The 144,179-nt window shown below is 39.4% G+C and overlaps 1 protein-coding gene and 1 long non-coding RNA gene across 2 annotated transcripts; one reads left to right on the top strand and one right to left on the bottom strand.

The window, feature by feature from the left end:
* Positions 1–43,216: 43,216 nt before the first annotated feature.
* Ift57 (intraflagellar transport 57) lies at positions 43,217–97,432 on the bottom strand. The gene is made up of 11 exons (XM_034515768.2): positions 97,078–97,432; positions 94,568–94,730; positions 93,325–93,443; positions 90,163–90,253; positions 84,695–84,763; positions 70,966–71,088; positions 48,836–48,907; positions 47,844–47,975; positions 46,306–46,368; positions 44,666–44,732; positions 43,217–43,595 (listed from the first exon to the last, which is right to left on the bottom strand). The coding sequence occupies exons 1-11, from the start codon at positions 97,287–97,289 to the stop codon at positions 43,417–43,419; spliced, it is 1,290 nt and encodes a 429-aa protein (XP_034371659.1). The 5' UTR covers positions 97,290–97,432; the 3' UTR covers positions 43,217–43,416.
* Positions 97,433–104,883: 7,451 nt separating this feature from the next.
* On the top strand, positions 104,884–128,205 carry LOC143434014 (uncharacterized). Its single transcript, XR_013103156.1, has 3 exons — positions 104,884–105,023; positions 125,775–125,953; positions 127,708–128,205. It is a non-coding gene; the product is annotated as an uncharacterized LOC143434014 (long non-coding RNA).
* Positions 128,206–144,179: the final 15,974 nt, after the last annotated feature.

Genomic DNA, 144,179 nt, shown 5'->3' with positions numbered 1-144,179 from the left:
AAAAGAAACAGATGGTGAATTAAGATGGCAGAAACGTGAGAATCCCCTCCCACCTTTTGTTTTCCATCAACACACTTACAATATTGCTTGTACAATAAACATGGCTATAAAAGTACTTGGCTAAGTGCAAGAAGAAGATATATAATGACGCTAATAAGGTATAGGGCACAGGTCCTTTTCTGTTCAGGGTGGTTGGTATGAGTGCCTAGCTTGCCAAGGTTCCAGGTGGAGAGAGAAAGCCGGGTTATAATCAGGCAACATTTTCTGTGTCAGCATTTCCAGCAAATCACTTGTAGGGATTTTTAGAAGAAAGGGGCCTGATTCTCCAGTACTCCTGTAATTTGTCATGATATAATTTCTCATTCTAAGTAAATATTCAGTTTCATGTCTAATTTTGTATTTGTAATTTTGCATCTTCTTCTTAACGAGGGTTCCTATAATTGGTTCAGCATCGTGTCTCACAACATCTGAAGGTGCCTTTGGTTAGGTGGGTCACGGGAGCACCAGCTATGCATGGTGAACTGGAAAGCGCCCACTGGCTCCCACTCCTGACTTTTCCTAAGAATATTGTCAATGCGAGGAACACAATGCTACTGCAGTCAGTGTTGGCTTTCACATCCCCTGATTTCGCTGGCCTTGTAAGTGTCTTGGAAGTCTTAGTCACAAGAAAAACAGCTGGAGATACTGATTTAGAAAATCAGGGTAGGGAAGCAGAGTTCCGTCATGTCCAGACACTCTTCCTTTACTCTTCCCTTCACTTGAGAGTTCTTTCGCTTCACCTAAAACCCTTAATGCAGGCAATTCATATAAAAATACTCCTCGTCTGAAAAACCAGCCAGCTGCCTTTCCTGTTCATTGTAATGTCAGGACTCCGTAGAGCAGGTTTAATCAAATTAGATGATTGGGGCAAAGGAAAGGAGAAAGAAACATTAGGCTGTTTTATTTGTTTTGTTTTTGATTCCCTCCCCCAATTTCTTGTTGCGCTGTGTGGTGTTTGATTTAACCTCAATAATGTTCGAGAAAGGTCTTATTATTTTTAATATCTAGAATTGTGGAAAAGAGGCGACCAGATACATTTGGATTTCAGATAAACATAAATAATTTTTAATATATGTGTTCTCCAAATTGGAATTGACAAGACATATTGAAGTGCCGTGCATGTTCCCAGGTTGTTCTGTCATTCTTCCAATTTGGAGCAGATAAAACCAAAGGACATTGCTTTGGTCTAAAAGGCACAGCTGGTACCCAAGCCCAGGGCTTTGCCTTGTAAGCACTGTTTTTAAGTGTCCCCCTTACTCTATTGAGAAATTGTGTAAAATCTCCTCTACCCTTAGATAAATGAGAAATCAATTGCCCTTTAGAAGAGACCTTCTCAAGCTTTCAAAACAATGAACTCTGCTAGGAGGGTCCCCAGGAAACTGCATGTAAGAATTTCAACATTGCAGATAGGATTCCTGGGAGAGAAAGCAACAGGGACTCCGTTGGAGCAGACACTCAGAACTTGTGACATTCTGAGGAAGAAATTAGAATGGGCTGAAAGCCTGGAGCAGTTGTCTTGCTCCTGCAAAGCAACTGTGGTCCTGATCACAGGAGGGAAAGGAGGCTGGGGAGTACCCGACCTTCTCACCTGGGTGTCACTAGAGCCAGAGGCCAACTCACCTTTCCCATCACCTCTGAGGCTGCTGATTTACCTCCTCCTCCTATTCTACACACTGCAGAACTAATTGCCTGCCTAATTGCCCAGACTAATTGCTCTGATGTTCATTGTTCATCTGCTCCGGCTTGAGCTTGGGCAGACTGGCTCCCCCGAGGGAAAGGCTGGGATAATTCTTTCTTTGGGGAGAGGGTGCTTGGGAACCATGGAGCAGGAACTGTTTTTCTTGTGGATGGAGACCAAGGAAGCTTCCGAAAGGACAACAGCTCTCAGCAGGGTGGGGCTGCTTCCTGAGTCAGTACTTCCCAGGGTTTCTTTCTCTCTTGGAAAATTTAGTATTAGAGCTAGTGATTAAAGCACGTAGACCTTGAAAGGTTAACAGTTTTCCCAAGTCACAAACTCCTTCATGGCAGGGATGCATCTGTGTCTTATCTTCCTCTATTCGGAGTCCAAGATTTCTATTGTTTTATTCTGTAATTTTTAGAGGTATAATAATAACTCTTCTACATTTCCATGCAAACAATTATCAAACTACTGTTGAGTAACATCTTCACACTTGTAGTTTGAAGTTCATTCGTATCTACTAAGTTGTTACAGTTATTAAGCCTTTTCTGTGTGTTATGGCATATCATCTCAAAGGGGTATGAATGGATACTTTAAGTAAAAGGAAACTGAGGCAAAGGAATTTAACAGCTTGCCATGTGTATACCATCATGCTTACAGCTTCTGGATTCTGATATATGGAAACCAGTTAAGTGTTGAAAGTGGAGCAACTCAAAAGTAGCCAAGCAGATTGTGCAATATTATATAAGGGCAGGATCCATGTGTTGTCATGCCTCCATATTGCTAAGATAAATATAAACAATTACAAGACCAACTTTCAGTGAACTTGAGGTATTATGATGAATTTTTGTAATTAACTGCTTAGTGGAAAACCCAGTGGGTTGGAGGCATTAGTTAGGTGTATAGCCCTGGGGTGGGGGCTGCTTGCGTGCCTCAGTTTCACCAATTCTGAGTAAGGATGATTAGGCTCCATGGTCTGCAGACTCTGCAGTGCTGTTCTTCTCAGTTGGAGCCTGTCCAAGGTAAAGGCACACAATGTCAGATGCTCACACTAACCTTCAGGATAGCTCCCCAGTGGCTGTAAATGAGAGTCTTATTGTTTGATGAATGGTCTTCTCCCGTTCTATAACAAGAATAATAAAAGCAATGACACTATTGGGTGGAATAAGCATTTTCCCATCCAGAGGAAACCTGTGGACTACACAAACAGTAACTGTTTGGAAGCTCCAAAAATAAATTGTATAAATTGGATTTTGAAGGAAAAGAAACTTACGGGACAAAGAAGTTTAAAAGTAAAGAAGAAAAAAAGGTTGCTAATTTCATTGGCTAAAAAAAGGATCTATTAAAGGGTAATTATGTGCACTAAGAAAGCACTATATCAAGTAGATTTAAAAGGGAATGTCTGGGCACATTTAGAGATGTATGGAGTGTGGGGGAGGGTTTTTTTTTTAATCTTTTCCTGAGGGGAAAGTTGTCTTTATGAAAACCAAAGGCTTTACAATAAATATTTCTTGTTACCGATTGTCTTGTTAATTATTTTGGCTGACTTTATAAAGTGCGCATGACCTTTTAACTTCCAAATCATTGCATGAACAAAGAAGAGTGGTAAGATTACCTTGACTTTTACCTTGACATGCAGTCTGTGCTGCTGGAGACTCAAGGATGGGGCCAGAGTTTGGGGTATTTTTTCTGATATATGACCTTCAGTAAGTCTGTCCCTTCTCCGGGTCTCAGTGTCTTTCTTTCTACACAAAATTATGGAACTGGACCCATCTGAAGCCCTAGGCTTCATTGTGGGTTTATAATTGTACAATATGATAACAATTTCTGGTTAAAGGCTGTTAGTCACTAGGATCAAGCCCACAAAATTTTATCTTTAACACTACAGTAAATGAATGAAAAAAAAAAAAAAAAAAGAACAAGAAGAAAAGAAATTAAAAAGGAAAGGGAAAGATACCATGGTATGCCCCTAGGTATGGTGAAGAAGATTTATTACAGATGTGTGAGAAAGCATAGCCAGAGGCAGGGACCTCTGAGAGAGTCCAGAGTGGACAGGACCCTGAGCTGGACCATGGTGGAAGTTGAAGAGAGGAAGATGAGGGGACCCAGATGCAGCAGCCAGGAGGCCCAAAGATATAGAAAGAGCAGGTAACCAAAATGGTTGGAACTTATAAAGAAGAGCAGCCCAGTCCCCTGGGCTGGAGACATCAGGGTATGCTAGCCAGGAGGACCCTGTAACAGGTAGGGACTGAGGGGTACAAGAACCTGGCAGCCCAGTTCTATTTGATAGGTTAAATAAGCACCTCGGCCATTTGTCTTCCATTTGAAACCTAACATTAGGTATGATGCAAATGTTTATATTTTGTTTGCATTCTGGGAATTGTTGTAATAGAATTCTATTCTAGAGCAATTCAATTCTAGATTCTCACCCAGAACAGGAAGTGACACAACTCTTCCTCTACCTGCTTCCTGCTTCAATTACGGTAGTAGATAATTAGTTTTCTCATCACAGAATCCTGACCAGACAAATCCTGGCCCTCTTAGAGCAGTAGGTGATGAATATAACTGTCGTATGAAACTCCAGGCTGCTTTCTGGGCAGATTGAGAGACAAACCATTCTGCTTCCCACTCCCACCTCAGAGTCAGATGACACAGACTGAGCAGCTGCTTGCAATCTGGAGGTTACAAAAACAGGGTATCAAGAGGGCTGATTTCTCCTGAAGCCTCTCCTTCCTTGGCTCATGGATGTCTTTCTGTTTTCTCCCTGTCTCTTTGTGACAAGTTCACTCTTCAGAGGTCTGCCTCTCTGCTCAAACCTTGCCGACTCTTCAAATAATATAACAACAGTCTTTGTAAAATAGATATCGTGGCTACCTTGTTTAAAAATTGTATTACATGTTATTCACTGTGTGTGTGTGTTTGTGGGTGGGGATGAGTGTTCATATCAAGGCTTGTGGATGGAGGCGAGAGGAAGAGTCATAGGAATCTTTTCTGTATCTCCACCGTGTAGGTCCCTGAAGTCAAACTCAAGTCATTAAGCTCAGTAGCAGGGTAACTTTTCCTCAATCACCACACAAAGTAATTTTTTTCTAAAAAAGATTTATTTATTTATTTTATGTCTATGAGCACACTGTAGCTGTCTTCAGACACACCAGAAGAGGACATCAGATCCTATAACAGATGGGTGTGAGCCACCAGTGTGGTGTTTGGGAATTGAACTCAGGACCTCTGGAAGAGCAGTCAGTGTTCTTAACCACTGAGCCATCTCTTGCCCCTACATGTAATAATTTTTTAAAGGACCTCACTAAATTTTCTAGTCTACTGTGACTGCTACCTTGTTTTTTAGAAAGGCCATCTCACTAGTCCTAGCAACTTTCTTTTAATTTGATTACCTCTGTTAAGTCCCTTTCTCCAAAACCGGTTGCATTCTGAAACACTGGAGGTCAAGACTCTAGTATATCATTGGGAAGACATCCAATTTAATTTGTGCCCCATAACATGACTCACAAGAAAGAGACTTCCTACTTGTTACCTGGAATCTGTTCAGAGAGCCCTTCTCTTCCTACATGCAAAGGGGAAGACAAATCATTGCGGACACTTTGCTATGGCAGCAGGAAATCGCTATAGCAAACCGTTGGGGAAGCACCTGCATAATTCAGTTGTGACAGTTACTGTATTTCCTCCTGCAACCCCTGGCTAAACTGCCTCATCTTGGGGATACAGCGTGTTCAGCATGGCCGCTGTGAGCCAAGCCAGAGCTTCCACCTTAGGCTGGGCATGACACTTGGACACGTGTCATTTGGTGGGAGGCAGAAACCGCCTATCAGAGGGAAACACCTGCCACAGAAGGTTCACTGAAGCCTGAGAAAATAAAGGTCAAAGACTCTGGGCTGAGCTACCGTTGTTCTCCACCATTATTCCAGGGCAGAAGGTAGCTATCAGTTCATAATGCTGTGAAAGAAACTAAGAAATGCCAGGGTGGTGAGCAATGTCCTGTAGAGATAATAAACTCTAACAGAGGGAGTTGGAGGAGCTGGGAGGGAGGGGAAGTGGGGGGGGGGGCATGGCTAAGAGCATAGGAAGGATTTGATGCAATGGCCTAGGGCTTCGTGTCACTCTATGTACATGACATAAAACCTGAATGTGTATATGTGAATGTATGTCTGTGCTTTTTGTATGTGTCAGTATGAAGTATGTATGTGTGACTGCATAGGAGTGAGAGGAAAAGGTAGGGGGTGAGGGGTGGAGATGGGAGTGGGGTTAGGGATGAGGGTGGGGGTGGGCGTGGGAGAGAAAGTGTTAAAACCACGACAAGTTGATAAGTATCTGAAATATTTAATTGCCACAAAGTGTTCTGAGCTTTTATTTACAGTCAACTTTTCCATACTCCAGGCTATGGCACTATAGATAGTTGTGAAGTTAGTTTAGTCACACAGCAGTTCTTAACCTGGGGACTAGTGATACTGACCCTTTTTTTCTAAGGCTAAGGAAAGGGACTGAGTTTTAATATAATTGGGTTTTTTTTGTGATTTTATGAGCTTTATTTCATACATTTTAAAACATTCAAAATAGGGATGCACAGTCTTTATTGTATTGGTTAGAGATGGCAAGCACACAGACACACTGAAAAGGTTAAACATCTCTAGATCAAAACTAGGTTAAGTAGAAGATGTTAAAGTTAATTATAAAAATTAAATCTTGCATACAGCAAGGCAAAATGTTCTGTGCAAGTTTTGTTTTAAGTATACAAATATTTAGATGCATATACACACACACATCGTATATATTTATATGAATATATATTTATTGCTAAGTGTAGACCATGATAAAATGTCGGATAGCTAGTGATCCACAGGCTACTAGACAATGACAAACAACCAGTGTTTTAAATGATAAATGAGGAGTGTGCTGAGTCTTTTATGGTTTGGAGTGGAGTAGTCTGTTCAGTTTAGTAACAGTCTGGCTATCTTTCTAGTGAATGGGGACCATGGTCAGTGAAGGATGACAGTATTTGCATCTGCCTTACTAAAGCTAATCTCAGTGTCTCCGAGACTCAAGTCGGTTCCTGAGACAACCAGTTGGCAGAAAGTGATAGAAATCAGAGGCTCTGTTTCCGGGGTAGAATGTCTTCCTGTGACTGCTGCCAGGAAGTTATCTATCAGCCCCCAAGCATAGACATTGATGCCATCAGAAGGTCCACCTTCTCAGGAAGGTGACAGCAGAGAAGCAGAGCCAAAGTGAGGCTGAGGGAAGTAGAGGGTAGGGAGGTAAGATGGAGCAAGCATTCAGGCAAGGAGGAGGAGGGCCAGAGCAAGAGAAAAATAGCAAATGGGTGAAACAAGTAGCTGGGCCTGCGGAGCTGAGGGTGTAAGAAGAATCCATCACAGGAGGCTGTTAAGCTCCCTCAGGATTCACACCATCCGGTATAGTGGAATGGAAGAAAAGACAAGGCAGTTCATCTGGAAAGCTAGGCAGATACAAATCTCGGAATAAAGCCCTGCTACTACCGTTAGAGTCGGACAAAGCCAGGACTCATGCTGTTAGAGACTGGACTATGGTTAACCTACTAATAAATTTTATCCGACTCGTGTTTACTTGGTTAATTTAGAAAATGTAAGCTCCATTAGAGCAGGTTTCTTTTCCTTCTCATTTTCTCAGTCATCCTAGCGCCCTGGAGAGGCCGAAGCACACATTTGTAGAGCAATTTAAATGGTCTGCTGGGAATTGCTATTAGAAATTCCTGGAAAGAGCTGGGGAGATAGTACAGCTGGCAAAGTACTTGCCACAGAAGAACCCAATTTCCATCCCTCAAACTCACATTAAAAAGCCAGGCATGATGATGCTCACTTTTTAATCCCAAAACTGGAGAATCAGAGGCAGGTAGATTCCCATGATTCACTGATCAGCCGGTCTAGTGGAATCAGCAAGCCGCAAACTACCGCAAAGCACCGAGAGAGGCTCTGCTTCACAAAACAAGATGGCTGGCTCCTGAGGAATGACACTCAAGGTTGACCTCTGACCCTTATACACTGGCTATACATATCCTGGTATACAGAAGCGCTTGTGCGTGCATGTGCACTCACGTGCGCGCACATACTCATAGGAAATTACACATAATAGTAAAAATACTAATAACTAAATATATGGTGCCTAATAGTTAGAAATCAATTTCATGCATGTTATTTCCCTCAATCCTTACAGGGTTCTATCAAATATCGCTGGTAATTTTCTTATTTTAAAGTCAGGGATGCTGGTTCTCTGCCACTCTATGACATTGTCTATGATTTAATCAATATTCTCTAATATCAAAGCTGATGTAGCACTTGGCTTGTGTTTTGCATGTTGTACGTTTGCTGTGAAAGCTTTGTAGATCTAAGGAGGTGTTTCCATAGTAGGCTATCTACTGTAACAAAATGCCTGAAAGAAGAAGACACTGACTCCCTATAAAGAAGAAGACTTTTTAATTTTTTGGCTCACAGCTTAGAAAGTCTTTGTCCTTGGTTGGCTGGTCCTGATGCTAGAATTTGGAGTCCACAGAGGGCAAAGCTGTTCATGATAACCGGGAACTGAAGAGAAGGGGAAGACAATCAACATCTCACATTTTCCCTCCACAATATGCTCCAGTGATACAAAATTACCCACTTCTTGACATTTCACTGCTTTTAAAACAAGAAGGGGCATCAGGGCTTATTTTAGATTCAAACTAAAACAAAAGGTATGCATTCCAGTCTGGACTCTACAGAAAGCAGAGACCCTTAATAGAATTAGGAGTGTCTGTGGAAGAGAAGTTCACTTGCGTGAGCCACGATGAAGAATGAGTCAGATGGCCACAAATGCCTACCTGTCAGTTACCTGTCAGTTACAGGAGAGGGAGAAGGAAGGAGACATGGGCTAAGAATACCTGGGATTGTGATGCAGATCTAATGAGACATAAGTCAATACAGAGAGAGTCCCAGAGGAAAGTTGTCTGCAGCTGATTCCCACACTAGATAGAAAGGCCTGGGTATGAGCACCCACGACTATCTGTTCATGTTGAGTCTTCCAGACACCCCATGGCTTTGGTGTGAAAACTGAGGGGGATTCCCCTGGCAATGTGACCAGAGGCTGCAGCTAGCTGGGGTGTTTTTTTCTCTTCTTTTCTTTCTTTCTTTCTTTCTTTCTTTCTTTCTTTCTTTCTTTCTTTCTTTCTTCCTTCCTTCCTTCCTTCCTTCCTTCCTTCCTCCTTCCCTCCCTCCCTCCCTCCCTCCCTCCCTCCCTCCCTCCCTTCCTTCCTTCCTTCCTTCCTTCTTTCCTTCTAAATTGTGTGTGTGTGTAGGGGGGGGGCACTTACTTGAAGGCAAGTGTTCAAGGGAACTAAAGGCATTGGATTGCCCTGGGGCTGGAGGTTGTAAGCTTTCCAGTTTGGGTTCTGAGAACTGAGCTTGGGTCCTTTGCTTGTAGTATGCATTCTTAACGCTGGGCCCTGGCTCCAGAACACCTAACTGCACTGATTGCAGCTGAATGGTAAACGTTCTTGAAGGGAGGGGGCAAGTGGCATGTTCCCACAGCAACACAGCATGGTACAGTTATCTCAAGTCATGCCCCTTTCTCTACATACTCAGCTTAAATGCGCCAGTAGGATCTTGTTCTAGATGAAGTCTTCTCACTTCCTAGTTTGTGAACTGGAGATCTCTTAGGGACTAAATGTCCCAAGTTTGAAGATACTAGACTCCTACCTGAAGGGTTAGCAGAGGACAAAGGATTACATCAGGCTGAACAATTAACCTTGAACAGGCTGGCCCAGACCAACTGTTACAAAACCCAAATGTGTCACCCCATTTTTCATATCCATGGCAGAGTTGGCCGATTGATCACAACATTCTTCCTTATAAGTTGTGTAGTCTGCCTCAAAATTATTCTCAACACAGTGATCCCGACAGCCACTACCCATCTATCAGTGCTGACACCTGAGATGAAACCAATTTATCATCCTAACACTAGGCAAGTATAGGTCTTTGAGCAGGTGTGTGAGGGGTGTGTGTGTGTGTGTGTATGTGTGTATGTGTGCATGTGTGTATGTGTGTGTGAGAGTGCTATCAAAAGTTTGCTTGAGCTTGTGGGAGATGCAATGAAAATGAACACTTGAGTTTGTTGAAAAAAAAAATAGAAGCTAGGTTCCTTTTAAAAGAAGATTATATATCTGTTTGAAGCCAGAACAATTTTTCCTAAAAACAATGCTATAATAATAATTATACACAAAATCAACTACTAGATTACCTGCATATCCATACATAGCTATCAGTGAGATGCTTTAAGACCCTGAAAACCTAAATATTTATTGACCATAATAGACAAGAGCTTATAGGTTCAGGCTTCTAATTACGAATCCTTATAATTCAGTTATTACTTCTTTTGTAGCTATAGAATTCTGCTCACTATTCCAAACTTGCCTCCTTCAGTGCTAGAGAAATCCAGCCTCTTCCCACGGAGATTCCATATAAGTCTCATGAACCATTGCGGAATCATGTGACTGTCTTTATTTTAAAAATTAATGCAACTCCTTTTTTTTTTTTTTTTTTTTAATTTTCCTGTCTTGTGTGGTAAGAGTCACTTATATAGAGAGTGTTAGGAGTGTCTTCTGGGTAGTTATCTGGTACACAAAGGCACTTGGGACTAAAAGACAGAAGTAATAATATTCTAGAGAGGAAACAATCCCCAGATACCATTTCCAAAGCAATATTTATTTATTTAGTGTTTACTTTTCGTGCATTGATATTTTTTGCCTGCACTTCTGTCTATGTGAAGGTGCTGGATCTCGTTGTGAGCTGCCACATGGGTGCTGGGAATTGAGGCCCAGTCCTCCAGAAGACGGGCCAATCCTTTTAGCTGCTGGACAATCAACACCCCCTCAGATACTTTTGAGCATGGATGGAAAATATTCTTTGTTCATTTTTCTATTTATCCCTACTTTCTGAGAAAAATAAACTAAATATAAATACATGTCTCTGTGTATTTATTTGACATCATTGGACAAGGATAGATTCGCAAGAAAGATTTTTTTACAAAAATAAATATCAATTTTGATTTTCAGTATAGCAATGTTTTAAAACCTAGTCACTGGATAGTTTTAAGCTGAAACATTGTTAGTGTCTTACTATTCCTTCTCAGGTAGTTTACCAAAACAATGTATCACAAACTAAAAGAGAATTAAAAAAATTAAACTAATAACGTGTTATACTTAAAATAGCAGAAACCGAAATCTTCATTCTACACTTTACAACACTCAAAAATACACAACACGTTTCCTACAATTTACAGACATTCTGAATCATTTCCAGGTCTTCAAATGAGTCACATGCCAACATCAACAGCCTTTTCATGCCACATGATCTTTCTCATTGAATATAAAAACTAATAACATGCTCAGTTTAGACACCGTGATCTTTAGCCACACGTGGTAAACTATTAGAAGCACTTCATCCTCTACAAAAACTCAAGATTTTGTCACCTAACATTTACTGTATATATCTGAAGAAAGGATTGCGTATGTGTGTGCGTGTGCGTGTTCATGTGTGTGTGTGTGTGTGTGTGTGTGTGTGTAAGAAAGGATAGTGTGTGTGTTGTGTGTTTACCTTTTGGGTCTATAGAAATCATAAATAATCAGGGTATGTTTGAAGAAAGCAGTGGTTTGAATTGAATTTTCATTCTACCTTTGACTATTGGGGAAAGTCCATAAAGCCTTTAGCAGCCAAGCTTTCTCATCAGATCAGAATACTAACACTGGAGTCTATTTAAAAGGAGCTTCCAAGTGGAGTCATTTATTGGAAATTTGCAAATTGCCATGTTGGTTCCCCTAAACGTACTTCCAGGAGCAGAGCCTGAATCATTTTCAAAGCTTTTACTCATAGCTAGTGTTCTTGTTCATATATATTCTGCACCATATATGTCTAGAGGTTATAGAATACTACTTAGCATACTGAAGATACTGAAAGTCTATTTCTTTTGAATATGCATAACAACCCCCAAGCCCCCAGAGCATTCTCATTTGTCTGTAATGGAAATTTATGGAGGCAGATGATTGCCTTCCCTAGGGATTAAGCCCTCCAGGAATTAATTTGAAGCTGGTACCCACTAAGTGTCCAGATACACAACTGTCTAAAAGTTTTCCAATGTCTCTCCATCATCCTCTGGCTGGCACTATCCTTAAGCCCAGGAGTGCCATGCTGGTGTGTTGGATGATTTGCTTTTAGTCTCTCAGAATCAATTCCTCTATTAGATAATTCATTCTACATTCACAGAAAACAGCTCTTCTTTCTCAATACTTTCAACTGTGTGTGCGCAAGGGCATGGCAGGCTAAGAGAGGTCCGTGAGTAACTCTTCAGTAGCCTCTTCTTCCACCTTTTGTTGAGACAGAGTGTCCGTTTTGGTTGTTCCTCACTGGAAACGCCAGCTAGCTGGCCTGCAAGCTTCAGGGGCTTCTCGAATCTCCACTCCCATTTTATCAGTGGTGTACAAGGATTACAGATAGATGCTATCACTTCTGGTTTCTCGTGGTTCCGAGTATTTGAACTCATGTCCTCATACTTATACTGCAAGCCAGTGTGCACTCACTATGTGATCTCTCCAGCTTTTCTTTTTCAGTTTTAAAAACTTTGTTTTCCATGGTAACCTTGCATTCCACATCTCACCACTCTTGGACTTCCTTTATTGGACCTAATAAGGTTAATGATGCTTAGAAAAATTTTCTCAAACAAGGTTTTCAAATGCTAGGAGTTGATAATGAACATTACAAAAAGCAGTAATATGTATCCTAGGATCATTGCTGGTCCACGTACTGTTTTCTCACAGATGGATTTAGTTTTATTTAAAGACAATGGATTCAATTTTAAAGACATTGATCCACAGAGTAAAGTTGGTAAACAGAATGACATATGTAACCAGTCTTCTTTCTTCACAGGTTTTTTGTTGGGTTAAAGTGAATGCTGTCCAAACTGTGAAGTGATACTGAAATCTTTCCACAGCTTTCACACTGAGGCACAATAATACAGATCTTTAGCAGAGCAGATCTGCCAACTCTAAGCTGGATTTCCTCGAAGGTGGGAGAGAGAGGGTCCGGATTCATGGGCATGTAGCCTCAGTCACAGCAGGAGGCTGAGGAGAAGCAAAATTCCTATTAGGGATAGCTTAAATGTGAACACATTTCATTTTGCAGAAAACACCTTCTAGAACTTGCTTAATAGAGGGCACCTTTGCAGTCAATCACGCCACAAGAGTTTCAAATTGGATCAAAAAAGGGACACAGGTTAAAGTTGGGGTTAGAGGTTGTGTATTACATCTCCAAGTGCCTATGTAATTACACTGTGGTGATTTTTAGTTGAAAGCTTGTAGATGATAAATACAGGACTCGTTTACTGGTTCTTTTGAAGCATTGTGGGAATGAGGACCCACGGGTGCTGGAACATGCTCCTGTCAACATGCAGAGGATGACGAATTTTTATGCTGAGGTTCCAGTCACACAAGTGCTACAATACGGAAAGGTCCAAGGATGTCAGAATAGGAAAACTTCCAGGCAAACTTGTCTTCTTGGTACACAACAACTGTAGACAGTTCATCAGATTTTTAGAAGCCATTTCTCCCTTACACATCACTTACACTATGGAAGCCCAGCTGGGTATTTTCCCTGCTGAACAGGAGGGTAAGGAGGGCTCAAGATTAGTGCAGGCTTTAAGCAAAACTGTAATGTAGGTTGCAGCCTGTGTGTTGTTTCAGTGCTTTGGCCTGTCTTCACTACCAGGCACGTCACCTCTTCAGATAAAACTCCCCCCACAGAAATAGCTCCCTGCTCTTCAAACAGAGCCCCGGCATGGTCTCTCTCTTGGTGCCATCTAAAATGTAATGATTCTAATATTTACTTAACTCAGGACCCTGACTTATGGACATTAATGTGTGCTAATATGTGTAGAATTCCTTTGTTCTAATAGCATTTCTAGAAAGTGGTATTTATTTTTTTAAAAGCTAAATAAACCCAAGGTGAGATTGATGGAAAATATTTGTTCATTTAGGAAGATTCACACACACCCCCCCCCCCATCTCCTGGGTTAGAAGCTGCCACCAGAGCTAGCCTGTGAGTGTTTCCTGCCAGGCACTTGCCACCTGTCAATGAGCTCACTTGGAAACCCCCTCCCCCCTCTTCTAGTTCAGCTGTGAGCTCTGTGTGCAGCCTCATGTGTTTTAATGCACTCATATCATTCTATTAATTCATGATGGTCAGCTCTCTGATTGATTGCTGAAAGGATCTTAGTAAATACATTTGAAGAACATGTGGACAATGTTAAAGATCTCAGGAACTATGGGAGTATGATGGGTTAGGGGAAAGCCAGGTAGTAGTTAAAGGCCAGATGGCCTTTCCTGATGTCTCCTACTTAGTTATTTTATAAGCCTCAAAAGTCCTGCTGACGAACTTCTGAAAACGCCACTAGAAAATAACAGATTTCAAGAACCCGTTAAGTGTGTTAGAGGCCCCTTCAGCATTACAGGTAAATGGTTAAGGAACATAACCTTGATCTGCTCTGGTCATAAGTACTTTCGATACACAGATAATAGTCCTCAAGTCTGCTGTCTCTGCGTTATCCAGTGACAGGGTTTGTGCTTTATATGTTGAAATAATACTTTTTACTAAACAATGATGCATAAAACAGAAACAAAAATAAAATATCCCCATGGCCACAACCATAACACGAGTCTTCAAGAAGTGAAAGACAGAGAAGCATTTCAGTGGTATCTTCAGTGGTATCTTAGGTATGCAAACTGTAGGAGTTCTGGCTCATTGTACTATAGGCACCAACCCTATAGACCAGTGATGGGGCTCAGAGAGTTAAGGGAACTTGGAGGAGGTGGATTAGAATATGAGTGGATAAAAATTCAGCCTCCCAGAGTGTGCAGGGAAGGCTCTGCTGGGTTAACATAAGAAGGAAAGAAAACCTGTCCCCCTACCAAAGAGTATGCTGTTGACCACTTCCATGGAATCTTCCGGAATTCCTAGTGAGGTTTGCAGTTTATGAAGAGCTTCCCTGTCTGTAACAGAGGTAGGCAGTGTAAGTGTGGCTAAGGTCTGTGTTGCTAAGTAAATGCCCGTCAGTCACTTTCTGTCCCCACCCTTGTTTTTTCTTCCTTTTTTTTTTTTAATCATTTCCTCCTCTATCTTTCCATCTCTTTGTCTTCTCTCTTGGCTTTTCCAGTACTTCAGTTGATAACTATCTACGGAAGTGGTATACTACAAATAACATAGTACATAAAACCCAGTCAAAAACTCTTAACTGTAGCTCTCTTTCAGTACATATTTCACACATACACTGTGCTGCCTGCTTTTATGTCAACTTGACACAGCTAGATTCATCTGAAAGAAAGGAGCCTCAATTGAGAAAAATGTCCCCATAAGATCTGTCTCTGTAAACAAGGCTGGAGGGCGTTTTCTTATTTAGTGATTGATGGGAGAGGGTCCAACCTATTGTGTGTGTTCAACTCATGGACCAGTGATCTTGCTGAGGGGATATAAGAGAGCAGGATGAGCAAGCCACGAGGAACGAGCCAGTAAACAGCACTCCTCCATGGCGTCTGCACCAGTTCTTGCCTTTGGGTTCCTGCCCTACTTGAGTTCCTGCCCCGACTCCCCTTGATGATAGACTGTGATGTGCAAGTAAATAAAATTTAAAAATAACAAAAAAAGGAAATAAATGTTTTTTCCAAAGTTGCTTATGTTCATGGTATTTTAACACAACAATAGAAACCCTAACACACACATACAAATACACAGACACACCAATCACTTAATTCCCCCAAGAGTTTTCTACTCTAGTAATTTCATGTCCGTTGTCATTAGAATTAGTAAACAAATTCAGGTTAATTGATTTGACAGTGAAAAATTACTAGAATACAGAGCAAGAATTTTAAGTTACACGGTCTGGTTTCAGAGCCTGAGCCCCCCCTTTTTTTTCTTTTATATCTAGAGAGATAACAAGAACAAAATAGGTGAAGAACAAATTATTTTTGTGGTGCCGGGAAGTAGAACCCAGGCCTTGACACATGCCAGGCAGAGACTCTACTGCTGAGTCTCATCGCCAGCTTTCAATGGTGTCTTTATTGTTTTGCTTTGGATAATAAGGATGCAGCATTTTCATTATGGTGTACACTTCTCTGCTTTGCATGCAAGTATTGTTGTTAAAACTATAAGATATGCAGGGGAACCCAGAAGCTAAGCATGCAAAGATTTCCACACCAAGCAGCTTCGAGCTGCATTTCTCACACTGCTCTGGGTAGATAGAATGCCTGCATTCTTGGCCTGGAGAGGTCTGCCACTCTCAGTGTTCTTGAACTGGAGTCTAGAGTTCCAAGGATTTGGTGTGGTCCTCTACCCTGACATACCTCATGGCTTTCCATGGGCCACTTTCTTAAGTGAGTAGCCTGCTTCAGGAACCTCTTCAGATCACTTTGCTTCTACTTCTTCATCTCTGACGTACACTGTGACCCAGGAGAGGATGAGAACATTGGTTAGTATTCTTACTTGCAACTCTTGAAAGTGAGAGGACCAGTGGATGAACCACTAATTTAAAAGCCCCATGCATGAGTCAGGCATGTTGGTACGTACATGTAATCCTAGCACTTGGAAGACTGAGACAGGAGGATTAAGCCTTTGTTTGAAGTTTGAGCCTGCCTTTGACTACATACTATGTACCAGGATAGCCAGGGCTACATAACATGATGCTGTCTAATAATGCTAATAATAATAAGAGTAATAATAATAATAACAACAACAATGGATCAACAAGAAAGAACACGACATACATGTAAAAACTATGAAGTATTTTGAGGGTCACTAAAAAAGGAGATATGCAAGGCATTGCACTAAGAAAGTCTTCAGGAGTGGCAAACAGAAAGAACAAAACATTTTGCTTTTAAAAAAACTGATCACAAACCCTTCATTCTGCATAGCACATGATTTAACAGGTGTGTGATTTATTCATTTATTCACAGACTCTCTGACTAACCATTCCATCACGGCACTATTGTCTGCAGAGCAAAACACATTTACAGCAAACTGCATCAGCTTCATCCAGAAGATGAATTAGCCAATCTCTAGAAATCCTGTGTTTCCCAAAGAAAAAGAAGGTTCATAGCACCAAGACAGTGACCCTAAAAAAGAATTAAACTTTACCTCAGTAATAGTCCTTACCCATTCTAGAACTCCAGGTCATCCCATATACCCCCCTATAAACAGTGCTTGATGTGAAAGAGAAGTAAGTAAAGGCAGTATGATACTTCTGTTAAAATAAAAGACTGTCTCCAAAACGTAAACCAACATCACCAGGACCCTTCTTAGACAAGGAACGGTTTACCTTTTCCAGGTAACTCATCTGTTTTCTGGGGACGTGGGGGAGTCATTGTTGGGTTTAGTTTTGTTACTGGGGTCTTTTATAAAGTTATACAAGTCTGTCCCAAGTGGTCTGAGGTCAATACCCTCCAGCTCCATCTCTGGAATTTCCACTTGTGTGGGTGACTAGACATGTTTCTGAGGCACGTTGGACGATGGTGTACAGCCATAGGAATTGGGTTCAGCTGGTTTTCCTGCATGGCTTAAGTAATAATCCTGTGCTCTCCGGTGAAATGTGCCCTGCTAACCCTTTGCTCAATGCCACACCACATTGCCCAATCCTTCGCAAACGCAGTAAAGCTGATACTTGTTAGGTCTTGGTTTTGCCTCCCAGCCCCATGCTCCCAGAAATAAGACTTAGACTCAGATTGTAGTCACAAATACCTTGACCATACAGCTAAGCTCTCCTTTGACTAGATTATAATGAAATACGCCTATTTACTTCAACCTACATTTTTCTGTGTGGCTGGTTACCTGTGTTCAGGTACCACGTGTCCATGTGTCCATCTCTTTACCTCTTTTTGGGCTCCTCCCCTGCCTCTTTATCTCCCAGAATTCTTTTTTCTTCAAATGACCCACATCTATTTTTTCGTCTAAGCCATAGACCATAGGCTTTCAAATTTACAGATGAAGCATCCATACAATTTACAAGATGGCCTCTCTACAGATACTTTCCCTTGGTCTTCTGCCTTTTCCGTTGGCCAGGTCCATCACCACAAGGGACATCATGCTTTGGATGAGTGATTTTGCCTTGCCCTCAAACCCCAACAGAAGCAAGAGTTCCTGGAGAAAAGCAGGGCAGCATAGAGGTTGGGAACGAGGAAGACAGGATCCTTAGTGTGTATCCCTGTGAGCGGGTGTGGAAAGAGCTACTCATCAGTAGCTGCCTGACTTTAATACTTAGATTGTCCTGATTAAGGAAATGAAAGAGCTGCATCTGACAGCATTCCTCATGGCCACAATGTGGTTGGCACAGTGGGAAACCAGGCAATCAATAAGTAAACAGACAGTGTCAGTCTGAAGACCTTTCAGAAAAGCGTTTCCGTTCAGGGGGAAAAAAACCTTAGTGGTGCTTTTAGTCTCTTTAGATATTTTTCAAGATTTTTGTTATATTCCAGGCAATACTGGTTTTGCCTTTAAACAAGTACGCGATGCCCCATGCTTGCCTTTGGTAATGACCTAAGCTAGAGACCACTCAATATTCAACCTCTGAGTGTCTCAGCATCGGGGCCTGACCCAAAGAAATCCACATGCAGTCACATGAGATTTGTTTACCAAGACAGATTCACTTTTTGCTCCCTTCAGCAATCCATCAATCTAATGGGAAAATAAAAGCTCTCATTATAATGGGAATAGACTTCCAGGAGCATGAACTATTATCAACACTCTGTTTGTTAATACCAATTCTATTGCTATATATTTGATGCCAAGCCAAATTTGATTTTAATTAAGTTTTCTTGTCATTCCATATTATTTCTCTCTCTCTCTCTCTCTCTCTCTCTCTCTCTCTCTCTCTCTTTCTCTATTTCTTCCACAAGATATTATATTTGACTAGGTACTGATGATGACGAGATATTACTACCAACATTATCAACACCTCAATAAACATTTCTAGAATGGGGTAAACTCTCTCCCTGTCTCAGCTGGGTTTTAGATCAAAGAAAAAGTTCTTATTTGATATAATACAACATGGAAAAGAATGTACCCCTTTAAAGGTAACATATTAAAACAAGGTATTAGTATAAAAACATTCATACTGATAGGATAGAATTTTTGTAACATAGGCGACTTAAAAAATATATTAATGGATACATTGACATAAAATTATTGATAAATGGTTAGTTATTGTTTAATGCTTACATACATTATATAATGCTTAAACCATTTTAAACATGTCTGTCTTCTCAAACATTTGTCATTTGCTTATGGGGAAAACTTTCTTCTAGCTTTTTGAAATGTGCAATATATTATTGTTATCTGCAGTGACTCTGGTGTAGATACTAGAGCTTCTTGCTTGTAGATGCAGTTTAGCATACACCAATCCTTCCTTACCTAACAATGAAACACTGGCTCTCCTCAGCACTTGGCCCTGGGTCACTTTTACTGTGTGTTCTCTAAAAGCAGAGACTTGCTGTTATTGAGTGATTGATAAAGTAGTTAGCAGGTACTCAGAACTGTGCTACAGCTTTTAAATGAGCCCATACCATTTAGAACTTCCAGTACCATTAAAAGACAGTAGTGAATGTTTCATCTCTGGTTTATACGTAAAGGAAATTTCATTTAGGATATTTTAGCAACTTTTTTTTTTATCCCGGTTCACATGGCAAGGAAGCAGCAATGGTGCACAGAAGTATAAGCTGTTTAGTTCAGGTTTGTGCTCTGAACCAGTGCAGCACACTGCCATTCATTTGTGTAGAGACCTTGAGGTGATTTCAGTCACTTTCAAGAGTCTAGGTACCTTCAAAACGCCAAAGACTTCCCTGTTTCAGTCGCCTCCAAATGTCTCAGAAACACTTCAAACTCAATCCACTCCAAAGTCAATTCCTATCTTCTTTTCAAACCCACTCTTCTTTTTCCTTTGGGTTAGTTTAGTGCCACAGAGCCTTGTCCTATAACTCAGGCTGGCCTTGAACTTGTAATCCTCCTGCCTTAGTTTCTTTTTCCCAATCTTCTTAACTCAGTATTCCAACATGAGCCATGTAAGCCATCTTCTATTTGGTCATATGATACAGATATCTAAGCATCACCTCAACAACTATGCCTGGATGTTTCTGGTCATTGTCTTAAACCTACATCTACCTTAGATTACAGGAACAGCAGAGATTTCTAAACATTCTCTCAGCAAGAGCAGTCATGGAAATAAGCATAATCCCCAAACAGTAAGGGATTCTGCAGGACCATCTTGCTGAACAAGAGCTGAATTAATAAGAAACCAGACCATGATTTTACCAAGAGTGCGTTACCATACTTGCCTCTTGCTCTGCCAGTATTCTTCCCCAATTTAAGCCTCAAGCTCATGTCAGTAGCACAAGAATAGAACTGGGATGGGTCACTAGACCTTTTTTATTTATATTATCCAATGTGAGGACATAAAATAATTCTCTCCCTGCCTCACACTACAGCTTGTCTTTAATTCGTGGGTAATGGAGCCTAATCTGTTAGCTCTCCTGGAGCAGGGCTTTTGTCTTTGAACACCAGTAACAATACTCAATTTTAAGGAATTTAACTTTTCTTTCTAGGTCAAAAATCTACTTTTGACTTTTGAAACATACTACAAATATCTCACTGAAGAATATCACTCTGAAGGGCTCATACAATCCTTTTTATTTTCTCAATGGCTTTTAGCACATGGCAGGAAGAAGTAGCTGGTCTGGGTCACCATCAGCAGGTTCCCAGTTTTCCTGCCTTCAAGTTGGGACCTACTTGGCTGATGAGATTCTTCAGACTTTCTTCTTGGTTTACTCTTGGATTTTGTGGCATACTGTTGGTGATCTTGTCTGCTGGGTTAATTCCTTTATGAGTGAATATCTGGCCTGAGATCCAAGAGGCCTTGAAGAAAACATGGAGTAATAGGATCGCATGGAAGATGCTAGCAGTGACAATCATTTTCAGTGTATGTTGGAGAGATGAACAAGTGTTGCTCTTCTCTGAGACTAGCCTAGAAATCTGTACTTGAATTCATCCCCGTCCTCACGATACACATGGTCCCTTTATTCCAGTTTGAACTAACACTGACAGAGTTATAGATTTTATTCAAAACAATGTTAACACATATTCTAAAAACAAAACCAAACAACAAGACAGAATACAAAAACTCTCTTGTATCTTTTCCTCCCTGCTCACTTCTTTGGCACAGCACGTACACATGCCTGACACGGGCTGATCTCTAAGACCCTCCCAAGAAGCCATATTAATGGGCATCATTATGCTTTCATTCTAAGATGCCCAGAAGAGCAGTTACCTGTTTTTTCTGTGAATTCCCAGAACATCTGTTGACCAACACCTGCTGTTCTCTATAACAGGTGTATGCTAGAGATTGAAAAGATTAAAAAAAAATCATATGATGTCAGCCCAGATCAAACTTGCTGCCTGCCACTCCCGCCAAATGGGTCAGTTGAGATGGAAACCACACACTGGGCAGATGTCTATTAACAACGTGGGGAAATGTCACAAATTGAAGTTTATGAAAATTAAGGGGGGCAAAGGGGAGAGCTCCGCGGGAGCCTCATTAATTGTCCCGTTTTAGATCTCTCATTCTCTCCTTAATCTTCTATAAATATCAAATACTTGCAAAGACATCCTGTGTGTTTGTATTGTTTGTTTATTTATTTATTTATTTATTTATTTATTCTGAGACAAAGTCTTGCTATGTGTCTCAGGCTGGCTTTGAATTTTTGGCAATCCTCTGTGTCAAGCCTACTGAATGCTAGTCTTAGAAAGCATGTTGCCCAACTCCTAAACTTCCAAAGACTTTAGGAAGATGTTTGAACAAAAGAAAACATATGATGATGTTGGAAGAGCCTCAGGTTGTGTAGTCCACACTCTTCATTATATAACTGAAGAAATAGAGGCCCGGGGACACAACTAAGCAAGGAAAAGATTGTGTGACCTGTTATTATGTCTGGAACCCAAAGCAAAGCTAGACTTTAGGTTCCAAGTGTAGTTAGTTATTCTTTCTACACTGTCCAAAGTCATGTAAAGGGCTCTAGACTTAAGGCATGTTTAAAGACATTGTCTCTAGTTCAAATGTATTTCCTGTGTCTATGGTCATCTCAGCCTGCAGCATAGTGATGGAGACATTCTGAACACTTGACAACTCTCCAGAAGGTCTGGTAGCTTCTACTTTGGCACTTCTGAAAACCTAGAGCAGACTTCCAAGAATTCATGTAGGTGTACTGAGTTGAATAATATTCTCCTCAAATTCCTGACTGTCCAGAACACATGCATGCAACATTATTAGGAACTGTTTTTTTTAAGCTTAATAAAATTAAAATGAAGTCCAACTGGGGGGGTAGATGCATCCATATACAATGTGTGGTTTTCTTCTCAGAGGGTAACCTCTAGACATATGAGGAGAAGGCCATATGATGCCACAGACAGATACTGGAAACATCACAACTACAAACAGCCACCGGCAGCTAGGAGCAAGGGAAGGATTTTTAGCTAGAGCCTTCAGAAACACATCTTAAGTTTGGAATTCTAGCTTTCAGAACTGTGAGAGTGTAGACATCCATTGTTTCATAGCCCACATTTGTGGTTCCTCAGGAAGAGAAGCCACAAAAATGTATGGAAAATGAATAAAGGTTAGTTTTTTCACAGCAATCTCAGAGATTGACTAGAGCCCCACTGCTTTCCGACACAGCCACATGAGAGACTCTTAGTAAACAGGATGACTAAAGGGCTTCAAGCACATGAGTGAGTACCATGGCATAACATGTCTTAGTCTTGCTCGGTTGAGCCCCCAGATGACCATAGTTCCAACTGTCATCATGTGGCATAGAAGAACTCTCCCATACAGTGCAGTTCAATATACTGGGTTGTGAAAGGTCAAAAAATGATTGTTTTGATGAGAATAGTTAAGGTTCCAAATGCTGGTTCTGAAAATAGGAAGTGGTTATTTGAAGACAGTTTTGAAGAAAACTTGAAACCGTCTGGGGGAAGAGTAACAACACTGTGGAGGAAAAACAGTGAGAACATACTGTCAGAGAGCCTTGGAGACAGTATCAGCCATGTTCACCCTTGTTCCCATCAAGGTCAAAGACCCTGGAGAACTTGAATTACCTTACCCTTCAGTCACTGGTGAAGGACTAGCCTAGAGACACATAGACTCTCACTTCCTTCTTGCTCTTTGAGGAGCAAGTGCAGAGGGTTGGATCACAAGAAGGAAGCCCTCTGATAAGGGTACAAGGGACAAGTTTGTGTGGGTGGATATGTACCCTAGGCAGCATGTGCAGAAACGGTGAGTGTGGGTGGACAATATATCCTGGTATTCTTTATAGTGCTCACATTTATCTTCAAAAGTTCTTCATTCTGGAAACCCACAGTCTTGGGCAGATGGAATAGTTGGTCACTATAGGAAACCATCCCAGGAGATGTGCATAGAGCTTGATGGTGTCATCTATAAAGATGTAGTGATGCCTCCAAACTAGAACAAAACACAAGAATCCTCCAGAGGTGGTATGTGGGTAACCATGCATGCCAGAGGCCAACGGGGAACTGAGTCCACTTTTAATAATAACAGCTTGCCACCTGTGACAGGCATAGATGGTTTTACATTGTTTTGAACACTGCAGAAGGGCAGAAAGTGGTAAATATAATGCTTTTCCTCAGCATGGCTGAGGAAAGGTGAAAAAGCACAATGGTGCCCCTAAGATCTCGGCTGGAGCACAGTGCTTAACAATGAACACATAGACAGAATCTCATCCTTAGATGCAGATGTAAAGAGAACAAGACACTGATCAGAAGCTGGGAGATAGAGCGAGGATGGAGGGCAGGAGGAGAGGGATGAACTGTAAGAATTCAGTTTGAGGATGTCTCAGGTTAGAGTGGTCATTTTATGAATATTTCTAAGAGAAGGATGTTTATGGGTAAAATGAAGCTGTGAAGACAATGAGTGGTGGTTTTAATGGAGGAAGGCACAGAGTCCAAGTCATCTTTGTTATTAGCAGGGAAACTTATTTAAATCGATTTGTGTAATTACGTTGATGGAAATAAGGCATTTGCTATCAGTAATCAAAACTCTTTGGTGACTGGAAGCAAAGGGGAAATTGTCCTAAGCATTATAGAATAATGCATGTGGGGGGGGGGCAACAAATAGAATTGGTTGACTTTCAGCCTATTAAATGAAAATGGGCTTTTGAAATCAAAAGGGACATTTCTAGAGGGATAAACAAGAAGAACCTTACTTTATTTAATTCCCACAAGGAAATACATAGAAAAGGCTATGCTAATGGTACCTAGCACTTAATGTGAATCCACCAGGAAGATCAGCACAGATGGGAAAGTTTCATTGACACTATATACACACACAGATTTACATTATTATAGGTATCTTTATGTAGATAATTCACAGTAATGGTTCCTTTTGATTTTTCCAGACATCTTTAATGTTCTTTTACCCCCCTCTTTCCTTTGTATTTATCTCCTTCTCCTCTTCCTTGTGAAAGCCCTGTTGCTCCCCATTTCCCTCTCAGATCACATATAGCCTGTTAGTGTCTCTACACTGCTGCTCCCTTCTGCAAGGTCCTTTTTCACTTCCCTGGTTTCTGCAGGTTACATAATCACACCTGAAATTTGGAACTCGGAACCTCCAATGGTTGAGAACATGTGATGTTTGTCTTTTTGATTCTGGGTTACCTCAGTTAATATGATCTTTGCCAGTTCCATTCATTTACATGTACAATCCATGATCACATTTTCCTTTAGAGCTAAAAAATATCCTATTGTGTCTAGGTAGCACATTTGCATTATTCATTCATAGGTTGAAGAACATTTAGGTAGTTTCCTAGCTATTCTGAACAGAGTAGCAATGAACGTGACTTGAGAAAGTTTCCGTGAAATAGCATGTTGGGTCCTTTGGGCATACTCCAGTGACTGGTATGGCTACGTCCTATAGTAGATTTATTTTTGGCTTTTTGAAGATTCTCCACACTGGTTTCTAGAGAAAGTGTCTGCACCGGGTTGCAAGTCCAGCAAAGCAAATGAGGGTTCCCTTTGGGCCACAGCCTCTCTAGCATTTCTTGTTGGCTGCTTGGCTGATCTTTGCCATTTTGACTGGGGGAAGATGAAATCTCAAGCTGGTTTTGACTTACATTTCTCTAATTGCTAGTAAAGACAAATATTTTTTGAGATAGTTTTTTAATAATTTTAAAAATTATTAAACAATTTAAAAATTATTATAAAAATAATTATGCAGAATCTGCATAGTTAACCAGTACCCAGTACTTGGCTGGATGGCAGGGAGGACCTCAGGACCTCATCTGCCAGTCAGTCTCACTGAACTGGTGAGCTTCAGGATCAATAAAAGACTGGCTCAAACAAGGAAGTTGGGGAATGATCAAGGAAGGCACCTAACATCGACCTTTGACCTCCACATGCACACAGTGCATGCTTTTTTATTTCCCTCTTTGTTCTAGTTTTATGAGGTTCTGCTTATCAGCTGTTGGCCTTAATCCTTGTGAAAACAGAGTCCCAGTGAGAAAGTCCTTTCCTACACCTGCATTAAGTAGGGCTACTGACTATATATTCTTCCAGCAGTTTCAGCATTTCAGGTTTCCCATTGTGTCCTTGGTCTTTTGTGCAAGGTAATACAGATGGCTCCAATTTCATCTCGCTGCATGTGGATCCAGTTTTCACAGTACCTTTTATTGAAGATGTTTTCTTTTCTCTCACGTATGTTTTAGCATCTTTGTCAAATAGTAAATATCTGTAGTTATGTATACTCATGATTTTCTCCCACTGCTCTGCATGTCTGTTTTTATGCCAATACCATATTGCTTTTGTTATTGTTAATATCACATATCAATAACAGTAACGCTTCTTGAGAAGTGTAGTGGTAATCCCTCTAGCACTGTTCTTTTGGTTTAGGATTATTTGGGCTATCTAAGTCTTTTGTGGTTCCATATAAATTTTAGAATAGTTTTTTTATTATTATATGCTATTGCTATTGTCCTTGATTGGCCCTAGAGGTAAAAGACAAATCCCTGTTGCTGACTTTGGACAAAGGCCCCAGAAGACTTGAGCTGGAGCTGACTTGAAAGCCTCTTCCCTGAGGACTAGTAATGCTGGTTCCACCATCATTATGCAAGCCTCCAGTGCATAAAAGCAACCAATAGTTCTACCCAGCTATGATGCTTATAAACCACAACAATAATCAACATGATGGTGCCATCCTAAGGGTTCAATAGGGGTACACATCCCTTTGTGGTAACAGACATCTCTCTAATTGGCCTATTGCCCACTTAGCAAGAGGGAACTTATGCCTGAGACTGGAAACCAGCCAACAACCCAAGGCTAGTAAAGTCATGGGAGAGAATCACTTTACTAAACCAGCATACTCCCTAATTACATCTAAATACCTATTCTTATATCCGTAGATATGTGTCATTTCTTGCCCCTCATCAAGAAGCCTCTTTGCAACAGAAAGAGGTCAGTTCAGAAAACCATAACTGGCCAAAACGCAGAGTTGTTGAGCCCAGTCCCAACTGGTAGTACATCTACGACACGACTCATGCATTTAAGGTTCAGAGATCATTGTGAAAGAGGGCAGAAAGACAGTAAGAGCCAGAGGATGGAGGAGTTTGCTGTGAGAATGTACCTTCTAGAAACTTCAGAGAAGCTACACTTGTGAAATCTCAACATGGTTTCACAATATGACCTGAACAAGGATAGCACCAATAGGCACTGTAGTGTGGATGGAAAAAGCTCACAAGACTTCAGCCCTACACAACGAACCACAGGCAACTAAGGGACGCTGAGAGTGGGAGAAACAGTCTTCCCAAGGGAAAACACCAAGTGTTTATTCAATACCAAATGATCAGCCCCAAAAACATATACGAATAAGATTATATGGACTGAGCAGGTTGTATTTCTATAATTAGGAGCACACAGACACAGACGCACACAGGCACACATATACACGCACAGTGATACTTGCATGTGCATGTATAGCAAAAATTAAAATAAAAAGAGAGCATGAGTTTTAAAGAGAACAAGGAGGGGCACATGAAAGGGACTGGAAGGGGAAATGATATAATTATATTATAATCCCAAAACAATTTAAAAAATCAAGACAAATTTGGAGAAACTAGTGAATGCAACTTTATATTAAATTAATATGAAAAATAGTATTTACCTATTCATTTTTAATTCGTATTTTTTTTAACTATTTAAAAAATACACGCGTTCAATATAGAACCACTCTGCTTTTCTTAAGAGGAACCACCATCACACGTTTCTTGTGTCTTCTCTAAAATATTAAAAATGCTTTAGAGCTAATATGTATTGACTTCTTGAGGTCAGGAATTTTGGTCCATTTTCTTCCTTACTGTTCCATCCCCATTAGTGTAACAGCTCCTCAGATACAGATATCAAGTAAGATAATGTGAAATGTTGGAAAATAGTTACTCGAAGCTTTTACTTGAGTGTAGATACACTTAACTGTGTTCATGTTACTTTATTCTGTATATCCTGGGGAATCACTCTTTATTGCTATAAAAGATCACACTTACATTGTTTTTTTAGAGCTGACTTATATTCCACCGTATGGATGGATAACATTCTACCCAAACAGCTTCTTGTTCGTGAGCACTTGCTTTGTTTCTAAGTTTTTGCTGTTACAAACATCACTGCAATGCTCTTGTGATGCTTGCATTAGTGAAGTGAAGCGCAACAAGCGCAACACTAGTTTTTAGGAAGCTGTGCCCTCAGATAAATGTTTCCTACCCCAGTGGTAAGGATTGAATAAGCACAGATTTATCATGCAGGACACTTCTCACAGTCTTTCCAGGGATTGCTAATGTCAGATGCCTTTGGCTTGTTTAAAACAAACAAACAAACAAACAGACAAACAAACAAGAACAGAACAGAACAAACCAGCAACACAACAAACCCCAGAAAATTCAGAGATTCTTCAGAATGAAAGACTGTGACATGTCAGAATTGCTAAAATTGGTACCAGGACACTCAAGATCATGTCCAATAATGACAACAGAAATCAAATCTGAAAGCCCAACTCCTGGGTGGTTCCTGCTTGAAACACTAAGCTGGCTTTGCTCTGGGTGGTTTAGGTTTTAATGCCAACGAGTAACATTACACATCTGTGTTTTTAATGTTTTCAAAGACATCTTAGTATCCAGGCCAATACACAATGTTTCTTTAGTCAACCTTTCTTCATCATGGGCTTTCATCTCTATCATAGCTTGGGGCTTTGAGCTTATTATTTTATCAAACTCCCACTCTGGGGACATCAGGCTGAAATGACAAAATGACAGTCTCTTCTTCATTTTATGTCAGCATTTCCTTTTACAAGGGAGAGCAAACTGAATTAGACATGGGTGACACAGTGCTAAAACCAAGCAGGCATAGAATTTTTAAGACATACACACACGTGCACACACACACACACACACACACACACACACACACTGTTGTGCCACATAGCCAACTGAAATGGGAAGATAGAGACTCACATCCACACCCTTGGAGGGTGTGGAGGTAACTATTAATGACAGATCTGTCCAAATGTTATTTGAACTCCTCAGGCCTGAAATTCTTGATAAAATTGGGTTATAGAATTACTAAGATAAAGGAGCACATTGCAACTGTGACCATTTTTATTGTCAACTACCTTGACAACTGCTTTAAGTGCCTCACTCCAACATAACATCTATGAACTTTTCAGAAGTTTTGAGTGCATACACATTTTTAATATTCTGTTTTAGTTTCTTACACATGAATCTCTGGGAACTTCGGAGTTTACTCACATAGTAGACATGTTTTTAAATGCTCCCTCATTTCTGGTGGATGCACTAGTCCCAGGAAGAACCTGGTCTTCCAGGCTGGGGAATTAATTTTCTTTGATGCCACCTGAAACAACTGTATATCCTTAAGCAAGAGCCTCAGTTCCATCCTCAGGAAAACATGCCAATGACTTCAGCACAAATATAGAACATGCCTCATGTACTCATGGCTCAGCGAGTAACTTTATTTCACAAATATGCTCAGCAGAAAGTCAATTAAAGATTAAGACTATTATTGATCTCTACCCAGAGTATTTTCTCAAATTACAAAGAAAACTGAGATGTTGTGAAACAAGACCTATAAGTTTAGTCCAGAAGTTCCTGCCTTCAGTTAAACCATATAGATGAACAAACCACTAACATACCTACATTTCTACTTTGATATATAGCCATCATATGTGTCCATTTATACATATATACATATATGTAAATGCAGTATGAATTCAAAACATAAGGATGCCAATATGCCAAGAGCAGCAGTGAGCACCATCAGACAGTGTATTCACAGCCAGACATGGTGGTGGGTGCCTTTAATCCCAGCACTGGGGAGGCAGAGGCAGGTGTATCTCTGTGAGTTTAAGGGAAGCCTGATCTACATAGTGAGTTCCAGTATAGCCTGGGCAATGTAGTGAGACCCTGTCTAAAAAACTCTGGGGTAAACAAAAAGCTATATTCAGCTGGAATATCATATGGAACTGAGATAGGAAGGGAGGAATTTTTCTCAAACCTGGAAGAGTTAGGGCATGTCCAAGGGCCAGTGCAAAGCTTAATTCCTACCAGAATGTGTTCCTATCCTGGGGAACAAACCCATGGTCTGTGGATGGTCTCAGAAGCCTGATACAATGTTTCTTGTGAGAGTTCTAGGGAAGCATACTAGGAAAATAATCTATTGATCTATTTTTTTTCTGCTTCAGTGACTGGCTAAGTGGAGTCTGTTGATCTGGTAGCTATGGTAGTGATTATAGTCAAGTGGGCAAGTGAGAATTCCCTAGATTCCACTTAAACGCCTACAGTACCAGGCAGAGAATGCCAGCGAGTAAAGCAGGTAAGACAAGCATTTGTAAGATCCACTTTCACCATCTTTAGTACTCAGAATGGCAACTGCTTCGTTTCCAGGAAACAGTAGGGAGCCTGGGAAGACTGAAGTACAGTGTTTGCTCCGTCTGGATTTTAAAGGGAAAAATTTCCTTTTCTGAATATTAGTGCGTAAATGCCTGTGCAACCACACGCGCAATAAGCTGAAGTGGGCTTCCTGGGGACCTATGTGTCCTGTGGTGGTGGCACAAAATGTACCGGATGTTCTGACTTATTTCCCCGAGCTGCACCTGACCTCCAGAGATAAAGTGGACAGCTTCTGGGCCATCTTGCAAAAGTCTGTCACTTTCTTCAGAGTGGAAGACAATGGATACTGTTTCAGAAACACTTTAGCTTCCCCGTGTTTTGACAGTTATCCTGGATCTCTTGGCCATAAGAGAGCTGATGTGCTTAATGCAAGCAGCTCTGAAGGCCATGTGGATTTCTAAGATAAACCATACAAGCTAGTCGGTAGGAAAGGAAGGCTGGGTCTGTGGAGCAGAACTCATGATTACTGCTGTCGCCATGAACACCAAACCGCGTCTAATAAGGGGCACGGCATGATGGCCACGCTGAAGTAGAACTGCTAAGCCACGGATCTCTCTCAGAGATTCTGGGGAACTGGTTTGCTCCAGGATTAGAAGGGTAAGTAGCACCGAATGATTCATCGTCTTGCTTCTCTTTGCCTCCTGAACACTCAGCAACAGGAAGGAAACTGAAGAAGGCATTTCAGTTCCCCTGATTGCCTCAATTTTCTCACCCACGAAAGGGCAAAGGCAACGAACACCTTTCCACCGTCTGTCTGGTAAAAGCTGATTCGGAAACCAAAGGCTTGATTCTTTCCCTTTTCCTCTCACTGGATGAAATCACCCACACCCAGTTCACTCAACCCTGTTTCTGTTTGATGATAAGATCAAAGGCCTAATAAACCACAATGAGTAAGATGTGTAACCTCAGGGAAGGGGAGCAGGGCTCCAGCATTGGGGGTGGTTCCAAGGAACACAGGTCGCGGGGACAGCTACTACATTTTTCTGTGTGACTCCTTGATCCATATAGGGCAGCGCTGCTCTTGTTTTACAGCGAAGGGGTTTTCCTTTTGAAGCTCTGTTCCAGTTACAAGGCAAAGCTAAGAATAATGTGATACCTAGAAATGAAGGGAGATGACAAAGATGATTCAGGAAGCCATATTGTCCTCACTTTGTTGGATCCAGCCCTCTCTGTCCTCTGAGCAGTCTTTCAGAGCAGGGATTCTCAGTCTGTGGCCCTGTGCATTTTAGAGCAGTTTCACTCCCAGCTCAAGATATCGTTTCCAGGAAGAAAAATCTGTCTCCAGCCTTGGCTCTGTTCTAAATCATAAAGCCTGGCCAAACCCTGCCAGTCAGCTACAACTGGCACTTTCAAATGTGTGGGGCTTAATTGCTTATGGATAACTGGTGTGTGTTGGAGCCAGTCCCAGTGAGATTTGACCAAATAGCATCTATTTAAACCAAGAGGTCAGAATATTACTAACTTAGCATTTTTAGACCGGCTACGTCATGTGGAAAGCTCACGCTGACAATCGGTTTCTGAGGGGGCATTCACAATTTAATGATGGGGAGTCATGCCCACTCTCACATTCCTTCTTATTTCCTATTTCCCTCCCAGCACTGGGCCTGGGAAGGCCGCATCTCTTACTTTCCTTCTGTATGCTGGCATTACCTCAAACTCAGCATTTTGTACTAGGTTGACTCTGATCACTGGTTTGTCATTCCTTAACTCAAAATCTGGGACTGCCACTTCTTGATTCTGGAGCTAATCAGGACATCCCAGGGCAGATTTGTTCTGTGCTCTGTTGGCCTCATCCAAGTCCTCATATTCCATTTAACTCTGTAGTCAGCTTGTCCTACCATTTTTCATGTTAAACTGCCCCACACAGAACTCTCATGGAAGATATTTTGATTTTGTTTGTCTCTTTTCTTCCACACCCCTGCAGATGCTCCCAATGGACTTGAACAGCATTCACATTGGGTTGGGTCTCTTTCATCACACAAAATACAGTCCCTTTTCTGTAGAACTCCCTGTGCTGTGGGCTTGACGTGAGAAGAGTCAACGGTAGTGGATACAGAATGCATCTAAAAGTCCTTGGTTGCTTCTCAGTGGATGCCTCTGGACAGTCATGATGGACATGCTTCTTCATTTCTCTCTCCCATCCTCAATCTGTCTGCATTTTCTGTGTGGGAAAATTTTCTAATTTTGACATTTCTAATTTTTTTTTTCTGTTAAGACTGTTGTGATGGTTCAATACATATATAAAGGTCCTTGTAAAACTCTATTCACTCAATCAAAGGTAATCAAAACGTGAGAAATCTTTTGACATTATAAATAATTTGAGTTATTTGTGTCCTCCTATATCACATACAAGACTTGATGGGCTTTCATCCATTGTTCTAGCTACTCTGCATCTCATTTTCATATGTGTGAATGGAAATAACACCTCTTTAGTTACACAATAAACCGTGATACCAGAGATGTGTCAGTCAGCTTTTCATGATTGTATTAAAAAAGTACCTGTGAAAAACAACTTATAAAAAAATATTTCGCTTAGTTTCAGAGGTCTGTGGTTGTTTTTTTTCTGTTAGGAATGTGGATATCATGGTAGAGAAGGAATTGTAGACCAAGCCTCACTGTACCTTTGAAAGAGAGAGGGGAGAGGGAGAGAGGAGAAGAGAGAAGGCACAAACAGCAGAGAGAGACACACACAAAAAGACACACTCACAGAGGCACCACTCACAGAGGCACACACACAGAGAGAGAGAGAGAGAGAGAGAGAGAGAGAGAGAGAGAGAGAGAGAGAGAGGTCAAGGATAACTTCAGTCTTCAAGGCTTACCACCAACACACTTATATCTCTAGCTAGGACTTACCTTCCAGAGTTCTAACACCTCCCAACTGAGGTATCAGGTTCAGACCAAGCTTTCATTAACAAAATTATATATATCTCTTTGTTTTTGTCTCTGTGTCTGTCTCCATCTCCCCCTCTCCCTCCCTCCCTTCTTTTCTCCTCCACCTCTGGAGTGTATGTGTTTGTGTCAGGAGTTAACTTGTGCCACTGTGTGGAGGTCTGAGGAGTTGGCTCTTTCCTTTGACCTTATGGGTCCTAGGGATTGTACTCAGGTTGTCAGGCTTGGCAGCAAGCACTGTTACTCCATTGAACACTCTTGCCAATTTGAGTAGCAGGCATTTAACACACAGCTTGCCAAAGACATTTAAAACCTAAAGCATAACAACGTATTTAGCACAGTGCAGAGAATTCAGTTTCTAACCTTGCATCTTCTCTCATTCTGGTTCTTCCTCCTGTCACTGCTTAGCTTTTTCAATTTGAAACTTCTAGAAGCCTCGATTCTACACATCTGTTGAGCTATGTTGTGCTGTGTATCATTTTATCATAATTTATTATCTTGCGTCCACTTTCTCTGTAAACTTTTTCTGCCAGGTTATTTGCCCTACAAGTCCCTCCCTTTCATCTTTTTTCTTGTAGTCTTTTGTCAACACCCACCCCTGTGACCCCACGCTGTCCACCCACACCTTCATAATTTCATCTCTTGCTATCTGCCTGGCTATTTTCTTTGACATTAGATTCCTATCACCTTTCGATTCTAATTCTATGAATATTCTTTGTTTTCTTAAAGTCAGAATGATTTTCTCACTCCAGTTTCTGTTTGCCTCTCTATCATAAAACTTACTCTTATAAGTAACTGTGCGTGTGTATCTTTCCCACCGGACTGTGAGCTCTGGAAGAAAGCGATTACGCCTCATTTGCATCTGGCTCCCTTAGTATCTCACATTACACCAAAACAAGTGATTATCTATCAAATGTTTATTGACTCACACTACATATGTGTACTGAACAGGAGCTGCCTGAACCAAGAGGCTTCTTAGAAATACCACAGAAAGTAGTTTTTCTAGGTCACCAGCAACCTCTGCCATGCTAGGGGACTACTGAATGCATCCCAAGGGCAGAATGAACACGATGCCTTAGATTCATCACAGTATCTATCTGAAATAAAACGCTCAGTCATGAGCATAAACAGAGGCTAACACTTAATGATTTACAAAGCCCAGAAAGTATGCAAGAAATCAGGTCATTCGTAAGACAAAGAGATCAGTAAAAATAAGAAATATTGAACAAGCCCTGGTTATGATTTTTTTTTTTTAGTCTCCACACATAAGATAGAGTCCTTATTTAAATTTATGGCTATGGAAAACTGGCCTTTTCCATTTTCAGCACAGTTGGGTCGGGCCATCTCCTGTTATCAATAGGAAGCTGCTGTACAATTAAATGGATCAATGATGCAGTGAGCTAAATTAGTTTTTTTATAGTCAAATAATTGGACTAGCTGTGCAGTCTACATTATTTCAGTTGTACGAGCATGATCTTTGAATCTACCGTGTAGCAAGATGCCTGGACTGCTTTAGCCTATTGATTTGAGAAGCAGTAAAAGGTGATAGTGAGGAAGGGCCGTGGAGTAGTATCAATAAAATGGTTCAGGGGATACACGTCTGACACACAGAGTGACTTTATGTAGACTTAATGATTTTTTTTAGAACAATTTACAAATCTGGCCTAATTCAACTAGCATTATAATAATGTATCTTAAATATGTACCTTAAAATACTGTTGCGTATCTCCTGATTTAGGTCTGGTTTGTAGAACATTATACTAAGGTTGTCAGTGGTATATGAGTACACTGGCTGTTTGTCTAAAAGTCTGACCTGTAGTGATGTTCTATTCCTGTGGTGTAAACACTCACAATGGGCTGGTGGGAAACTATCAACAGTTACCTGGCTCTCAAAATTTCCAAATATCAAACAATCGAACAATGGGCTTCAGAGATAGTAGGAGCTGACTCTACAAATCTACTACAAGCTAACGCACGTGGTGCTAAGAGTTTCACCACCATGCACTTCTAACACTAGAATATCCCCGCACTACTGGTGACTGTATAAACACTTTGTACTTTTACTAGCACACTGGGACTCATGAAGAGTGTCCCCTGCAGAAGTTTTTTGTTTTTATTGGTTATTTTCTTTATTTACATTTCAAATGTTATCTCCTTTCTTAGTCCCCCACCTCCACTCCAGAAACCCCTATTCCATCCCCACTCCCCTGCTTCTATGAGTGTGTTCCCCCATCCACCCACTCCTGCCTCTCTGCCCTGGCATTCCCCTATACTGGGGCATGGAGCCTTCACAGAACCAAAGGCTTCTCCTCCTATTGATGCCAGACAAGGCCATCCTCCCTGCAGAAGATTTTACAGAAGGTAAAAAAGCGACTGGAAAGGAGGAAAACATAACTCTATCACCTTGCAAGAGAAAACTGAGGACAAATGGTTACTCAAAAGCCACACAGGAAATTCTTAGCTGAGAAATTGTGACACAGGAAGAGAAATAAGTCTGCCCTTTGGCTGTTAACGGTTGGCACAAAGTTTCCAAATAGTTTGCAGTTTCCTAGAACTTTTGAAGTTTTCACACCTACATAATGAAACTCAAAAAAAAAAAAGGCCCAGAATGAATGGGTTCTGAGGCTTTCAGGTAGGGGAACACATGGAAATGTTTAGACATGAGGAGGGCCAGGGAATTCTCACCCTCTCTGATGCTCAACCTGGTGGACTTCACTGTTTGGGTAACAGAACGACAGTCTGGATAACTGACAAACAATAGAAGCTTCTTTGGCTCGTGGCTCTAATTGAGAAGTCCACTTATTGTTCTGACCAGGGCCTTTATGCTGAGTCACGACATGGCAGAAGGGCAAGGGGACATGTATGTGCAAGACAGAAGAAACTGGGTATTTGCTGTGGACAACTCCACATATTTGGTGCCAGAAATATTGTGAATATATAAAACAAAATTTCTCTTACTGACAAACTTGGAACTGGAATCTGGTTGGTTGGACTTCTATGCACAAGCTTTTGAGAAAGGATCTGGGAAAGGTCATCCCTGGGGCATGTGTTGAAACAGGATACATGGTCTTGATAAGAAGTGTGGGGGACACGGGGTGAGTGGGAGGAGTTTTGGGCCTGAAGTTTTTCCAGGGAGGTCAAGTCAGGAGAACGTTACAATAGGAAAGATGATAACAAACCGTTTTCTAAAGGGGCTGCTGATCTTTTATTATTTTTTTATTTCATTCCATTTCTCTTGAGTTTTTTAACATTGTGTATTAATTTATCTATGGTACTTATTAGGTGGGGTGAATATTAAAGCAGTCCATAGGCTACATTAGAAGAAAAATGAGTTTAGTTCTCTTTAAAAGTCTTTCCACACTGAAATGTTTTGCTTAGCTGTACCTAGGACAGAAGATGTTTAGATGGGTGTCTGTGGATAACTGAGTATCAGAATTAGCTGATACTTGTACCTGGGTGGGTAGGGAGACCTTTCAATGAGTGATTTTGTAGATAAGTGAATAGCAACATTAGCTGATTAGCTTTTTTAAATCCCTGACAACTGTCTCCCAATTAAAAAGTAAAATAAAATAAAACACTGATTCTATGAGATAAAAATTGAGAAGAAGACTTAGTGCTTAGGGTTTTTGTTGTTGTTGTTGTTGTTGTTGTTGTTGTTGTTGTTGTGTAGTCCTGGCTGTCCTGGAACTCACTCTGAAGACCAGCCTGGCCTCCAACTCAAAAATCCACCTGCCTCTGCCTCCCAAGTGCTGGGATTAAAGGCATGTGCCACCACCGCCCGGCAGGTATTTTTAAAATATATTAATTCTTTTAAAAATTTCATGCAATGTATTTTTATCACAATCTCCTTACCCAATTTCCTCTCTTTTTAAGTCCATTGAGCCTGATTTGAGTTGCCCAAACACTTTTTGGGTGTATGGCCATCTCCCGGAACATGGTAGACCTGTATTTTTCAAAGGGTCATATTGTTGAAGAAAACTCTGTCTTAGTTACTTTTCTATTTCTGTGAAGAGACACCATATCCAAGGCAACTTACAAAAGAAGGCGTTTACTGGGTCTTACAGCTTCAGAGGGTGAGTAGACCACCATGGCAGGGGGCAGGGCAGCAGGAGGCAGGCATGGCGCTGGAATAGTATCTGGGAGCTTATAACCAGCATGAGACCATGAGAGAGCCAACTAAAGTGGTATGGGCTTTTAAAGCCTCAAAGTTTACCGCCAGTGACAAACCACCTGCAATCCCACCTTCTAATCCTTCCCAAACATCTCCACCAACAGGACCAAGCAGTCAAAAGCTTGAGTCTAAGGAGGCCATTCTCATACAAACCAGCAATTCTCTCCTAGCAGCTGTAAATTGCCAGTAGCTCCTTAGTTAGGGATGGGAGCACATAGGTGTTTTTAGTAAGCTGTCCACTTGATTTTGATGCCTAGTCAATGGGGAGTTTCCATGTTGTAAACACGGATAATACTTTGCAGGGAAGGAGAGCAGCGGCCATGAGGTAACTTCTGAGTCATACAAAAGGGACTTTGCTCAGGACCTTGAAGCCATCCAAGAGTTCAGGGCAACAGTTTGGGCAGACGATGGCTGTAGGTTGCAGTCTGATGGCCAGTTTGAAAGTGTTAGTGTCCTACTTAGGGCAAAGACAGATAATAAAGGAGACATGTTGGGCCTGAAATAAGGTGCTAGGAGTGAATCTTGCAAACCAGATTACAATTTTGTGCCTGAATTAAAATTACACAATTACAGAACCCAATGCCTGAGACATTGCTCAGCTATGTTAATGTTAGGTAGTCATTGCTCTCCTCTCTTGCATTTTAAATTCTATAAAACAGCTTATAAAAACATGAATTCAAATCATTCTTATATTTCAGAGTAAATTTCTAATTTGAAAATATAATAAGCAGTTAAGGTTTATGGTTGCTAGACACATTAAGTTGAAAAAAATGAAGTTATAATCACTGTAATTTGACCACAAATAGGGTCATACTCATTCTCCCTTCTAAAATTCTATCGTAATATTGTTTAAATATATAAGAAATATTAAAGGGGGTTGTTGCTAGAAACTCAACAGATGGCATGATAATCTTGCATTTTGCCCCTGAGCTACACTCGTAGTCCCCTCAAGACCTTTCTTACCTGTACACAAAGTTTTAAGAAGAGCGTCTGGCCTTGTAATTTTAGGATGACCAGTGAATCTCCTACATGTTTATATTGTATTGCGCTTAGGGAGCACAGAATGCCTGCTTATCATCCATGCTGGGAGCTCTGAGACAAATCCATAGGCGTCTCATCTTCTCACACAGGCTCTTGGAATCCATGGAGGGATAGAACATAGAGCCAGATTACATATGGTTATCACACCTATTTTCATAGGCATGTTCTCCGTGAACCCTTACAAAAGAGGTTCTGACTCTTATTAAAAAAAAAAAAAAACAAAAAACAATAGTCAAAACCTAAGCAGTGCTTGCAAATTTAAGGAAAAAAGAAATAGGAAAAACTTGTTTGGAGTGATTAAGAATTTGTTCAATTTGATTAGTGAATACAATTATAACTTTGTTTTATAAGTGAACTAGATAGTCTCAATGGAAGGTCATATTGTTTTAATAAATGGATTACATATTTGACTGGGGGAGAGGCTGCCCAGATACCTGAAGTATATGTCACCTGTACGAACTATTACTTTAGATTTAGAGGAAAGCTGAAACAGCCCAACAGATTTCTACATATCCTTTTCCCAGATTCTCAAGATGTTAACAATTTATCATAATTTCCATTGTTTTTAGTGAAAGCTTTTAATGACTAGTTAACAATATTATGTCACGGTGATTTTTTTAAAATTTAGTATAATCTTAGGCACCTGCTGTGAAGAGACTTGAGAAATAACATCTAAAAACCATTCAGGAAAGAAGCATTCTTACTGTTAGGTTTTTAAATTAACACGTTAGTTGTTCATATTAATGGAGCACATTGTATGTGCACTAGAATCCAATCAAGGTGATCAGGATTGAACTATTAAGTCACGATTTATCACTTTCATCTTTCTATATACAAACTTAAACACACACACATACACACACACACACACACACACACACACACACGCACACACACGCACACTTCATTCCCTGAGCCGTTTACACTGCTGGCATGATGACCCTTTATGGCTAAATCATTATGTGTATTATGTTCCATAAATTCAATGACTACAGCTCAAACCTAACAAGAAATTAAGATGCAATTTTCTAATTTACAGACCTTACTCAACTTTTTCCTTTTATACTAAAATGTACTTCATAGCAACAGTCAGCAAATTCTTCCTGATCCAGGGTCCAGTCTAGAGCAGTGTTGCGTCCAGTTGTTATGCTGTGCTGTTCCCTGCAGTCATGGACAGCTCCTTGGTTGCTGTGCCTCATTCTGTCACCTTTGAAGCACACAGTACAGCTGTTTGTACAAGCCTCTCAACTTGGACTTGGCTGGCACTTTATTAGATTCAGGCTATGCATCTCCAGTAGGACCCAAACAACAGTGTGCCCTCTTCAGGGGGTAAATGGTAGTTGCCCAAGACTGGCGATTTTAACTTTGATCAACTTCAGTGGTGTGTACCAGATTTTCCAGTGTATATTGACAATTTTCTCTCTTTGTGCATTACCTTTCCTACAATGAAACCACACAGTCACCCCATTTCTCATTTAGCTTCTACCTAGTAGTTTTAGCATTCACTGATGATGCTCACTCCAATTAGCTAGCACGGTAACTGCCAGCTGGTATTTTTCTAAATGCAGCATCCAAGTCCCACATCAGACATCCTATTGTAAAGAGGTCATTCTCCTCTTCCGTCCACTCCTCTAGTTTTATCCGTATGGCCCTGTGGTTATTCTGCAGTTACAGTTCATTACTGTGATGCTCAACTTGTCTCTGTATCTGGTGTCCGTTGGACATTTTCCCAACATTCTTTGAGTACTTTCTTTATGGCAGAGCCAGATATTTTTGGCACATATATGCTTTCCTTCCCAGTTTGGGAATCAGTTTTCTAAAAGGAATGCTTTGGTTTCATTTTTTTTAAATAAAATTCTAAGTAGATAATTTAGCTATCAAGGTTTGAATTCTAGGCATTGCAGAGACATGTAGTTGGGCAGTCCCTGCCTCTAGACCAGTGGTTCTTAACCTTACTAATGCTGCACTCTTTCAATACAGTTCTTCATGTTGTAGTAACCCCCAACTGTAAGATTATTGTCATTGTTACTTTGTAACTGTTAATTTTGCTATTGTTATGAATTGTAAATATCTGTGATTTCCAATGGTCCTAGGAGATCCTCAAATGGGGTCATGACCCACAGGTTGAGAACCACTGCTCTAGACCCCTATATAAAATTATAATTAGGAAACAGGGGAAGGGAGATGGTTCTGTAGGAAAATGGCTTGCTGTGCAAGTAGGAAGATCCCCAGCACCCAATATGAAGCCTGTTGTGGTCACATGCACGTGTAAACCCAGCACCAGGAGATAGAGGAAGAGACAGGAAGATCCCTGGAGCTCACTGGCCAATCAAGCTACTGGTGACATCCATGTTCAATAAGAAACCTTACCTCAAAAAAAAAAAAAAAAAAAAAAAAAAAAAAAAAACACATGATGTTGGCTTCTGTTATCCACAGCTACAACAGAACCTAGGCAAGAAGTTCCCAGGCCAACAGCTGGGAACAATAAAAATGTTTCACATTTACTATTAGCCTCTTTCACTGAGCACAGTGCAAGAGGTCCATAATGCCTATCATCCCACTGTGGATAAGTCCCCTTTACAAATTAAATAAACTGCCTTATTTGCCATTGTATTGATTGTCACAGTCTTGGGTGGTAGTTTATGATAGACATCAATTTTTCTCTTAACTTCTTGGGAGTTTTAATGAACACAAAGGTGTGTGTGTATAAATGTGTTATATATCTAGAAAGTAAGAGTTAAGAAAAAGAAAAATCTAGGGAAGAAAAATATTAGGATTTAAAATTATATTTCAGCTTCTTTCCTGTCTGAGCCCGAGCACTGAGCAGATCCCGGGAGGCAGCTCTGCATCCAATCGCATAGAACCCAGAGGAAGCAGGGCTCCCAGGAGCTCTAAACTGGGCAGTATCTTAGGTAAGGAGATAGCAACACTCTCCCCAAACAGGGAGTAACTGGGACCCACTAAGACCCAGGAATTCACTCCTGGCCCAGAGCACTGGTTCCTTCTGGTCTGTGACTGAGCACTGAGCAGATCTTGGGCCTCAGCCCTAACCCCAGTAGTAACATCCACCCCACTCAGTTCTGATACAACCAAGATAGTAGGAAAGACAGGCTTCAGTCAGAGACAGGGCAGGTAGCACTAAGGAGATCCAGATGGAGAAAGGCAAGTGCAAGAACATAAGCAGCAGCAACCCAGGGTACTTTGGCATCATCAGAACCTAGTTCTTCCACACTATAAAGTCTTGAATTCCCCATATCACCAGGAAAGTAAGAATCAGATTTGAAATCACTTCTAATGATGAAGATAGAGGATTTTAAGAAGGACATAAATAACACTCTCAAAGAATTTGAGGAGAACATAGGTAAACAGATAGAAGCCCTTAAAGAGGAAACACAAAAATCCCTTAAAGAATTACAAGAGAATACGACCAAACAGGTGAAGGAATTAAACAAAACCATTTAGGACATAAAAATGGAAGTAGAAACAATAAAGAAATCAAAAAAGTGAGACTACCCTGGAGATAGAATACCCAGGAAAGAAATCAGGAGTCATAGACACAAGCATCATCAACAGAATACAAGAAATAGAAGAGAAAATCTCAGGTGCAGAAGATACCATAGAAAATGTTGACACAACTGTTAAAGAAAACGCAAAATGCAAGAAGTTCTTAACACAAAACATTCAGGAAATCCAGGACATGATGAGAAGACCAAACCTAAGGATAATGGGTATAGAAGAGAGTGAGAAGATTCCCAACCTAAAAGGCCAATAAATATCTTCAACAAAATTATAGAAGAAAACTTCTCTAACCTAAAGAACGAGATGCTCATAAACATACATGAAGCCTATAGATCACCAAATAAACTAGACCAGAAAGAAAACTCAGGCAGGAATCTAAATATTAGGCCAGAACAAAGAAGTAATTTCAGACAGGAATCTAAATTTTAGGCTAGAACAAGGAAGTAGGCTTCAGACATGAAAATGACCTTGGGCTAGGATAGGGAAGTAGGCTCAGATACTTTGGTCATCCTGATAAGCTCTTAGAAACAGTGATCATGGGGGTATTCACATAACTGGGTTTAATGCCTTGCTTTTTCTTTGACTATTTGTGTTTATTGTATTGCTTGTTCCTTGACTATTTGCATCTATTGTATTGCTAGACCCTCAACCTAGAACTGACCTTAATATATGCATGTAATCAGAATGATATAAAAGCATAAAGGAAGAGGGGGTATAGGATAGGGGGTTCTTAGGGAGGGGAAATGGGGAAAGGGGATGACATCCATATTGTAAATAAATAAAATATCCAATAAAAAAAAACAACAAAAAATATATTGACACAACAGTCAAAAAATAAAATTATATTTTGTTTTTCCTAAACATAAAAATAAACATAAGCATTTTAAGTCAAAATTTATTTTGAAGTGCTTTTTACTTTTTAAAACTAATGAAGAGTATCTATCTATCTGTCTGTCTGTCTGTCCTGTGTTGTATGTGTGTCTATGTGTGCATACATGTCTAGGTGTATATACATGTACAAACTTCAGGACCTGGGGATAAAACTCTAGTTATCAGGCTTAGTAACAAAAGATTTTACCTACTGAGCTATCTTGCAGGTCCATGAGTTTGAACTTCAGACTCTCCTGCTTCAGCCTGAGTGATACATTATAGGTGTGCATCACCATCTGGTTTATACAGTTGAGGATGGAATCCAGGTCTACCTGCCTGTTAGATAAGAACTGTGTTAACTGAGCCAGACCCCCAGCCCAGAGAAGCTACTCTTCAGTAACGCTTACTTGGCTGATTTCAATCCTAACCTAGAAAAATTCTGAGTAGAGTGCCTAAGAAAAGAGTGTCAGTACCAGAGGCTGGCCATGGGACTCATCATGGTGGCTTCTACAGAACTGTGCTGAGCATAGCTGATTCCATGTGAGTGGGTGGGATGCAGATATAGGCACAGGCATCTTCTTCCTCATTATAGCAGCCGAGTCAAATATGGCCGAACTATTATTTCAAATACTAGGCTTAACATGTTAACATGGATACTGAACGCTTTTACTTTTACAGTTAAAAAGGTAGTAACATCAGGTAACTGTAGAGAGGAGGCAAGGGAAATTTGCCTTCCTATGGAGAACTTTTAACACCTATTCTCAGCTCCTCTAATACATATGACTAGCGATCATCGTAGAATGGCACCAGCTCTGGGTACCATGAGAGGTACCAGTCCCCTGTCAGTAGTCCAGAGTGTCAGAGGATACACATGATACATGGGTCATTTACACAAGGAATACTGATGAGCCACCGGGCAGCAGTATGTTAGTGCTAATTCCAGTGAAAACTTCTCTAAACATGACCATTTTAAGGACTTTATTAAATACTATACTCATTGTAAGGGCTTTAGCCATCATAATCACCACGATATTACACATGTGCAAAAATACCCCCTGACTATGCTTGAAGAAGTATAAATTGTGTTTGAAAATTCATGCAACATTAAAAAAATCATTTGATATAAAAACCAAATAATCAGAAGCATGAAAGCCCACGCGTTTAATAGAAGCCGATGGCTGATTCAGGGGTAAGAGCTGCATGCATGTCTCTGGTCATGTTACACTTCTCCTTGAGCTTCGACTGCAGTAGCGTGTGCTCCACAACGCCGATCCGAATGTCCATCTGAACAGTTTCTTGCTTCAGCTTGGTTAAGCTCTGCTTAATCTTCACCAAAGGCGCTGGAGAAGAAGAACAGCATGAAATGAAAATGTTCGTTTGGAGTATCAGTTTGTCAGAGAATTGCTTGACATTTTCCGCGGTTTGTCTTAAGCCAGAAATAGGGTTAAAACACAGCAAATGACTTGCTGACATTCACACGGCTTTGCGGTGGTATTTTAAACACCTGAGAGGTTTAGGATGGGAACTGGTTCAATGTTTGATGTACTCAGGCTGAATTTTCTAACTTTTCTAGGAAAAGAAGTGCTAAGTGGGTATTTAAGGATGTGTTCAACACAGGTTTGTCTACAGGAACAGAGAATAGAATAGTTAGAGAGGAAAGAAAGATGCTTTTGAGATCCAAATAATGAGCCCATTGAAAACATTGCAGGGAAATCCCCACATCCCACTCTAGGTTCCCAGTCTGTGTGCAGAGCATCAGAACCCTAGACAATCGTTCTGAAATACAAGCCAGAGGTGATGACCACTGGCCTGGTCAAACAGAACAGTTTGTAATGGAGGATAATTACTGAGAGATGAATCTCTGTTTGAACTCAGCTCAGACAGGGTTTGCTGCAAGGAGGAGTGAAACCTCAAATGTCATCATATCATTGGCCTGGTGCCACTTGGGGGTGTTCTTAAGATTTTTGAATATAAATGGTGAAAACAGAATAATATATTTTTACGCTGTCAGAGAAAAAGTACATAGATATTTCTCACTCTATCTTTGAGTTATTAGTTTGAATTAATAAAATCTAAATTAGAGTAAAAATTGTTATCAGCTGATTCATAATGAATACAATATTCTGATGATCAGACATAATTTTTTGTACCACTTATCTGTCTTTAAACAAGTAAAAATAGATGATTTATATATTATCTCTGTGTATGTGAGAGCATGTAGACATCAGGGGACAGATGTCAGGAGCTGGTTTTCTCCTTCTATCGTGGGATCTGAGACAGAACTGAGGTTGCCAGGCTGACATAGCAAGCCTCTCTGCCCACTGAGCCACACTACCGGCCAACAAAGCTCTGGCCCACAGTGCCAGGACTGTGGCTGCGGAGCTTAGCCCCTAAGTGAAGGAATACTCACTGCCGTCCGTCATGCTGCTGCCCTTCTCTTCCATTTCTTGTTTTACCTTTTCTAATTCTTCTGTAACCTTTCATTAAAAAAAAAAACCTATGAATACTGAATTTTAATGAACCCTGAAATTTTTTGAATGCTGCATTGAGAAAAATCAATGCAGAAACAAGGAAATAAAACATTAAGAATATTGTGGACATAATTCAAATAAAAGACAACATATACGGATCCACAAAGCTTTTTGGTTTTTAAGAACTGCTTATAAAACACCAGCAAATTACTTTCACATTAACTTTCTCATGCTGCGATATTATAGAATGAAAATCAAGTTGTTTGCAGTACAAAGCCCCCAAACTGTGCAATTATCACTAGCATTTACCATGCCGCTCTAACTATTAGTTATTGCCCAACACAATGCTACCAGAGCCCTGCTCTGGCTTTCTAAGGATCTTTCTTAATAGTATAGTTATCGGAAGACCGTCCCATCCAGCCCAGGCCAGTAAGGAAAGGTTTACACCATATGACAAGATGTACTCCTGCGCTCTCCAGCTCAGGAACTCTGAACTCTAAGAGGCATCCATGCCGACATGAAGATTCCAGATGAATCTGCACTTGACCTCAAGATTATACTGCTGCAGCCTCTCCTGGGAGAACTCTATGCCTGCAGTACAATCTCTAAAATGATATAGGAAATAGAATCTCTAAAATTTGAGAATGTTTTAACATAATCTAGGGCTACGCTGTAATTACTGTAACTTAGTAGGCTTTATTTCTATCATGCTGGTGAGTAAAACCTTCCCAGGGAATAAAGTGCTCATCAAGGCGAAGCAAATTAATTTCTTGCAGGCACCTGAAGCATCACAACTGGGGACAACCGCCGACTCCAGAGGACTAAGTGGTCCCCGGACGCCCTTCAAATGCTCACTTACCCCACATTAGTGAGTACTTTCCTTCCGAGGAATGCTTTATCCGCCTAGAAACACTATAGGGTAGAGCCTAAATATTTCTAATGCTATATTGTAAAATAAATATTTCTGAAATACTCGTTATAAGAGAAACTTAATTTCTTATTGGCCAAACAGCAACGCTTGTGGAAAATGTGCTTCTTCTAACTATAGATAGTCTTAGATCTTAGTCTCATAATAAAAAATGAGAATAAATATCAGGTCTATCTTCTGTACAATCATGAAAACAGATGCAGTGACACTCAAATATTTTAGAAGTTCCCGAATGAAGAGGCTGCAAGTTCTCTGGACTGTAGACAGAGCCTCACTCTGGATCACACACGCTATTAACAGCAATCACTGACAGCAGCTTTATCTCTTGAAGACTCACATTACTTGGCTACAGACTACTCAGGTGGTGCTTCACCTGCTCTTCTATTATTAATTACTATTTTAAGTGGAGATTAGGAAGGTTATCAATGCGCTGATAATAACAGCAAGTTTTATGATTAATTTAATCCAGTAGCCTCAGGCGTCTTAAACAAACAAAAGAAGGATAACTGGTTCACTCGTCAGTGAACTTCTAAAGTCGATGTGTGGACACTGGGAGCCACACTCACAGAAATCAGCAGCATTCTGGCAGTGGCTGGCTCTGCCAGGCTGGGGCCCAGCTGACAGGGAAGCAGCATAGAGTGCTGTATGTACCTCAGACAGGAGTCTGGTCCGCTCAGTTACTCCGCCATTGCCCTGCTGGTAGCGCTCCCTTGCCTGAAGAAGAAAACACTGTGTTTAAGAGCAAATCCCAACCAGGATAAGATTGTTTAAATATGACCTCTGTATGTGTGCAGTTTCTGCACAGCATTTTATGACACCCTCTTATTTGTGAATATATTTATGAAAGTGACATTTAACTGTAGCTATTTCATGTCCTTATTAATAGGCGCCATGCATTTAAGTGAAGCAATATAACATGATGAAGTGCTGTAGTCTTCCCGTGGCAGCTGTGTAACTCGCCTGGGCACAGTTGACAATAAAAACTGTTCTCCGCCCTCTCTAAACACTCTGGGAGGGTGACTCTCAGTCAATCTAATTTGTGTGCTATGCAAGAGAAAATCAGTTCTAAAATGAAAAAAAAAAAATCAATCAGAGTAGCGTCTGAAGCCCAGCAATTAATAAGGATTAATAAAGTGGATGACAGTGCAGCCAACTAGAATATGTTCTCAGAAACTAATCTGGCAATCAATTATTCAATATTAATGGTAGATACACAGTGGCTTTAACCAGAGGGCATTTTTAAAGTAAAAAACGTTCAGGAATTCATGTATATATTAGGGAATAATGAATTCAAAGTGAATATAATAAAAAGTGAAAATTATTTTCAACTTGGTCATTTAGAACTTCTGAAAATCCGAGTTATCTCAAACTTATTTTCATTTTATTTCTGTAAGTATTTGTTAAGATTATGACTCGCTGACAATTTCACCGATGTATACAATGCATTCTGGTCACTTTTACCCTTAATGCCTTCTCCCAGCCCCCTCCTGCCAAACCCCCTTATTTGCATGTATTCTACCTTAACATCAGGAAAGAAGGGTTTTCCTTATACATTCCCAAGGAACGCTATGGGATTCCAATAGGTGTTTTCATAAGCCAGGGATTTTATTTTCTGATCAAAATTCTAAAATGTTGAAAGAATGAAAAATTGTTTTCATTGACTTAAATTGTTTGTCTCTGAATTCATCTTGTTGTCTGTCTTTCTTAGTACAAAGCCATAAGCCACTGTGGCAAGGGCTGCTTTCCCCCTGCCACACAGAAATGCACATGGTTCTTTCTTCTACTTCAACAGTGGCTAAAAACAGACTTGAAAATGAGACACAGCATCCTGACACTCTCCTCCTGTTCTAAGTCATGATTGCAAACAACAAACTGGTATTTATCTAAATAAAATGAAGAAGTGTGTTTAAGGACTACTGGGAGATAATCATTTCTATCTCATATGAAATAGAGGTTCTCTTGCCCTCTCTTGGTTTCAAGTGGGCAGAGAATGCATATGATTCTGCTGATGAACAGTTTTAAACATTATATACTCTGATCATTTCACACAGGGATGGATTTAGATTATACTATCTGCCTCAAGCCCTCCCTTCTCTCCATTTTATAATTCATAAACAAAATGTGTTATGGCATTGTAGGGATTAGGATCATGAGTTGGAATCAATCCCTGGGAAGCATTCTTAAATTACCTCACTTAGCTGGGCTTGGGCACCACGATATTCTTGAACCAAGTGCTCAAGTTGATTGTTAATGTACTTTTCTCGGCTGCCAATCTTTTCCAGAGTCCTGCTAATTTCATTATGGAGCTTGTCCAAAAACCCCTAGAAATTCATGGGATTTTAGAAGATAAAAGAATAAGTTTTTCAAGACTGGTAAAAATAAGTTCAATATTCTTTAACCCAATACACAAATGTGTGCAAAAGAAGACAGTTTGAAATTTCAACAACAAACAAACTTTATGATGAGAAACACTTTAGTCACACCATAACTTTTTAAAAAGAAGCCAGATGTGATGGTTCAGTCCTGTAATCCAAGGACCCTGGAGACTGAAGCAAGAGAATTACCCCTGGGTTACTCCTGGACCCTGTCTTCCGAAAAGAGGAGCTCAGTAGTGTGAGTGACCTTTTGTTCTCATACTCGCCTGAACACCTAAGGTTTATGACAGTGTTGTATATAAACTTCAAAATCAAAGTAGCTGAGGAATAATATGACTCCCTGAAGCTGGTCTAGCCTGGGACCCACAGCTTTTCAGTCAACCTTGCTTCTTTATGGCATTCTCTAATTCCCACTTCTACCATGGCAACAAGGCTGGGGGAGATGCAAGTCCTAGCCATTGTCAACCTGGGGTTCATACAACGTTTGTAATCAAGAGAAAGATTGACATGTATCTAAAACAACTATTAGACATATGTATGTAATATGTGATAGTCATGCACATATTTAAAATACAAATGGATTGTAGGCATATACTACCATATCTGACTATAAGTAGCTTTTATTTAACTAGCTTGCTTTACTTAGTGTAAGCACTGGGATTGTGAAGATGTACTGTGGTATATTCAATTAATCATATTCTGAAAGATAAAGATTATATTTGTTGTTCTTTCATGCTCTGTCACAATAGGCCTAGATGAGCAAATGCATGTTGTTGGTTTTTTTTTGTGTAAAGTCATTCACATACCTTGGTCTCCTTTAGAGCAGATTCGATTCCACTCTTGTGCTGGTGCATTTGGTCAACATGGATCCTCCAATCCTATTGGTATAAGCACACATAGGAATGATGCAAAAAGAAAACACCACCTTTTCACTGTTTGCCTGTCTGTTGTGACGGTGTGTCCTTCACCTTGATTACTTGGTAGCTGTCCTATTTTAGGTGGCAGAGTCCTATATATAGCTTGCAATCAGAATGTAAAGGGAACATAGGGCACTTTAGGATAAAAGTCCTAAGTAAATGTAAATTATTTTATGTGTTCACAGAGTGATATCTGGTAATTTGAATACAAATTATTCTTGCTCTGCTGGTGGTTAATATTTATGACTACCCATCAAAATGAAAAAAAATCTAATTATTAGCAAAGAAATACTTGCTTAAGCAGTAACGATTATGTTTGCCAGAAGCAACTCTCAACTCTACTCAAATATCATGTATCAAAGATTAGTTTGTCTCTTGGAAATGAAAATGGGCTTTCATTCAGAAGTCTTCAGCAAGACTTCTGAATTTCATCTTTAATCAAGGAAGTCTATACTGATTACTGGAGCCTACTGCTACTGGAATCATTTTAAATTGATGTGAACTATGTAATCCCCTAAAGATACCTTCAAATTATTTCAGTTTATATCATTATAAGTTAAAGTGTTGAATAAATGACTTCAGCAATGTCCATCATCAGAGGTAAACTGAGGACAGCAGTGGGACTTAGGCTCAGTCTCACTGTCTGTTTGCATAAACCGACAGGCTTGCTTGCTGTGGGTATACAATCTTCTGAAGAAAAAAATGTGGACAGTTCACTCTACTGATGTTTTTACTCTGAAACACACCATGACAACAGGGTGTAAAAATGTCCTGAGTGCTTCAAACATGCCAAATATCAAGTTATAATATATTTCAGCTGTAGAGAACCCCAAGAAGCATCTAATCTCACACCTATCTGCAAGCAGAGGCCTGGGTACAGAAGAGAGCACAGCTGAAGACATGTACATAGCAGTATAAGAAGTCCCGCCTGATGCCTACTGCCAGTTCAGGGGTAAGAAGAGCACAGTTGGCCACCTGACACTAGGAAGAACGGCAAAACATAGAACGAACAAGCACTACCTGTCCCTGGATCTTTCTGCATCCTGAACATAACATCTAAAGATATAAAGGTGGAGAGGACCTTCAAGACTGTCTCCTCACCATTAACAATTAGGTAGCTCAGCATTTTGAGCATTTGAGGTTGAAAGGGTAATACAAACAAGAAAAACACAGGGAACATATCAGTGTAGGTTGGCCAAGTATAAAGCACAAAATTATGGAGTGGTAGGTAGACAGGGTTGATCATGATGAAATAAAACCAAAGGACGAGGTAGATTAAATTGTATCGGGTGATGTGTTTAACCCCTGAGGAGTATAGCTTCTACCATGTGGACAAGGTATGCTATTATAGGTTTTGGTTTGAATTTTCAAGTCAAGTCTGTGTTTTGAAAAAGTGATTGGTTACTGAACCCACTAGGCAGATTTGAAGACTGGTGGGACATCAGTCAGAAGGCCATGCAGTGGTCCAGCTCACTTAGATTTAAATGGAAGAGAGGGATACTTCCAAATGACATTGCAGAGACATGCCAGGTAGGATGTTCTCAGCAGGTGACTTGTGAGTGCATGTGGTTGGTGGAGGTAGGAAGTGGAGGGACAGTCATTGAGGACCCTAGATTGACAAAGGAATGGAATATCAAGTCATGTAACACATAACAACAGCAGGACAGACTTTTGGGAAGCCAAAAATACCAAGGAATTTGGTGTTAGACTTAAATTTCTCTAAGTTTTTATTTAATAAGCAATTAAAAACTTAGATTTAGAATTATTTGCCAGAAATATCCAAATATGTATCTTATTAAAATCTTCATGGACATATTTCCTGATGAAAACTGATTTTTTAAAAGAAGCAAACAAGCATTTAAAATATTCTTATCTTTTGATCCAACAGTTTAGTTCTGGAAAATACTTCCACCTAAACTGGAAAACACATAGATTTATGCACACATTTTCTGTTAAAATAAAACACCAGAAAATATATTGCTAATATTATATCATTCATTCTAAAATTTAAAAAAATGCATACAGTATGAAGGTATTTTTATAAGCTTCAAAACCAAGAACTCAGTAATACAAGTTCAGAGATAGACACAGGTCAGAATACCCAGAAACAGGAAGCAGCTAAGGACAGTCCACAGCCTGGAGGATGATAGGTACCAGCACAAGGGAGGGAAGATATACAGTGGAACACATCGGTAACATCAGGGTGCTCAACACCCAAGTCAGGAAAGAGGCTGGTTTTATTTTTGAGATTTAAAATTGTATTTTGCATTATAAACATTAACATATATTAAATTTTAAGTTCTTATCCTTTTAATGATTAGCAAAAATGTATGCTTAATAGCATAAGACAATAGAAAATACAGTCTCAAAAGACTAGATATTTATTAAAGTTAATATTATACATGTTGTGCCTTATATTAAAGCATGAATTTGAATATAGAAAAATTTAAGTTTCATTTTTATCCTTTAAAATTTGTTAAGATTCCTAGAAAATTTTATACATTAATTATCAGAAGAAAAAGGGAGAAAACAAAAATCTCATAGCTGTTCAAGAAGCTCCTGAACAGGTTTTAACATAGTTCTAGTGGGGTATGACTTTTACTATAACTAACATTTTGAAAACATGACTATAAAAGGGGGGAGGCATACATTTGAGAACCGACAGCTAAGATGGTTGAAAGCTTTACAAAGGTTTTTGTGGTGAGAATGGAGAAGTGATGGGTTTTAATGATATGTAAGGACTTGAAGCCTACCTGCGTTCTAGTAATAAGTAACTTTAAAAGGAGCTATTCAATGATGCTAGCAATTCAAACATTGGTGGAGAATGCATTAAGTTACAGCCACTTTAATATAATTTTACATATTTAAAACGCAAAGGTTTGGAGAGATAAGTAGACTCTGTCATCCCTTCTGATCGATTTCTCCCTTTCCTATAGAGCAGTGGTTCTCAACCTTCCTAATGCTGATGGCTTTAATATAGTTCCTTATATTGCGGTGACCCCCCCCAACCATAAAATAATTTCATTGCTACTGTAATTGCTACAAATTGTATTGCAAATATTTGATATGTAAGGTATCTGATATCTGTATATCTGATATATAACCTCTGTGAAAGGGTCCTTCAACCCCTCCACCCCTACCCTGCCAAAGGGTCAGGACCCACGGGTTGAGAATCATTGCTATGGGGCTTTAGGTGACTTGCTGGCTGGTAGCTGGAGAAATGTACTTCCCTCGTCCACTGATGCTGGTGGAGGCTGTATGGTTCTTTTCGGTGGAATGGTGGACTATATAGAACTTGGCAGAGGTATCCATCTAAAACGGTGTCCATGTCCTGTCAGCCAAAGTAAGAAGGCTACCTTACTCAGAAGTTTCTCAGCCCAAGCTTGGGACTGAGAAGTGCGGGACCTCATGGGAATTAGGGTGCGGCTGACCACACATCAGTTACTGGACCTGAGGATGATGCCCTACTGTTAGTGTAAGCCACTGTGGTTTGGAGGTTTTGTTGTGGAGCAGACTGTTACATATATACATTGTTTGTTTTACAGAGTTTTTCTGTGTAGCTCTGGCTATCCTGGAACTCCCTCTGTATACCAGACTGGCCTCAAACTCAAAGATCTGCCTGCCTTTGCCTCCTGAGTGCTGGGACTAAAGGCATGTGTTGCCAACCACCTGGTTGTGAAGTGAAGAAAACTATGTTAGTTAAACTACAGGGACTTTCTAGTGTTCGTTCTGTCTGGTAAATGTACTTCCACACTTAGAGATTTTCCTACGTCATATAATGATTTTCTATGTGACAAAACAGACAGCTAAGCGTATGTAAAGTTAAACTAAGGCCTCTTTTTGTTACATATTCACTGAGGCCTGTGTGCCTCTGAAGTCCGCTGGTCACCTATCACCAAGTGCTCTGAAGTATGTTCTTGGGTTCTTTAAGCATTTATCCAGTCTGTTGAAGATCTTGTTTCACCTATTTTTACAAACGTTCTCTCTCAATGGAATAGAGACAGCAATGATCCAGCCCATCACTTCTTCAGGCTCAGTTTCTCTTTGCAGTGCTCATGACTGAACCATAGGCCTCCAGCATGCTGGGGACTTGAGCATCTGTTTTTATTCCCAGGTCTTCAGGCTTGTTATTTTTCAAAATTCTCTCATACAAAAATCTCATAATTCTATCATTTGTGAGGGGTAAATAACAAAGGTATTGTAAGCATGATCTCTTCCCTCACTCCAAATTCTCTGGCACTAAATTGTCTTCTGCATCGGTTCCTTTCAGAATGTGGGGAGTTGTGAGGAAGTATCTATGCTGGTGATTCACAATACAGCACACAATCAAAATGGATGCGATCTGGCTGCAGCTGTCAGACGATTGTGGGGGCTCCAAGGCTCTCTGAGCTGCACTTCAGAACATCACCTGACTGGCCTCTTCTGCATATAGAGGTTTAGTTTAATTTTTTTTTCTTTTTGTGGGGATTGGGGGCGGTTTCCAACTCAATGACTAAAAGCTTTTCTCTGAAACTATCGGGGAAAGGAGGCAAAGATTAAACCATGAGTTAGGGCTGGCTGTATATCCATGTGTAAGTTTCATTAACATATAACTTGTAAAATGTCAGACTCTCCCGTCTTAAATACAGTTCAGGCTTCCTTGCTCATAGACAGACACAGTGCTAAAAAACAAAAACAAAACAAAACAAAACAAAACGTATTACACAAAAGCCAAAGCAGGATCCTTGTGTGTGCTGGAATGTATTCTTCTAGGTATATGAGAAATCCATGGCACCACACAGAAGAGCCACCGTGCTCACAGGGTCTACTGAAGCGCTTGCTTCTTCAAAACAGGAATAGGGCCCAAGGCGCTGCTGTATCTAGAATCACTACTTCCCAAGGACAACAATGGTTCTTCTGTTCTGCCATCTGCCTTCCTTTCTCTTCTGTCCTTTCCGTCTCTGTCCCAACTCCACTATGGATAATTACTAGTGAAATCTCAATGCAATGCTGATTTGCAGTTGCATTTTAATAAATATAAAAGTCTGTATTAGAGCTCCTATTTTAGACAGTTAATCTCATTTTCCCCATTAAGGCTTGGTTTCAATTCAGAATTCTCTGGACGTTTTCATGATTACTGTAGGGTGTAAGGGAAGAAATCCTGCCCTCCAACTCACAGGCTGGGAAACAAGCTGAGGTTGTTTGATTTTCACAGTTTATTGTTAATTGAAAAGGAAACCAAATGTCCTTTTCTATCACAGACAGATTCCCTTTACATCCAGCAGTTGCTTTTATTTTCTTACCGTGTCTCCCAATTTCAGTAAGAAAAACAGAGATCCGGAGGACTCCCTATTCGAACATGCACACTGAAGGAGATGATTTTCCTGTTGTTTTGCTAAATTATAGACATAGGGAAATCTTGTTGCTTCTAATCTGCTCCAGATAAACAACCCTGCAAGGACTATCTCTAAAACAAAAGTACAATTTAGCCAGACAGTTTATGGGACTTTTCTACAAAAAATGAGCTTCAGTAGATATATGTGTCTATGCACATGTATAAACATACATACATACATACATACACACATACATATATATAATACACACTTATATACATGTATGTACCTAAAACATGTGTACACATGCATATATACATTATATATACATATATAATACAATGTACTCATAAAAATATGTACATGATACATACATATGCATATATAATATAAAATACTGATACATGTATAATACATGTATACACACATATATACACATACATACATACATACATACATACAAACATACATACTGTGGTGGTTTGAATGAAAATGGTCCGTCCCCACAGATCCCTAAGGAGTAGCACTATTAGGAAGTGTGGTCTTGTTGGAGGAGGTCACAGAAGCTCAAGCCTGGCAAGTGTGTCACTGTCACTTCCTACTGCCTGAGGATCCAGAAATCTCAGCTACTTCTCCAGCACCAAGTCTGCCTATATGCTGCCATGCTGCCTGCCATGGTAATGGACTAAACTCCTAAAGTGTAAGCCAGCCCCAGTTAAACGTTTTCTTTGATAAGAATTGCTATGGGCATGGAGTTTCTTCACAGCAATAAAACCAGAACTAAGACACATACCTACCTACCTACCTACCTACATACATACATACATACATACATACATAATACATAGGTATACACAGATATATATGTATTGGCTAGTCAGAAGCCTTTCTGCTTCTTTGCTTTAGCATGGAATAGGATCTCCATAGTCACACGAATCCTATGGTTTCTTTAAATGTAATCAATACAACTACAACATTAACAAGTATAACATTTATTATATGGAACCATTATGCTAACAACTATTGGAATATCAGTATATATATTTTGCTTAGAGAGTCTACTAAGATGCAGAAATTAAGATTTAGTTATTTTTAAGTAGAAGCCTAGAGTCACACAGGTCCATTGTCAAGCACAAACCTGCACAGGAGTATCAAATCACAGAATTCCTAATAAGGACAAGAGGACAGGGGGTAAGGATGACTTTAATCTGAATTGTAGTAAAATCTGGATTTTCATAGCTTCTAAACTTTAGAGTCTAAAAGTTTCAAGCCGTAGGGCTTGATTTCTAGGAGGCATTAGGAAGGGAAAGAAACTTTCAGTGGGGCCTAGTGAGAGATATTTGGATTGCTGTGTGCAGGCTCTTGAGAAGGGCAGTCAGATTCCAGCCTGTTCTGTTTCCCATGCCCCCGCCATGAGGCGAGCTGTTTACCACACTTCTAGAAGAGAAGTAAAACATAATATGCTGCCTCCTAACAGCAACAAGGTCAATGAAAAACTCTTGGGCCATTAACCAAACAAGCCTTTCTCTATCTAAGTTGGTTATCTTACTTCTATTATTATAAGACAAAGTTAGCATAGGTCTTAATATTTGAAAAATTTCAAGAGCTTATCTATATACTAAATGTCATAAAAATGAATTTAAAATGTTTACAGGATCAGCAAATACGATTGAAAACATTCTCATTAGGAAATATCCAGACTCAGATGGCTTGATCATGAATTTTCTCAAACATTTAATTAAATAGGAAAGAACAATCTTGTACAAATCTACTGCCAAGTAGGAAGAAGGGAGGGCTGGGAAGAGGGAAGAGGGGTAAAAAGGAGAGGCAGAGGAAGGGAGGCAGAGAGAAAGCATCAATTTGTTTCATGAGGACCACACAGAATTACACTAAAACTTGACAAAGATTTCTAAACTCAACACCAACCAAACAACAGATCATAGATTAATATCTTTTATAACTTTTAAAAAGAATTAAAAATATACTAAAAATATTAGCAAGTCAAATTTAGTGATGAAAAAGATAAAAATATAATAACTTATGTTTACTTTGAATTTATTTCAAAATGGAAGGTTGGTTTCACACTAAAAAATTAATACTTAAAAGAAAGGTGACATCAGCAAGTTAGCTAATGAGGGAAGCTTGACATACTTTTCTCAACACAAAAGGACAAAAAAAAAAGTGCTATTCTGCAAGAATGTTTGAGGACTATCATTGAAGTCCAGTAGGGATGTGGCAGAGATATGGCTTTAGAAAGGAAGAAGCAAAGTACACACCGGCCATCTTATTTCTCTAGTTTGATTTAAATCCTGAATCAAGAGGGACTTCATATGGCAGCAACTAGGTTAACAGGAGGTCAATATAATTTCCTATGAATACCATGAATTCCTGAAACATTTGCTATCTGAGAAGCTTGCACTCATTCCTTAGAAGTCTGAGTACAGTTGAGGGAGTGCTGGGAGACACAAGCTCCTCCACCAGCCTGGAGAAAGCATTTAGCCCATGTTATGTCTTCTCAAGCCCCTTCCTCACAGGCCCATGCTGATGTCAGCACTCTGGGCACTAGAAAGCAGCTGGAGAGCTAGAGTCAGTGAGGCACTGGGAAGCAAGGTTGATTAACTCTACCAAGCCCACTGCAGCCTTTGCAGAAGCATGTCTGCAGCCCTTGAGAAGCACGTGTTCTCCTTCTCTTAAGCCACTAGTGTGGTCAAGACAAAGGAGCCACCAAACACCAACAAACATCTTGTTCCTGCTGTCAGGAACTCTGCCAAGGAGCACCAGCATGGCCTGATCCTCCACTCAGCCTGTGTACAACAGGTGGCCCATGTCGGTACTGAACCTCCTCTATCCTGCCCATCTGAACCTGTCTGTGTCACCCTTCCTCTGGGCAGCCTTCAGAAGGTGATGGAGACCCTGGCTTCAATTCTGCTTATCCTTCTGAGGTACCACTGGTGACCTGCCCCATCCAAGGCAGGAGCATATTAGCTGGACAGGCAAAATCACATACTCCTGCAGTGGAGACCACTTAGATACATACAGGCATTGCCAAAACAGGTTACACCTGAAAAATCTATTCAGTGAGTGTACTACCATACCCACGTTAAACATAAGTACCACACACAACTGATATCATAGGACATGCTGCCGAGAGAGAGAAAAAGCCTTTTGCTACAACAGCCTTCGAATGAGTTGACAGGGTCAACAGATCCAATGCACAAATAACACATATACATCATAATAAAGAAGAATAAATTATGCCTCCAGTGAAACACAATAACTTTCTAGCAATGGACCCTAAAACGCCTGTGCCTTGCCACAGGTCTTAGCACTAAAAACATCCAGATGACTTGTTTGAAAAAACGATTCCGAATGACATCTTTAAAGAAGGCTTAATGAGGGCTGGAGAGATGGCTCAGCACTTAAGAGCACTGACTGCTCTTCCAGAGGCCTGAGTTCAATTCCCAGCAACCACATGGTGGCTCACAACCATCTTTAATGGGATCCGATGCCCTCTTCTGGTGGGTGTTTCAAGACAACAACAGTGTACTTATATACATAATATCAATAAATCTTAAAAAAAAAGAGAAGGCTTAATGAAATATGAGAAAATTGGAAAGTTCAATAAAATAAGGAAAAGAGCATTAATCTGAATTAATTAATTAATCTGAATTAAGAAGTTTATCAAATATAAACAGATCACAGTAAAATATAAAGTATAATAGGCCAGGGAGATGACTCAGCAGGAAAGTGCTTGCTAATCAAGCTAGGAGCCTCTGCAAATGCTGAGCATAAAGGCGCTGATCTGTAACTCCAGTGTTGGGCTTGGGGGGGTGTGAGTGGAGACAGGTAGATCATAGGCACACTGGCCAGCCAGCCTAGTGGAAATAGTGAGCTCCAGGTTTAGGTTCAGAGTAGGTCTTGGTCTCAGAGCAGGTATATTTGCATGTATGTGTATGTGTGTGTGTGCGTGCACACACACACACACAACTCACCATGATCAAATGAAATCTATTAAACCAGCAACACGGCTCAGTGGGTAGAGGTTCTTGCTGTGCAAGCAAGCCTGATGACCTGTGGTTGATTTGTGCAATTCATGTAATGGTGGATGGAGAAAACCAACCCCGGAAGTTGACCTTTCACCTCCCAGTGCACGTTGTGGCATTCGTACTGTGGACACACATGGCAGCAGTGGTTGCCTAAACAATATCTGCACACAATCAAGTCAGGCAGCATCCTGGCATTGACAGCATCCTGGCATTGACAGCATCCTGGCATGGATGTGGAGGACAAGGAAGTCTCTACCCCTAGCACAGCAGGAGCTTCTAGGGGAAGAAGAGTCAGTTTTCTTTAGGGGTGAGCTGCACGGCAGGTTGACTATGGTTCAGTGAATGTCATCCAAACCATGTACATATAATCCAGTATTAGTTGGACTCAGTGAGTTCTTAAAAAAATAGAGAGAGCATGAAGTTGAAAGGGGCATGTGGTGAGGGAATACAGAAATCGGAGCAACGCATAAAGACAATGTGCATAATCACCACAGGCTATTTTGTAGCATTAACAAGAACAGGGATTTAGCATCTGCAGTAATATTGATGGAATAGAGGACATTATGTTAAGCGGAATAAGCTATCGCATTAGTCAGCTTCTCATCAATTTGGCAAATGACTTAAAGAAAAATCAACTTAAGAAAAAGTTCTCTAAGTGCCAGGATGGGGGGATAACAAAGGAAGCCCCACCCACTCAGAAGAGAAGGGGAGGGGGGATGTGGGGTGAGGGAAGGATTGTAGGAGGGGTTACCCTGGGAGATAAGCAGGATATAAAGTAAATAAGCAAAAAACAAATAAAATTACATTAAAAAAAGAAAGAAAGAAAGCTTTCTTTTGACTCCTGGTTTTAATCCATGGTTGGATGTTTTCACTGATTTCAAACCCATGGCAAGGCACAAGTGTCTACTAGCAACCTTTGAACACATATTCTGTGGGCGAGGAGGCAATTGTTATACGTAAGTGGAATGCATATTGTAGTCAATTTGCTTCGGGAGTGTATGGGAATAATCACCATTAATAAAGACACGTTTTCTTTGAGAAATTCCTCTTTTGTAGATATTCTTTTCATTTTAGAGAAACATCCAACCATGTACACAACCTCACTCCTGCCTATAATTGGATTCAAACTAGAGATCCAGAGTGTCTAAAGATGACTTGTTAAACAGTCACACTCTAACTGTGCACAGAGGTTATTACTGCTAACTACCATGCGCTACTAAGGAGCTTTCCCATGTTAACTAAGACTTGTTATGGCTATCCCACTACACAGTCCTGTTATATGACTACACAAGCCCAGAGAAGAGATCCCACAAGGCAAGCACTCAGAGGTCAAGTTAGAAATGAATATTTATTTCATGTGATACTGAGTAGCTACTGTGGAGAACTGATGAACACGATTGACACTTGTCCTGGTATGTTTGCCTGCTCTGATAAACCTCACAACCAAAAGCATCTGAAGAGAAGGACAGGGTTCATTTCGTCCTGCACTTCTAGGTCACAGTTCATCACAAACAGAAGTCAGGGCAGGGACTCATGCAAGAACTGAAGCAGAAAGCATGGAGGAAGGCTTGAGTTCAGACAGCTTTCTTCCCGTAACCACCTTCCCCAGAGTCCCATTGCCCATAGTGGCCTGGGCCCTCCCTCATCAACCAACAGCCAAGACAATTCTCCAAAGACATGGCCACATTTGGGCAATCCATTGAGACTCTTTCTTCCCAGGTGACTCTTGTTTATGTGTCAAGGTTCCAACAACAGTTGCACTTAAGTTTAAGAATCTGATGATCAAAGCTTAGATCTCAGACTGACATTCAACATCCTTCCAGCAAACAAACAAAAAATGGTTATCTTTTACATTTTTAAAGAACCAAGAAACATTTGTCTTTTTTTTTTTTTTTTTTTTTTTTTTTTATAAAAAACAGGCAAGAATGATGGAATGAAAGCCATGGGAATAAAATTTTGTTCAAATACTAAGAAATTTCAAATAAAACACAGGAATAGTTAGAATGACTATAACATTGGATTGGAAAAAAATGAGTCAAGCCAATAAAAACTACATTTTGCACAAAGGTCCATGTGACAAATGGTTTCTGCTCCAATTCATATTTTATATTAAGCAATTCAAGGGAAACATTAAATCATATTTTACAATAATGAAATATTTAGGCAGTCTAGACATTTTAATTATAATCAATATATATTAATTCACCGCTCTCAATCACAGGTGTCTATTTGAGGTCTGCGGGCTGTGAGGCATTGGTTTCTTGCCTTTGCAGTATTAACAAAGCATGCAGTTTCCACTGGTTATTTCCTTGTAATCAGCTACCACAGCTGATGCTCGTCAGTTACAGCTAATGGTAATCACTAAGTCAAAACATTCTTTCATCTGTTTTAATTTGTGATATATGGGCCCTTTACTAGTTCTAGGTTAAACATTTACCACACTCAGGGTAAACAGAGAGGAAGGCATCATCAGCCATGTTTAAACAATAGTCAGAGCCTTCAGCAGGATGATGACAGAAGTAACTGACGATCTTGTGGTTGATTAGGGAGACTGACTCTGTCGCCACTCATTTGCTGTGTTACTCAGTATAATTTTAAGCACAATAACCTTTCCCACCATCTGGTATCTATTCACGATCCACATGCAACAAAGCAAATACAAAACCAAAAGCAAACAGCTGACCTTGCAAATACAACTTCCAGTCCACAAAATAACATCTTGTTTGAAATAATACAACAGTCTCAAAGAATAGCTGCTTTGTGCAATCTCTTTTGAAGAATGCTAGCTATAAAAGTCCATCAGCGAGTATTTTCCCTCATTCTGAGATAATGTGGCAGTTGAGTAATCACGCAGGCTGTTCTAAAAATGTATGTGTGTCTACTTAATTCAGGCAGTTTATTTTGATAGCATTCACCTCTTTTTGATTATAGCAGGTGTTTCAAGGATAAATTTACTGAAAATTGTATTTTGTTTAAACAACAGCAGCATGTACATTTATGGCCCTGTTATATTAAAAAGCATTTATTGTCTGGCAGCAATAGATACAATTACAAACATTTGTGACAGTAATTGGAGCTATTACTCCTGCATGGAGCCTTGTGGAGATCAACTTATTGCCACCTGTATTTACATTTGTTGCTATAATTGTAAAAGCTGACTTTTAGAATTGGGTGTCTTATTTTTCTTTAAATTACATGAATATTTTTAATAGAAGGTCTACCAGAAAATTTATAAGAATTATAAACATAGTTTCTCCATTATGCAAATACCAGGCAGAATTCCATTTTAATAATAATCATGTACATAAAATTCATTCCTGTATTCCAGCACACAGAATACATTATATCTCTTGGCTTGTGAATGTAAGAATATTATTAATATTTCCTACCCCAAAACTAGAGAATGTCTTAAGAAATGTTCTTATTTCCAAACTATAACAATACATAAATATTTAGAAATGTTAACTTTTGCTAACACCTTCTCATGCTGTGTCCAAATGCAGTGACAGGGACAGGGCAAAGCAAGCTAGCTTCTCTATTGCTTTGGAATGGGAGAAGTGCTCTCCATTGCTCCCAGGTACAAATTTGTCTGCAATAATAAAAAGAGAAAGCCTACCCCTGTAACTTTCTGCAGGACTTGGCTTCCAATTTGAAGAGACTGAGATCCAATATAGTAATTCTGTGGTCCCTCCAGGTTCATTTAAATGGAATTCTACCTGCTGATTAATGAAGGCACCTCTTTTCCCTCTTAGGTTTTAGCTCTCATGTTGACTGAGAAGCCCAAAGGCTCAAAACTATTGCAGTGATTTTATCCTAAGCACAATGACTCTTCCCAAAAGGTCTCCCACAGTAAGTCACCCAAGGCAACACCTGAGTGCTTTATTTACTTTACACAAATTCAATTGCTCGGAGTTGAAGTTTCAAGTTTCAGGTTGTTTTTTTACAATGGCAGTCTGAGATACTGTAGACCAGGGAGGGATGGAGAAAGCAGTTCAATGACTCAAAGGTTTGAGATAATTAGAAATATATGTTGTAATATTTCCAAAGCCTTTAAAATCATCACTTTATCTAAATTCCTTGTAACGAATCTGAAGATTTATGGAATTACTAGAGACACTTCGGCAAAATGAAGTAGGTACCTACCCAACTATCTCTTTGAAGAACAAAGCAGGAAACATTTAATTATAATTTGGAAAAAATCTATTTAAGAAATTAATCAAAATTTTAATTACTATATCCATAGGGCATTGAAGCATATTAGAACATTTGTTCATTCTATTAAATACCTAATATTAAATCATTGTCATGCACAATCTTTTAGAAATAAGCACTGCATTACTGAAGAAAACAGTCTATGGTAAAATTTAGTTAAAAACTGATTTCACACTTCCTGTTTTTCCTTATTTTTGAGGAATAAGAATATTAGTAGTATTTACTTGATTTCTATTGTTATAAAACAAACAAAACCCCATTAAGTTGAACTGAAAAGGAATTCTTCTAATAGAGGTTAATAAAATCGATGATTTTAAGAATTCATTTACCTTAGGTCAACAAATATACAAACGGACACCGACAATACCAAGACACACACAAAACCAACCCCCTAGCTTTCCCCATCTGATCCCAACCTATTGAGCTTGTCCACCTGGATATCAGTTGGCTACTGAGGGTAAGTGCAAGGACTGCCAACAGCCATTGATAGCATTCATTCCTATTTTAAGCCAATGTGTGGGAATACATATAATACAATGCAATGACTCTGTGTGTGTGTGTGTGTGTGTGTGTGTGTGTGTATGGTTTTTTTGTTGTTTGTTTGTTTTTGTTTTTGTTTTTTTTTTTTTTTTGAGACAGGGTTTCTTTGTGTAATAGCCCTGGCTGTCCTGGAACTCTCTTTGTAGACCAGGCTGGCCTCAAACTCACATAGATCAACTAGCCTCTGCCTCCCACATGCTGGATTAAAGGTCTGCGCCACCATGCCTGGCTGCAATGTAATAGTTTTGGAAAACAGTATAGTATCAGTTTTATGAATAAAAGCATACAGAATAACAGCATGGTGTGCTTCCTCTGATGCCAGCCTGTGTACTCCGTGTGCTCATTCACTTAGTCTTAAGTAATTCCTTAAGGGAGGCATTATAACAAATTACATTCTTCCAGATGAGGAAACTAAAGTACTGGGTGGTTGTACTTGCCACTATGATTTGATGTTGAGTGGCCTAGGTTTATAACTTCTGCTTTTAATCATATGTCACAATGTTTTTACCTGAATAGCCAAACGCCTGCTTGTGTCATTCAGATACTATTTTCATCACTTCCACAAGCAAACTACTTTTCAAAGTTTACAGTTCCTCATTTGAGGTAAAAGGTACATGCTTTCTGAGTGGTGGGAAAGGGTCAAGTGAGATGCTGGCACATTCAGTGCCAGCATCAGTTCCTAGCACACAGTAGTGTACAGCATCAGTTCCTAGCACACAGTAGTGTACAGCATCAGTTCCTAGCACACAGTAGTGTACAGCATCAGTTCCTAGCACACAGTAGTAGTAATATACTGACTAGACATTGTCTTGTTTTTTTAATTTTTAAAAATTTTTTGTGACAAAACATCATGACCAAGACAACTTACAAAAAAGAAATCATTTAATTTGGGGGCTCACAGTTTCAAAGGGTGTCCATAACTATTAGGGCAAGAATAATTGGAAGAAGACAGAGTACCAGCTGATAGCTTATATCTGATCCACAAACATAAGGCTGAGAAAAAGAGAGAGCTAACTGGGAATGGTGTGGGCTTTTGAAACCTCAAAAGCTACCCCCAGTGACACATCTCCTTAAACAAGACCACAACTCCTAATCCTTCTGAAAGAGTTCCACCAACTGGGGACCAAGCTTTCTACTATGTGAGCATACAGTGGCCATTCTCATCCAAACTACCACATTTCACTCTCTGGTCTCCATAGGCTTGGGGCCACATCAAAACACAAAATGAATTTAATCCAATTTCAAAAGTCCTCCATTGTCTTTTACAGTCTCAATAAAGTTTAAAAATCCAAAGTTCAAAGTCCCTCTGAGAGTCAAGGTAATTTCTTAATAGAAACCCCTGTAAAATCAAACAGCAAATTACACACTTCTAACATACAGTGGCACAGAATATACATTACCATTCTAAAAGGAAAGAGTTGGGGCACAGTGAGAACATACTGGACCAAAGCAAGACCGAAGTCCAGCAGGGCAAACCCAAAATCCTGTAGCTCCATTTCCAACATCAAAAGGCTTAGATGCCTCTGCCATTCGAACTTTGTTGACTGCAACACACTTCTCTCTCTTTTGTCTCTCTGTCTGTCCTTACTCCCTATCTGATCTCTCTTTGACAGATACCCTGTGGCTTGGGGTCTCTAGCATAGTCCAGGCTTCAGTTTATCAGCTTTGCACATGGTCTTTACTGGGCCTCCACTGCCACAAGCCTGGCCTCTGCAGCTTTCCTGTAACCTTTACTCCTGTATCCCTCATGACTCTAAAGCTGAACCAAGTGATCAAAGCTGCCAAGTTTGGCTGCCTACTGGGGACAGAATCGGCCTCTCCTTGAATTACATTTGCATAAATGTTGATTTGTTGTTGCTTTACTATGAACAGTCTCTCCGGACCTTTGCTTTTGACACGTTACATAATTAGCCAGGCAGGGTCTCTCTCCAATGGTGCCACTCTATTCCATCTCTCCCTATGTCTTTCAGCACAAGCCATGGCTCCAACATCAAATTTCTTACAGTTCTTATTCTTCTCAAAATGTAATTTTTAATTTCTTTTTGCCCGACTTGCTTCTGTTTATTAGATCTGAATAAGTGTGATTGCTAATAACCACATAACAGAGTCAATAGAAGGCTGTCTTAAAATTTCCTCTGCCAGTGAAATTAAAACAGTACTTTTCAGTTTAGCTTCAGGCAGATTCTCAAGGGCAAAACGCAGCCACATTCTTGGCAAACTATAAAAGAATGGTCCCTGGCCCACATACTATTATTGTTCCCCTCTAATAACTCGTGAGCTGGGCCTCTGCCGTCCACATCACTCTCAGCACTACTGGCTTCCAAATTCCTACTGGGATGCCCACACGCTCTGCATACAGCCTCCACTGCTACCCTAGTCCAAAGTCTCAAAAGTTTTCCACATTTCTCTATAAAGTAGCATGGTCAGGCTTGTCACAACAGCCCCCTCCCTGGTAACAACTTCTTAGTTATTTTTTTATTGCTCTGTTAGGGTACCATGACCAACTTATCTAAAACCCAGTCTGGGCGTGGAACTGCTCCTAATGAGCGCCACCTCCACATCAATCATTCATTAAGAAAATGCCCGAGAGTTCTGCCAGGCCAATCTGATGAAATCATTTTCCCAATTAAGATTCCCTCTTCCAAGACATGTCCAGGGTGTGTCAGGTGGACAAAAATCAACTAGAAAATGAATAGGCGTTGGATCTAACTCACAGAACACTTCTGGCTTCTTCTTCTTTGAAACATTACATTCATATTTCTTTCATAATTAAAAACAAAATTGCATTTAAACTACTGTTGTATATTCATTATACCGAATGATGGTCTTCATACAGACATTTTTATCAGAGTACATCATGTTCTCTTCTGACCATCTCAATTCCTCCTTCATATCCTCATCTGCCTTACCCCTCCCTTCTCTGCTAATTTCCTTATTTCCCTCAAACAATCTCTCTGCAACTCCCATGTGTGTGCGTGTGTGTGTGTGTGTGTGTGTGTGTGTGTGTCTTAGTTAGGTTTCTACTGCTGTGATAAAATGCCATGTCATTTTATCATGTCAAACATGGGGCAGAAAAGGTTTATTTACCCTTCCATATCACTATTCATCATCAAAGGAAGTCAGGACAGGAACTCACATAGGGCAGAGAACTGGAGATAGGAGATGATGCAGAGACCACAGAGGGATACTGCTTACTGGCTTGTTCCTCACGGTGAGCTCAACCTGCTTTCTTATAGAACTCAGGTCCACTAGGGCAGGAATGGCCTCACTCAATCACTAATGAAGAAAATGCCCTCCAGGCTTGCCTGCAGCCTGATGCTATGGAAGCAATTTGTCAGTTGAGGTTCTCTCCTCTCAGATGACTCTGGCTTGTATCAAGTTGACATACAACCAGCCAGCACAATACGATTTTAGTATCTACGTCACATCATGCAATATCTGTCTGAGTTATTTTCTATTTTCCATAATTTGATGATCTCCATTACATCCATTTTCCTGCCAACGATATATTTTATTAATGATTGAATAAAACTCTATTATGCATATATACCAAGTATATATACCCATTTGTTGAGGCACACCTAAGCTACTTCCATAACCTGTATAAGTGAAAAGCCCCACAATGCACACAAATGTGCAGGTGTCTCTGTCGTATGTTGGTTTATCATTCTCCAGGATTATGCCCAGGAACTGCATAGCTGGGCCATATAATACTACTCATCATAGGATTTATTTATTTATTTATTTATTTATTTAGGGGAGCCGTCATGCTGAGTTTCATAATGTTGCATCTGTTTATATTTCTATCAGCAGTGAGTAAGGGTCCCTACCAGGCCCCAGCCTTGCTAGCTTGTGTTATTGTTTCTTGATGATACCTAGTCTTGATGATACCATAACATAGAATGTTAATGTGGTTTTAATTTTTATTTCTCTAATAGCCGAATATTAATTTTTTTCCTGCTCGCTGGTCATTTGTACTCCACCTCTGGGGAACTAATGCTCTCATTAGTCCGTTTGATGATATGGAGTTTTCTTTGGCAGGTTTTTGAATTTTTTATGAATGTTAGATAATAATAATTCTGTGTTAGATGTATAGCTTGCAGACATTTTTCCCAATTCTATAGGTTGTTTCTTCAATTGCTTATTTCCATTGCAGTGTGAGCTTTTTAATTTTATTCAGTTAGCATCTAACGAGACCTTTGTCTTTAGTTGAGAAGCACATTACTTGTATTTTTGGCACATATTCTGTTTCCTAATTCTATTTTGTTTATGCTAATATTAAAATTAGTTTTTTTTTTTTTTTTGGAAAGAGGCAACAGTAGCAAGTAGTGTCATATAATAGATAGAAGTTACTTTAGCAAAAAGAACCAGGTGCACCATTATGGAAAGGATTGCAAAGGAAACTGGCATATTGTGAAATCTGGTGGACACAATGGAACGTGTAAAGAATATAACTCCCAAACTAAAGAATCCCCTTGATTTTTTTAAATTGTCTTCAAGAAATCACAGAAGTAATAAATTTAATTTGAAAGGAAAAATAAAAAAAAAAAAGCAAACTTAACCTGTGGTAGACAAGTATGAAACTTATTTACTAATAAAAGTCATTGAAAATAAATTTATAATGAGTTTAAATAATGAGACCCTTTATTATGTGTCTCCCAGAATCTCTAAGGTACTCAAATATTAATACATGATAACTAGTAAAACATACTGGCTCTCCAAATATTTAATTTCTTTTTTCTTCCTCAAACATAAAATGAAATAAGAAGGGTGTCTAAATGACCCAAGTAGCGTGTGTTGAGTGACAGGTCACTGTGTTGGTCAAATAAAGGCTATGATTGGATAGGGTCAAGAATCAGGGCAAAGGAGGTTTTGCCCTGAAATAGCAGCAATTCTCAACGACACGGAATCTGAGAGGAAAACTCACGTTGCAGCTAGCTTACTGTTTTTCCTTTTTTTCTTTTTAATTTCTGAGAAATGAGAATCCATTTTTTATTCTTAATGTTTTTAAAACATAGTATAATTTTATTTTTCTTAAGCTAAGTAGATATTCATTCTAATGCTGTTTCTTCCCCTTTGGTATATCTGAAAGGCTCAGAGGGGGAAACGATGCTGTGAAACACTGGCCATAAAGGCCAGATGACCCAGGGAAGCATTCAGACAAAGCAATCATGCATGGCTTTGATCAGTATGTTTTAACCATAAGAGGGAAAAGTGGGGGCAGGATCATGTGTGGAAGGAGAAGGGGAGAAGTACAGCGAGTCAGAAATTGAATGGAGATGTGTAGCAGTGGAGGATGGGGAACTGGGGGTGGCCACTAGAAAGTCCCAGATGCCAAGGAAGCAAGAGGTTCCCAGGACCCAACGGGGATGACATTAGCTGAAATACCCAACAAAGGGAAGAGAGAACCTGTAGAGGCCATATCCAGAGGTTAAGCATGGTCCCCGGTTGACCCACCCACCCACCTCAAAAGTCTTAATCCAGAATTTCTGCTGCCAAAGGAAATGCAGGGACAAAGAGTGAGCAGAGACTGAAGGAAAGGCCATCCAGAGACTGCCCCACCTAGGGATCCATCCCATCTGCAGACACCAAACCAAGATACTATTTCTGATGCCGAGAAGTGCTTGCTGACAGGAGCCTGGTATAGGTGTCCCCTGAGAGGCTCTGCCAGAGCCTGACCAATATAGATGGAGATGCTCATAGGCAACCATTGGACTGAGCACAGGGACCCCAATGGAGGAGTTAGGGGATGGACAGAAGAAGCTGAAGGGGTTTGCAACAATATCAGGAAGAACAACAATATCAACCAAGCAGACCCATTAGAGCTCTCAGGGACTAAACCACCAACCAAAGGGTACACATGAAGGGACTCATGGCTACAGCTGCATATGTAGCAGAGGGTTGCCTTATCTGGCATCAGTGGAAGAGGAGTCCCTTGGTCCTGTGAAGGCTTGCTGCCCCAGAGTAGAAGGATGCTAGGGTGGTAAGGTGGGAATGGGTGGAGGGGGGAGCACTCTCATAGAAGCAAGGGCGACAGGGGAATGGATGGGGGTTTGTGGAGGAGAAACTGGGAAAGGGGATAAAATTTGAAAAGTAAATAAATAAAATAACCAATAAAAATAAAGTTGTGGAAATTTATGTAAAAAAAAAAGAATCAAAATTCAAAACAATATCCATGTCCTAAGAAATACTCAGAAATCAAAACATCTGCTCTTGTTACTCACATACTTGACTGTATAAATAACTTGGCACAGTGGATCCTCATGAGACTAAGCTGACAGTATGTGGTGGGAGTGAGTGTCTTAAATTAATTATTTATTTCCCCAGTCAGAAGGACAATTCTGATTGTTCTGATTCTTCACAGCCCAGAATTCTGAATTGGTCCACTCTAGAGTCTCACTTGCAGTTCATTCAGCAAAGCAGCCAGTGTTGGTGCCCATAGTTACACTTTCCTTCTTGGTTAACTCTAGTGTGTGGAAATAGCTAAGATACATACACAAAACCCATTAGGTTCTCAGGGAGATGTCTGCTTCTAAGACTTTACTTAGCATGAAAGTAAACAAATTTGCTTTATTCTAGGATTAAACCGTTTACAACTATGCAATCATTTTAACATGCTATTATATCTAGAATCACAACAATAGTGATTTTTATTTTATAAAGAGAATTTGTTCTGGCAAAAATCAAAGAACTGGAAGTGGCTTTTTTTGCAAAATAAATGAAGAAGCAAAATACTTCCTTTTGAAAATTTGATTTCTAGCAGAGACCTATTCAGTGAAGAAATTCTTATTAATAGATGACTACACATGATAAACAAAGAAGTCCTTCACCTCTAATATGATCTACCTTACACCACTTAGTCGGCAGCGAGGACCAGCTGCAGGATCCTCCCACTGGTTTTGACAGCCTTGTCTCTCATTAGCCACATCTCATTCTCAGATGCCACAGTCTAGGCTACTTCTTAAGGGCTGTGGGACATATCTAAAGGATGAATATGCTTTCAAGAACCTCAGAAAATAGCAATCTTTGTAGAGTTCCTAGTTTGAGGATGGACATAAAACCAGGGTTTTCAGTAATGATCTTCTGTAGAACTTTGTGCCTTATTTCTGAGTTTATGTTTAGTTCCTTGATGAAATCTTCCTTGAGTTCCATTACCTCAGTGTTTCTTTAGCCCTTTATGCAGGGATTATTAGTAATGTTAGTGAAACTGAATCTTCGGTTTCCTATGCGCTTTTGGTCACCCTAAAGCAATTATTTACAATACCATGAGCAAAAACAGAAAACGAAACAGCAGTGCGTTGATTCAGAAGCAGCTCACTTTCCCAATCACCCAATCCTTCCTTGTCTTATTCTATATTTCCTTGTTTTCTTAATATTTGTCCGGAGTCCCCGATCTCGATCTCCTCACCTCAGCTACCTGAGTGCTGGGATCCAGGGAGAAGCCCCTACCCCTGGCTTTAACTTCCAGTCATGTGTAGTACAAAACAGCAAGTTCTAAAACACCTTTTAACTCCAATCATCTGGGTATCATCACAGAATTCCAGCTCATCTCAAGAGAATATGATTTTCAATAAGTTACATGAAAGTTATTGAGAAAAATCCCTCAACCCAAATGAAACAGCATATGTATGTTCCAAATCCCTTTGAAGATTTTTTTCTCTTCAGACTGTATTACAGTATTCATTCAAAAATTGGTTAAATTTTGTTAAAATAAAGCAGAGACCAGGCAAGGTGGCTTATACCTATAATTTCAACATTGGAGTTGCTGAGGCAGGAAAACCAAAGGCCAGCTTGCTGGACACTGAACCCTACCATCCTTCTCCCATTAGTCAAATCTTGTGGATTCTCAACCCTGAAGCACTTTATAAAGCAGTTTCTCTGGGCAAACATGCTCTCTCCGCGATACCTTATTGTCAGTCCGAATCGTGACTTTCAGCTGCGGTAGTACACGTTCGACTTCTAGACTCCATTCCGCAGCATCTGTCGTAGATTCCAAAATATCTTCTTGTTTGGCAGACTCGTTTGTGTCCTAAGAAAGGAAAGATTTCACAAGATTTGGAGTTTATAAAAAGAACTGGAAAAATCTTGAGGCATTTAAGCAGTGCTGCACAATTTCAATTAAGGACCGTAGTGTTAAATTATAGTGCAGTTGAAATTCTTGTCTGTTCTCCTACCTAGGTTGCACGAGAATTTGGTAGAATAACAAAGTAAGTATTAAAATGAGATAAATATATGGTCCGACCAGTTTACAAAGGACAGTGCTTTGAAAATATCAGATTGAAGTCAATGATTGTATAAAATAGACACACCATTTAGTAATTCTAACTAGTATCAGCAAAGAAAACAAATACTTATATTTGAATTTATGGTATAGGAACATAAGCACAAAATATGAAAGAAAAAATAGATACATCTGCAGACATAAAGTGTTTATTGACACACTATGTATTCATAATTAGAATGATATTTTGGCTAGACCAAAGTATTGAGCACTTTAAAATTTGATGTAACACAGGCATGCTTGATCTCCAAAGGATAAGGACCTTTGAGTAACAAAATTAATTCATGGTTATTTAATCACAGAAGGAAAATCTTCCCTATCTCTGCTTTTCTCATATTTTAGCATTAAATATCACAAATCTAAAAATGAAGAAAATAAACTAATGATTTAAAAATAAAGCTCAAAGCACTAATTTTAGAAGCAATTTTGCTCTTTAAATTTCCCTGATTAATTATAAGTGATCCTAAAGAAAAATATAAATATTTATATATAATAAAAGAGATACAAGAAGCATAAATAGCTAAATACATGAACCCTATATGAATTTTAATTAAAAATAATCTGTAACATATTTTTAAATTTTAATTTAAAAATATGTTTATTGCACTCAAATGATGTTATATGTGCATATGCAATGCATATATGTGTGTATGCATGGGCACATGTGTGCATGTGTGTGTGTGTGTGTGTGTGTGTGTGTGTAGAGGCCAGGGGTTGGCATGAGGGTCTTATTGTATTGCTTTCTACTTATATTTTCTGTTTTTTGACATATGTCTTTGGATGAGCTGGAGCTCATCATTTTGGCTAGGCTAACTAGTCAGGGAGCTTCCAGGAATTCTGTTTTCACCCTCCAACACTACAGTTATAGTTGTTTCCCACCATGCCTAATTTTTACATGGATGTTGAAGATTCAACTTAGGTCTTAATCTTTGAATAGTAAGAACCTTACCCTGTGAGGCATCTTCCCATCTTCTTGTAAAATGCTATTTGTGGTTGTTATACGTGTATAATATGTGCTATATATGAGTTTATGTGTTCATGTGTCTGCAAGAATTCATGCAGGTGTGCATGTGCACTGTATGTCTTCTAGCATCATTCAGCATACTACCTTTAAGATGGTCTCTCACTTCCTGGAACTCACCAACTGGGCTAGCCTGGCTGGTGGGCAAGTTCCAGGGAACAGTGCATCCCTAGTCCTCACTTCTGGGGTGACAAATGAGAACTGGAGCACCTGGCTTTATGTCGGGTGCTGGGAATCTCAACAGCTCTTCATGTGTGCATGGAAAGTACTTTAATGATTGAGCCATGGCACCATTCCCATTAAGTGATAGAGTTGAGACAGTCAAGGCATCAGAAATTGCTGGATATTAATTAGGATGGCATTAATTCTAGAGTTATGACTTGGTAGTGCATTAATATTAAAAACCCTCATAACCTAGAAATATATGTTGAGTGTTTACAGATGAGTTAAATAATGTCTGAAATCTACCTTAAAATATTTTGGGACAAAAAAGGTAAGCTTAGCTAAATCATGACAGAAGAAGTATTAATAACTTAAAACAGGAAGGGTGCATAAGGGGCACTATCTAATTTTGTTACATTTGAAATGCTCTGTAATATAAAATTCAACAATAAACACAATGGAAACATAAAACTTTAAAAACTAGGTAAACATCATAGTAAAATTACACTCTCAATGTGAATTTTATGTGCTGAAAGACATCCCTTAAACGTCTAATTCTAAGTGGATTGCCTTGTGGTGTTTTGCATTTTCGTAGAAGCCCCGGGTCTCTAGTTATTGAGCTCATTCATGAGACCAGCACTTCTGACAGAGCTATGTGTCTCCTACCTATTAGCATGTCCAGACAGACTCAACCTTAAGCGGAGTAGATATTGCTTTTATACTTCTTTCTCCATTATCTGGGGACATATACTTTATTATATACATCCAGCATTTATTCAGTTGCATTCCATTTAGAAGGGCTCAAAGTACCTTTTAAAAAACTGTAAGTATTCATCAAAGCAAAATGCAGACATCTAAGTGAAAATAGCCCAGGACTTAATCTCAGATGCGAAAGTGCCCATTTACATATTGGAACCTTTGTTTTGAGCACTTAAGAGAATGCTATGTGGTGTATAAACTAAACGCAGGGCAGCACAGAAGCACTGAGCAATGCTGGCTAGGAGAAGGGGTTGCAGTGCTCACTAAGCAGACGAGTGTGAAGTCTACAGGAGAAGCAGGGCAGGGAAGGAGAGTGGTTTTCCCACTGAAAGGCTGGAAAAGATTCTCTGTCATTTGATTTGTACTGTCACTCATGATACGCATGCTCTTGGAAGCACAGCATGTGCACACTCACTCGCTTATCTGGCTACTAGAACTGGCTCTCACAGGCCCAAACTCTGACTTGCACCAAGCAGATTGGAGTGGCAGGGGTGGTTGACATGTGGCTGCTTGCACTGTGGGACAAACATGGCAACAATGTGAAGCTTTGTGGGATACACAGTCTGCTCTTGCCAAGGTTAAGGGCCCCATGTCACAATTCTACAAAGCCAGACTGAAAAACTAGGACCTGTCTCTTCAGTAGGATGTTGGCACGGTCCTCAATAGAATGTAGATGTTGTGGTCACTGATACAAAGATGCTTGAATTATGGAGCCATCATTTAGTTTAACTGAAGCCACACATGGTAGATTAAATCCAGAGCTTGTGCTATCCAAGCGCATCCTCTCATTTTTGTCTCTTCTCCTTGCCAGTTTTACAAAAGGATAAATTCTAAAATGACCTAGTCTGATAAGAAAGGACATCTCTCCTGCTGTACTTTCTTTAGGCTGGGACATAGGATTTCCAGTATGAATTATATATTCAGCAACTTCCTTTCTTTCTTCCTCCCTCCCTTCCTTCTTTCATTTCCCTCTTTCCTCCCTTCCATTCTCTTTCTCTTTTTTCCTCAAGCAGAGGCCTTGCATGGCTATGACCCAGATTCTGCATGTGTAGGATGAAGGCCAAACACTGCTGTAGGATAGTCAAGTACACATGCACTTTAACACTGGCTCTTTTAAAAAGGTGTGTTTCCCATTATTGGCTTAGTTAGTTCTCTTTTGGACTAATTTGCTAACTCTCAATGTCCTGAGGTAATTTAATTCAAAGTACAACCATTTTCACTCAGGCCGTATTTTTCCCCTGCAGAAACAGCCTGGAGGCTTAGAAAAGGCAACCAGAGCACCATAGGCTTGGGTGAGTATCACTAAGCTTCTACGTGAACATCTGCACTACTTCATAACCTAGTTCCTCACTCAACATCACCTAACATCTGGCAACTGCACCCACTATCAAAGATAAATCATGTAAAAGTTCTGTACTGTGCCTTAGAACACTTGGAGAAAACCATTTCTTTTCATTTAACAAATGGAATTTTATGTGTGGCTATCAGTAAAAGACAAAGTTGCTGTTTTGATATGATCAAAATGCTGTGTCCCTCTCTGAAGAAATACTATCTAAGATCCTGGCTCTGAGGAAACTGCACTCTCTAAGTTACTCCAGTGGAACAGGTACAACAAGCTCTGGAGACACAGCCTATCTAGTATTTTTCCTTATAATTAATTAGCTCAACCAATGCTTCATTTGTTAAATTCTTAGAACATTCAAGGCAAGAATCCAGGTACTATATATACATGGTTTGGAAAGATAAAAGACATTAATTCCTGCCTGCAAGGGGTTTACAGAGTCTTAGGAAGCATCTGAGGTCAGTTAACAGGAGTGAAATTTGGTCTCAGGTAAAAGGACTGATGGATGAAGTGAGAAGTGATCCTCACTGTGAGAAGAATAATTGAGGATAATAGTCCAACCCATCCCACAAAGTAACCAGGGGCTCAGAGTGAGGGGCAAGATCAAAGTCAGTTCAAAGATCAAACGTGCAATGTTAACAGCCTTCAGAGAGCTCTGTGCCAATAAGTGGTCTCTTTCTCCCAGGTAATGTTAAAAAGACAAGAGTTTTAAACATCTAAAGACAAACTGTAGGGTGTGTGTGCGTGTGTGTGTGTGTGTGTGTGTGTGTGTTCTCTAAATATAAATGCACATAGAATATAAACACATATATAAAAATACATAACCACCTTATAGATAAACTTTAATTTATCTGAAGAGTTCAATTCATAAACATATCAAGATAAACTTCACGTGGAGTTAACTGCCAAGATTAAATAACCCTAGCCAAGTGTGGTACACATGTCTGCAATTCCAATACTCAGGCTGGCTAATGAAATGGAATTATGAGTCTGAGATCAATCTGTGCTACAGAGCAAGTTCCAGAGCAGCCTGATCTATATGAGTCTTTGTCCAAAATAAAAAAGAGAAATTTAATAGTCCCGAGACTCCACAGAAGGAACAAAGCCATCTTGAGAGTCATAAAAGTACATTGTACATGATAAGGTGGCAGACCTCAAATGCCACCTCCTATTACTTGAGTTTCAACTTTCTGCTGGCCTCTCCCCACTGCTCCTTAACATAAAGTTGTAATTTATGCTTTAAATTTCTTAGTATTTTATTTTATGCTTTGCTATTTTTCATATTATGTATTATCATGTATCACTATAGCTATGGGGTTAACACTGGTCAGTCATGTTTCTATATGTTACTTTTGCTCTTTTCCTTCCACCTGTTGATCCATGAAGAGTTCACATAGGCATGAGAAAGGCGGGAAGACGCCATCTTTTTCTCCACATTAGTAGTTCATTAATTAACCACCATTTAACCAGAAAAGTCAATGTTTATCACTGACCGACATCCTTTCATATGTTAATACTGCCACATATTTACATCATTTCCTGGATCCTAGACTAGTTTATTGTTCTGTTTCTAAGCTAGCCATACTCACCCCAATTTACATAAAAAGTACAAACAATTCTATATATCCTTTACCAGATCCAGAAATAGCAGGCTCTTACATAAACTAAGGGCACTGGGAAAATAAAGAGTGTAATGTTTAAATCTAGATGCTGATATTTAGAGATATTTTCACATTTTCCCCACTGTACTCTTTTGTATTTTAATTTACAGGAAACATTTGTTTTTTAAAATAATAATAGAAAGGGTTTTTTTTTTTCCCTGCCTATATATACATAGATTGTGGCAACAATAAAGTTTTGGTTAGGCTTCAGCAATTTTGGCAACTGATCATGTACATAACTATCAGTGTTCTTACCCCTCCTCCAATCCTTTTCATTCAAGGTATGGCAATTCCCTCCTTAGCTTTCAAATGAGGTGACTACATTAATATCCCCACCCCTGTTTGTGTGTGTGTGTGTGTGTGTGTGTGTGTTCCTGCGTGCACTTGCCTGTGTTGGGGCAGGGGTAAAATACAAGCTAACTTTTAAAAATAAGATGAACTTTAGGCGGGGCAGCTTTCCTGTTTAAATGAGAAAGGAGGACATGTTTTGGCAACAGTGAGATCTAAATGTATCCTTATGAAGGTATATGGGCTGCAGAGCAGCAGAGCAGAGACAAAGTCAGGTGTTTACAATGACGAAAATAGCAAGAGCCAGAATACTGAAATAGGAATGAGCACAGCTTGTAAAAATCACAATGAGAAGGTGAGCAGGGACTCAGAGAGGAGGACTCTGTCTGAAAATCTAGGTCATGAAATGTGACTTTTGTCCTTTGGGCCAGGGAAGAGGCAGAAGTACAAATAAGGTCTGCTGACTTCATTCACTTAGCAGATAAATATTTATTTGGTGCTTACTACCACAACATACTGTGCTAGTCCTGGGAACAATGAATCAAACAGAAACCTCCCTGCACAAGGACTCTAGTTCTGCTTTGTAAAGATCTATGTGTTGTAGGTTTGTGGGCACAGGGTTGAATAGGGCGGAGCTCAATGAGAAGAGTCACAGAGGAGGGATGAGCTGAACCTCATCAGGTAGATAAAGACTTTAAACAAAAGACTAAGTCAGAAGGGTCCCATAAATAGAAGGGATGGTGGTTTAGTCTGTAAAGTGCTTGCCTTGCAAGCTCAGAACCTATGTTTAACTCCCCAGATGCCGGGTAACAAAGGCCAGGCATGGTAGCCTGTGAGTCAACAATAGCAGATCTTATTGTAAAAACCAAGACAGCATGTGAAGAATAACAGCCTAGGATATCCTCTGACGACATGGGCAAACACACACACACACACACACACACACACACACACACACACACACACACACACGCAGAGAGAGAGAGGAGAGAGAGAGAGAGAGAGAGAGAGAGAGAAGAAGAAGAAGAAGAAGAAGAAGAAGAAGAAGAAGAAGAAGAAGAAGAAGAAGAAGCCCTTGAATAGTAACAGTTTGAAAGAAGCACAAGGTTAGGTGGATGACCTGCAGTTACTGGACTGCAACAAAACCTGAGAGCTTCACAATCCATGTACATAAACGTGTAGGCAGAAAAAAGGTCTCCAAAGTTCTTGAAATCAGAATAATCTTATAAAAGTCATGGATTAGTATTCAAACGTAGGGGCCGGGTGACAATATTTTGGAAAAGGGCAGGGGTGGGGCTGAAGATAAATATGGAAGACCGCTAAAGTTGGCTTTACGGTTCAGACAGGTGATAGAGAACATGGCCTTGCAATGCAGCAGAAGGGGGAAAATGAAACACGTAGCATCCACATGTCACAGTGACCACACAGCTGTCTTGGGGGAAAATGAGTCAGTCAGATATTCAATCTACAAGTATTCTAGAAGTGAGTCATGAAGAGGGGCTGGAGGCAGTGGGCAGAAGACTACAAACACATTGATTTTATGGGTGCCCATTTAATACACTCAATCATACAAAAAATATTTACTCCTAGTGTTGATTCAGGAAACCTAAGCTGCTTGTTTATATACGGACAGTAAGAAAATGATACCTGAAAAAAAAAAACCACATTGTTCTTCATTAAATTCTCGTGTGTCAGTTCTGTAGGAGACATCAGATTATGAAAGCAAAGCTACGGTGTAGCCAGGGTTTCCTAGTTTACCGTGAAATGCAAGCTTACTGTATGGACTTCTTATCAAGATGACAGCAATCCAAAGAGCTGTTTGTATCTACCCATTTTAGTTTTCCTGGGGAGAATACAGATGCACTATGACTCCAGCCTTTAGGAAAGGTGACCATTTCTATTTCTACAAAATAAGAAATACAGCAAGCACATGGTCTATGCCAGCACCATGCCAGGTGCAGACTATCCACTAGTTAGGTTATATTAATCTCAAAAGAAGCCTGGGAGAAATTGTGTCCCCACATTAGAGATAAGAAAGCAGCGTCAAGGAGAGGTTAATTAACTTGCTAGGGTCCTGTGGCTAGAACATACACAGTCAGGACTTTCATCAAAGGCTATTTCAGGAATTGCATCTACCTTTAAGGTCTGGGCTTGGAGCTGAGCAGGGACCTTGGAAAGTCCTTGTTCCATCTCCTTGCTAGTCTGCTAGAGCCAAGATGGAAATAAGGATGTCTATTCAAGTGTGGATTCAAAAGCTAACTAAAGATCAAGCAAACAGTCTTTCACACCCAGCAAGATCTGCCTTCTGAGCCTTCTCTGAGAGAGGGAGGCTCATCTTTCTTCTCTAGCCTACATTCCCTATTCTCCCGTGGATGTGAAACTGACGGGGTGGTACAGGTTAGCTGCTAGAGAAATAAGAGCATTTACTTAGTCATAATGTTCCACTGCAGTCAAATGTGAGGCATTTTAATCCCTGCTCTGACAAAATACCAACCGCAGACTTCGCTTACAGCACAGACAGCCCTACCATGCAAGCCAATGGTTTGGGAAAGGGGAGAAATGGCTCATGTCAGCTGGAATCAGAAGGGAAGGTAGGCTAGGAGGCAAGCTGTGCTGTAGAGCAGGCCTCTACACATACTACTCAGACATTTTGTTGAGAAGGAAGGTATAAGGTAAAGTAAAATAAAGAAAATTCAAATTACTTATGGCATTTAGCAGCCAAACCATCCGTATCCCTGCTTTGATTACCACACAGCAGACCTGCCTGGATGACCATCTACAAACCTAAAGTGAAGTTTGAATTCTAAGGCCTCAGTTTCACCTCCATTCAGCTTCTGCTTTTTAAGCTAAAAAGTTGCTTATTCTTGGTATAATGAGGGTCTTTCTTTCCTTCCTTCTTCCCTTCCTTCCTTTTTTTTCTCTTTCTTTCTTTCTTTCTTTCTTTCTTTCTTTCTTTCTTTTTTTTTTCTAAGTAATTAAAAACCAATTGTGTGTAAGGCTTTTGAGAGACTTGGTTTTATGCTGCATAACTCGGGACTGGGTTTCTAAAACCTCAAATTTAGCAACTCAAGGAAGAATAGTATCTATAGCATGTTTGAAAAAAATGTTTTGAAATGAAGTGATGGGCAGTTAAAAATAGAACTGAGCAACGTGCAGCTCCCCAGCTCCCGCTTCCATCCTTTTCATTGGGTTGGAGAGCGCCGAGCTTCTGCATTATGCACACAGGACACTGTGGCTGGAATTCTGAGGCTTCACAAGGAAGGGGAGTGCCAGCAAAGCCACCGTGAATGCACTGGCAGCTTTCCCCAATGACAATGTGACGCAGAAACAGAACGACCAGCAAACCTCACTGACACCTTATCACAGGAACCTGTCCTCCTTACACATGCCCACTCTCATCTCTGCAGGTTCTTCACCTTCCACACCTTCAACAGGTGCTTCCCAGTCCTCGAAACTTCAACTGAGCACCCGAGGACCATGAGGTGAGTTTAGCTAAATCTCAGTCTTGAAAACACTTTGAAATTAGAGAATGTGAAAATCTGTGGTCCAGCCTTAAGGCCAAATACCATTCATAAGGTTCTCCTTCTAAGAAAAGGTATCCCAAAATTCAGATAATTAATGTACAGATGAAATTTTGGAAAACCAGACATCCCTCATTAATTGTGGCTGTTTCCTGAAAAGTATGTTTGGCAAGTTCATAATCAAGGACAAAGGAGCTATGTGGGAAACTCAGACAGTAAGAACTGCCTTAAAGACACTGTGTTAAGTCTCAGACCGAAGGAGTACTCTGGGCAGCACACTTTCTCCCAGACAAATCAACTGTCAGCATTAACCACCCACAGGAAGAGCCTGGCTTCCTTCAGTACTTGAGAGATACCTGCTGTGCTGTGATTTGCTTAGGCAGTCCTTTACAAGTTAAGCCCATGGGAGGATAGTAATTCCATACATATTATTCTAGTTAGCAGGTGCAGCCTTCAATATATTGTGATATTAAAGAAGATGGGTCACCAGGTCCCCTCTCAGGGAAGGGCTTACCAAGCTGCAAGGAATGTGAACAGCAGATGGCCTGCTGCTGTCTGCATCCCAGGCTGTCTCACCCTGGAGCAAGGCCTTCCAGGGCAGCCTGCCTCCTGTGACTGAGCCAGGTGGAAGGCTTGTTCCAGGGCTCCTCCCCAGGATGTAGATCATGTATCACAACTAGACTCCTTTCTCTGCCCTTTCCGTTCATCACCATTGTTCTAATCGAATGAGCATCTCCCTGCTGTCCACACTGACTACTTCTTGAGAACATGACCCTTGACATGTCCTTCTCATTGGCCTTTCTACTTGCTTCATCTTACCAAAAGCTGGGAAAACACTGACAGGTTTCCAAATCCTGAATTGTGCTACTTAGTGCACTTTTACAGTCTAGGCTTCATTTTATTTAGCGAAAGGAACACACACACACACACACACACACACACACACACACACACGTTTCATACATAGTACACAGAAGCAACAACTACTATTGAAAAGATCTTTATGAAGACTAAATTACACCTTGCCTACAAAATTCCATATATATTATATACTCAGCACGTGTTCATTCACTATTATTGATTATTGAGTAGCTTCCACACACCAGGCACAGGTTTTCAAAAAGGCAGTACTGAACTCCTGCTATAGAGGAGTGTGCATTCTGGAGATGAGATAGACAACAAACAGGGCAGTAATTACTAAACTAGGACACTGGGTCTCTTAATGAAAAGAGGCAGTGTGAGAAGATACAGAATAATGTTGGAAGCATCCACAGGTTTAAAGTCACAAGTAAAGATAGCTAGCTGTCACCCACACCTTCCTAGGTTTGTAGTCACAAACACGTTTGGTGTACTGGTTTTCTTGATGCTATGGAGACCAGCAAGCTTACTGAAAGGCTATTTCTACTGTTTTGTGAGCCCACCTGCTGCATTAAATATAAGATCTTAAATCTATATTACTCACCTACACAGCAATTCTGTCTTGGGGAAAGAACAGCCTGAGCCATTAGAAGCTGGAGTCAGTCACAGCTGTCCCAGGCAGATGGCTTTAGTGGGCAATATGATAAGCCTGCCAGGTTTCTCAAAATATGAAAGGGTTTTTCTGTCTCATTAGTACTTCATGGTTGACCATCCACAAACACCTGGTGTTTAGATTTCTTCCTCCCATGAAAATGTCACTTAGTTTTAATTCCAAAGGATATATATTATGCAATCTTTGCCAAGTGAGCTAATATTTAAATAATTGATAAGCTCACATATAGGAGGAGGAAAACCTTTTTTTATATATCCTAATTTTGGTGACAAATTAAATTAGTGGCAGAGGCAAATTTAAGATACTTTGTTCTTAATATCTGAGCTATTTGTTCAAAGGAAAAGCCCACATTCACAGACTATTTACCCATCCACAGACATAAACAACACACATCAGTTTCTAAGAATAACTGTGAATTCATCTCTACTTTGTTTTCTTTCTTTTATAATCAAGTGTCCTCATCATCTCTAGTACACACACCAACTGAACACAATTACCACAATGCACTTGCTCCAGGTAAGACTCACATTAGAGTCTTAAACTTTGTTAAGCCCATTATGAGATGGAAAAGGCAAAGACCTGGACTTTGAAGACACATTTTAAACTTAGGTAGTATAATTTCTAACTTTTAAAATGTAAGTACCTTGAGGTTATAAATGTCAATGGTTACATCTATGAAAATAAGATAACATCTACATAAATACCTCAAAAGAGTAGAAAGTATCTTAAATAATTAGAATACTAAAATGATCTACAATGTAAGGTACAAACAAGTAACTGGAATTTATTTATTTGGACATAATATTATCTTATAGAATTTTAATCGATCAATAAAAGTACCCTTATTCAGCGGGAAATGGGGAAACTCGGGGTTTTAATCAGGGAGGAGGAAGGAAGCCAAAATCGAAGGTGAGAAAGTAAGAAGGGAATATAAGATGAAGAATGTTTGTTTACAGCCAAGAGAGGAAAGAAACCAATAGTTCTAACCAGCTTCGAAGACTGTGAAGCACAGCCATAGCCAACATGGCAAGATGTTCCTCAAAGTGTAAGAGTGGCACTCCTGTATTGGCAGTAACCAACAGCTCTCTAATTGGATTTAAGGTCCGAACAACAGGAAAGAAATCATGCCTGATACTGGAAACCTAGCAAACTATCTGGGGCTAGTGAAGTCATTGATTTTAGGAGAATTTATTATTACCACTTTACTAAACTAGCGTAGATCCTACCTGCATTCTAAGTACTTATCCTTATACCCACAGATAACTGTAGTTCCCAACCCTCACTAAAGAAGCTTTTCTTTACAACAGACAGAGACCATTACAGAAAATCAAAACCAAAGTGTAGAGAACAACTGGTCAGAGTACCAGCCAGTGTAGATACATCTGTAACATAACTCCTGCACCTAAGGAGAGGGAAAACTGCAGAACAGGAGACACAGAAACCGTAAGAGCCAGAGGACCAGGAAGCCTGTTGTGAAATGTTTTCTAGAAATGACAGGGAGGCATCATCCATAACACTTTAATATGGCTACCCAAATGAGACCCAAATAAGGACAACAATAGATATGCTAAGTGGAAGGAGAAATCTCACTGGCCTCCATCCCTTCACAAAGAGTTACAGGGAACTAAGGGATGCTGCGAGTAGAAGTCTTTCTCCAAGGAGAAGCTTGCTTATGGCTATGCAATAGTAAGTGGCTATTCTTAAAGTATTTTATATACAAACAACACTTAATGGACTTGGTTCTATTTACAGTTAAGCTTGTGTGTGTGTGTGTGTGTGTGTGTGTGTGTGTGTGTGTAAGACGATAACAAAGAAAGAGGCCAAAGACTTTAGAGGGAGCTAGGGAGGAGAGTCAGGGAAGGAGTTGGAGGAAGAAAAGTAAATGGAAGTAAATAATATAATTATATTTTAACTTAAAAAATTAAAAATAAGTTTATAGTATATTCATTTATTAAAGAAGTATTTATTCAATACTTTGTGTTTTATGAGAAATGTAAAAAAAAAAAAAGACACTTAACCCAGTGATGGGGGAACTTACAAATCAGAGATGCAAGGGAAACATGGATGACAAATGCTTTTAGCCAGCCTATAGTAAACATGTTCTACATGAGAGATGCTGTTTTTATAATGTTCAGCATCTAACTTGTAATCATAGAACTCTTATGAACACGTTAACACTTCCCAAGAAGCTTGGAGATTTCCCAAGTTTAGAATCTTAGTACAGAGCTTAAGTCATCCACTTGGCATAATCTTATATTCCATTTTAAGTTGAGACACACACATATGTGCATACTCATGCATGTATACCCACATGCACACACAAGCACACACACAGGGATTATAAGTACTGTTATCAATAACACTAAGGCAGTAAATAATTTAAAGAGATCATCTTGGGGTGCTCAAGGTAATTTTCAAATGAAACAAAAACTAGACCCAAACTAAATCCAATGTTTAATTATGTGTTTGCAAGGATGTGAGGATTCAGACATGAAAATAGAGGACCAATAAGAATATACTGCAGGTATACTTTTTCGAGAGTGCATAGGTATATACATTGTTGAAATATGATATACATATAAAAATGCAAAGCACCACAATGTTCATTTAAAATAGCTCATTGACAGTAAGCATACTATTATAGACTAGATTTATTTTGTAATCATAACAGAGAGAAACTTTCATAGAGCAATGCCTGACAAGGGAACAGAATTTATTTTATTTCATAGAAATACAACTTGAATTATTTTCCTACAAACAAAAGTCATCCATTCCTGGTCTACTTCAATGGGTAATAACGTGAAACAGAACAATTTATAGCTTTCCATAATTAAAAATGGCATCCAGCAAATACATTTTCAGTTTGCCCTAGAGGCACTGTGTGGGTTCTCTAGGCAGGAGGTAGTCTCACCCACCCTTCTAGATTTTATGTTTGTTATAATTGTAACATTTTATGTATAGGAAAAGAATTTTCATAACTAATTTGCAGGAGGCACACAAATACTGTCTGGCAAATGGCCAGATTTCCAGCAGAACACATGTGCTGATTGGTTAGCTAATGACACTTACCAAGCGATAGGTCTGAGCCTTTAAAACGTTGAGATCAATAAAGTTTTCTTCATTATCGGTCTCCTCTTCCTTTGAAAAATAAAAATATTACAAATTTAAAAACTATCATTTAAATATAGATTTCTAAATACATAATATCCGAAGCTATGCTGAACTTAATATGACTGACTCAGTAAAGCATATTCAAAAGTCTAATAAATATGCATAAAGTCGGGCACACAATTATTAACAGCTCATATGTTCTTTGAAGTTTTGATGGTGCCACTTAAAAATCCTGTTTCTGCAGACACTGAAAAAAGGAGGGAAAGAAGGGAGGGGAGGGAGTAATTGCTACAGTTCATTGATGAACATAAAAATAGACAAATAGGCCCAACTGACACTTGTGAAATACTGCAAGGTTATGGAATTCTGAGCAACAAGACTGAAATGAAAAAAAAAAAATGAAGGCTGAAAGACACAAGCCACTTCATTTCACCAGGGACAAGTACATGTAGATGCACTTAAAACAATGTTTACTTATGTGTTTGTATCTACATGTGTGCCTGTGCAAGCTACATGTGTTCCAGGGCTCAGGGAGGCAGAAAGTTGGGTGTCAGGTCTTTGGGAAGAGCAGCAAGGTTTTAGCCACTGAGCCATTTCTCCATCATTGAAAATGCATTTTTCATACTGTGTGCAAAGCACACTGGGTGCTCAAGCTTGTTAAGGTAATAAATGATAGTAATGTGTAGTGTTCAGCCCTCACATCCATTTTGAAGGACCACCCACAGGGAATCCAAACTGCTTCTCACCTGGGTGCAGTTGGTTGTGGGGGTATGGGTACAAAGTGACCCTTTGGGATTCAATCTGCTCTCAAAAAAAAGGGGGGGGGGTCTGTTGGCATATAAAACAAATGCCATTCTGGTGACATAGTAGATAAGAGTAATCTAACAAGAATATCTCAATTGCATGGACACTGGACATCATAATAGTGCCAACAAAACTTGGTCCTCGAGTCCTATGTAATTTTCTTGTAAACAGAAACACAAACAAACCAGGCAAAAAGTGAGTATCAGATACCAAACAGTTCTACAAGTAGGACTGTTCAAAGTTGCAGTGGGAGATTTTACAGATAACTTTTACCTTCAGATTTGAGAAATGTAAGGCAGTGGTCTTGAAATGTGATGCTGAGACCAGTTACATTAGTATTGCCTGGGAACTTGTTGGAATGAAAATTCTAAGGTACTATCTGAGATCTATTCCACTAAGGTAAGACTTGAGAATATACCCCTAAACCTTGAAGAAATGGAAAGAATTCAGCAATACACAAGACAGTATAGATATACTCCATACACTCGGAAACATTTGTTTTTCTTAAGGTGGAAATAATAGGAACACAGAGGAACAGACACAGCTGACTTGTTTAGATACTAAGTCAATAAGCTTCTGAAAAGTGGCTTGACTGTATTCTGTGTTTGTACTATGTAACAACCAGAGTAATTCATTAAAACGCCAATGACTCATTGCTGTTTGAAGAAACAAGGTTACAGTAAAGTTATCATGACCTCATCAGTACTGTTTACACAGCTGAGCAGCCAACACTTGTGCTTTATTGAACACTAACAGGACAGAGCTTTAATAGAAGACCCTAGCATGAGCCATCATCAGTATATGGTAATGTTTCTCTCATAGCCCGAATTCACTGGTTCAGGAATTAAGGGCGGCAGACATTAGTGGCACCACTATTTCTAATTAGCCATTAGCAAAATCTTTACTTCTGGTTCCTGTGAGTTTATTATTATGTTAGCCTGCAGGTCCTCATTCCAAATGGAAGAACACTTCCACTAGGAGACATAATGGTGGCTCTACTGAGCTGCATGTTCGTACACTATTTGGATACTTTGGGCTCCTCACATTTCTGAATCAACAGGCAAGAGAAGAGTCACTGTGCTGGCAGGAATGACTAGTCCTGACTCAAGGGGAAATTACGCTACCACTACAACAGAAGCATGACTGAGGATGTCTGCAATACAGGCAACCCTTCAGTGTATCCATTAGTACTGCCACACTCTGTGATTACACTCAATGGAAAACCACAATGACCTAATGCAGTCAAGACTTCTGATGACCCAGACCCTATAGGAATGAAACTTGGCTAATTTACCAGCTAATCAACCACTTTGAGCTGAAGTGTTGAAGGCAAATGGAATACATGTGTGGTGAATGAAGGTAGTTATTAATAGTAGTTTATAACTACATAACTTCTTATAGCAATAAGAATCATAATCGTATTGTTATACATGTATCTTCTATGTTTGTTTGCAAATGTATTTTTCCATTTTATCACATTTTTCATAAATATAAGATACTTTGACTGTGTCATATAATTAATCAGAATTATGATCTTGCTATTGCCTTTATTTGAAGATTAAATGTGATTTAAAGGATGCCAGGCTGACAAGGGATGGAGGTGTGATAGCTAATTCTATGTATCAATTTGATTGCGCATGGGATGCTGAAACAATGTATTAAATATTATTCATGTGTCTGTGAGGGTATTTCTAGATGAAATAAATATTTGAATTAATAGAGTTGAGTAAAGTGAACTATATTTTCCAAGGTGGCTGTGTCTCATCCCACCTGAAAGGCCTGGGCAGGATGAGCACACCAACAGATTCCTGCCTGTACCTTCCTTGAAACCAGAACCTCAGTCTTGTCTTGCCTGTGGTATAAAATTCAGACAGAAACTCGAAGCACTGCTCTCCGTGCGGTCTTCCCATTCATACCGGAACTACGCCATCAGTTATCCTGGGGTCTAGCTTGTCAGGAGCAGACCTTGGGACTTAGCCCCCATAGTCATGTGACTCAGTTCCATGGAAAAACTTTCTCACAGTCAAGTTTGTTGTGCAGGCTTGTGATTCTAGTTAGAGCAGGAAGCTGAGGCGGAATAGCAAAGGTTAAAGGCCTGCCTAGGCACATGAACTCAAGGTCACCTTAACTCTGGGTAACTTGGAACGAGCCCATGTCACAAAGGCACTGTAGCGCAGCTCAGGGGAGGACAGGACACTCACGTGGTACGTGTGAGGCCTGGCTTTCAATCCAATCCCCAGCACTACAGGGAAGAAACAAAACCAAAACCAGAAACTTTCTTTCTAAAGGTGTGTGTGTGTCTCCGACTGGTCCTGCTTCTTAGAGAATCTAACATGTAGAAAAAGAACTTCACTTACTAAATAGTATGACGAGAACACTCAGAGGGAATTCAAGCATAAGCTTAAAAGAAAATGTCTTAAAACAAGTTAGGATTCTCAATGATTTCTCTCTGTAATTCAGAAAGCACAATTTCCTACCACCTCCTTGTTTAATTGGCACTAATTCCCTTCCTGCTTGTTACTAAAGATATGATCGCATCAGCATGAACACTCTGCATCACTGTCGATTTTACAAACTAATTGCCAGTGTGACCTGTTTTGATTTGGCACTTTCTAGCTGAAGGTCTCAAGTTTCTATAAAAGCAGAAGTTTGTCACAAATGATCTTTCCCATCCTTGATCCACACAAGCAGCTGAAACAGGATCGGTGGGTTCCTTGCAGGGCTTTGTAGGCACCCAACCCAGCGTTCCTTAGCAACAATGCCAGGGGAAGGAAGAGAGAGGATCTCAGCCTGGGATGAGGAGGTGGAAGAAAAAAAGGGGGACACGTCAAGCAGCTTGACAAAAGCAAACAGGTTCCAGGGCACCTGCTCTGGGGGAGGCCTGTGGTTTGGGCTTTACTTCCTGGTTTGTAAGAACAGTATAAAGAGGTCTTTACTTCCTGGTTTGTAAGAACAGTATAAAGAGGTGACTGTCTAGTTTATTTCCCTAATTTTATAAACACAACAATTCTGCTTTGAACTTTAAAAGATTCAAGGGTAAAAATAGCTAAGATTTTGAAAAGTTATGCAATATCCTAAGAGATTCTGTCAAATACTGAAAATCTGACACATACCAAATGAAGCCCAGTGAGCTGGAGCCATGACAGAGAGCAAGGAGAGACACCATCCTCTTAGCTTTCCCCTTCTGATGAACAGGCTTTTCCTTTCCTTTGACTAGTACTTCTGAGTGACAATTTGAAGTTGATATACTAGGACTAAGAATGGACTGATACACTATTAGTTATTAAAAAAGACAATGGAAATAACTAAATACATGAGAACACATGAGGATATTTTTTCTGATCCTGGATGGAAAGTCTATTGAATAAAGTCTAAACCTCTTTAAATGCCCAAATTATCTTTCCAGTTTATCTGAAGCTACACCCTACTCCACCCCAGATGCTCTGATTTTCTAAAAGTTCCTGAGTTAAACACAGCTCCTTCTTGCTTTCAGGTTTCAGAACATGAGCTATCTACTGCCTCCTACACAACAGGGTTTCAATAGCTGCATGCAGAATTGATGACTGCATTTTTTTTTGCCTTGATTTTAAAATTTTATCCTATTAAAAATATTTGTTTTAAACTGACTGGTTTTATTGTGGTCTAGGTTGAGAACCAGAGGCCAGACTTGACAATGGCTACATAGTGAGTGTCCTAGGCTAGCCTGGCTACAGTAAGATTCAGTCTTGGGGCTAAAAAAATTAGCAAAGTCATGCAGAATCATGTATTTTAATATAGCTAAAGGTATCCGTTATACTTCTAAAAATATACATTAAAATGCTTTAAAATGCTAGGAAATATTAAACAGCCTACCATAATTATTCTATTTATAACAAATATCAATATACTCATCTATTACATACTTTACATAGTGATGTCATGATGGCAGCTAATTTTGTAAAACAAAGCACAAATTGTCATTCTCATATCTGTAAATAAGTTGTATCAGCTATAAAAGATTCTGTTTGGATATAATCCAATTTATTTAATGGCTACTTATTAACTTGTAATATTAAGATAATTCAGCAACTAGCAAATTTATAGCTTATACTAGCTTATTTATTCTGAAATAAGAGTAGATTACCTACGGATTTATTTTAAAAAAACATGAAATCTTCAGTTGGTTTGTGACAGAAATATACTACATAAGTTCTTTATCCCATCACATGTCCAGTTCAGATTATGTGGACACTTCCTAAAGTACTCAGCTCAACTCTGACTCCCAAATCTGGGATCACAGGTATGGACCATCACATTCAGTCAAACATGAACTGAGTGCTATTTTTCTGTTCTAAGCTTTTTGCAAGTTATAGCTTTTTTAAGATCAAGCATGTTTGTTAGTAAACGTTATTCATATAACTGGCGATACACACACACACACACACACACACACACACACACACTTAGAACCTCTTCCAAAGTTGACTTAAGACCATAAATATCAACGTAAACAAAGGCCTAAGGACTGATGATGGCACAGAGCTTAGAAACAAAACACATTCCAGGAAAACAATGTAGGAGAGTTAGCCAAGGGAAAGCAAGCCAAAGACAAGGCTGTAGGGGCAGCTCGGCTACACACTTACCACAAATTCTTCATCCACTTTACTTAATGTTAACTCGGCATCATCTTCTGGAACAGTTTCTTCTTCTAACTCTTCCACTGGGTATGATGGCCTGAAATAACAAGATTTATCGAATGCTTAGAAATTTTTAGTAAGACAAAAAATGTCTTGTGAGGAATAGTAAAGATGCTTTCATGTGGGACTGTTCCCTTGGTTAACTTCCAGTGAATCTATTGTTTCTTCCCCAAAACTGCAATGTTTTAAAAAAAGCAAAGACATCTACCACTAAATGTAAAAAACACATTTACAAAAAAAAAATGATACCGAATATACAGTTATCTGACAAGTTCACTCACACACACACACAAAACACATAATATCACATGCATTACATTCCACTGAACAGCAGATCTACAATTAAACTCTCAGCCTATGACTAAAACACTAGGGGCATTTCTATTGTTTGCTATATAATACTATAAAGATCATATTTGTACATTTATTACCAGCCGGATCTTTCAAAATAAATTTGTCCATGTGGAATTGCTACGTCGACAACTTTGTACATGTTATGTATTGTTTTACCAAATTGCCAAACTTGGCTTCCAAAATGCTATTCTAATTTGTACTCCCAAGAGTACTGAGGAATATCTTGGAGGAATTGAAACATCTCTGTTTCAATATTCTTACCAATATGCATAAAATAATGTATGACAATAAAACAAGTGAAAAATATCAGTTTCTTTGAATTTTTTAAGCATAAAAGTGATTGAACAACTTTATATATTTTAATCGATGACTTTTTTAGTGAAACACTATTTACACTCTAACTTTTATAAATTAAGAAAGTTAATGTTTACCTAATCTAATATGTTCCCTAGTTTCACTACTTAAAATCACGAATAGTGAAGACTGTTAATTCTTACTGGATAGATTTGGCAATAGTCAAGACCTTTGATTTAGTATTACATATTTAAAGTATACATCCCCTTGAGCCACACCTTCCTACATCTCTCTGATATTTTAGTATGTCTATAGTTTTAATTTTCAATTTACATCGCTCAAATATGCAGTATATTTTTATAGAGATAGCAAGCTTGATTCTTATTTTAAAGTCCAATTAGTAGTTCTAACACTAAAATGTTGGACAACCATTTCCCCCTTAAGATCTACTTATTTCCACATTAAAAATATTCAGACATATTTGCATTTATTGTGACAACTAATTCTAAAAACATATATCTCAAATAGTTTAACAAAATATACAGATTAACATGTAATAGGAAGGAAAAAAGTATTATGAATCAAATCAATCTTAATAAATTCCTCAATTTTCATGAGTTAGATTTAGATAATTGCCGGGCGGTGGTGGTGCACACCTTTAATCCCAGCACTTGGGAGGCAGAGACAGGCGGATTTCTGAGTTTGAGGCCAGCCTGGTCTACAAAGTGAGTTCCAGGAAAGCCAGGACTACACAGAGAAACCCTGTCTCGAAAAACCAAAAAAAAAAAAAAAAAAAAGAAAAAAAAGATTTACATAATTATCTCAAAAAACGAAGTTCTTCTAAAAATCATTTCACATAATTAGGAATAAAAATAACCTATAAATAAGAAAGTGCTGTGTAATTTATATACTACACAGGTGATAGAGTTTCCAACATTTATTACATTTCAAATGTTTTCCTTTCTTCTCCATGTATATACGGTTCCTACAAATTATCCAAGTCAAAAATGCATAGGCCAAGACAAAGATTTTACTAGAAACAACAGAAGTACAAATTGAATAGCGGTTGAAACAGTAATGGCTTGCAATGCAACAATGATACACTGAGCTATGGATTTAGTAACTAACAAACTAGGGCAGCACATCATGTAATTGATCTTCTCTTGAAATCTAAGCAGCACTGTTAGGGACTGCAGAGTCATTCTTTACAATGAACTGAATAGAAATGTTTGGGTTGAAACAAAGGAAACTGCCATGTTTTACCTTGAAAGTTAATGGGTGCCAATTATTGAATATGCTTAAATCATGTAAGTTTTAATGTTTTGAGATTATACTATTCCCCAGCTTTCTTTCTTCCCTTCCATATACCCACCTCCTTGTTCTCTTTCCAATTCAGTGCCTCCTTTTCTTTCATTGTTGTTACATACATATGTGTATAACTATTCCTAAATACACACAAATGGCTTGTTAAGTCTGTATGTTTCTTGTATATACATACCTACACACACACACACACACACACACACACACACACACATTTTCAGAAGTTTCAGAAGTAGTTCCTAAACGGAAGTAGATTTTTATATAAATGTAATTGTTTATGTATTAATATATTAACAAGAAATAATATATACCTCTTTCTAGCTCCAGAAATTTGTCCAAATCTAAAAACCAATGCTGTCATATTTTATTTGTATCATGTCCTACACTCTAAGATACAAATAAATAATATCTAATAATAAATAAAATCTAACCTATCAGCTTTCAAAAGATGAAATGTATATATTTTTATTATAACCTATAAAACCAAGTTTTTGATTTTATTTATTCATCAATATTTACTGAACATATATGATGAACTAAGTACAATGCTAATTACCAAAGAATACATATGATGAATGATTGGCAAGATTTGCAGCAACAAAGCTATACCTGTAAATTTTATTATAATTTAAATATTACTTTAGTATCATAAAAAATAAACAGTATGCTTTCAGATTAGAGAAAAGCTATGGACACCGTCCAAGAGGATGTCAAGTGTCTTCTTCAGTGTTATTCTTGCCACTGAGCAAGGGGAAAAGAAAGTCCCACACTCAGTACTATATTAATTTCTTTCCACTTAAATATGAAGCCTTCAGTTACCTCGACATGCACACACCATGGTTGTGGGTATAAATAAATACAAGCATAGAGAGAACTTAGAAAGTTTTTCCAAATTGGCAAGGATTACAATAATTACAAACAGGAGAGGCACTGGAGTGGATGACATCATTTCAGAATAGATTTGGAAAACATCCTGATCTTGTCTATACTTACTCTTTAGTGTCACTGTCAGTTTAGATCAGTCAGCTCTTGTCAGTTTAATTAAACAGTTTTGCACTTCAGAAACAAACAAAACCAACCAAACAAGAAAACCCATTAAGTCCATAATATCAATATTGCCTGTGAGGTAACAGTTACCTTTTCCAAGTGAAACCAACATATTTTAATGCTTCTTCAGCTAAACAATCCAGAACATAGCATACATGTTCTCCATAGCCAGACTTTAATTTTGAAGGAGGGAAATCTGCAGTCCTCCCCTGAAAAAGATAAAGACATTATTTGTTAGTTACATTCTAGAGGTCAAGAGTGTTTCAGCAAAGAACTACTGAGCACGCGTATAATTTTTCCCACTTTCAAATGACACGATAAAGGTAATCCCTTTAGTCATTCATTTCTTAAGTCTTTTCAGTTCACTGATACATTTACACAAAGGAAAATACAGACATTTTATGTTCAAAGTACCAAATCAAAAGGCACTTAGACCCCCATTGCACACGCTTCCCAGACCTCTCAGGTCCACGCACCCTCAGCCCAACCTTATGACCACCTCAGGCCTAGCTTGGTCAAGAACTAGGATTCCCATAGCTATGGAGACTGGGACATGTAAGCTCAACACTGCTTCTCCGTGTTCCCCATCACACCTGAGGAAAACCCAGAGGCAGACTGGAGATCTCTGTAACCATGTTCAATCTAGAAACCAGCAAATCTTTCTTCTGTTGTTTTTTAATATCTTAATTGACTGTCTCTGCTTCAAAGAATGTACTGTACCCTACATACAGGACCAAAGACCTAACTTTCTATAATTTCAAAAATATAAGTAAATAAAGGTAGTTGCATCATAGCAGGGAAACAAATCATCAGTGAAAAATAATCAGCAAAACTACTGGCATGGTAAAATGCATTTTTAAAAAAAGGATACAGTGATTCACTTATTGAAACTTAGCAACCCGTGTTGAAAACCCGTGTTTCCTTTCCCCAGGAAAAGTCAGAAACGAAAGTACAAGTGAGAAATCCTAACAAATCCAAAATCCTTTCAAAGTACGTTGTTTGCTTTATACTCTGAATCACCCCTTGAGGGGAAGAGTTAACCAACTCCCTAGGAATTTACTTTTGAGGCTTACAAAACTTAAGAAAATTATTATCAGTCTGGCGTAAAGAGAGTCTATAGTAACATTTTTAGAAGTAGAATTCATCTTACATACGATATCAAACATTCTAGGGAAGTCTTAACTTCAAAATAAATCCAAAAATTACTAATACCCATCAATTATCTGTCGGCTACTCTTCCAGAAGAGTCATCTAAAAGGCTAGCACCTGTTACTGAACTGTTTCTATTGAAATCCGCAGTTTGAGAACTTGGAGAAGAGAGCATCTCACTTACAAAAGAGCGAAGCTCAGAGAGTATATTAGATATAGTTGCATTGGGATCGTCGTATTCTTGAGGCTGCTCAAAGGCACGGCCAGTTTTGTTGATCAGCCACGCAGCAAGAGTGCAAAACATGTAGAACTGCTCACCGGGGTTGGTAGGCAGAGCAAAGTAGTGTCTGTTTCAAAGCAAGGGAGGATTGGATGCGTGAGCTGCAGCAAGTCAACAGTGAATAAGTCACACAAACAAGTCCTAAGTTGCTCCCTTACCCCTCAAGCAGCAGCCTTCATCAATACTCTTGGACTATCCAGTGATTCATAGCACTCACAAAGTTTTGAACCAGCATCAAGCGACAATTCCTACACAAAATATTTGATCAAAAAAACCCACAACCAGGGAATGGAAGGTAGTAATTTTTGAGAATGATGACATGAAGCTTTGGTCAAAATCAATTAACTGATTATCAGTAAGTTCCCCTACAAGTGGCAACTGTAGATCAGGAGAATCTTGGAATTTAGGAGACTAGTAACATAACATGTTCTTACTGTTTGTAGCCCATCAAGCTAAGTCAAGCAGTTGTTTTCATCTTAGCTGCGGATTCAAATCAACTCCTTAACCTGCTGCCAGGAGCTTCCCTCAGTCCTGCATAACCATAACTTTTGGAAGTGGAAGCCAACACAGGTACATTTCAGAGGTTCCCAACTTAGACGGTCCAGGGTTGCAGAAAGGACCAAGAACCTCTGTCAGGTCCTCCTGCATCACCACTGCTGAGTTTTGCCAGTTCCATTATTGTATTAAATACAGTCCCATGAAGGTATGATTGATACAGAGCTATGGAGGACATAAAAGGTCCCCAGTACCATTCAAAACGTTGACTCAGAGATCTGCTTTGCTTTCTTTATGAGGCTATTACTATTACTAATATAAATATATATACACATATATGTATATATATATATATATATCTTAAGAGACTAATGACATCATGTTTTGAAATATATATACACATATATGTATATATGTATGTATATAAAACTAATGACATAAGAATCAGTGGTCTATACTTCTATTTTCTAAACTTTTTCCATCCAGAAAGTATATATGTTCAGGCATAGGCTTACAAGGCATTTACCCACAATAATTGTTTATTCCTTATCAATTGTTACTCCTCAAGGACAGAGGAAGGGACTCTGACAGATACTGTAGGCCTGTAGTGGTGATTGTCAAGCATAAAAGTACATCAGAATCACCCAAAGGGGTTGAAAAAAGAGACAGTTTGTCTATAGAACTTCTGGAAAGGCAGACCTGGACAAGAGTCTTGGAAACTTCTTTCTATATTCCCAGGGGATGCTTACTTGCTGTTCTGATGGGGACACCTTGAACTACTGGCTAAAATATCTCCACACAAATCCACGGTACAAAGTATCTCACTCAAGCTTTAAGTTTCAGTACAGCAAAGTATTACTAGGAGTGTAAGGCCATTCTCCCTTTGTTTGACAAATACATTTGAAAGACATTTTTATCAACATCTAAAATGTTGGCCATCTATATTATTATGACCAACTTATTTTAAATAATAATCCCAATCTTAAAACTTCTATTATGGATCAGGATCAAGAAGATCTTTCTTCTCTAATTTTTCTCATTTTACAGACTAACTTGGCATTGTGGATAGTTTTTATACAAGCCTAAGAATCTTTCAGACCTGTCTGGAAGAGGGTAAGAGCTCAAAACTGCCAAGAGAAATTATATGAGCCTACCCATAGATGTAAAAGAAAATACAAAACAAGAATTTTTAAATCTCTTCTTACACAATAAATACAAGCTTTAAATAGAAGGAAAAGTAGTAAAACAGTTATCACTAAGCCACCACGATTATAAGAGGGAGTTTCGTCTATCACTCTTGGCAACTAAAGGGATATTCCAAACTTTTCCCACCTCGGCAAGCACGGCGGAACTTTAGGTCCTATAATGAGAGCCATTCCAACTTTACTTCATTTGCCTTCTCCACTTTCCAGTTTCTAAGAGTATTGCTGCAAAAGCATTAAGTCGTTTGAACCATAGTAATTAGCCCACAAGTTAATTTTCTACATAAAAAGTGCTCCTTAGTAAGGTCCTAAAGTATTCACAGTTGTCAGTTTCAAAGTCTAACAAAGGAAAACAGAAACTAGGAAGAGACCTAAGCAATAAGGTCACTCATCTCTAGGGATCTGTTTTTCTACCCTTTCTACTTTGGGTATTTTATTACATTGAAAACAAGATTTGTGTTTGGTAGACGGTGCGTGTCTGTTTTAAAGAATGGACAGGATGTCTTCTCCCTGTCATTACAAAACTTGTTTACTTTCTCCACGAAATGCTCAAGTCTGAAAATTCCACCTTCCTCAGTGCAGAAGTTCCCTTCCTGAGCAAAGAAGACAGAGGAAGGGATGGATGTGCGGATCCCCGCGCGGGGTCTTCGCCTCACCTAGGGGGAAGCGTCCCCCTGGGGCCCAGCCAGCAACCGGCGCTGGGGGCAAGGCACGCACCTGGACGGGGGCTTCAGATTGCTCTTTCGGAGTAGCTCCTCTTCGTAGCGGAGCAGCTTTAGCTTCTCCACTAAGTCTTCCATCACCACGAACATGTGGTAGGCCGCTCCCGGCCCGCGCTCCACCACAGCCTCCCCTGCGCCTTCCCCGCGAGCCCGAGACACCCCATCATCCAAGCCCGACGGCGAGATCACCGCGGCCGCGGCAGCCATCGCTGCTCAGACCCCCAGCGCCCGGCTGGGCTCCGGCCAGAATCTCTGCGGCCTCCGCCGTTGGCACCGGGCAGACCGCACAGTCGCCTCCGTTACCAGGCGACCGCAGGGCAGCCGGTCACCACGGTAACTAGACCCCGCCTCCTTCGCTCTCAGACGTCCTCTCTAAATTCTAGCCAACCAAAACTGGATTCCGACGTGACGCCACGCCTTGCCGGTCCCTAGCCTAGGAAGTAGCTCCGCCCTGTGGGAGTGGCGTTTCTTCCTCCGCCCCTTCGGCGGCTCCCGCTCGCCTTAAAGGCACAGAGTACCCCGATATTTAGCGCTGCGTGCTCAGTAGAGCCAAGAGGACAACAGGATCTGGTATTCTGCCCAGGGCTGCTGAATGAGTGGACATCTGGTCATCTAGGTAGCAATTCAAAGGACTGAAACGAAGCGGAGCAGAGTGTTGGAGGCTATGCTTGCCCAGTGATTCTTGTTTTATTTTCTCAAAGTGGAAAGTGGTAAAACTCGCTGTCCTTAGGTTCACATTACCTCAGAAATTCCACCCACAAGACTGCTAGTCTATTTCTTAACTTAATTGTTTATTAGGTAGTGCTAGACTTACTACTATATTCTAAATAAGACTTGAAGTCTTACAAGGATCCTATCTCACTCCAATATTAGGAAACTGGTTGCTTGGATGAGGGCAGCTTGGGAAAGGATTTATACTACACACACATTAGCCTCAGTCTGTTCCAAGCCCATGCAGATGTAAATTCTTGGTTACTAATGAAATCCGACAAAATATAATACCTGGAAAGGAAGTTCTGCATTGCAGCACTTACATTAGATAAGAACATTTCTGCTATTACATCTGCAGGTATTGACTTAGAAAACACATGGAGACAAAACTGACCAGGGATGTGACTTATTTTACAGTTCAAGAAAAGTTCTGCATCGGGCAATCTCCCTAACAGTTAAAAGTAAGAAGTGAAACGAAGAGTAGTTGCCCAGCTACTGCTTAAGATAACTCAGAAGCAAGAGGTCTAACATTTGTGGGATTAACCCTGTGCCTGTCAAGGGGTCATCAGCATCTTGCATCACACCCTTAAAAAATGTAGGAGATTCATAGTTTTGACATAACTAAAATCTGAAACACATGTAAAACTTGTGATAAAATGAAGCGTATATCTTTCTAACCAGCCTTGTTTCTAATTCTAATAAAGGTATTAGAATGAAAAACAATTCTATTCATCAAATAAAAGACACACATAAAACTACTGATTTATGTAGAAAATAAAATGAAAAGAAATCTGAGGATAATTGGATAATTGCATTTTTTTGAATCAGTCTTTTTCTCTTCTCTGTCTGTCTCTCTCTCTCTTTGTGCATGTGTGAAATAAATGTGTGTGTGATCAATGTGTATGCATATTCATCTGCGAGTGGGGGTATGCACATGCAATGGTTCCAATGTGGAGGTCAGAGGACAACCTTCTGTGTCAGTCCTCAACTATTACTTTGAGACAGGCAGATTTTCTGTAAACTTCTAAAGCAGCAGTTCTCAACCCTGTGGGTCACAAGACCCCTTTTGGGTGGCGTGGGGGGGGTCACATATCAGATATCTTGCATATATATTTACATTATGATTCATGACAGTAGCAGAATTACAGATATGAAGTAGCAATGAAAACAATTACATAGTTGAGGTCACTACAACATGAGGAACTGTATTAAAGGTTCACAGCATCTTGAGAACCACTGGTCTAGGGGACTCTCCCATCTCTGCCTTTTATATTTCTGTAGGACTATAAATGCACACTATAGTTTTCATCTTTATATAGGTTCTGGGGAACTAAACTTAAGTCTACACACCTGTAGCACAGTGTTTACCCACTGAGCTGTATCCATAACCTGAGAATTGCTTTGTAAATAACATTGGCTTATAAATCATGAGCTAGTGGCTATTAGTAAAGACAAATGGAGAAGCTGAGTTTGCTTCTACCCTCCCCCATCAAATTAGTTTTTAATTTTCTTAGCTATCTTACAACAGTGACTACCCCCGGACATGACCATATCCAGTGACCATATATGTAAGTTTGGAGCTTTACAAGATGAAGATGAAGCCTTTTAGAAATAAAATCAGAGCCACAAACATTCATACAAACAACAAGCATTTCCTGGCTTTTTAAATGAAAGGCTCTGGGGTAGTAGGGGCGGGTATTCACTTGGAGCAGGCTGCCTACCTAAGATGTTCTGACACTCTTGGAAGGTTACGCAGCACAGTAGGAAATAGTCAAATACTGCTTTCTGGATGACTTTCTATATTGTATATATTTTAACTTGGGGGGAAAATAATACTTTTTTTCAGAATCCAGCCATTTCTTTCCCTGACTAGGCCTGGTTTGCAAGCAAGTAAAGAATTAGTTTTCCATTGAAAATGTGAAGAAGAATAGAAAGAAAGAAATAAAAGAAAAGAAAAGAAAAGAAAAGAAAAAAAGAAAGAAAGAAAGAAGAAAGAGAAAGGGAGCTAGGGAAGGAAGGACTAAAAGAAGGAAGAACAAAAGGAAGGAAGGATAAGCTATCCCCACTAATTCTGGCACATAGACAACAAAAAGAGAAAATTCAATACTTCACCACATTATGGCTTTCCAAAGGGGGAAATAGAAAAGACCGCAGAAATATCATTCAACTTTAATAAGCCCAGATGTTTTTACATGTCTTTATTTATCTGTAAGAGATGCCAACAAGCAAAAGCCCCTTTTTTGATGGAAGTAGTTCCCTTCATGAGAATATCCACTCATATCTTCTTCGAGTTATCTCAGACTTGTGGGAACTCCATACTGTATTTTTAATAACTTTTTTTTCTGCAAGACTAACCCTTTGACTAAGGTGTTAGATAGAGCTGAAACAGATTGGAATGTGGCAGTAAGTACATACTTCTCGTAAAGACTTATCCTCACAGGCCTCTTGACCACTGTTTGTGGTCAGGCTTCAGATCATTTCATTTCTTACACATCATCTATGAAATGATTGGAAGCAGTTTGTAAGACTTTGAAAAAGCCTTTCTATGTCTGTATGCAAGCTAATCTCAGAAAACTCAACAGAATCCGAGCCAAAGCTGGTTTAAGCTAAATGGATTTCCGTGAAAGGTGCTTAGCAAAGCTGATAGCAAAAGGGAGAAGTTGAAAGATGGAGGGAGCCTCCCAGTACAGGGAATGAGTCCTGCAAGATTGGGCGGGCTTAAAAAACAAACTCTTTTTTTGTTAAGCCTGTCTAGTGAGAGGGTTTGCGGTCCTGAAGAAAGAGCCCTCCTGACGGTAGTAATGGTTTGAACAGAGGCATAGATTAGCTATAGTGGGAATTTGATACATTCTCTCTGGGTGCACATAATCTGCTTGCCTTCTGCCATGAGTTGAGACCATCACAAGAAGCTACTTAAACAGGTATGCCATCCTCTTGGACGTCCCAGACTTCACAATCAATCTTTCTAAGTTTCTGAATCTCAGATGCTCTGTTATAGCAACAGTAATCAACTAAACTAAAATACCTTTTTTCCTCCAGCAAGTGCTCAGTATCACTCATAGGAAATGCTAAAATGTCAGAAAAATCACTAATTAAATAAAATGTCTTTGCAATTGAAACCATAAGGCTGAAAACATTATTTATTTATTTATTTATTTATTGGTCCTCTTAGGTTATATGACTAGGCCTAGGCTGGAGAATTAAATTACGCACCGATAGCTTAAAGAAGAAAAGCACACACATTTTCTTTAACAGCATTCTGTGAACATGGAACCCTGCTTAGAAAGCAGCAGTTAAGATCAAAAGCATATACACTCTCTGATTTTTTATTAATATAAATGTGAATGATACATTTGTAGCAAAGTGGAAAGAGAAAGGAAAATTAATTCAAGCTTCTAAGGGTGATAAATTGTAGGATAAGAAAATGTGTGTTTAAAACGAATGAAAGATAAATGCTGTTTTAATATGTTTGTCTATACACATCCATATCAGCAGCAACTTCTAATGTCCAGTAATAAAAGCATGATTCTCCTCTTGGTATAGGAAAGAAACTGTCTCATGGAAAACTTCAGATCTGCTTTTAAGTAGTAACTGATGTCAGAGAGAGTGCCTGTGTCTGATATTTTGCAAGTGCCACCCACTCAAACAAATCAATATTCAACATCAGTATCTGGGCAGAAAGTTTTAAATTCCTTCAGTCTGGTAAGTGCTGCGAAAATTCTGGAAAGGAAAAAGGTCATATTCAAATGGTGAACGTTAGAATGATTCCCGAAAGCAGGATGAAAGCATATAGCTAGTGCACTGTGTTCTACATCTGGACCCAAGGATAATGTGAGTGAAGGAATCCAAAGAATTTAGAAAGGAGCTACACAGAGAGCTCAGAGTTTCCCACCTATCATAGACAAACTAAAAGAAAGTTACTGCGGGCAAAGAAAACAAACAGAAAAGTCAATTCCCAAAAATGTGTAAGTTTGGAAATAAATCTATTATTTTAATTGGGAAAAAATGCTTAAACTTTACTGAACTCTAAATGCAAAATATATTTTTTATGAAGGAGAAACTCAGTGGTATTGCCAAGGTTATGAACTCTAGTTTACTCAAAGAACACTAATCGGTGCTTTATGCATGAGAGTATACTTTAGAGAAATACAAGAAAGGAACTAGTTGCCTAATAAAAGTGCAGCTTTTTATCACAGAAGTAAGTAGGAATGGCCTAGAAATAGACAAATAGACATGGAAATTCAGTAGACTGACGAGGAGGGGAAGGATGAACTTAGTCACAGCATGGTAAGAAGCTATGAGCCATCCACATAGAGACAAATCACATTCTATTTCTAAATTACTTTGTTTAAATTCCCCTTGTATCGAAGACACCATTATAAAGTATATTTGTTATATTCAGAGGGAGGCAGAGAATTGTTCACGTTGGATTTTTATAAAAATAAAAAAAAATAATAATTGAAAAGGCAATCTTATTATAATTTAGTGTCAAAGGTACGAAACCAGGAGTAGGTAATAACCAAGGAAGAAAGATGTTTGTGATCCATATAGAAAAAAAAAAAAAAGATGTCCATGGGTTAGTCTCTAAAGGACACAAAGTGATCATTGCAAATCCATGTTAGGGAACCGTAAGTGATCTAGATTTGTGTTTCCTGAACTTGATACCATTAACATTTTAGACTGATGGTTTCTTGTTTTGTGCATCTGTGTGGGAAGTGTTCCATTCTGTAGACTTTTGAAAATATATCTGGATACTACCCACTAGACTGAAGTAACTCTCACACTTGTTTTGATGACCAAAAAATGGCTCTAGATATTGTCAAATGGCCTTTAATAACGTGTGTTTAGAGAGATTGGGGGAAGGGTCACTTCTGGTTGAGCGCCAATGTCCAAAATGCATTTTGACGTTGCAAAAGGTTTGTCATTGCAAATGGCTTTTAAAGGGCTGATAACCAAAGGTTAAATGAATGCCTCTTATGCACAGAATATTGGAAATAGAAAATTCACCTGCTCAAAGACAGGGCATTTTTGTCATGCAAGAATTTGTTTTGCCATGAGCATTGATTTTGTAACGATTTGAACATTATACATTTGTGTGAGTTCTCAGTGCTTTAGGATGACCTTTATGCACTAAAGATAGGTCTGCAGCATATTAGTCTTACTATTTAAGAGACTTGATTTAGTAATGTATTAAAGTTCAAATTTGAACAGTGTTATTCTGAAGTTTTTAGTATGTTATTCAAATCTTCTTCAGTTTACAAATGCAGATTTGTTACCACCAAACATAAGGGGCGATTACTATATATATATTAAACTATTCTCAAATTTGCTCAACTTGTTTTAATGGTATGTGGCAAACTGATTCAGATACTGATAACTCTTCTCAGACTGCAAGTAAAAAAAGAGAGAGAAGATAAGTTCTATTAAATATTCTTACACACAAAGGTGGGTGTAAAGCTAATTTTTAAATAAAGTTAGTTACAACTATGGTCTGAATATGTACCCACCAAATCATGTTTCAGACTTGGTCCTTAGTGCGGCACTATTGGGTGGCAGACTCACATGGGAGGTGTTTAGATGAGCTGGGGGCAGCCCTCCAGTCTCACAAATGAATTAATGTCTAGTAGAGAAGAGGTGTACTCTGTCTGTTCCACTCTAGTGTACTTGTTCTTCCGTCTTCCACTATAGTGTGATTCACCTGAGGGACCTTTCCAGATGTGGGTGCCCTAGTCTTGGATTTCCCAGGCTATAGAACTGAAAGATTTATTTTAATTACCTAATCTCAGGATTGTGTAACAGCAGCAAAGAATGGATTAAGTTAATATACATCCAATACATTTAAATCACAAGTTAGTTTGTTTTCCCAATATTCCCAAACTCCATCCATTAGATATTTTGATATTAAGTATGTGCAGGTAATTTTTAGCATAATCATTACTACTACGTGTTTGATTTTTATTTATTATTGTACTCAGTGTCACAACTTTCAATGAATGAAATATGTTCACTCTTGAAAACAAATTGTCATTTAAACTGCGACTTAGAGTTTCCCATCCAGTGGGCTGAGATTCCTGGGTTTAATGTAGAAGAGATTCTTGCCCAAAGCACCAAGCCCTAACTGCTCTATTTCCCTGAGTTAGGAAAGGAAATGATTTTATAACCTATTCCCTTGGGCTTACTTCAATCCTAGGCAGTTGTTTTCCACTAATGGAATTCTTCTAACCCCATTAAGATTACACTTAACTGTGTCAACTAATTTTAACTCTCAAGGTGGGTAAATATCACCCCGTTGTGTTATAATTCTTCAACGCTTTGATGGGCTCAATGATTTAACTTTCTTATGGGAAAATGAACCATACACATGTGAAGCGCTGAGTATGTAATATCTGTATAGGTTGTGGAAATGATTATTTAAGGAATTCAAATAGGAGTCTCTCTCTCTCTCTCTCTCTCTCTCTCTCTCTCTCTCTCTCTCTGTGTGTGTGTGTGTGTGTGTGTGTGTGTGTGTGTGTGTGTCAGGGAAGGGACTTAAGGTAGATGACATTTTTCAGATTTTTTTCCTTCCATTGAAAATACATTTTTCCGTATATAACGTGTGGTGGTTTAAATAAGAATGGCCACCAAAGGGTCATAGATTTGAATGCTTGGTCATTTGGGAGTGGCTCTGCTTGACATGGATTAGGAGCTGTGCCTTTCTTAGAGTACATATGGCTTTGTTGGAGCAAATGTGTCATTGGGGGTTGTCTTTGGGGTTTCAAATGTTCAAACCAGCCCTTCCCCTCACCCCTGCCTGGTGCCCACAGATCAAGATGTGGAATTCTCAGCTACTCTCCAGCACCACATCTGCCTGCACACTGCCATGCTTCCTGTCATGATGACAATGGACTAAACTCTGAACTGTCAGCCAGACCCGATTAAACACTTTTCTTTATAAGAGTTAGTATGGCCATGTTTTCTCTTCACAGCAATATAACACTGACTAAAACATGATATATACCTTAGTCATATTTCTGTTTTCCCTCCCTCTAACTCCTCCCAGTTCCTCCCCACTTCCCCTCCCATACAGATCCACCCCCTTTCTGTCTCTATTAGAAACCAAACAGCTTTCTAAAGGATAATAAGATATAATAAGTTAAAGAAATACATTGGAATCTGACAAACAAACAGAAGGAAAGGAGCCCAAGCAAAAGCACAAGAATCAAAGACCGACTCATTTGCACACTCAGGAAGGTAGGTGACTTTGCATGTGCATTTTAGTGCATGGCAACGATGTATGAAAGGGAATACAGGACAATGAAAACTGATTCCAGGGTAAATATGTTCTTAAACAGGAATAAGTGTCAGGCAACTAGAATTGTGGGAAGGGTGACAGTTAGCAAATCTTAGGGGAAAAAACTTTTTTTCTGGTATGTATTCTAGGACCTAGGCAGCACTACAAAGCTTCCCCATATGGGAGAAGAATGCTAACTTTTATGGTTTTGTCCCTCTGGATGCTCTGAGCTTTCCCAAGCATCTGTGAGTAAGTTTACTCATTGATAAGACAGATGCAGCTATGAATACTTCATGCCATACTCTTAATAGCTGGGGAATGACAACATGACCCTGCTGAAAGAAGCCGGTGCCAACTTTTAAGATAGCAGTTGGCATTAAAGATTTAGGTTAGTGTTTCATTATGTGCATATATGTATGTCTGCATGTGGGAATGTGTGCATCTGAGTGAGATGCCTACAGTGTCCAGAAGAAGGCGCCTGATCCCATGTGTCCTGGGAACTGGACTTGAGTCCTCCAAAAGAACAGAACATATTCTTAACTACTGAGCCAACTGTCTGGTCCTGATAGTTGATAACATATTCCTATTACTCAAAATGGAGAGGCAGGAGGATGTCTTAAAAATTCAAGGTCAGCCTGGTCCACATATTGTATTCCAGGCCAGCCAGAGGTACACAGTGAGAATTTGGCCCAAATAAGGAAGGGAGGGAGAGAGAGAGGGAGGGAGGGAGGAAGAATATATGCCCATCAAAGTAAATATTCTTATATGTATATGTATAAATATTCTTATATGTATATGTATAAAGAAAAAAGATGTAAACGGTCATAAATAGAACATCAAATAACTCTCCAAATATTTAAATATTCAGCCTAAATCCCCAATGAGGCTTCCAATACACCACAAATGATAGTAACACTTTGATTTGATATATATTGGGTTCTAACAAGGATTGATCTGATTTGTCAGAGTATTGAAGGTTAAATAGAAACCCATTTATTTTGCAAGAGCCGGATTTAAAAGATCCAATTACTTTATAGCCAGGGACAGTGGTTTATCTCTGGGAAAAATTACTTTAAACTGAAGAGTAAATAATAAATGCCATAGTAGAAACCTCTCTTAATGAGGCTCCCTAGAGCCTAGTAAAAAACGTCTGCTAGATGCTGACTTGCGTGGAATTACACACCTTCAGAGTCCAACCCTGAACCTCAGCGCTCAGTATGCAGGCCTTTCTGATTGCCCATTTTACAAATAGTTATTGACATCTTGTCTTTGGTTTTAGAGTCTGTTTTTTAAACTATCACATTTTAATAAAATGTTGAATTTAAATTCTTAATTTTGTTCTTTCAATAGTGGAGATTGCTTTACTCTATACTTAATTTATAAATAGAAAAATGCTCTCCTGTTTTAAAGATGTGGGTGTTAGAGACCAAACTCATACATACATTGCCACTCAGTTGCATTTTGATATCAACAGAGAGTGCTTTTTTTTTAGCTTTGTTGTCTTTCACAACAAACATTTGCATACAAATAACATGTTAGGCACTGGGGATGAACCATAAAAAGACTCATCTGTCTGGTCTCTGTGCCCAATAGTTGTGTTTTATTGTGGAGACCTATTTCTTCTAATTTCCAAGGGGTGAGAACAGTCAGAGGGAATCCACAGAATCTAACTTCAGAGCCACGTTTCTGGATCCACCACTATGTTCCCAGTGAGGCGGGAGGTGATGCCCTCCAGCCCTTGTTGTAGGTGTGCAGGGCCATGAGCTGACTTCTGTTTGTGTGCATCATCTGTAAAGGCTTCAGTAAAGGCTGCAGCATATTCAGCCAGGTATTTCTGTAACCTAGAAACGACAGGAATCTCTGATCTAGCCACTGAGAATTCCAATGGAGGTCTGTTTAAGCATATTCTAAAGAAAATTCTCCCTAATAGCCCCAAATCAGAAGCATAAACATCTCTTCTTGCAACTTCGTAACAACACTTGTCCTTTTCGCTCAGTTTTTCATGCTCTGTATGCCAAGCATACACTTAAAAGAACTATAATGTAAACTCGAGGGACATGCTTATAAACTCTGCCTAAGGTCTCCCTTCTCCATGGCATCCCAGGTAGACATACTTTGGCAAGAAGAGTTTATAGATAGTTGTATGTAGATTGTGTGGCTATCTAAGCCCCCGGGAAGATGGGAGAGGTTTTCTACCCATGGGGCAACAGCAGATGGCTTTTCCTTCACTCCATAGTGGTAAAAAAAATAGCTGAGCATCTACCAGTTCATCCCCTTTTTAAAATTAATGTGGAACGTTTACACTTATTTAGTCCATTTGTAGAGAGCAAATTCCTAGTTAACTTCAGCAAATTTCTTGGCTGAGGTTTGTAAAAAATTTCTTTTTTCTTTCTTTCTTTCTTTCTTTCTTTCTTTCTTTCTTTCTTTCTGTGTTGGTGGTTATGCTTTGTGACTTTAAAATAAGATTAAGTGTCTGGTAGAAAACTCACCTCTTCAGGGGCTCTGTCTTCTTGACATTTTATTCATCCTGAAGAAGCCACATTTATGAATGTTAACACATACGTTGTAAATATACGTTTAAAGAAATTGAATTTACCACCCAGAACGCATAACCTAAACTATTTGTCTCTCATTTGAAGTGAATAGCCACTGAAAAATTACCTGTTTCCTACTTTTAAACTGACATTCCATTTTCAGACAGACCCTGACTATGTCCTTTAAGGTATCAATGTTGAGTACGCAAACCTCACACTTTGCTTTTGGAAGGCAAAGGCTGGCTGTCAGAGTCTTTACTCTGCTCAGGTTCTTTGGGGATGTGTAACACTTCCTAAATATGGTTGAGGGAGGAGTGCATTCCCAAGTCACATTAGAAATCCCCCTGAGGTGTAGGCTGCTTCAAAGGAAACACTGGCTCTTTCTGTCAAATAAAAAGCAAAAAGGTCTTTATTCTTACTTGAAATACAATGACGACTTCCTCATTCTTCCCCCTCCAGATCTGATCCTCTTTTAGGCTTTTGTCTACATTGTTCCCAAAGTAATCTTCCTGTAAATGCAAATATGGACTTGCTACTCTCATTTCATGGTCCCTCTATTCAGGACAGCGGCCAAATTTCTTAGCTTGTTATATAAGCCTCCCGGGACAAATTCAGGCTTTGTGAGGCCCGAAGCTCATACAGCTCAGGGTAGGAATCATAAGAGGAAATACAAAATTTTGAATTTCAAATTCAGCTTCTGGGCTTTAGAAAAGGCCGTTTTTCTAAGGATGGGCCTCCCTAAGGCATTAACTCCACCAGTCTCCTGGTGTATCTTCTCTATTAAGGGAATCTCTTAATTATCTCAAATGAGCTGAGGTTACGGGATCAATAAATAATGAGCAGAATGAAGGGCTAATGTAAGCTAGAATAACTGACAACCTGAACTTCCTGTTAGCCCAGTTACTGCTGACTAAAATCAAGCCTTGTCATTGCTGAGTTCGGCCAAGGAATTTCTCCCTAAAACGAAAGAAATGTACTGAATCTTTCTGACAGTTACCTTGAGAGGGGAGCTATTGGGCCCATCATTTTCTGACTACAATGATTTCAAATAGGTTTGACCCTCAGATTGCTTGAATAAAATTAAGTTAATTACGTCTCTACAACATAAGGTCCCTACATGCAACTCTGGTAGCTACTAACTTCCTTCACTAACCCTCTACTCTTTGGATTTTAACCAGTTTCCTGTTGGGATGAGCCACACACTTGGTAAAACTTTAATGGTGGTTGATTGAATTTGATATCTCTAATAATATTTTCTGGCTATGTAGTTGACAAAACTAACATCGTGCTCACAGGGTCTCTGGTTAAGTTCCTTATACCAAAGGGTCTAGTTTTTCCCCACTTGAAGCTGGAGAGGATTTAATGACAGGAGTTGCTAGAACTATTTTGTCATTATCTCTCTTCCTCCATATAAACATCCATTCTTCATTCTCTGACTCCTCTGTTTGTTTTTCACTGCTGAGTCTTTTTTTTTTTAATGAGCAGTGAATTTCTTATTTCTGTGGTGACTTTTCTCTAAACTATTTATGCTAGCTTGGGTCCTCCAAGAAACAGAGGCCAAAAATGGGATTAGACACATAAGAATTTTATTAGGCTGTATGCCTGAGATAGGAAATGGGGAAAGAAGTTGGCAAAGACTAAGACAGCAGTCAGACCCTGGTACAACACAAATGCCAAGAGAAGAATAAAAAGAAGGAAGTTTGGAGAGAACAGACTCTATGGTGCCAGGTGGTTTAATGACCTCATTTAGAGCTGGAAGCCTTACATGTCATCTTGTATGCCCACCAAATTAATATACCTACATTTGGAATGTGCTGTCTCCAGAAGCAAAAGAGGTTTTCCAAATGTCTTCTTTCTTTGTGTAGGAGATGTAAGATACAGAAATTTATATTTTGCAGAGGTTGGGGAGATGGCTCAGTGGAAAACTGCTTTCCTCACTAGTATGAGAACAGGAGTTCCAATCCCTATTATGCACATAGAAGTAAGGCTGGTGGTCTTGGTAGCTTCTCTGTAATCCCAGCAATGGGAAGCAGAGGCAGGGCATCCTTGGGGTAAGCTGGCTTGCTAGATGCGCTCCAAGTTCAGACACACACACACACACACACACACACACACACGCACGCACGCACGCACGCACGCACGCACGCACGCACGCACGCACACGCATGCACGCACACATGCACGGGCTGGGGGGGGGACCGAGAGAGAAACCCTGCTTCAGTAAACAAGGCAAAGAGCAATGGAGGCAGACGCATCATTCTAACCTCTGATTTCTACATTCACATACATGCACATACACACATGCTAACACCCATATGCACACATGCATACATATATATATATATATATATATATATATATATATATATATATATATAAAAATAAACAAACTAACCTCTTAGTTGGGGAAGGGATTGTATAAACATGTTTCTAATCACTGGATCCTTAACACGCAATTGATGTGACTGGTACCCAGTTTCATAGTTTGGTCTCTCTCCCTCCCCTGTGCATGCATCTTAGCACCACATTCAGTCTGGTGACAACCTTTTGCTCCCTTTCCATCAGCATTATGTCATGGATGTGATAGGTCAACTAGACATTCTCTAGGATGTGGTGGTGTTTAGAATCCTTTGTGCTCTGTCTGTATGGCTTGGCTACTTAAAATACACAGAGGAAATATTTTAAATGAAGATTGTTGTCGATCCGTGTGAATGTAAGCTCTCAGCTGATTTCTTTCTTTCTTTTTGGCTTTCTTGGTTGAGATTGGATAGGATGCATTCCCCAGACGCACGGCTGCCTATTGTGTGTCTGAGGCCACATCAATTTATTCTATAAACCCTACCATCCCCATAGAACAGAAGCAGCAATCTGTGATACTTCTTGGCTACATTTGTGATAGTTTATAACTTTCCAGATCGTTCTTGTTTGTGCAGAGACTGGGGTCGCACATTAAATAACAGGATCCACCATAGCAAGCACCACTTGTATCCCCCAACTATGTAGTACAGATACACCTTTTTTTTTTTTTTTTTTTTTTTACACCTTAATTTTTTTTGCCACATCCCTCCAGGAGACAATGTGTTATTTTTAGTTTAGAACTTTAGAGCTCTTTCTGAGGTTCTGTTCAGCTCTACCCACTGTGAGAGCTCTCCACCATCTCAGAACATGGTGATGGGATCACTCCACCTGTTAATTGTCTAAATTTGAATGAATGCTTTTAATAACACTGTAGTTTTCCCCTCTAGGCCTCATCTCTTTGTGTAGCCAGTGGGTCACAGATGTGAAAACGTGTCATGGTCTGAGGACTGAGCAGGCGATGGTGGTTGTGTTAGGCTGTCCCTCTCAGCACCCTCTCATCCGTTCTTGTCTTCTGGCTGTAGTTTTAAACAGCAGGCTTGTCATCTGCCAGTCCGTTATGTAGACATCTATGCTGAATTAACCATTTCTATGGCTCCCTGTAGGTCAAAGCTTTGCCAGTGATTGTGATAATTGCAAGCACCTGGAACATGCAGGATAAAAGCTGTCATCAGGCTTGTATTACTTGAAAACCTCATCATCTTCATGGATGTTAATCAGCTTTGTGTGGCAGCTTCTGGAATTCTAGTCTCTGGCCTGTTGAAGGAGCATCACAGAATTCTGTGTCCCTGCCCCATCACATTCTTTGATAGTCTTTGTAAAAGATGAACTCTCAGGGCCCTTCTGAGAAACATAATGTGACAGGTCTCCCTGCCTTTTGTCATATATGTGTTCCACGTATCAACTTTCCTTGGCCTTTCCATTCCTGTACATATCTTCTGCTAGGGTATCTTAGGTGTCTATGTGGTTGTGTATTGGTCGGGCTTCTAGGGACTACACCAGCTGTAAGTCTTAAAAATTAATCCCCAAGTCAGTGAGTCCTTACATACTGAGTTATATATTCTGGCTGCCTTGATCGAACGACTTCAGGATTCAGTTTTGAGAGTACCACCCTGACTCTTGCTTGTCTACTTTTGACTTGTATGCATGGAGACATTCCTTCAGAGGAAGAGGGCCTTTACTGCTTTACAAGGCTTTGCCATTAGCATCCTGGATTTACATTTATGATGGTTAACCCTCTTTAGCTGATACTTTTCACTTACTTTTGTATCTCTCTTCCATGTTCTGCTTCATCTGTTTCCGAGGTATGTAAGAGGCATCCCACCATCTGGGCTTCCTACTAATTTACATATGATTATATACAATTTAGGACAATAAAATTAAAAGTTGATGTGGTTCAGTGAGTACCAGAAGAGTCAACTTTCCTTTCTTCTCTCGTTTTTATTAAATACGGGTTGATGAAAAGCAAGAATTACCCCCCAAACAAATCACAGGGAGCTGTTTCAGGATTCTTTTCTTCCCTCCGAGATGGTTGATTAACATTTCAACTCTAGGCTGACATATAATTCCAAAATAATAAAACCCAAATTTGCCTTCTGAAATGGCCTTTTGTGAAATGGGAACTGGGGAGCTGAGTTCCTATCCAAAAGCAATTAAATGGCCTTCAACAGGTAACTCAGTTTCAAGAGGGCTTCCTTGGTGAATTCTAGAGCAATGCGATAACCCTGAATGAGAAAAAGAAGGGACAATAGCACTTGGTCCTGGAGGACACTAATTCAAGTTAGCCTTGCAATTGTCATATATTCCTTTAGAAATCTTACCCAAATATAAATGGGCATAAGATAATGACAGAGATTAAAGTATTTAATTCCTGTCTGCTTGGAAGTTAAAATGCAGTGTAGCAGAAGAAACAAAGGGAGATGAACGAGGACAACCCAAAATACACCTTGTGACTGTGCAACAAATCAGCCTTCAATTTGTTTAATCTTCATGTCATTTATACTTGAAGAGCCGGCTAATTTGCAATATTGTTTAGAGAACTCAAAGGTATCAGAGTGAAGCCAGTTTTTCCAAAGTAAAATTAGTTGGGAAGATAAGAAAATCCACCACTTAAAATAAATTGGCTCAGGGACTCGCTAAAACTCAGGACGGAGCTATATCATAAATTAAATCCTTATTGGAAACTTTGCTTTGACTTACCAGTAAAGATAACATCCTCATCTTAGTGGGAAAACAAAAGATATGAGTTACTTATAATTTTGATTTTCTGGCGACAATTGGCATTGTTTGGTGATTGAAGAAATGCACAGAATTTTAAAGAGAAAGATGCATTGAAGTTAGGAAAAAAAAAAAAAAAAACAATTTTCATACCAGTCTGTGCTTCTTATTATCGGTTTAAAAACTAGAAGGTTTACCTGAAAGGATGCAGAATGTAATGTTTGAACTCTGGCCTCTTTTTCTTGAGATCTTGGGATCACTGGTGGGATCAGGAGTTATCTGTCTCATGTTTGTGTCTTTCCTTGTCAGACTTGAATAGGATGAAGGGACCTGCATTCTCCAACTCTCCACCTCACTTCGAGCAGCCTAGTCAGAGAGAATACCACATGGGGGTGGAACATAGATTTCCATTGCTTTAACATAAATGCTACTGAATCAACAACTTAAAATCATAGTGCATAGTGCAATGAATCAAGAAAGATCCTGTTGGGTGGAAATATCTTGATCAGAGATGGTTTCTAAGCTAAGAAGAGAGGAGATGCAGGATAATTACATCTGACTTTGATGTAGTCTGTGAGAAAGAGAAGATTTGAGAATTTGAGAAACCCTTGATTTACTTGACTCAAGGTAGCACAGTCATGCCCTGTACACTTAGAAGTATATGAATTTACTGATTCACGTGCATGGCTGATTTAATAAACAGCATTTCTGGAAACAGTGTTGGTGTACTTATCAGTTACTATGTTGTGACTATGAGCAAAACTATCTGACATAAGGTGAAGGGAGGAATGATCTATTCGTTTTTGGCTTTAGTGAGATTTCATTGTGTCAGGGAAGGTACACGGGTGGGACAGCTCTGTCAGTGTGTGGAGCCTGTGGCAGCTTGTCAAATGTTGACAACTCGGGAAACAGTGTCTGAAATCAGCGTGCAGTAGTCATCTTCAATTCAGAGGTCTGCTTCTAGGAATGTACTTCTGCTACGGAGGCCCTACCTTATAATGGTCCAACATGCCCCACAACAGAGCTATACCAGCCCGGAAGCTAGTGCTCAAAACATGAGTGTATGCGGTACATCTCAGATCTTAACTGTAGAAGTCTGATTAGCTGAGAAGCCTTTTAGGTACATAAACTAGCCTGTGGTGTGCCTTGGTGTTCCTCTTTATCATCTTTTTCTGCCTTTAAAATTTCTTTTTAAATTTATTTATTCACTTTACGTCCCGATTGATGCCCTCTTCTCCTGGTCACCCCCTCCTACAACCCCTTCCCCATCCCCCCATTCCCTGTTTTTCTGAGAGGGTGGAGGCTCCCTCTGGGTATCCCCCAACTCTGGCCCATCAAGTCCCAGTGGGGCTACAGGCATCATGTTCCCCTGAGGCCAAACAAGGCATCCCAGCTAAAAGAACATATTCCATAGACAGGCAACAGCTTCTGGAATTGTTTCCATTGTTCAGAACCTATGTGAAGAACAAGATGTGTATCTGCTACACATGTGTGTATGGGCTCTGTATGCTCTTTGGTTGGCAGTTCAGTCTCTGAAAGCTGCAAGGGTTCAGATTAGTTCTGTCTTCTTAAACTTGCAGACTAAATGTCTGGTTGCTATGCAGATGTCTGATCTCATCAACCTGTAGGATATTCTAACTTACAATGTTTGGATGGAGTCTGTATAAATGTGTGTTTAAAGTTTCTACAGCTGAGTCCCACATGTAGATAGGAGTTATATCATCCTTCCGAGAACGTTACTATCTTTATCTAGCATCTTGCTGTTACGGATAAGAAATCATGACTACCATCCTGTTCAGGAATACTGTTTGCTTGTTTATCTACCCAGTCCTGTGATACCACAACATGTAAATTTTCTTCCCTTAGCAATCATTTTGCTCCATCAGTCTTGAACTTTCCACCTTACACTAAAACAATTTTTTCTTGTGAAGAAAGAACTCTAAACAAAATCAAGTGGCTCTGCCTTTTTTCACTGGATGGCTTTTAAAACATCTTGTTCTTTGAGCAAATGGAATCTGTCTTGTCTTTTTTTTTTGTCATTTTTTTCTTTTCATTTCTTTTTTTGTCTTTTTTATTATTATCAAATCATAGTTTTTACTTTTTAACACAGGGATTATAAACACGAAAATGCAGGATGTGGGGAAGGGGATGACACAGGAGCATAGATGTTCAGGGGGAGTACAGATATCTTTCAGAACAGGGTATCAGCTGGGTGAAGGTTCAGGGGTCAGGTCTGTCTTGTCTTTATTGCTATTTTCTGCAAGTCCAATTTTAACTTCCTGAAGCAGTCCTTTATTGGTTTTAGTAATAGCTAGTTCCCCCAAACCACATCTGCATAGTTTGTTTAGTTTGTCTCTATGCTTCCCTTCCTTAGCTCCTGAGGTGTAGTTGAATCTTGCACCAGTCCCAACTGTCTCTCACCATAGTGGTATATCTGGCACATTTTACAATGCTCTTGACCTTTTTCCTCCTCCTCTTCCTCCTCTTCCTCCTCTTCCTCCTCCTCCTCCTCCTCCTCTTCCTCCTCCTCCTCCTCCTCCTCCTCCTCTTCTTCTTCTTCTTCTTCTTCTTCTTCTTCCTTCCACTTCCCCTTTTTCTTCCCTTTCCCCTTCCCCTTCCCCTTCTTCTTCTCCTTCTCTTTCTCTTTCTCCTTCTCTTTCTCTTTCTCCTTCTTCTCTTGTAATAGATTTGGTTGTTTTTTCTTTTTATTTTTTGCTTATTTCCAGAGTTTCTATTCTGTCCCAAATGCAACCATTTGTAGACCAAGTGAATTTAATTCAGGGAGAAAATACACTTTTTTTTTTTAAAGGAAGCTTCTTAAAAATCTTTCTGCTTCATTCTTTTCAGAAGAATTCAACAGGCAAATCAAGAACTTTGTGTATATCTTTTTCCCTTCAATACTCCCTCTGCATAAAACATTGCTATATCAAAGTCAATGCAAAGTTTTATGTAAATGGAATTTTTCTATTAGTTTGTACAATAGAAAAATAATTGGAACCAGATAGCATGTCTAGTGGTACATAGTTAATATTCCATTGAATATATGGTGCTTATTTAGACAACATTGGAAAAGATGCTTTGGGATACTTAATGACAAGGGAAAATGCTCATGCAATCACAAAGAGGGCTTCAAGATTATGTAAAGTGAACAATATCAGTCTTCTAAAAATATGACCACGTGAGCCATGTTAACAATAGTACTACCATCAGATTGTTATGCTATTTGTGCTTTTTTTCATTTTCTAAATATTTTATAACTATATATATTTTAAATATAAGAAAACTGTTTGTAATTGATCATTTTTATTGTAGATACATATATCTCCATCTTTGGTTTTCTTCCTGGTTAAATTTCTCTTTTATTTTTATACCTGGTTCTAAAATCTATTCAAGTCTCAACTATCAAAGATAATGAAAAGGACAGAGGAGACAATTGCTTCCTAAGTAATTCTTGGCGATTCTCTGCTACCTAGCATTTGAATCTAATTATATGTCAGACACCGCACTAGGAAGTGAGAATACTCAGTTCTTTATGTATCAAATGTATGCATGATCTCACACCAAACTTAAAAGGTATTTAGTATTTTATAAATGCAGACACTAGGTTCATATTGTCCAAAGGCACAGGTTGGTATGCCAGAGATTACGATTCAGCACATCCAATGAGAAACTCATAATCTTTCCACTGTAAGCCAAACTTGAATAATGTAGCAGCAGCCTCCAACAAAAAAAATTACATTACATACAAGAGTCTCCATTACCTTGCCCTTTGATGAGGCATTTTAAAATCGAATTTTACTTTTTATTTTGAAATTAGTATAGATACACATGCAATTGTAAAAAGAAAGAAAGAAAGAAAGAAAGAAAGAAAGAAAGAAAGAAAGAAAGAAAGAAAGAAAAGGTAAGGGTTCAGTATCTGTTTACCCCCTATACCCCACAGTAACTAACATTGTGTATAAAACCAGTACCAGATCATCACTAAGTTACTGACATTGATATGGTTAAGATGCAAAGCATATCCATCTTAGGGATCCTTTAGCTTCACCTTTTCTGGCCATGTCCACTTGCCACTTAATCCCCGAGGACTACTGACCTGTTCCAGTTGTATAATATCATAATGATGAATGCTGCCTGAATATAATCACACAGTATAAAACGTTTGGGGACTGGGTCTTAAAACTGAAATTCATTCCCTGGACACTGATGTATACTGTTATATGCAGCAATTGTTGGTTCATTTTTATTGCTGAGTTGTATGGCCTTAAGTGATTATCTACATTGTTTCCAGGTTTGAACTATGATTATTGAAGCCTCTATACTATCATTATATAGGTTTTGGTATAACTGTGAGTTTAAGATATAATTTTAGAGGTAATTATTGAGTTGTATGATAGTTTTATGTTGTGTTTTAAAGAAGCTAGCAAAAATGTTGTTAGACATCTTTAATGGCAGTGTACAAATGACCCAGTTTCTCACTATCTCTCCCATAGAGTAGTTATTGGTTTTCGTAATAGTCATTTTGGTTGGTGTATGGCAATAGCTCACATGTCCAATAATGTTGAGTATCTTTTCATACAGATTTTCTTACATTCTCTTTCATGAAAAGTCTCTTTGTGTATTTTGCCCATTGTATTACTGTGCTCATTGCTGTCTATTGTTGAAATGTGATATTCCAGATGCAAGTCCTTCACCAGATAAGGGGCCTACAGAGAAATACTTTTTCTTTGTCTCCCAATGTAGTCTTTCTTTGACTGAAGGTTTTACATTTTAACAAAGCCCCAATCACAATATTTTTCTTCTCTGGATCATAATTTCAGTGTTCAATCTAAGAAATGTTTATCTGTGCTACCAAAGATTTCTCTCACATTCCTTAGAAGTGTTACAATTTTACATTTTATAAAATTATGCCTCATTCTGATGGGGTTGCATATTTGAGAAAAATAGTATTAGGAAAGTTCATCATTGTGAAAACATCAGAAAATGTATTATATAAGTCTGGATGGTACAGCTTTTGGTATATGCCTGAACTGTCCAGTTTAGCTTATTGCTTTCATGATACAAGTCTGCACAACGTCCTACTGCACTGGACATTGCAGGCGATGGTAAATATTTGTGGACATGGGGGGGTGGTGTTATGGAGAATAGAGTTTCCATGACTAGAAATTCTCATGAGTGTGTGAGTGTGTGTGAGTGTGTGAGTGTGTGAATGGTGGGTAAGTATAAGACATGACTGTGCACAGTGTGTAGACTTTATATGCACTGTACACTTGAGCCATACCAGTTTTAAAAATGAATGGTCCTTCAATAGTAAACTAACTTTGGCTTACTACATATCTTGGCTTTAAAAATATTTATATTTAAACTGTCTGACACAAACACAATTTACAGGTATACAAAACTTATTCTTTGTTATTTCCTAATCTACAAGCCTTTTGTCTAGTTCAGTATTTTAATAGTTATTTTTTAGCATATTTTTTAAAGCTAGAACAAAACTTGGTATTATTAGACTGCCACCGAATCAGAGCCATGGATCACTGATGTCCTTTTCTCTGCCTCCACATCTCATCCTGGTAGAAATTCTTCTGCAGGAGTGACAGTCAAGGACATGTCCACGTCTTCTCCTATGATAAAAGCTCCTTCTAGAACGTGTCCCAACAGACTTGGCCCAGATGGTTTTTATGTGAACGTTTTCTATGAACAGGAGAAGTAGACCCTGAAGATTAAAAGTATAAAAGAGTAAATACAAAATCTGATAACACAGTTGTATTATTATCATCAGCAAATACTGTGCAGTGGATACCATGGTGTGGGCTCTGTTTTTATGTGACTGATAGCACAATAGGCTTCTTGCAATCACTAAAGCAGGAGAGATACAGTATCAGTGATGGTATCACTGGCCAAAAAAGATGTTTCAGGTTTATTGTAACATTATGGCATCTCTTAATACACAACCTATCACTGACCAAGTGCCATTTTACCATGTGTGACTGTTTTTAAGTCATCACATCTTGGGCCATTTTAGTCTCAGTGCTAGAATCAGTCATTTCTCAAAAGAACTGTGGTTATTTTTAAAGTGGTTTTGAAACAGAGACATGGCTTCTTTTGTTGCTGTCTTTGCTCCTAAGTTCTCTCAGTCAACATGACAAATAAATCTGTTGTTATACCTATCCCTGAACCAACTTTTTCACACATGGGACTACACATACTTTCATATGCAAGCATATATAGCTGTATTAATATAAAGAAGTTCATTAAGATATATCAAACTATGTTCTGGTCTGTTACCACACAGATCATTCTAGTTTTCTGACTTTGTTTGTGTGTATATTCTCCAAGAAGAGACCTGGTTCCTGTTCTCATCTCTACTGTATGGGAATGAACTTTATGAACAAGAGTGCTAGGTGCTGGTTTGTTTGTTTGTTTTACATTAGCATCTTAGCATCAGTCTGCCCATTTCCTGAGTTTCCTCCCACTCTCTTCAGTGAGTTTATTCAATACATCAACAATACATTTTAGACTCTCTACACAGTCTACATTCTATACAGAGACCACTGGACCTTGTAAATATTTGTATTTGTGTATACATGATTGTGCTATAAATTTCTGTGAGCTTTACAAATGTAATGATATGCACCTATAATCAAAATTATACAGAAGTGGTGCCTAGAAAAAAAAGTTTTTATATTTCACCCATGTGACCTGCCTTTGCCTGGTAACTGTGGCTCTTTTTATCATCTCTACCATTTGAGTCTTACAACTTCCATCGTAAGTATGTAGTGTAAAGGCTTGCTTCTTCTAGTTTTTAGCGTGCATATTAGTGTCCGTGTCTTTCTGCAGTGTGTGATAGTTCAGTTCTTCTTTTAATCCCTGATTGGTAGTGCACTGTCACACATCATGGTGGTTTACCTAACCACCTATTGAGGTATGACTCAGTTTCTTGCAGCTTTTGTGTAACTGTGACTAAAGTGACAATAGACACCGACAAGAAGATTGCTGTGTAAACATAAATATGCAAATCATTTGGGTAAGCATGGACAAGCATGATTGCTCGGTTATATGGTCAAACTATATTTAGCTTTGTAAGAGGATGTCAAACTGTTTTCCATAATGACTGTACTTTTCTGCATTCCCGCTACCAACAAGTTAGTGTTTGTGTTCTCCCACGTCTTCAGCAGCGGTTACTATTGTTAAGATTTTTTTTGCCATTGTAATTGATGTGTAGCTCTTACATTTTAATTGTTAAAAAATCAACTGGAAGACAGCTGGCTCTGTAGGCAATTCAAGAGAATGAAAAATAAAAAGTTCTGTTCAGCTACTTATAGATAAGTGTTTGGCCTTTCGATGATAGAATGATGACTATCCTCACGGCTATGGAATATCTTCAAGACTCATGCAAACCCATGTTTTCAGTGTTCCCTTATCACAAATGTTTGTATATCAAAATGAATTTCATCTATAATGTGCCTGGATGTATGAGTTTTAAATAACAATACCATGCTTTATTACATTAAAAAGATTTTAATATTAGAATTAATTCAATATGGTCATGTGTGTATATCCAGTTCTAATTACATTAACGGCAATAGCGTGGTCAGATATTAATACTTTAGTCTTGAGCAAGAAAGTAAGAATAGCCAATCCTACAACATGCAAGACAAGGATGTTGAAGCTATGACATCTCAGTCTGCTGTCACCACTGAGTGGCTTAAACTAACATTCACTTCCACTATTCCTGAAGGTGTGAAGTTTCAGGTGAGAATGATAGTCAGTACAGTTGGATGCTAAGGGATTCCTTTTATGTTAAAGAATAAAATTTCTTGTTGTGTGCTCACATGCTGAATGAGGGCCAGAGGGTTCTTGTGCTCTTTTTTATGAGGCCATTAATACTGTTAATGAGGATTATGCTTTTTCCTCTTAAATTATTTCCCAACGGCTCACACCAGTGCATCACTTTGGGAATTAGGGTTTTGACATACATTTCTGAGAAAGCCTTTACAGCCGGGATGGGGAGATACTAGGATAAATGGAATGAATGTGCTCAGCTTGGGATCTTTTGCATGAGCAAAAGAGGTGTTTTTGTTTATTTTTGTTTGTTTTTTTTTTTTTTTTTTTTTTATGCTGAGGGAGGACATTGGCTCAGCAGAAGTAGAAGAAATATGTCAAGGTAAATGTTTCTGAGACGGGATCCAGCAGAATATAAGGTCTGTAAACATGGGAACAGTGTGCGTATGATGCACATTTGTTTTATTCTGAAATACATGGTGTGATGGTGAAAAACTGTCAAGTTTACTGTTTTGAAACTCTATCCATTGTTGGTCCTGTATACCAAGTCAGAGAAGGTCATGTTCATTCATAAGCCACAGGGACTTTCAAGTGAATTTAAATGAGACATTTAAAATACTGGGTGTTAAATGGTTGAAAATAGTGTTGAAGTAACCGCTGAAAAATAAACAACTCCAAAAAAAAAAAAAAAAACTTTTATTGTTATTTTCACAGCATAAAGTTTTATCCTTGTACTAAACAAACACAATGTATGATGGCTAAGGATATAAAATTTTAATACACTTTTTTTTTTTTTTGTAGTGAAATGGAGTAAGCTTTCCATATGTTCCTCTAATTTGGTAATACTTGGCATCTAGTCACTTAAAGGGAGTCCCAAATCTATGATACATTTGCAATCTGCCCGGAGTTTTAGCGGTAATTGCACATCTGCACTTTTAACTAATATATACTTGGAAGTGCTATGCTACATTGAGGAGGTAGAAACCAGAAAGTAAGTCAATTATTCAATAGTTTAAAAATAATGTCTTTATCCCACTTGAGCTCCTTTCTGTGCAATATTCCTTTAACTTACATTGACTTTTCGTATGCAAATATGTAAATTTTCAGCATTTTATTTAGAGACTTATTGATTTATTTTTGTAGAAGATTGGGGACACACACACACACACACACACACACACAAACACACACAAACACACACACACCTCCTCCCCCAAGGGAAAGCAAAACAAAAACATGTACAAGAGTATTTCCTGAATTGGGATTTTTCTTCTAGGTATTAGAATACCTGGAGTGCTCAATTCCCTACTGGCCAAATGCCTGAGTTTCCATGTCTTTACCACTAATCATCAGAAAACAGGCAACGCTCCTCAGATACCTAGATGTTCCCTAATTTACAAAGCCTGACTTGCTGATGCTCCCACAATCCAAACCCATGTTCCTGCCCTTTCCTGGGGGAGTTTTGTGAGGTTTAGCTTTTGAGTCTGTAAACACTGCATACATAGGTTCTCTGATAACTTCCTGGTGACAACAGGAGAGTTGATAAAAATTATAAAGGGTGGAGTGATAAAGGTCCTTGAGGAGTATGCTAATTATTTGCAAAGACTGTCAGCTAAGTAAAAACTTGACCTACATCTTGTATTGTTCTTGTATTATTGGAGTTTTGTTGTTTTTGTAACCTTATTTATAACGAGAAAACCAAGAAAAAAGAAACTGCTGTGTAAGCATGTACTATACGCCAAAGGCTATCTTGATGATTCCGCCTCTAATCTTCATAAAAAGTCTCAGAGGATTTTAGTGTCCTTATGTAATAACTACTTAACAGAAGAAGAGACTGCTGGAAAGCAAACTCTGTCTCAAAAGAACAAGGAGAAAAATTAGACATATGAGAGTTTGTGGAATTGCTTGTGGTCAGGAATATTGGGGAATATGTCAGCAGTGAGCACTGTTGATACTTTTTTTTTTTTAATCATTCCGTTCTTTACATCTCAAATGATATCCCACTTCTCGGATACCGCCTCCACCATGCTTCCCCACATCCCACATCTTCTCTCCCCCTCCCTTTTGTCTGTATGAGAGTGCTCCCTCACCTCCCCCCAACCCCCCCCTCCCCGCACATACATGCACTCTCAGGCCCCATCCCTCCAGCATCCCCCTACTCTGGGGCATCAAACCTCCCCAGGGCCAAGGGCCTCCCCTCCTGTTGCTGTCGACAATGCCATCCTCTGCTACATAAGTATCTGGAGCCAAAGATCCCTTAGGTACACACCTTGCTTGGTCGTCTAGACTCTGGGTAATTAGGCAAGCCTATGTTGTTTTTCCAAAGGGGTTGCAATCACCCTCTGCTCCTCCAATCCTTCTGCCAGCTCCCCCATCAGGTTCTCTCAGCTCAGTCTGATGGTTGGCTCCAAGCATCCTCATCCACATTGGTCAGTTCCTGGCCGGATCTTCCTAGGAACTACCACACTTGGTTCCTGTCCGCAGGCGCCCCATGACCACTGCAACTTGTTGGGTTTGGTGTCTACAGACATGATGTATCCCCAGGTGGTGCCGTTCCCGGGTTGGCCCTTCAGTCCCTATTCCATTTTTTTGTCCCTGTTCTTCCTTTGGAGAGGAACATTTTGTGTTTATTGATACGTTTTTGTGTGTTTGTCTTTGAAAATGCAAAGCATTTGTGAGATGCTAGATATAGGCATTTCATCTCCTCATATTGTTTAAGGTCCCCCGTCCAACTTGCAGGAATATTCAAATATTCTGTCTTGCTTCTTGCTTCTAGGAAGAAGTATACCACCCAAGGCTCAGGATTTGTGACTCAACTGGAGCTATCACTTGGCCTCCATTTAGTAAAGAGATTTACACACATACAACAATTAAATGTTTCAACTTGAAAGATGGAAGAAGGTCCCCTCAGCTCAGATTAATGATTTGGTGCAAGTGAAATAAAGTGCTTTCTGAGAGCTTGTGTACAGAAAATGTCTAAGTGTTTGTTTTATGCAACACCTTTGCATGGTCTGTGTTTAAATCAGCTGGTCTGGTGCTTTGACTCTGGAACCTCAAAGGTAGCAGCATGTGGGAACACACCCCTAGAAGCTCAGCAAAGTCCACTGTGGAATTTTAAGAGCTTTGCCATCTGTTAATACAATGATTGATAGTGTAAAATCAGCCAGGACAAGAATAGTTATGCCACAGAAATCAGCAAATCCTGCAAACAAAACCCACACTCCCTCATCCAGATGCAATTGTTAAATATTTATCAGTAGACTAGGGTTTAAAGATTGATTCATTCCACTGTGGCACTGGGATTTATTTACTTATATGCTTAAGGGATCTTGGATTTATTAGGATTTCTTTCAATGATTTAAAATACTTGGCCATATGACAATTATGATATTAAGGTGAGGGAAGAAAGCACATTGCTTCTTTGCAGGGAGATTTCGAGGGCAGAGGGCTGTGTCCATCACCCTGTGCCTCGTGTTTTAAGTCTTTTACTATTTTAGTGGGTCCTCCCTCTTTACTGTTTTCTTCTACTGACATCGAGTTGATGTTAAGGTTTTGTATGTATCTTCATAAGATATGTACTGCTCTGCACACATCTGTCCACTTACAGAAATGCTTTGGTTTACTCTATTTCATATCTTTATTACCAAAAAAATAGTTTTAACTATTCTTGAGTATTACTGGTGACTGATCATCTCCTGGGAAGATTGGGACAGTCAAGTTTGCCATCATCCATTCCCATCAGCAAAAGGGTTCCCATTTGTCACATTCTTACCAATCTTTAATAATTAATTTTGCTTCCCATTTCCAGGCTAATGGGTGTAAAGTGATATCTTTTCCTAATTTACATTTCTCTGGTTATTAATGAGCTCCGGGATCATTTTATATTCTTGCTAGCCTTTGGGTTCTCTTCCATAAATTGCCTGTCAGTATATTTTTGGTACAGTTTTATTTCCCCCTTGGAGTTCCTATCTCTATATTATACATTTTTAGATATTAATCTCTTATCAATATCTCCTACTGCAAGTATCATAGAGAAAATAGATTAAAGGTCTTTGTTATTTAGCCGTGCATCTGAAGAAAATCGTTTCATAAATTCAACGTGCTCATTTCTTTGCTTTCTATGATTCTCACCTGCCCCCTTTATCAGTCAAGATTGATTAGACTATGTTGCAGTAGCAAATATCTCCCTGATTTTTATGGCTTCGAACTGGCTGCACACTTGGGTGAGAAATGAACATGTCAACTATGGATCAACAAGGGGTTTGTGCCTGTCATGGTCACTCAGGGTCTGATGGATAAGCTATTAATGTAAGCACTGCAGGGACAAAGGGAAGAGGGCGTTGAAGATACTGGTATAAAAATTAAAGGATTGGCCTGGAAGTGATAGGTTTTGCCCACAACTTTCTGTCCAAGAAGTGTCATGATGCCTTAGCCAATTTCTAAAAGAGCCAGGAAGCAAAAATCCCACAATTTCTTTTGAAAATGGTCACCAAAAAAAAAAAAAAAAAAAGCACTAGCATTAACCTCCGTATCACTAATACAGGACATTATCTTTTTTTTCTTGCAAGTGAGAAATTGTTGCCATCTCTTGAGAAATAGCATCTAAAAACCGATTCCAATCAGTTTATCAAAGTCAAAGTTCCTGCATCTCTGAATGATAATCATTATCTGGAGAGTTATGAGCAAAGATGACTAATTGCCCACTGCTCACATGGCCAGTACACCTTCAAGAATCAGGAAAAAGTGGCTTTAGCAAGAAACTGTTCAGGTGGGAAAGGTGGAACACGGTGTAGATGAATTCTCAATGTGTTAATATCAACAAGAGAATTCAAGGGGTCCTGAACTCGGAGGTGGCAGTTTCTAACTGGGACTCAGTGACATATTCTGGGAATGGGGGCACCTGCTCTGCTGCCCTCAGCATTACCATTGGAAAGTTTCTTCTTTATTTCTTGTCATCCTTGGCCACATCTGAGAAGAGTGTTGCAGATTATGTCCCCATTTTACAGTTGAAAGCTTTCTCAAGTCTGTGCTAAGGACCCAGTGCCCTGTTCAGTTTCAAATAGCCACCGACCAATTCTTGATCTAGTCTTGCAGTCCTCTGAAACATAACCACTACAGTAACTGGGTTCTCATTTGTTTGAGTCCAAGCAGCCTCCTGTGCTGATAGACATGTGCACAATCATTCTTAAAGTTGGGCTGCCTTCAGCTAAGTGTTCAGCTTGAATGTGGGTTTGGGTGTGGGAATCTAAGCCATTATGTCTTTTCACTGAAAATGACCTCTGTTCTGAAATAATTGACCACAGATTTGGTTCTTCTGTACAGCAAATTCTAAGACGCCTCCGCTTCTGTCTTTACTGTTTACCAACTGGAGAGAAACAGTGACTCCCTGACTCTACAGCTCCCAGACTCACCGAGTTCTCCCTTCTTTTTATCACTTTGACAAACCAGTCAATGCTCTCTCAAGTTATTGATTCCTTCTGCGTTAACAAATGCAGACAAAGGTAAGCACTATTTTATTTTCAACCTTTTTCTGACAGATGCAATCTTAGCAAGCACCTACATTGTCTAAAAGGATCCATGATGTCACAAGTGACAATTTTAGGGAGGAGCTCACTGCACTATAGTATGAACTGTTACTTTTCCACGATTCAAAATCTATTGTCCTGTCATATAGCTACTGGGCCAATGACAAATCATTTGAAATTTTAGTTAGCTTACCTTTATTTTTGAGTATGTTTGTAACACACGATTCAGCCATTCTTTCCCCAGGATGGATGCTAAATGTGGCAGATGAGTATAAAGTCTCCCTGAGCACTATAGTATTTTTCTTTGAATCTGAGTTAGAGAGAGAAAGAGAGAGAGAGAGAGAGAGAGAGAGAGAGAGAGAGAGAGAGAGCTAAAACTGTATATTTCTAGGTGAATGGCCAAAAGGTATCATATTAAACTATTATTAGATGACTATCAAGATTGAAATCATCATTATCTAAAACCAAGGATTGTAGCAAATTGAGAAACTTCTCTTCATCATTTTTTCATACTTGTATGAATGACAGATAGCTTAATCATATTTGACTTTTGCCAAATATACTTGAATAATTAGAAGTTTTCAAGGAGTTACACTGAGACTACAATAGGTCTAGCTTTAAATTTTTTCATTTTATTTTTGAGAAATTCTTGAGTAACTGAGTAACGTTTGAGAGTAATGCACTAGAGTACAGCTTATAGGGATAAGAGAAACAGATGATGCTCTTCTACTCTAGGGAGTACAGTAGACAATGGATTCTTCCTTAAGGCAGGTGGGCTCTAGAGCTAATGTCAAGACGAGAGTTTATTTAGCTGTCAGATCTAATGCAGCTCTCTTGGGCAAAGAATGCAGATGGAAATGGTAAAAAAAAAAGTTTAGAATAGATAGAGAGGGCCTAATTTATCCTTAATTAATACAGCAATGAACTTGGCATTAGGAAGACTCATAATCTCTAATAATTCATGTGGTTAACACTAATAATCAGGCAATACAATACTCGTTCCACAGAATTGAACCTGAGGGGGACTGATAGGCTCAAAGGGAGGTCACCTCTCAGGGATAAAATGTAAAATTCTTCAGTTTTTGCAGACATATGTTTTCTTTGTTTCTCTCTATATATTTTTTTCTAATTCTCAACTGTTTAAACGTAGAAAGTCAGGTTATAGATCATACTTGGATATGGGCTACCTATCTCTGATATATTAGGTTTTCATTTGTTGCTGTGACATAGTAACCTATACATAATCGATTCAGAAAGAGAAGAAGTCTGTTTTAGGCAATCTTTTTGGAAAGTCCAGTTTAGGATTGAGTAGCCCCATTAATTCCAGCCATGTACAAATCATGTCAAGAGCATGTGACAATGAAAAGCTGTTCACCTCATGGCCAGGGAACAAAAGAGCATAAGATATGGTCAGGGTCTTAGGATCTCTAAGGAACTTTTACTGGGTCTTACCTCTTAAAATTCTTATCACCTCACAGGAGAGCTTTTGCATGAATCAGTCATTAACACTTAGGACTTTAGGGTGTAGTTAAGACCCAAACTATAGCTTAATTTAGCCGGGTCTTCATAGGACGGTGGAAAATGAGAGACTACAAGACAGGAAAGGGGCAACACTGGCAAAAACTTTCTCTATATGATAGAATGCCTGTTAGCAGACCTGTCCTTAAACTTCACCAGCTATGCAGAGATAGGCAGAAAACACATGATTTTTTTCTTCTTTCGCCCCACAGTCAAGTGACATCATTTCTGAGAAACTCAAGAATGAGAAGAAGCCCTTCAAATTGGATCTTTAAACAGGAATGCAATTAGGTGATTTTGAAGTTGGCTGGAAATAATTACTGAATTGGATGACTTTTTTTTTTTTTTTCTGTATCCGGGCAGTCGTGGGGATCCAGCACTAAGATGAAACTGGTTATAGAAAAAAGCTTCCCATTATGTTATTTGCAACTTGGCTTTCAAATCCGCACCTGGCATACAGAGATGCTTGGACAACAGCCAGTGGAATTAGAGGCACTGAGCATACATCTCTCTGCCGGTGTCACCTCCGGCTGTCAAGTTTGCATACTGCTCATTTAATGTCTCTTCTCCATGTATATATCTGAACATATGAGAAGAGAAAAAGTTACTTCACAGGTTCCAGTTTTTTTCTTTAATCTCTACATACAATACTGATAAGATTGTAATTTTAAAAATATTTGTTTGAATAATTGTTAAAGTTTGGATCTCTGATGTCCTTCAAAGTTTTCTAATGTAAAATACTTGATTGCCAACCTTCGAAGTTGCTAGAAGGGTGGAATATATATATATATATATATATATATATATATATATATGTTCCCTAAGTGATATCCAGGCTATGGGCAATGCTCTACATATGTATGATATATCATACATATATGTATATGTGTGTATGATGTATATATCATATATATCTCATATATCTCATATATACATATGCATATATGTATACGTATACATATACATATATATTGACTGCCATGGGTGAGCAGCTTTTTTCCACCTCACACTTCTCACACTGATGTTTAGGTTAATCACAAACCTCGAAGCAAGAAGATCAATCTAAACCACCAACCCAAGCCAGTACTGTGATTCCAAAGACAGTAGAGCACTACTCATAGCTTGGATATAACTCAGAGAACGTAGCAGGCATGGGGCTGCTCTCTCCCAAATCAGGCTTGGGTCTACTCAACTCTATAAAGACAAGGCCATGTCATGATAAAGCCAGTTAGACTTCAGTTTCCCTGCCAGAGAACTGACGTTTCGGAAACCATGTGACCAGCAGTCTACTAATCCAGCTGATACATCCAGAAGGCCCATGTCACCACTGCAATACTTCCTCTCATGTTCTTTTCCCCTCCCTTCCCCTGACTCAACCTGCTATTTTAATAAATGAGCTGTCCTTCAAAACAGTCGGCTGGGTTGTTTGTACCCTCCATATTCACCACTACCTGCTTTCCTTATCCTCTGCATCCTCTGCATCCTGAGGCTGCAAGTGCATAACAGTTGATCTGATGGGGTCACAGGGCCCACACAATACTTACTTCTGTTGTCTTGCTTGAACTTTAGTCACATTGACAAAGCTGAATAGCACAGTAGCTTTTGTAGACTCTGAAGAATGTCTGTGATTTAAGCCCATGCTGATGACACCAAACGCACAGAAGCTTATTATCAATGTTTATGTGGTTGGGGAAAAAAAGTTTACACTATATAAGGTATAAGAAAAAAAGACAGGAAAATCTATTATGATTATCTAAAACACTCAGATGTTTTTAAAACATTAAAAGTTCAATTATAAAAATGAATTTCAGAACTTTTTTTTTATATTCGCTGTTGGTTATTTTTTTAAATCTACTTTTATTGTATGTGTACAGGTCTTTTGCCTGTGTGCTTATATTTGTGTCACATGCATGCAGTATATATAAAGGTCATTAGATGCCCAGGAATGGGGTTGTAGATGGTTGTGAGCTGCCATACAGGTGCTAGAATGCAAACCTAGGTTCTCTGGAAGAATAAGTAGCCAGTGCTCTTAACTGCTGAGCAATCTCTCCAGCTCATGCTGTCAGTGATCCTTGATGCAAATATCAAGGACAAAGACATTCTCAAATCTTAAGCTAATATGTGTAAAAATTTATTTGACTCATTTAATGTCTTGTGGCATTTGTTTTATTGTTATTGTCCTGTTTTGATAAGCGCCAGCAGCAATCTTGCACTTAACAGCTGATACATAATAATGCTGAGTGAAGGCCTGCTAGGGTTCGGTTGCTCTGGTTTATGTGCCCCTTTGTTTTTTTTGCCTCTCTTCTGTTGAAAGGCTTCCTGGGATTTATTTTGCCAGCTTCTTTTTCACTCTCTTGCATTCACAGTCCTAGAAGAGTTGTATAGGGTTTGAGGCAGGCTGATGCTTGTTCTTTAAAATAGGTTGCATATCAAGCAATTCTTAGGGCCAAGAAAGACGAGAATACTGAGGGTAGGATACAGCAGTGGTGAGAGCAGTCTGCATACCAGCCTCACTCAGTGTGTGTGTGTGTGTGTGTGTGTGTGTGTGTGAGAGAGAGAGAGAGAGAGAGAGAGAGAGAGAGAGAGAGAGAGAGAGAGAGGGTGTTCCCTTTAGTTCCAAGGCAGCCTAGGATCTAGTTCTGTTTAGATATTTTAGTACTATCCTGTTTCTGCTTAAAGAGTACTCCTATTTTATCTCTTAATCTAATGACCAGCAAGATGCTATTAGGCTCAATTAGGGGTCGGCAGAAAGGCTTGTTCTTACTTCTCAAAGGGAGTTCGTATTTCAGTGTAATCATTGTCCGCGGGATAGCTAGGAAGCGAGAGTAGCTGCATCGACCGTTCTGCCTCAGTGCCTTGTCTGTCTAGTCATCTCACTTTGCTCACATTAATGCCATAGCGAGTATGAAGATCAGACTCCAGTAATTGAAGTTAATGAAGCTAATTGCTTGATAGCATTAGCTGACCTGAAGATTTCCTGGAGAATGTCACTGAGGTCTAGACCGGTTCAGAGTCACTAAGAATCTTGCAGTTTCCCAGAGAATTGGGAGTAAATAAGGAGAAGGAAGTTTCTGAATCAAGGATGGCCTGCTACAAGGAGACTCACCTTGTCCTTGTTAGAGCAAGTCTGGGAATTCTTAAGAGTTCTCTGGGGAACTACTCTCCATCAGCCCTCAACAAGCCTGTCAGTACCTCTCAGCTGGAGTGTGCTCTGATTTCCCTAATTGTCATTCTAAAATCTTAAACCCTGGTGCTTTGGGTGATGTAGATTCTAAATGCTTTATGAGACAAAGCCTTTGTGTCCTTCAGAGCATGCCTCCCTTAATGAAAAGCAATGTCTTTTCAAGAGGTTTCAAGAGGAAGGGTTGAACTTAAGATCTTAATAGTCTTTGGTTCAGGGTGTCCTCAGAGCCATAGCCCTTGAGGACATCCATTTCTGTCACTTCTCTGTAAACAGGGTTTCAGGCTGGTTATCAACTTTGAAACTGCATTGTAGTCTTATTTACCCTGCCTTCTCCCCCAGAAGTTAGATCAGTGGTACCATTTTGCAGTAAACGAGTCAATTCTGCTTTCCTTGTCTGCCTAGATATAATTAATTTTTAAATGCTCAAGTTATCCCACTACAGTAAAGGATTAGCATTGACTCATATAACACAAAGGATGGATAACTCAACCTCATGAACACTGGAAGCTTGGACCCAAACCTCTTACTAAGTGTTCCCTGAGATTAGAGAGCCATGGTGTTAGGTTGTATCTTCAAGGATGAAGTCATGAGGACAGAGATGGAAATAGCTTCTGTCGTATTTTTGTTGATGCCTGTGAAACGTATGAAGGAAAGCGGGCAGTATACTGTATTTCTGTATCATGATGCTTTAAGTCATTGGTTTGGATTTGTTCAGGGAGGGTTGTCTTCACACAAACACCAACAGATCACAAAGGCACAGAGCAAAGCTTGTTAAGAGACCATACTGTTTTTTTCTTAAAGAGAGACCTGAACAGCAAACATTTGAATGTTTATGCTACCAATCTAGCTATGGGCATTATGTTTAACGCTGTGGTCTCTTTATACCTAGAATTGCTTCCCATCTAATTGAATGGTATTAAAGTTAAATAACTTCATACAGAAAAGTTCTTTTTTAAGCTATTTTTTAAAAGATTTTATATGCATTGGTGTTTTGCCTGCATCTATGTCTGTGTGAGGGTATTGGATCCTCTGGAACTGGAGTTACACAGTTGTGAGCTGCCATATGGTTGCTGGGAATTGACCCAGGTCCTCTGGAAGAGCAGCCAGTGCTCCTAACTGCTGATCCACACTTCTCCAGCCACTAGCAACATTCTTTTTAATGATGTGAAAAGGAGATTAAAAGTTGGTCAGGTCTAGGGACCCCAAAGTATCAGTTTTTAGAATACCCTTTGCGGAGACCAGGAGTGTCAGAGAAGATTTCTGGTTCCTGGTTCTTTATTTTCTCTTCATTTTGCCTGAAAGCAATGTCTGTGTAGGTGACTAAAACTGATAGGAGGCCCTGGACACCTCAATGGCTGGGCCAACTGGACTAACCAGAAGATCTTCTCCTATCTCAGTCACCGTTTATATCGCTGTGATAAGACACCATGACCAACCTGGGACCACTGATGATCAAGTCCAGCATCCCAATTCTGAGGTAAAGAGAAAGGCTCTGTTTTTAAAGATACCCCAGCTTTCTCACAGTATCTATTTCCTCTTTCTTTAGAATGTCTTTAGACATAGGTTATTCTCTTTCTCCCTCTAACCATAACATGACTTTGTCTTCCATCTTCCATGTTACTGTTCAGCACATGTTTCTGTTACCTTTATCTTCTTTCTCGCTCTCTTCCTCCAGTTCTTATTCTTTTTTTGGAACCTGAGCTTGACATATTCAGGGTTTTCATTCTATTATCCAGAGCTTCTCTTTTATATGTGTGCATCATTCTTTCTGGGTATGTATCAGAAGTCTCTTCAAAATGTACTTCAAGAATACACAGAATACAAATAAAATTAACCAGCCTTTTCAAGTTCTTACTCTGAATTTGACACATTGGATTCTTATTTTATGCACATTCCATATGATTCCGTGTTAAATCTATTGGTTCTAGGTCTATCTGCACAATAGATTTTCAGCTTGCTTTGCGAAATCTCTGTTACCTTTCATTCCAACTGATAATTCTAATACCCAGTTTTAATCCATAGCACACTTTCACTACCAATTTTTTTTTTATTTGTATCTTGATATGGGTTTGTGTGTTCAACTTCAGTGGAAATTTACTTGTACAATTTTTAGAGTTTAAGCTAGCTGTCAGTTATTCTGAGAGAATTGATGTTTATTTTATCAGTATCAAGAGATATGACTTATCCAGGACAATTTCAAATTAAAGTCTGTACTTGGGATTTTCTTCGACAACATGGATGACCTGAATTTCTTCAGTGAACCAAGGGGCTAATTTGTAGCTATGATACTTCTCAGGGAAAAAAAATGAATTTCTGTTTTGCTTTATTTATTGCTAATGCTGTGACCTGCACCACTTTGAGACTGAACTCATCAGACACACACACACACACACACACACACACACACACACACACACACACACACACATAGGATTATGTGAACTGTGCACTCTGATGGAGCTGCACCAGCCTGGGAGAAATGTGCTGGCTTTATTATATGCAGCCAAAGGAGGACGCACATTAATTAATCTTGGTAGGGCTGCTTCGTAGGGAAGCAGTCTTAGCAGTGGAAGAAGCTGCTGTCAGTACTTCCTGTACATGCTGTTGACATTTGTACCAGGGAAAACCCTTGATACTCCTATTGGGATGAGGCCCTGGTGTCCTTGGTGTGGCCGTGCTCAGAGGCACACTTGTGTACATGGTACACTTGCTCCCTACAACTAAGTATGAGGATGTATGTTTTCTTGATTTCATCTTTTTTTTTTTCCTGGCACTCTTTCTTTTTATATCTTAAAGGTATCAGTATTTTAGTTAAGGCTTTCCTGTTGGATTCTCCAACGGCACTGAGCTCAGGGCTTAGTTAGATCCTTTACGCATGTTAGAGCACATAAAAGAAAGCCAGGAATCTTCATAGGTCAGCAGAGACTGTTAAATCGATTGTGGTACCATCTCGTTGTCCCATACTCTTTATTTTAAATGATTTGGAAATTTTCATATTCTCAAATTTTGTATCAGCTTATTGATAGCGCATGAGTGATTTTTATGTTTCTATTGGCTTTCTTATGTTTAATTGAAACAAATTGTTTCAGGCACTTAATCGACCACCTTAGTACAAATATAAATATTGGTAACTATTATAATGCCAAACTTTTCCAAGTGTTTTCCTACTGAAAAATAAGAGTGAATGTTTTGAGAAATGGGTACTTTAACAGAACTAATAAAAACTCCATCTTACCCCAAATTGGAAAAGTCCTCTGTGGGTGAAAAATAAAATCATGAAAAAAATACAACCCAACAACCACCAACAAAAATTTGATATCAAACCATACAAGGGCGCATTATTTTTCTCCTTGTCTCAGAACCGACTTGCTGCTTGCTCCTGTTATGTTTCATCCCTTCCTGGTTGACTCATATTGCATTCTCCTACTGTCTTCGTGTTTCTTTCATTTTTCTTTCCCCTGCTACCTAGAGTATTAGTTTTAGGTGGCGTGGAAGGCTTTTACAGCAGGATCTGTCCCACTGGAAAGTGGGCACATGCATTTCTAAGACTCACGTTTATCTTATTCCATTGAAAGGTACTGAAAGACTACCAGCTTTCCACACATTCCCATCGGAAGACCTTAGCCGAGGATTTCTCCCCACCACACTTACTAAACTCAGCCACCTTGGCTGTGTCTGCTGACTCTGAGGTGTTTCACCCATACCCTAACTTCAACCCCAGTCCTCACATGTTAGCCAAACACACCCCATGATGCTCATATGAACCACTCTTGGTCTTTATTTTCTAAAACCCCTTTCACATTTCTCTCATCCAATCCATGCTATTCAATGACTCCCAGTGAACCAAGGTACAAGGGTGACACTAGTGACTAAATAGGACCCTTTTCCTGGAAGTGATCTGCTAAACAAGTCAAAGAGAAGTAAGTGGCTTCCCTGTGATTGACAAATCGTCTACATTCCCTGGTAACCACAGAAACAGACTCCCAACAGGAGGTAAGCTTGATCTCTAGAGAGGAATAGGGAAGTAATAATGTCAAAGGTCATCAGACTCAACTGCAGGTGGCAATGTATCATGAGAATAAGGTAGAGGAGTAAGGTATAAAGGCTGCTTGCATAGTCTTACAACTTGGCAAAGAGGAAGGCTCGAACATCCCTGCTGAAGGTCAACTCAACCTGGCTAGCATCCCTGGCACAGGCAAGGCAGGTGCAGACTCAGAGGCACTTGTAAGTGTCTGAGAGTGATCCATACCTCATTAGAATACTAATACTAATATAAATGCTAATTAAAATATTCTTGGGTGGACTTTTAAGCTGTTAATGAGACATATAAAATGTAGAGTTGTATATAACAAAACGTGAACTAAAAAGACAATGCTATGCAAATGAAAACAAGAGTTTGGACTTTTAGGACATAGACACACAACCCCAAAGGAATGAATACTTGAGATATTAAACTTTCTTTCTTCTGGGGTCTGCCTGCTCCCTTGGAAGACTACTCTTTCTAAACCCGTTCTTTTACTTTGCTTACCACTGTCTAATTTGCTACTGAAATCTTTATGCCAGACACAAGAACCTGGAATTTCCTGCAAGCACGTACCACATGCCAAGATCAGCCATTTTCAATGAATGTCAGTAAGATTGCATTTCTGAACATCAAAATTTCCTCTTCAACATGCAGAAACAGAGACCATTCGTGTTTGAGCTCTGTACAAACCACAGCATTCTTATAGAATCATTTCAACTTTCAAAGTAGGGAAAGAGTCTATGGTGAATTTCCAACTTAAGTAAGAAATGATCACATGTACGATTTTTACTATTTATGAAAAATTAAATATTAAAATTTGATGACCAGTGTGGTAATCAGAAGCCTACCCAACACTCCTCCAATGTGTGTCAGAATTTTCTCCTGAGAGTTTCTTGGACTTGTTAGAATTCACAAACTGAATCAACTAAGAAAGCTCAGAGTTATGATCATATGCCTTGCAATTCTCTCGTTCCAAGACTCTGAACTATTTAAAACCACTTAATAACAAATGATTATTTAAGATTTTTGAAAGCAAATCACGTGTATAGTACCATTTTAGAGGTCAAATTAAAACAAGTGTTCTTCACGAAATGAAGAGAGGAAAATAGGTTCCATGTGACTGAAACAATCTTCACATGCCCTGGAAACCAAAGAAATGTTTCCCCAGGGCTCTAGAGAGAAATAAGGAAATGAGAACATTGCAGGGCACCTGACATATCTGCTCATAGCAGTACGGCAGGAGAATAGGGTGGAGGGCATATTCTTTTGGAATATTAGCTTCTATTTGCTTATGTGTAGCTCTCACTCAGTAGTTTAACCTAGAGACATATGGCTTTATAGCTCTACAACACATTGGCTATGTGTTCCTATTTGATTATAAAGGAGAGTCTGGGTTATGATTTCAAAATGGGGTCCCGAGTTGTCCCATAGTGGTTAGAATTCTCATGCAACATAGTCCTGGACTCTGTGGGCAATTCTCTTCACACCTGTGCTGTTTGTCTCCATGATCCCCAGATGTTACTTGCTGTGGAACAGAACATGAGAGAGAACGAAAATTGCTGATAAAGATGGGATGTTATTGCGGTGTCCTGTGGCACCTTTGACGTTAAGCCGGAGAGCTTCAATTTCTCTCTCCTGGCAGCTACAACGATGTGCCCACACTCGAGGCTGGTGTACCAGGAGGCTGAATGGAGATTCTGACCTTTTATATTCCACCCCAGGTAGTAACAAGAACCCTATGCCCTCCAGAGCTCTCCAGGGCATCAATGGAGACTATGCTGGGATCTGCATGTCTGCCTGGAGTATGCGGTAATTACATGCTTTCTTGTTCTTCCCCTGCTGAAGCTATGTCAGAAAAAGGCAGCTGAAATACAATGTAAAAATAACTGCCAGAGTCTCTTAAATTAACTGGTTTTGCTCTGCAAAACTCTCTGTTAAAAGAATATAAACACAAACTATAGAATGAGACAAAATATTTGCAAACTCTCATATCTGCCAAAGGATGAAATCTGGAATATATAAAGAACCTTCAATTCTCAACAGTAGGAAGACAATCCAATTAGGAAATGGGCAAAAGACATGCAGAGACATTTCACCCAAAAGCATATACAGATGGTGAGTACGCACATGAAAAGATGTTCAACATTATTAGACATTAGGGAAATGCAAATTACAACCACAACAAGATACCACTACACACTTAACAGAATTACTAAAATAAAAAATAACGGCAATATCAAATCCTGGTGAGGACTTTTAAAGTTGGATTGCTCCAATTATTGGTGGATTTTGCATATTGTTGCTGAGAGTGTAAATAGTATAGAGTTCTGGGAAAACAGTTTGGCCTGTTCTTTAAAACACTAAATATCAAAGCAATTGTACACCTGGGCATTTTTCCCAGAGAGAAATAAAAAAAAATATATTCACTCAGAAACATGTACACAGATATTTATGGCACCAAGACTCATATTTCCAAACGCTGAAGCTAATCCAATGTCCTTCAGTGGGTAGATGATTAAAGAGAAGTGCATCACAGAACACCACCCAGCCCGAAGAAGAACAGGACCATTGATGTATACACAACAACCTGGATGAGTCTCCTGACAGTTTTACTGAGCTAAATTTAAAAGCCTTTCTCAAAATGGTACATACTGGGAAGCTTCTTAAAAGACGGTGTGGAAATGATAAAATTATAATCATGAGGAGCAGATGAGTGATTGACAAGGTTCAAAGGGATTGAGGGGAAGAAGGAAGTGAAGCTACCCAAGGCCAACTTCAGTGTCTCTATGGTGACGGAAAGGCCTGTGTCTTTGCTGTATCATCAGTAATAACCTAATTGTTCTGGGATAAACCATGCCTTTCCCCCACTCCCAATCCCTGTATCTCAGAATGGGAGCATGTATATATATATATATATATATATATATATATATATATATATATATATATTCTTCTAAATATGACTGGATTCCTTGGAAGAAGAGCGATTTTAACTGACAGACACAGAACAGTGCAGTGAGGTTCATGATAAAACAGACACCTGCAAGGCCAAGGAGAATGTCTCAGAAGAAATAACCCCTCTGACATCTTGTGTTTGAACGTCTAGTATTTAGAATCGTGAGCCATTTTGTCCCTGTCAGGCAGCCCGTGGTGCTTTGCTAGAGCAAAGGAGACGAATAGACTGTTAGGATACTCCATTACAGTTCGGAGAAACATTGCTTGCCTGAGAAACGGGATAAAGAGTACATGGGATATTGTTAGATTTTTAAAACAGTTAAATTTTAGGTTATTTTGAAAAAAAAATGGAGGGGGGGGAAGGCCTGATTGACAAGCAGCTCTACAGCTGTTAGTGCCCGAGATCAAGAGGAAAAGGAGGCAAGAAGGCGAACTTCCCTTCCTCCCAATCCAGTACGTGTAAGCATCACAGCAACTCTCAACAGCACATGAAATACAAGCTTTCAGCAAGAGCAAGTCCAAGCAGCATGAATGAGTATTGTAGAGCCATAGGGGCCGGTTGGCCTGGGAACTGCATGTTAGAAAACTTAAATCCATCCCTACAGGTTGCTGCGCACCTTTCCGATGCATCACTGTTTCTGATGCTGTGGCGGCTCATCCATGTGCCCCAAATCTTGGCAATTTCAATGCACTCATTTGCTCAGCATCTCCACTGGTCAGGTTCAGCCTCCGTCTCTGCCCAGGAGGTTCTCTTTGCTCTCAGAAGACCTCAGCATCCTCCATACTACTTTGATGTTGCCTTTAACTCTCCAGCAGCTCAGCGGCTCATCACTTGGCAATCCATCACTGTCTGTTCTCTGGTGGTCTCACAATCACCCTTGGAGTGCTCCTGCAGTTATCTCTGATGACCCAGGGCTGTGGGGATAGGCAGGCAGCAAGCTCTCCTCTAGGCCTAGGATTCCTTTCTTCCCTCTCTTATGTCCCCAGCATATTTTTACAGTGAGAGTCTGTCACTGTCAGAGCTGTGCTGCATGTCTGACTTTTAAATGAGGCTTCTACAGTGTCAGCAGAGGGCCAGGCTCAGAGTGACCTGCAGGAAGTGCTCTCAGGAATATGCAGACGCCAGCAAGCACTGCTTTAAGGACCTTTTGATCCTGCTTCAGATTCTGCTCCAAAAAGGATACCAATTTACCTTTTAAATCTATTGGTAACTTCTGTGCTGATAGGTAACACCCATGCTGACATTAAACTTTCTCCCAGCCTGGGAACTGACCTTCAGCAAATTCAAGGTGTAAATACTGGATCTGCACACTGTGGATTGCTATGTCAGGTTCCCCGTGGAACATGGTACCACTGAAATGTCTGGGAATGGATTTTTTTTTTCCTGTGGCTTCAGGCAGTTGGAGCAGAGAACTTACCGCAGAAGTCCTGAGGGGGAAGCAAGCAAGATGTGTGTTAGAAAAGATGCAGGGTGAATTTCAGTCCTCTCAGCCTTCTGGATGAAGGGACGTCTGGTTGTAAGTGAACGGAACACTCATCTGCTTATTGGGCAACCGGAAAAATGAAGAACCAAGGGCTGCTGCAGATACGACAGGGCTACTGAGGACGCTAAGGAGGAACCACAGGGGCTGAGCGGCTTCAGGCCATGCTTCAGGCTCAAGGCTGGGAAGAAGCCAGTGTCAAGTCTCGACCGATAAAGTTCTCACTCTTCTACTGGCCTCCAGGTGTGGGAGTAGGGCCTTGGTCAATGACTTGATGGGTCACCACACTCCCAAGACAATTTCATGGCAAGAGGCTCAGGGTACCTTCAAAATAAATGCTTAAAGTATTTATAGGGTTCAAAAGCAAATCTGCTGAGAATCCATGTGCTCAGAATCCACCTAAGACTTTTGACCTGCTCTTGTGTTGAAGGATCCTTAATTCCGAAGCTGCAAAATGATTCGAAGTGTGCCTTCAGACTCAGGAGACTGATGTGAATACTGACCTAAAGTCCTAGTTCTGATAGGTCCCACTGTAGAATTCCATGGAGCTTTCTGATTTTCCTTATTGCAGGTCAGAACTTTCTGGTTGTTGCTGTCTGAGGAATAATGACCCAGTTTTTCAGACCCAGAATGTAGTGTAGGGAGTGGCATCTGCTGCCATTCTCATCTGAAAGGAAACTCATAACAGTCTTAGGCAGTTGGCATCATATTGTGTTCTGAGAATTTCTCTTTTTCTAAAAATCACACTGAACACTTTTTAATAGTATATATTTTATTTATTTTTTATTGAGCATTTTATTTATTTACAATACAGATGTCATCCCCTTTCCCCATTTCCCCTCCCTAGAACCCCCTATCCTATACCCTGTCTTCCTTTATGCTTTTATACCATTTTGATTACATGCATGTATTAAGGTCAGTTCTAGGTTGAGGGTCTAGCAATACAATAGATGCAAGTAGTCAAGGAACAAGCAAGACAATAAACACAAATAGTCAAAGAACAAGCAAGGCATTAAACCCAGCTATGTGAACACTCCCGTGATCACTGTTTCTAAAGGCTTATCAGGATGACCAAAGTATCTGAGCCTACTTCCCTATCCTAGCCCAAGGTCATTTTCATGTCTGAAGCCTACTTCCTTGTTCTAGCCTAAAATTTAGATTCCTGTCTGAAATTACTTCTTTGTTCTGGCCTAATATTTAGATTCCTGCCTGAGATTACTTCTTTGTTGTAGCCTACGATTTAGACTCCTACCTGAAATTACTTCTTTGTTCTAGTCTAATGTCAGATTCCTGCTTGAAGCCTACTTCCTTGTCCTTGGCCCATGTCAGCTTCTTGCCGAGCAGCCCCAAAGACTCTCCACCTCTCCCCCTTTTTTTATTTCGTTAACAAGACTGAGTCTTAGGTCATTCTGACAAGAGTGCCTTCCTTATCCATCATGGAATATGCATTATCAAAGGCAATGCACTTCTGTCTTAGGTTGGTAAGGCTCTGTGTAGAATCTTACCCTTCCTTGGCTTGCCAGCCTGATCATTTAATAACTCTGTCTGGGGTTCATTTTCAGGTTTAAGCCATGTACTATGGCTGCCAACATGTTGATGTTGTTAAAGATCAGCTTTAACCCAATGGCAGGAATAAAAGTATTCCCAGGACAAGAAGGGCTAGCCTGATCAAGCTACATATATGTCATTCCTGAGGTTTGTCTAAAATGCAAATACTGACCTCAGGCCATGGATAATTTTATTGGCATTATCTTCAGGATCAAAGGTCAACACAGCAGCATTCTTTAAATTTATAATCTCACTATGTAAAGATAACACACCCAGAGAGGTGTTAGGATTATGCCAAATATCCTACAAGGTGTATTTGAACTTTTTTCTAACTATAATGACAATCATTGTGAATGTCAAAAGTAACACTACGCCAATGATATTTGCCATGACTCCTAACTCTTGAACCCTGAACCTCCTTCAGATAATTTGAATGGGTTACAGAGCATCATTCATTGTTTCAGATACCTATATAAAACCTTTTGTATACTCAATACATTAGTAACATTTTTTTTTGCTAGATGGTTGACAAAAATAGTTGTCTTAGCTCCTTGTGTCAATAGTATTGCAGAAGCAGTGGTGCTATCAATTAATGGAATTAAAGCTGTTATACCAGCAATAATCAAGCCTGCTATCCTCTTGCTTCTGCTTAAAGCCTAATTTACTTCTTCTAACACTTTCAAGCTTTTTTCAGAGAATCAAGTTTTTCTAATACTCAGGGCAGTGAGACGAAAGTGGGTTGAAAGACCCTCGTAACAGATATGCCAGGCTTAAACACACTATCATAATTGGAAATTATACAGTCAATTCAACTTAAAATAAATGCTGTAGAAGAGACAAAACAAAGTTTAGCTTGACAATTAAAAAAGCCTTAAAACATGCACTAACCCTTGTTTGAAATACGGATCCTGTCCCAACATTATCTCTTGCTATCCTAAAATCATAGCAAGCTACAGCTAGCTTCCAAATATGTCTCTGACAAAATCCAGATCTAGTCTTCCAAAAGTAGACTGCTATTTCCCATATTGGATTGATTTCTAGACTAGTACATGATTGAGTCCTAGTAGATGGGCATCTTTAAGAAGAATACAAGAGACATAATTTCTCTTTTTGATTCTCTATCCCACAAGGTCTAAAAACTTGAGGCAAGGCAGCTTGTCCCATTTGAGATCTAGTCAAGCAAAGGTGGGTCAGGAACATATGTCCAATACAGCTCCCCAGTCACCCTTGTCAGGGCACTCAGCAAGCTCACAGGTAGGCATCATTCTTTGTCTCAGCAACAGTATGTCTCACCAATCTTTTTGAAGTTCCATGGGCCTCTTCCACAATACCTTGTCCTTGAGGATTATACAAAATTCCCATAATAAATTGTTGACAAAAAGTCTCGACTGCTCAACTACAATTGCCAGACCCATTATCTGTTTTTTTAATTGGATATTTTATTTATTTACCTTTCAATGTTATCTCCTCTCCTATTCCCCCTCAAAACCCCTTACCCCATCCCCCCTTCCTATTTCTATGAGGGTGTGCTCCCACCATCCTCTCAATCCAGCCTCCCTGCTCTCGAATTCCCCAAAACTAGGGAATCCAAACTTTTAGGCACCAAGGCCCCCCACTTCCACTGATGCCTGGCAAGACCACCCTCAACTACCTATACAGGTAGAGCCATGAGTCCCTCCCTTTGTGTTTTCAGGCTGGAGGTTTTAGAATGGCTACTCTAGCTTGTTTCTTAGGACCATTTGCTTGAAAAATTGTTTTCCAGCCTATTACTCTAAGGTAGTATCTGTCTTTGTCACTGAGGTGGGTTTTCTGTATGCAGCAAAATCTGGGTCCTGTTTATGTATCCAGTCTGTTAGCCTATGTCTTTTTATTGGGGAATTGAGTCTATCGATGTTAAGCGATATTAAGAGATTGTTGCTTCCTGTTATTTTTGTTATTAGAGGTGGAATTATCTTTGTCTATCTGATTTTGAATTTGTTGGAAGAGGATTACTTTCTTGCTCTTTCTAGGGTATAATTTCCCTCCTTGTATTGGAGCATTCCTGCTATTATCCTTTGTAGTGCTGGGTTTGTGGAAAGATATTGTGTAAATTTGGTTTTGTCATGGAATATCTTGGTTTCTCCATCTATGGTAATTGAGGTTTTTGCTGGGTATAGTAGCCTGGGCTGGCATTTGTGTTCTCTTAGGGTCTGTATGACATCTGTCTAGCATCTTTTCACTTTTATAGTATCTGGTGAGAAGTCTGGTATAATTCTGATAGGTCTGCCTTTATATGTTACTTGCCCTTTTCCCCTTACTGAATTTAATATTCTTTCTTTGTTTTGTGCATTTGGTGTTTTGATTATTATGTGATAGGATGTATTTCTTTTTTGGTCTAGTCTATTTGGTGTTCTGTAGGCTTCTTGTATGTTTATGGGCATCTCATTCTTTAGGTTTGGGAAGTTTTCTTCTGTAATTTTGTTGAAGATATTTATTGACCCTTTAAGTTGGGAATCTTCACTCTCATCTATACCTATTATCTTTAGATTTGGTTTTCTCATTGTGTCCTGGATTTCCTGGATGTTTTGTGTTAAGAACATTTTGTGTTTTCTTTGACAGTTGTGTCACTATTTTGTATGGTATCATCTTCTGCACCTGAGATTCTCTCTTCTATCTCTTGTATTCTGTTGGTGATGCTTGTGTCTATGACTCCTGATTTCTTTCCTAGGTTTTTTTTCTTTCTCTTCTGAGACAGGGTTTCTTTGTGTAGCCCTGGCTGTCCTGGAGCTCACTCTGTAAACCAGGCTGGCCTCAAACTCAGAAATCTGCCTGCCTCTGCCTCCCAAGTGCTGGGATTAAAGGCGTGCGCCACCACCGCCCGGCTTTCCTAGGTTTTCTATCTCCAGGGTAGTCTCCCTTTTTGATTTCTTTATTGTTTCTACTTCCATTTTTATGTCCTAGATGGTTTTGTTCAATTCCTTCACCTGTTTGGTTGTGTTTTCTTGTAATTCTTTAAGGGATTTTTTGTGTTTCCTTTTTAAGGGCTTCTACCTGTTTACCTGTGTTCTCCTCAAATTCTTTGAGAGTGTTATTTATGTCCTTCTTAAAATCCTCTATCTTCATCATTAGAAGTGATTTTAAATCTGAATCTTGCTTCCCTGGTGATATGGGAAATTCAGGACTTTGTAGTGTGGGAGAACTAGGTTCTGATGATGCCAAATACCCTGGGTTGCAGATGCTTATGTCTTGTGCTTGCCTTTCGTCATCTGGATCTCCTTAATGCTACCTGCCCTGTCTCTGACTGGAGCCTGTCTTTTCTATTATCTTGGTTGTATCAGAACTATGAGGGGTGAGTGTTGCTACTGGAGTTTGAGCCCAAGATCTGCTCAGTGCTCAGGCACAGACCAGAAGGAACCAGTGTTCTGGGCCAGGAGTGAATTCCTGGGTCTTAGTGAGTCCCAGTTACTCCTTGTTTGGGGCTGGTGTTGCTATCTCTTTACCTAAGGTACTTCC

This window comes from Arvicanthis niloticus, chromosome 12 (genome assembly GCF_011762505.2).
Source record: "Arvicanthis niloticus isolate mArvNil1 chromosome 12, mArvNil1.pat.X, whole genome shotgun sequence".
Lineage (NCBI taxonomy): Eukaryota > Metazoa > Chordata > Mammalia > Rodentia > Muridae > Arvicanthis > Arvicanthis niloticus.
This window is presented reverse-complemented; position numbering and strand designations above follow the sequence as displayed.

Bases quoted from the DNA above. Each gene is read 5' to 3' on its own strand.
- Ift57 (XM_034515768.2), bottom strand. From the start codon at position 97,289: ATGGCTGCCGCGGCCGCGGTGATCTCGCCGTCGGGCTTGGATGATGGG. The intron at 94,731-97,077 runs GTGCGTGCCTTG...GCTTTGAAACAG, and splicing joins AATCTGAAGCCCCCGTCCAG to ACACTACTTTGCTCTGCCTA. The intron at 43,596-44,665 runs GTGAGTATTCCT...CTTCTTCTCCAG, and splicing joins CAGCAGCATGACGGACGGCA to CGCCTTTGGTGAAGATTAAG.